The sequence below is a fragment of the Sarcophilus harrisii genome, chromosome 4 (genome assembly GCF_902635505.1).
Source record: "Sarcophilus harrisii chromosome 4, mSarHar1.11, whole genome shotgun sequence".
Taxonomy (NCBI): domain Eukaryota; kingdom Metazoa; phylum Chordata; class Mammalia; order Dasyuromorphia; family Dasyuridae; genus Sarcophilus; species Sarcophilus harrisii.
The window spans coordinates 295,137,577-295,281,755 of NC_045429.1; the positions used below are offsets into that span (position 1 = coordinate 295,137,577).

At 33.9% G+C, this 144,179-nt stretch overlaps 1 protein-coding gene and 1 long non-coding RNA gene across 5 annotated transcripts; one reads left to right on the top strand and one right to left on the bottom strand.

Moving 5' to 3' along the window:
• Positions 1 to 22,021: 22,021 nt before the first annotated feature.
• Positions 22,022 to 86,011, bottom strand: LOC116423557. 2 transcript variants are annotated; one of them, XR_004234172.1, is made up of 3 exons: positions 85,900 to 86,011; positions 26,395 to 26,668; positions 22,022 to 22,249 (listed from the first exon to the last, which is right to left on the bottom strand). It is a non-coding gene; the product is annotated as an uncharacterized LOC116423557 (long non-coding RNA). The 2 variants fall into 2 exon arrangements; XR_004234171.1 differs by lacking the exon at positions 26,395 to 26,668.
• On the top strand, positions 69,937 to 110,319 carry TEKT3 (tektin 3). Of its 3 annotated transcripts, none has more exons than XM_012541311.2 (9): positions 69,937 to 70,130; positions 76,217 to 76,829; positions 80,162 to 80,245; positions 95,168 to 95,238; positions 97,910 to 98,053; positions 100,026 to 100,248; positions 103,047 to 103,201; positions 108,063 to 108,134; positions 109,988 to 110,317. In XM_012541311.2, the coding sequence occupies exons 2-9, from the start codon at positions 76,245 to 76,247 to the stop codon at positions 110,202 to 110,204; spliced, it is 1,551 nt and encodes a 516-aa protein (XP_012396765.1). In that variant the 5' UTR covers positions 69,937 to 70,130; positions 76,217 to 76,244; the 3' UTR covers positions 110,205 to 110,317. The 3 variants fall into 3 exon arrangements, with proteins under 3 accessions (XP_012396765.1, XP_031824301.1, XP_031824300.1); XM_031968440.1 differs by lacking the exon at positions 69,937 to 70,130 and adding an exon at positions 72,272 to 72,507; XM_031968441.1 differs by lacking the exon at positions 108,063 to 108,134 and having other exon boundaries at positions 109,988 to 110,319.
• The last annotated feature ends 33,860 nt before the right edge of the window (positions 110,320 to 144,179 follow it).

Genomic DNA, 144,179 nt, shown 5'->3' on the forward strand with positions numbered 1-144,179 from the left:
ATAGGTGGAAAAATTTGGTGTTATGATTTTTACTGCATAAATCAAGTCAACTTATTTTTTTTCCAGAAATCATCAGTATAGTGATAATGTTGACTAAAATAACAACAGTACTGATAGCAGTGGGAGCAGCAGCAACAGCCATAGTATTCTTGATCTCATCTGAGAAAAAAGAATAAGACCAATAGAAAAAAACTGGAAAAAGGAATGAGAGTAATACAACAAAATTACGAAAAGATAATTCTAAAAGAGGAGCAAAAACAAACACTGAGGAAAGTAAAAATGTTAAAGACAGAATTGGTCAAATAGTAAAAGAGGTACAAAATCTCATTGAAGAAAAGCAATTCTTAAAAACCAGAACTGAACAAATGATTAAAAAAAAAAAAAAAAGGTAGAAAACTTGACTGATGAATAACAATTACTTAAAAAGCAGAATTGGTCAAATGGAAAAAATGGTCAAATGAAGAAAATAATTCCTTAAAAATTAGAATTGAACAAGTAGAAATTAATGACTTCATGTGATATCCCTACCACTCCAATTTAAAAAAATTGAAAGAATGAAAAAAATAGAAGAAAATGTAGATATCTCATTAAAAAAATTACTGACCTGGAAAATATAATTTAGGAATTATTGGACTACCTTTAAGCCATAATAGAAGACCTAGAAAACATATCCTAAGAAATTCCAAAGCAAATTGCCCTGATATCTTGGAATAAGAGGATAAAAAGAAATTAGAAGAATCCATCTTCCAGAAATGATCCTCAAATGAAAACTCCCAGATCAAGAACTACGAGCAACAAGAAAGAAATCATTCAAATGTTGTGAAACTAGAGTCAGAATCACACAAAATTTGACCATTTCCATATTAATGAAACAGAATATGGCCTGGAAGCTTGTAATAATTGTTCAAAGAGCAACAAAGTGACATTACATTGTTGGGGTCAAAGTGCAGTGTGTTTGACTGGCTGATAAGATCAATACAAGAATGGAGGACTCAAATACTCCATGTGAACATTTGAAGTAGATATGTCTTTAAATTTGTGGCTTAGGATATGAAATTTTGAAAGACAAAGGAGTTAGAATTATAACAAATAACAACTTACCTGGCAAAAATTAGTATAATCCTTCAGAGGGAAAATAAATAATTAATGAAAGAGAGGACTTCCAAGTATCCCTAATGAAAAAACTAGAGCTGAACAGAAAATCTCATATTGAAATACATGTCTGAAAAGCAAAAAAAAGTAAACATGAAAGAGAAATCATAAGAGACTCAATAAGATTCAATTGTTTATATTTCTATATGGGAAGATGAATATATGTACCTTCTAAATTTTTACCATTATTAGGACAATTAGAAGAAGTCAACAGAGGGCATGGGTTTATGTTGAAATGATTTCCAAAATGTCAAATGGATGGATAAGAAAGAGGGAGGCACAGGGGAGAAGAGGAAAAAGAAAAGAATTGGAGAAATTATCTCACATAAAATAGGTGCACAAAGAAGAGCTTTTTCACTTCAGAGGTGGGAGAAGGGGAGTAGACAATGCTTAAACCTCACTTTCATCTGAACTGGTTCAAAGAAGGAAATTATATGTTACACATACACAAACATACATATACCCATACACACACAGTTGAATGTAGAAATCTAGTATTCCTACTAGGAAAGTAGAAAGGGAAGAGGATAAGAAAATGTGAGTTTTTCTTGCCAAAGATACTTCCTTCTCCAACTCATTTTACAGATGAAGAAACTGAGGCAAACAGTGGTAACTGACTTGCTCAGGGTCACATAGCTAGTGAGTGTCTGAGACTAGATTTGAATTTAAGGAAATGAGTCTTCGTAGCTCCAGGTCCAGCACTTTATCCACTATGCCACCTATCTGTCCCATAAAGGGAAGTACAATATTAACAATAATAACTATAAATGTGAATAGAATGAACTCATCCATTTAACAGAAGTGGATAGCAAAATGGATTAGAAACCAAAATAGAACAATATATCATTTACAAGAAATACATTTGAAAGAGAAAAACATACAGAGTTAAAATAAAACTTTGGAGCAGAATCTATTATGCTTTAGCTAAAATTAAAAAAAAAAAGCCAACAGTTAGCAGTGGAAATATGAAATGCACCTTTTTGGGGGGCAATAATGAAATAAAAATTACATTCAAATAAGAGGCTTGGGAGCACAGAGTGAAAATTAGTTGGACACAAAATAATCTAACCCAAAGAATAAGTGGATCAAAGAACAATTGCTAAAAATAATCCATTTCATTAGAGATAATCAGAACAATGAGAAAATATGCCAACATGTGGAATGCAGCCAAAGCAATGCTTAAGGGAAATTTTATATCTCTAAATGTGTTCATTGATAAAAGAGAGAATGACCAGATCAATGAATTGGGCATTCAACTAAAAAAAAAATTAAGAATTCCCAGTTAAATGAAAAATAAAAATCCTGAAAATAAAATGAAATACTAATAAAATTCAAAGTTAAAAATGAATTAACAAATAAAACTGGGTGAAAAAAATAAAATATGTTAAAATTGGTTAATTTGGTTTTAAAAAGAAAGAAAAATCATTATTATTTTCAAAAATGAAAATTATGAGTGCACCATCAGTGAAGATCAAATAAAAGCAATTGGAATTATTTTGCCCATTTACATGCTGGTAAAACTAACAATGTCAGGGAAATGTATAGATATTTACAAAAAATATAAGTTACCCAGATCAAGAAAAGAAGAAATGGACCACTTAAATCAATCTGTCTTAGACAAATAAATTAAACAAACCATTAATGAGCTTACTAAGAAAAAGTCCCTAGGACCAAGATGGATTCATCGGTGAATATTACAAAACTTTTAATAAATAATGAATTCCAATATCATATGAACTTTCTGAAAAAATAGGTAAAGAGTACTATCCAATTCCTTTTATGATAAAACTATATGAACTGATATTAAGTGAAGTGAGCAGAACCCAGAGAACATTCATTGTTCATAGTAACAGCAATATTATTTATAACAATTATCAATTGTAAAAGACTTAGCTATTTTAATCAATTCAGTGATCCAAGATAATTTCAATGGAATTATCCACTTCCAGAAGGAGAACTGATGAAATCCAAGTACTGACTGAATCATACTTTTTCACTTTCTTTATTTTTCTTGCTTTTATTTATTTGTTTTATAGTATGGCTTTTAATGTCCAGGCTACCTTTTTGAAGCATCTGAGGACCAGCCTTGATCTTAGTGGAGGAGTGCAGGAGTAGGGGAACCACCAGGAGGATGGTCAAAAAATGAATTTCTCATTTCTAGTCCTCTCAGCCTTTAAATACCTTGGTATGATTACATCATTACAGCACACTATGTATGTGTGAACTAGAGAACCATTACATCACCACACTAAGTACTAAGTATTTAAGTATACTAGAGAACCATCATCTCATCTATTCCACCGAGTTAACACCTTGTTGTAAGTATCCTTGTTTCAAGTATACTTGTCCAGAGTTCTGGCCCTCTACAGTGGCTTATATGGAAATATGTTTTGCATGACATCACATGCATAACTGAGATCATATTGCTTGATTGCTTAGCATGTGGGCAAGGAAGTGGAGAGTGGGAGAGTATTTGGAACTGAAAATGTTGTTTAAAATGTTAAAAATAGATAAAATTTTTCAAAAAAGATGGGGAAAAGAGGAAGTTATGGCTAGGGCAGAGAAGATGACCTATGAGACAACTAGAGGTCAGGCTGTGTAGGATTGGGTAAAAAGAAGAGAGAGGGGGAGTTGGAAATCCTATACATTATGGTGAAATAAAGAGATTCTGGAATTAAATTATTATAGGTAGTGCATTTGTGAGTGATGGTAAGTTTAGAGGTATGATCATCTTTGTGTACATCTGAGATGGATTGGAGGAGTAGATCATGGGAAGGGAGTAGGCTGAGAAATTGAAAGATTAGGGTTTTTAAGAGAGACTCAATACATATTTTGAAGTCCACTAATATGAGGGTAGGAGTTGAGGAGGAGTTGAAAATTGTGAACCATGTATTGAACTAATTAAGGAAGGAACAGAAGTAATTTGGAGATTTGTAGATGCTTATTAGGATTTTGATTGAATAGTAGAGATGAATTGCATAGATCCCAAAGGAGGAGCAAATACTAAGAGGTGATATTGGAAGATAGAAAAGTGGAAATAGGAGCCAGGAATATTCTAAACCTCCTTCCTCAACTGGGGATCAAGGAGAATGAATGAAGGTACAGCCAACACTGGAAAGAGTAATCACAAAGGCTGTATCATCAGTAAAATGTCAGGTTTCAGTAAGATCTTATAGATAGAAGAAATGGAAAATTTAAGATTAAAAAAAAAGGTGAAAATACTATATTTCTGTCTACATTTAATCTCCATGGTTTTCTCTGGATGTGATTAGCATTTTCCATCCTAAGTCTATTAGAATTTTCTTGAATCGTTGAAAATTGTGTTGTTGCTGTGTACAATGTTCTATTGGTTCTGCTCACTTCATTCTGCATCAGTTCAGGTAAGTCTTTCCAGGCTTTTCTAAATTAACCTGTTTATCATTTCTGATACAACAGTAATATTCCATGTCATTTCTAACTGATGGGCATCTGCTCAGTTTCCAATCCTTGCCAACACAAAAAGAGTTGCTTCAAACATTCTTGCATATGTGGGTCCTTTTTCCTTTTTTATGATCTCTTTGGGATACAGACCCAGTAGTGGCACTGCTAGATCAAAGGATTTGTATAGTATATTGATTTTTGTATAATTATTGATGAGATTGAAGAAAGCAATTGGCACCAAATATTGGGTTCAGTCATATGATGAATTCACAATGGCCTTTCTTTTGGGTAAAGGGTAGGATTTATGAGAAGAGATTACAGAAGAAATGAAGAGGTAAAATAGACACCAGGAATGGCAAATAAAAATAGATTTAAGAGACGTATAGAAAGGGATTTTAACAATTAACAATGGAAAAAGACAAGCTTCCTAGTGGAACTTACAATTAGTCCAGGAGAACTGAAATATACTCCATGAGTACACCATTGACTGGCAGGGTAAATCCATAGAGTTTAGTACCCTAAAAAGAGTTAGCTATAAAAAAGAGAAAGACACCACAAGGCAGAGTGCTGTGATAGGCTAACCCAAAAGCTATTCTGCAAAGATGTCATGGGTCATAGGCAGATTTATTGGGGAAATTTAACTTCAGAAGTTTGACATCATAACTTGAGGAAAAGTCTGTAAAATGGTACAATATAATGTAGATAGATAAGCCTCACCCTCAGGATGACTTAGGTTAAAGTCCACTGATACATACTGATGCTGACTCTAGGGCAAGTCCCTAATCTTTCTGCGGACCATGCTCTATTCAAAGATAAATAGTTGCAGAATAATTGTACATCTATGTAGGTAGAAACAGTTTCTTTACCAGATTTCTCTACAATGATGAAACCACACATTCAGACCTCTACCCCCAAAATACTTTCACTATTTTCCTTTCAGGGTTGCTAGTGAAAATGCTTTGTAAACCTTCAAAACTAATATGAGTATGAGTTAATATTGCCTTTTTTCTTTGTGCAAGTAGAATAAGGAGTATAACTCACTCTAGCCAAAAAGATGCTATTTTAAACTTTTCCCTGTAGGTGGCTGGAGAGTCACAGAGTCCTCTTAAATCTTAGAAAGAGCATTGGCTCAGTAGGAGCCTGGTATGATGTCAATGTTTGTAGTGGGTGAAGTGTAGGAAGCAGAAATAGATATTTAGACATTTTTCTACCTCTGCTTATTTCTAAACAGAATATTCATAGTTTTTGAGGGTGAACAGGCTGCCTTTGTACAATTGTCATTCTGTCCTTTGCCATGGGTTTTGTCCATGGTTGATTATATTTCTCAAGCTAGACAGCTTCAGTTTACTTTGACATCCCAATAAGCAAGATCTGATTCCTCAAAAATATCTTAGACTCCTCTTTCAAGCCTATTCCTGTACTTTTATAATCACAGAATTGACTTTAATCCCAAATCAATATCAATATGGCCTGAGTATGGTAGCCGAGTTGTGTGTGGGAGGAGGGAATAGAGCTAGAGAATAGAAACAATTTGTTCTAGTCCAGAATCATAACCTTCTGTTGTAGTATCAGTTTCCCAAATTGATAGGCAATCTAGTTCCAAGGAATTAAAGTAGGATAACAAAAATTTAGTATTTTGTAACCAAAAAATACATTATGAGTCAGTAAGACCCATGAACCATCATTCAGAGTATTTGCTTATTTTCTGGCAACAAAATGTCATTATTCCCTCAGGAATGAAATGGATCCTGAAAGAGTTCTCATTCTAATTAATGAGAGCTGGAAAGGCATAGGCAAGGATCACACAGAATGAAAAATCAGCCTAAGAAAGTATGAGTTAGGTATCCTTATAGGTAATGTGATTTCAATATAGTTTCAGTAATTCATGAAACATTCATGAATTATATTCTGAGTATCTACTAACTTCTTACAATCAGAGGGGGAAACTTCATACATAGACAAGTAACAATGAATAATGAATGGAAAAAAAACCCATTTATTTAGCAGTCATTATGTGGAAAGCTCTGTGGTAAGCCCTGGGGATAAAAATAGAAAAATAAGATTATCTCTGTTTTTAAAAAGCTCACATTCTAAAAGAGGAAGATGATCTATATGAGAATATTCAGCTGCAGGTAACATGGAAAGATCCTATGCAGCTATGTGGTAGACAAAAATATCCACACACTTATTTAAAAAAACCTATATCCATTTCTGATATAGGACCATTTCAGCAATTGGTGATGTCTTTGAACTCATATCTTTGTGTGAAACTATGTAAAATGAAAATGTTTCTCTACTTTCCCTTCCTCTTTCTTCTTCCTATAGTAGTATGGGTAATAGTAGTAAGGGTATGCTCAGTTTTTTAGTTCTTTGGACAAAGTTCCAAATTGTTCTCCAGAATGGTTGGATCAGTTTACAGCTTCACCAAACAGTGCCTTTAGGGTCCCAATTCCCCCTCACATATTCTTCAATATTTTTTATTTTCCTTTTTGTCATATTACCAAGTTGATAGTTGTAAGGTAGTACTCAAAATTGTTTTAAATTCATCTCTCTAATCTATAGCAATTTAGAGCATTTTTTCATATGATTATAGATAACTTTGGGTTTTTGTCTGCAAACTGCCTGTTCATATCTTTTGACGATTTACCTATTGACCAAAATTTGTCTATAATATTATCTATTATCTATTTTTATCATTTGACTCGGTTCTCTATATAGTTGAGAAATGAGACCTTTATCAGTGAGACTTGCTATAAAAATTTTTCTCCAGTTTTCTGCAGCTCTTTTGATCTTACCTATATTGGTTTTGTTTGTGCAAAAAAACCTTCTTAAATTAATATAATTTAATATAATCACAACTATATATTTTATATGCTGTAATACTATCTTTGGTCATAAATCCTTTTCTTCTCTGCTATGCCAAAGAGTAATGTTAAATGGTTATCTGCCCAAAAAGAATTTATAGAACTCAAAAAAGACTTTAAAAATCAATTGAGAAAGATTGAGGAAAAACTTAAAAAAAAAAAGAACAAGTCAAGAAAAACAAAAAGATTATGAAAAAAAAGTCAACCAACTAGAAAAGGAGATCCAAAGTCTTAAGGAAGAAAATTACTCTTTGAAAATTAGAATTGGTCAAGGGAAAATGAGGAAGTTGTAAGAGATTAAGAAATAACAAAACAACATATAAAGAATGAAAAAAAAGGAAGATAATGTGAGACATCTCATAAGAAAAATAACAGATCTAGAGAACAGATCAAGAAGGGAAAACATGAATGATTGGACTACCTGAAAGTTATGACTAAAAAAAGAACTTTGATATAATAATACAAGAACTAGGCAAAGAAAATTGTTCTGAAGTGATGGAATAAGGGGAGAAAGTAAAAATAGGGAAAAATCTACCGATCACCACCTAAAAGAGATGTTATAAGCAAAACATATAGGAACATCATTGCTAAATTTTGAAAACCTTAGATCAAAGAAAAAAATTTATAAGCCACCCCCACCACTACCACCATTGCTGCCAAAACAATTCAAATATGCTGGAGGCCTATTAGTGCTACAATAAAAGACTGCAGGTCCTGGAATAGTATATATTGACAATCAAAAGAATTAGGGTTGTGGCTGATAATATTATATCCAACGAAACTAAGAATAATATTAATGAAAAATGTATAACAAAATAATTTGCTGCAGGTTATACTTGAGTGGAATTTTTGCAGATAACTCACTGAATAAAAAGTGTGTATATGTATGTGTATATATATATGTATATGTACATATTTGTGTATGTATGTGTGTATATTTGCATGTATATATGTGTAATGGGCTGAAGCTCGAGTTGATGCACTGAGGTCCCAAGCACGTGGGGCTAAATGGTAATTGGACCATACTCTATTAATATATATGCTTGGAGAAAGAATGGCTCCCACCCACTTTTTGTGTAAGTCCTGATGTGTTGTATAGGAAATAACTTAGGGACGATTTTGGTGGGTGGAGGCAGAGGGGCAGGAAGAGAGGTGGAGAGAGACGGCTGGCGGGTTCCTGTTGTGGCTGCTCACATTGCTATCGTGATCCCCCTTCACCTCCACAAAGAATAAAGATCGAAGATTTTCCCTTAACCTGAATTCCTAACTCTGGCTGATTTTAAAATACGCGGTCATCACATATATGTATGTGTGTGTAATATGCAATTAGGTGTCAGAAGATGAATATCTTCCTGAGTTTAAATCTGATCTCGGATACTTCCTAGCTATGTGAATCTGCAAGCTATTTAACCCTTTTTGCCTCAGTTTTTTCATCTGAAAAATGAACTGGAGGAGGAAATGGTAAGTCACTCCAGCATTTTTGCCAAGAAATTCTGGAATGGGATCACAAAGAATCAGGCACAATTGAAATAACCAAACATTTTTTCAATTGAAATTTTCTTGAACTGATAGAAGCAGGAATAGGATTTAAAATAATAAATGTGCCAGGTGTTGGGATAAAAAGATATTCCTTGTCCTCAAAGAGATTGTATTTTATTGTTATTTTCATACATGTTTAAGACAATTCCTACTAGTCTTTCTAGATTCCCCAAATACTGCTTCTCCCATGAATTTAAAGTTCAGGTAAAAACAAGTTTCAGAACTTCCTTCTTTCTGATAACTCTTCTGCTGTAGTGAGAATCAGTCACAATAATCTACTTTTGTTTAAGTCTTAAAATTTAGGCCGCTGTCCTAGAGAATGTCTCCTGATCAGATAGTCACAGCTCATTTACTAAATTTGAGGTATGTGGTTGTTGAGTCTGTATACCATTCACACATACATACACATACACACACACACACACACACACACACATCAAGATGGGTATAGTGCCCCCCCAAAATCTATAAGGAAATAAGAGGTGGAGGGAAAAGGATAAAGTGGGGGTACAGAAGGATGTGTAAATTAAAGGAAGTGGAATAGAATATGAATATTAATGGGAAAGGGAAGCAAAGGGAGGGTAAAAGTGGAGGGAGGGGGAAATTAAATAATAGAGAGGCAAGCTAGGAAACAAACATGCAAATATATGTGTGAGTGTTTATACATATGTATGTGTATACATACACATATTTTTGTGTACATACATACATATTACACACACACACACACATATATATATGTATAAATAAACATAAATGTATCCATGCTTAACTGTAACCTGCTTCAGGGGGAAAAAGGTGGGGAAAAGATTAAATAAAAAAATTTTTAAAAGAGAAAAAAAAGAAAACCTACAAGAAAGTAAAGAAAAAAATGGATAGTTCTGAATACAATGTGTTTTATTATTATATATATTTTCTTGAAATGGAAATTCATTGTTACATATTTTGAATTCTCTTATATATTCAGCTGTGCAGTTGATAACTTTTTTCCTTTTTCCTTTTTCTATTTAATTTTCCTCTTATTTTCTATTTAAATTTAATTTTTTTGAGAATTTTCTTTTTTTTTTGTTAAATTTATTTTATTTGAAAAAAAAAAAGAAAAAATGAAAAGGAATACAAAACAAAATGAAACAAAAAAGAACATTTTTATGTGCCCAGAATATCATCATGGAGAATTCAAAATATATAAAAACAAATTACTAGATTAAGAAAGCATATGTGTGTGTGTGTGTGTGTGTGTGTGTGTGTGTGTGTTAGTAGAGGAAACTATATTCATGAATATCCATTTTTTTCCCTTAATCTCCTTGTAAATTGTTCTTTGGTTTTCTGCTGTGCACCTTATTTATTGTATTCTTTCCCTCCCCTTTCATTCCCACTACCACCCCCAAGCAAGGTATAGTTAGGAAAAGATATATTTATGTATACATATGTAGATAAATACACATACATAAATACACACAACACCCCCACATATATACACATGTCTTTCCTATCTCTGCTGAGTTTTTAATTAAATTCTGCTCCATAATTTGCTTTATTACTTAATCTCTCTAAGGATCCCTCTCTTGTCTTCTTCTCTCATCTTTGCTTTCCCATCCCTCCTCCCTTATTTCTTTATTGATTTTGGAGGGTACTATACCCTTCATGGTATATATAGAATATATAGATATTATAGTTGTCTATTGAACCCATTCATAATGTGAGTAGGCTTTCAGAACTAAGAGTCCTCTTGCACCCTTTTGATTCTGCCAGTCTTTCATTTGAGCTATTCTACTGTTGATATAAATTTTAAAGATATAGTATACATTTTCCATGTAAAAAGGAACATAAACAATTTGTCCATGTTGAGTTCCTTAAAAATGATCTTTGATATTGGCTCTTATATGTTAAATTTTCTGTTAAGCTCAGGTTTGGTTGATAGAAAGTCCTGAAAATCTGCAAGTTCATTGAATATCCACTTTGTTCTTCTTCAATATCATAGATAATTTTGCTGGATATGATATTTTTGGCCACAGGTCTAGTTCCTTTGATTGCCACTAGATATGATTTTAGGACCTGTGGTTTTTCACTGTGGCTGCTAAGTCTTGTACAATTCTAATTGCAGCTCCAGCATATTTGAATTGGCTTTTTTTCTTGTTACTTGCAAAATTTTCTCTTTGGGCAATAATATTCTTGTGTGTTTTCTGCAGAGGATTTCTTTGAGGTGGTGATTGATGAATTTTTTTTTCTATTTCTCCTTTGCCCTCATGTTCTATTACTCTAAAACAATTTTCTTGGATTATTTCCTGCCTTATTGTGTCAAGGTTTTCTTTTTGATCACAACTTTCTGGCAGTCCAATTATTCTTACATTTTTTCTTCTCGATCTGTTCTCCAAATCTGTTATTTTTCTTATGTTTCACATTATGTTCTGTTTTCTCATTCTTTATAATTTGTTTTGTTATTTCTTGGTCTGTTATAGCTTCATTGGCTTCCCCTTACCTAATTCTTTTCAAGAGTTTTCAAAGAGTTATTTTTATCTTTGAGACTCTATACCTCCTTTTCTAATTGATTAACTTTTCTTTCATAATCTTGTTTTTCTTGGATGGTTTTTATTTTATTTTTTTTTCCTCAGTTTTTCTCATTTGATTTTTAAATGATTTTTTGAGTTCTATAAATTCTCTCTTTGGGGGGAGGGGAGAGCCATTTCACATTACTCACATTGCTAGAAGCTTTTTAAGTGTTCTCCTCCTAGGTCTTCTCTTCTCATAATATGTTTCTATGTTGAGGTTTTTCTTCTTTGTCAATTCATTTTTTTAAATAAGAGGTGTTAGTGTAAGCATCTCTAATCATGGAGTGGGGGGATGGTGCTTCAAGTTTCCCTTCAGCTCTCTCCTCTGATTAGGAATCCCAAACCAAGAACTCTACCCTCCTGCAAGTGCCCATAGCTAGCAGCATACCTGCCCCACTGTTTCTGCACTCACTAGATGCTGGTTCCTTCTTGGTCTCAGTAGCACCGCTGGGCCTGATGATCCTTATCAGTAGAGGTTCATTCAATCCTCCAGTACTCAGATTCCAGCTCCACAAACAGTCCAGGAGGTGAGAGTCTAGCACAGCTAGCTAACCCAAGGGGTCCCCACTTGATATTTCTGTAAAGCTAGTCCAGAGGCATTTGCCCTTCAGCTATTTTAATCCCCTGTCTAAGATTTTTCTTCAAATCTCCTTGAGTTGTATCAGGAGAACCCCAGTTCTGTATCAAGTCTTCTTGATTTTTCACCAGTCTGTGTTTGCCCTGAGATGCAAATTTGTTCTGTTTATGGAGGAAATCTGGAGAGCTTGAAATTTATCATCCTACTCCACCATCTTTCCAGAATCCTTTTTCTATTTAAATTTTAAACAACAACAACAAAAAATAAATTGGTTAAAAAAAAAGAATTTTTGGCATCTTAATGATTTTAAAATGCTCTTTCCTTGACCTGTTCTCAGATGATTTATTAAGCTATCTTTTATTGTTCTTTAATCATTTCAGTTGTATGTGTCCAACTTTTACTGACCTCATTTAGAGTGTTCTTGGCACTTGACTGATTTGCCATTTTCTTCTCCACCTCATTTTACAGATGAGGAAATAGAGGCAACAGCCTTAAGTGCCTTGCCCAGGATCATACAACTAGTAAGTGTTGGAGGCCACATTTGAACTAAAGGAAAAGATGTTTTCCTGACTCCAGGCCCAGCACTCTATCTAATGTGTCACTTAACTGCCCTAATAACCTATTTATTCTGTTTCTATTTTTTTTCCTCAATAATTTTAATTTTACTTTTCTTTTTTTCTTTATTTATTTCATAAATTTTTGGAATTTTTGTGGCAATTAATTTTTTTTCCTGATGCTTTATTCCACAAGTAGAATTACTTTCCTTTGTGTTTACTTTTTGGCCTTTTTACCCATAGTATTTCTTCTTTGTATTCAGAGTTTTCATATTTTTACTCATATCTCTAGTTTCACTTTCTGGATTCAGACTTTGTGCTACCTCATTCTTGGGCAAGTTGTTTGGAGTATTTTCCATCTTTGGTTCTATCTTCTCTGTAGTCTGGATGCCTTTTCTGCTTGTCTGTTGTAGTTCCTCATGGGGGAGTTTTCTTTTGATCATTCCCTCCCTGCCTTCTTCTAAAACATTATCCTTAGTGACCTAGATCTACAACTGGAACCAAGTCAGGGCCTTTGCCTCAATCCCTGGCGCTTTTCTCCTTCTCTTCAAAATTCAGTGTAAAATGCTGGCCTCAGCCTCAATTTCCATTTCCTTGCATAATCATTCTCTAATCCCTTCCAGACTCACCCCAATACCATTGATTCTGCTGTTTTCCTGCCTTTGGGATAGTCCTTGGGAACCTCTGATTCACCTATATATTTCCCTGGCACTTTAGGGTTGCCAGGGAATATTGTAGAACATTCAAACTTCAGACCAACTGGAATACCTTTCTCTCTCACCTCTCCTATATGCTTTCAGGGTACTGATCTAGTTTTGTATTTTGGGAGAGTCCTCCTACCCGAAACTGACTCTTTCCCCTGATGTGACTCCAATATGTTATCCAATATAACAGTGGTTTCAAAGCTCTTGGAAAGCCTGGAGTCCTACAATCAATGACAGGGGAATAGCCTTGTGTCCTTGATCTTACTAATGACTGTGTTTGTCCTTTCTTATAGCTATGAAAAGCAAAGTTCTTTATCAATTCAGGCCCCATTTACTGGAGATTTTACTGACCTCAGGGCCTTGTAACACAATAGCAACCTTTTCACCATATTCTTGTGTGGTCCTGAGCTAGAGGATGTTTCCTTTGGTTTTATTGGTCACTGCTTTATCTAGCTCCCTTTTAAGTATAATCCTGAGATTTCTTAGGGAAACTAGGCTTATTATGATTTTTCAGCATCTTTACCAAAGTCATTAGAAAGATTATTTTGGTTACTTTATGAATGGAAGATTAGAGATGAGGAAGGCTAAAAGCATGGAGACTTGTTAGAATTCTTACAAGGTTCTAAGTCACTGGAATTGATAGAGACAATAATTATCTAATTTAGCATGGTTGATCTGATCCTACAAGGAGATGTTATGGGCCAGAACTTGAAACAAGGTACTAAGTGGAATTGAGGAGACAATGTTTAAATCTAGTTTAGCATTGATTTAGTCCTACAACAAATAATGGTTTCCTAATGATATAATGATTGGTATATACTCAGTGTGGGGGTATATAAGGAGGAGGTCTCAGGGCCAGGAAGGACAAGCCCACTAAAGGACAAGCCCACTAAAGGACAAACCCACTAGAAAACAGAAGTCCACTAGAAGCTTAGAGCCTCAACCAGAATTCAGTCAAGGAGATTCACAAGCCAGAGAAGCCAGCTTAAGCTCTCAGAACCAAGGCTACAGAAGGCCTCTAAGAAAAACTAGCCAAGTCCCAAATGAAGGAGATAAGACTTGGAAAGAGATAATAAAGGATTTAGACTTTAATACCTGGCTGCATTTGGGGTGATTACTCAGAATTGAAACTAAAGCTGCCTCCAGAAGTCCCTCAAGAAACCTGATCCCAGAAAACATTATATTTTAGAGAAGAATATTACATTTTGGCACCCAACGTAGTGAGCAGGTTTCTTGGGGGACTTCTGGAGGCAGCCTTAGTTTCAGTTCAAAGTAATCACCTCGAATGCAGTCAGGTATTAAAGTCCAAATCCTGTATTTTTTTTTCCAAGTCTTGTCTTCTTCCTTGGGCCCAGTTAGCTTTCTTAGAGGCCTATCTCTCTCCTTGGTTCCGAGAGCTTAAGCTGCCTTCTCTGGCTGGTGAATCTCCTTGACTGAATCCTGGCTGAGGCTCAGAGCTTCAGCTGGGCTTCTCTTCTTTGGCCCTGAGAGTTCCTCCTTATATATGCTCTCTTAAAGGTGTGAATCTTGTGGAATTATAGTAAGTACTAAATACATGTCAATTAGAGAATTATTATCTCATCAATTCCACTGACTTTGGACCTTGTAAGAATCCTAACATCTATTAACTAAGAAAGTTTTATAATAATCTATCTGAGATGAGCACTTAAAATATATATATGAAATATATTGCCAAGAGAAAAAAAAAACAGATTTTGCAATTGATTACCTATAAAAATGAGGGGAAAAGGAAGAGTTTTGAACCCAGATGACTGGGTGGCTAGGTGCCACTGATAGAAAAAAAAAGAAGCTGGAAATAAAATTCAGTTCTGGGGAAAAGATAATTAATTCAATTTTATCTTTGCTGAATTTGAGGTATTAAAGAGACATCCAGGTAGAGATATTCATCAGACAATTGGAAGATGGGACAGTAAACAATATATGTAATATAAACAATAAATCTCAGATCTTGTACATACAGATTTAAAGTCATATGAATAAAAAGAGTTTAAATTCATAAATTACTCAAAATTGAAATTAAGAAGTTTATTATCTAATAGTGAAAGGGTTTGCACAAATGACTATAATACAAGTTAGAAAGCAACTAAGTTGCTTGAATGATTCAAGAACAGAGGGATCATTTCTACGTTGGAAGAGAAATAATGCAAAGAGGCAAAAGAGGTTGAGGAATTTTAAAAGTCTGTATCAGATTTTATCATTTTGCCTCTTGCTAAACCAGATACTTTATTGTATGATAACAAGACAACTGTTAATTTTCCTGATACTTTTCCTGAAACATAAGAAGAAAGAGAAAGTAAATTTGTGCCTGCAATAGAGATTCTGAGAACAAGATGTTTGAGTGAGGAATATTTTCTTTAAGTGAGTTGCCATCTGGTATTCTGAGCCGTCCCTTCTGTATTTCATCAAGCCTTTGTGTATGATATTACACTTTTTGCTCTCTATATAATTGAGAGCAATTGAGAGGACTATATAACTGAGAGGACTGTCAAGAGGAAGAAACACAACCCTGAGGAAGAAGTGTTTTCCCATTAACAGAGGATGGGAAGAAGGAATATCTTCACATTAAGATTGAAATCAAAAGACTTGAAATTAAAAGTCTCTAAAAGTTTATGAATGTATGAATATTTAGGTAAGTCAGAGTGCCTTGCTTTGAATTTCATTTTTCACAACTCTAACAATAATTCATATTTACATCCACTTTAAGGTTTACAAAGTGCTTCCCTCATAGCTACTCTGTGCAAGAATTATTCAGATTTTTTTTTCAGATGAAGAAAGTGAAGAAGCATTACCATCAATTGTTTTTTCAATTAGCTCTTGGAGGTGCTATAGCTGTATTTCTTTGTGGAGGTGAATGGAGAGGATGTGGTTTATCATTGTTGTGGTAAATAAAACCCTTGCTGTTTGTCTTTTCCTTTCTGTTTATTAAAGTTAACTATTAATCCATTTGCAAGAGTGAAAAGGAAGGGACTAGAGGGGTTGCAGGCCTGAAATGACAAGACTCTTGGTTAAAAAAAAAAGTGTCTACAAACACACACACACACACACACACACACACACACACATTATCCCAGCAGCTGTGAGAACATTATTCTTCTTAGCCATGACACATACAAATAAAGAGAGGATCCATCCTGAAAGCTTCCACTAGACTTTTCCAGAGAAGTACAGAACAACCCAAATGTCAATGTTTCAGTTACAGCGAGTCTTATGGGTTAGAAAACAAGCTCTCAGTATTGTTAGTCTTCTGAATTCTTAGAATGGTTAAGACTCTCTGTGGGAAGGTTATATCATGCTACTGGGAAGCTTTATTTAGCTCCTGAATGAGTTGTTGGCTGAAATGTGAGCATAGTGATGTCTTCTCAGTTAATCAAGAAGAATAAAACTTAAGCTCACAATTCCAAAACCAGGTACCCTATACATATTGCACATTTTAGATAAAAATGAATCTGTACTTATATAACCTCCTAATGTTGAAGCTATGATTGGAAGTATAAAGCTTTGGATAGTAGTGATTCCTTTAGTTTGTTGTCTAAGAAGTTCAAAATATTTTTATGAATAGTAGGTGATGTGAAACAAGCATACTGAGCAGATGAGACAGTGGAAAGAGTTCTGGATTTGGAACTAAAAGAGCTGGATTTTCATTCTGGCTACACAATACATATGATCTTGGGCAAATAATTTCATCTCTCTGAACTTCAGCTTTCTCAGCTATAAAAGGAGATTTTGGCTAGACATTTCCATCTTGTCACCTCCTCCAAATATTTTCTCTTTAACTTCTTCTTCTCAGCTTTTCACTATACTCTCAGACATACTTATGACAGCATCCTTGGGAAATTCATGTTTGCAGACTGATTTTTTTTCTGAAATGTTAAAACATTATTGTCAATATTGAAGTATCATGCAGATCCAAATCCAATATTCCTAACCAAGGAACTAAATAGACAGGTTTGGAATATCAAGATAAATTGTAAAACATTCAGTCTTATTTTGTGTCTATATGGTCTATTAACCTGAATATGCTTTAGTAAATTACCCAAACTTCAGAGAACTATTCTGAATCGAATTGGGGGGGGGGAGGAGGGAGGATTTCTACATCACTACATAAAAACTCTCTATGACTTACTTAAGCAGGAAGAACATATTTTTTCACAATCAGCATATTCAGAGGAATATTTTAGAGGGATATACCATTAAAAGAAATCATATAAATATCTAAACTATCAGTATCTACTGGTAGTTCTGTGGAAAAGATTTGGCACTAAGTTAAATGTTCCATTGTATTTGAGCTACTGAGGGGTTAATATAGTGAGAGTGGGCAAATTTATTTTGAAAATAAAGAGTTGTTTCTTAAAATTGCTGTTTAAATACTAATGTCCCCAAATTATGAATGGATAGTAACTCATGGATACCAATAAACAAACTTATGCCAATATAAGGTATTTTGAGTCTTCTTAACCATTATAAAACCCTGGCCTCCCCCCATCCCATAACATATATTACTAGGTAATGCCCTGTTTATTCTAAACAAAATTATAAAAGATACAATTTTAGTACAACAAATGATATTAATAATATCTTGAAATTCACTGTAATGGGATTTCACATATGAAGATATAATTGGTTTTAAACAGGTCATAATGTGTTGCTATCTAAGCATGATTACATATTGGTAGAGAGAATGATCATAAATGGGGGGGTGAAGTTTGTGAAAGAGTTTTAGAGAGATATTTTTTACCACATATTAGGGCTTTTAAATCTCACAATCTTATGCAGAAAGACAGAAGTAGTGAATGCATCCTTTTCAGATCATGATGCAATAAAAATTACATTCAATAAAGGGCCAGGGAAAGATAGACTAAAAACCAATTGGAAATTAAGTAATCTAATCCTAAAGAATGAGTAAATGAAACAACAAATCATACAAATAATTGATAATTTCATCCAAGGGAATGACAATGATGAAACAACATACCAAAATTTATAGGATGCAGCCAAAGTAGTTCTTAGGGGAAATTTTGTATGTCTAGATGCCAATTTTTTCTCCCTCTCTCCCTCCCCAAAACAGCAAGCAATCTGATATAAACATGTGCAAATGTATTTTCATATTCATCATGCTGTGCAAGAAAAATCAGATCAAAAGTGAAAAAACATGAGAAAGAAAAAAGCAAACAAACAAACAATAATGACAAAAAGGTGAAAATACATTCAGTGTCCATAGCTCTCTCTTTGGATGCACATAGCACTTTTCATCACAGGTCTGTTGGAAGTCTTGAATCATCTTATTGTTGAAAAGTGCTAATTCCATCACATTTGTTCATCACATAATCTTGTTGCTATTATGTACAATGTTCTCTTGGTTCTATTTACTTCACTGAGCATCAGTTCAATAGCATGAATTTAAAAAAAAATCATTTTCCTGGATCAGCAATATGGGGGAGGGGGCAAATAAATATAATTCCACTTCATCAGAGAAAAACAGATTTTCCTCCTCTCCTCTAGGAAAGAATCAAAATTTTCCTTGGAGAAGGGTAGGAAAGAGTCCAGGGTATCATTGCTTTCCTATGAGTCACCTGTGAGACAACTCATGTGAATATATGGATTTTACTTATTCACCTCTCTGAACTTTCTGTCTGCTTTGACAGTAATTGGCAACAAAATAAGCATGGGTCATGAACTTAGGTTTTGAATGATCTTTAAAAAATCAGTGGGCCACTAGAAGATTTGGCTTTCCTATATGTTGTTTAGTCATTTTTTCCAGTTGTGTAAGAGTCATTGTGACTTCATTTGGGATTTTCTTGGCAAAGATGCTGGAATTGGTTTGCCATTTCCTTCTCCAGCTCATTTTACAAATGGGGAAATTGAGGCAAACAGGACTTGTTCAGGGTCACACAGTTAGTAAGGGTTAGAGGCCAGAATTGAACTCAAGTTGAAACCCAGTGCTTTATCCATTGTACCACTTGGCTGGCCTTTCCTATATGAAGAGTAGATTTAATTAATTATAAAAGTGCCTTCAAAAATCAAGGAATAACTAGGAAGCTGTTGTTAAACAATTCACAGTCACAAAATGTAAGTGAGGGAAGCCATATAGAAAAAGGCCTATATATTTGGATACAGGAGAAATGGATTCAAATCCCAAATCTTTTTTTCATTACTTTCATGGCTTTAAGTAAATCATTTTCCTCGTTTAACTCTTAGTATTCTCATTCATTGGACAAAATGAAAAGACTGGAATAAATTACTTTTAATGCTTCTTCAATTTTTAAAGCTTATATAATATACAGTTCCAGCCTATTTCCCTGGAAATCTAGGGAGTGGGAATGATGAAAAATCAGGAGGCTTTCTAGAACTGTTTTTGGTGGAATAAAATAGAAGGGAATCTGTTGAAAAGTCCATATAATCACCCAGCTCCAAGGGTCCTAGAAAGCTCATATTTGATTACTTGCCAGACACATGCCTCTTTGTATATATCCAGCACTGGGGAGAGCTCCACCCACTACTCAGGACATTGGTTCTGTCTGGAGCATTCTTCCCTGGAGGTTTGTCACTGTCACCCACATTCAGCAACCTCAAAGAATATATGTCATGCTGGCAACTCATATTATCAGCTAAAAACACCGAAAACTGGTGGCTGTATAAAAAGTCTTCTGTTTAGCATAGGCTGTGACAATGGCTGCTACTGCCCACACTTTCATTATGGAGATATTTTCCCTCTTGTACATTTTCTGCAAAATACATACCTCAGTGGGTTGCTACATTTTGTTGCCTTTTTTCAAAGAGGTGACTTAACTCATGAAGGTGCAGTATTTGTCATTTAGTAGCATATTGAAATGAAAAGAGTTATTTTGTCAAAACACTTGGAAAAGGAGTATAGAGATCTAGAGTAGAGCCCCAGATCTTCCATCTATAATATCTTGGGCAAGTTACTTTCTCTTTGGGTTTCAGTTTCCATATATTAAGATTGCTTGGGAGAAAAGGAAGGTTTGATTAGTTCTAACTAATTCTAGAATCGTTTCTAACATAGTTAACAATGGAAAGTAGAACAAGTAAGTGTATATGACTTCACTCACCCAATTTCCATTATCAGAAGAAACAATTCAGATAACATCTTGGTATATGGACAATGCATCTACAGATAGATTTTTCTCTTTAATTTTTCATAAGCCAACTACTAGCTGTACTCATTTTAAAGATTCTGTTCTCAGTGGAAATTGATGGATACTAAGCTGTACTACTTAGCTACAAGGAAGAGGAATTTGGACAGAAGCCCAGGGAAGCTTCTTGTGATCTCTGAAGAGCAACAACCTGCCTAGAATAAAAACAGCATAATGGAGCTGGGAAGTAGCTCTGCTAATTTCTAAGAAATCAATTTCGGTGCAAGGGTGCAAATGCATTAATTGACCCTTTCAGAAAACTCTTTCAGAAAATCCTTTAAAAAAAAAATAAAAATAAATAAATAAAGGAAAAAAATCCTTTAAGTGCTAAAATCTTTTTTTATTTTTTTTAATTCACAGGGCTTTACTCTGGGCAGTAAAATTTAATATCAGACTAGGAGATGGAACAACAAATTGAACACTGAATCCTTTTTTTTCCTTTGGTGTCCAAAAAAATAAGGCACTTCTATAAGGGACCTCTTTTCCTCTTTCTGGTATAAACAGACTAAGGTCCCTATGATGTACTTACAGAGTAGGAAGTAGAGAAATAATTGTGAGAAATTGGGAAATAATTGAAAAAGTTGAAAATATAAGATGATGGTCTGGGAATTGTCACAGTTACATCACAGAAGATAGATACACATATACTTACACATATCATTTTAGGGGATTCCCTAAAGGTATCAGCACAAAGTGGTATATTACTTCAGTTAGTTCTTTAATACTTTTTTTCTGTTCTACTTTCACTATCTTATTCCATGTAATGACTATTCAGAATATTCAGAATGAAAGAATGCTAGTTTGGAATATGAATGACCTGAATTCAAATATGGCCTCAGATACTTAGTCCTTGTGGGGTTCTGAGTGAGTCATAAACCTGCTTCAGTTTCCTTATCTGTAAAATGGGCAAAATAGTATCCAGCTAAGCTTTCATGAGAGAATATTTTATAATACTTTTCAAATCTTAAAGCACTGTAAAAATGACAGCTATAAGCTACTTAAATGCATGTTCTAAATTTTGAAACAGAACCTAGTCTTATTCTACAAATAAAAGAACTGAGACCATCTGGTATGAATGTCCTTACTATTCCCCTCTATTTCTCAAAACTTCTTGTCATCGTTTTCCAAATATACCTCATAAAGGCTAATTCCTTAACTTGTATCCTACTGTATTCTCTCACCTGACTCCAACAATCATATTTCCTATCTCTTGTCAGTTTTTAATCTCTTCCATTCCTCTTGGTATCATAAATCCTAGCCCTAAAACTTAATGAGACTTTAACATTTGTCTAATCTTGTTACTTTACAAATGGAAAAACTGAGGCCCAGAATTATTAAATGATTTTCCTAATTTTACACTGGTAATGACAAAGTTAGGATTTGAATCAGGTTAATCAACCAATCAAGGCATAGTATAAAGCAATGATCAATTACTAATTGTTTATAATTGAGGACTAAGAGATACAAATACAGAAAACAAAACAATTCTATTCATGAGTTTACATTTTAATTCAGGAGACAAATAAATTATATTCATGCGTATACATCTTTACTTTGCTTCCTTGTAGCGTTATTCTTTTGTTCTGCTAAGAAAATGTTTATTTTTTTTTTCCCTTTTCATTCTCCCCTCCATCTCCCTCAAGTATAAGCAGCAGGACTTTCAGGTCTGTAGACAACAATATAGAAGGACTGGACATTTTCTCCAGTCTTCTTTAACTCTGAAAAAAATAAAAATAATTATTCACCAGAGGTAGAATAATTATGCTATGCAAACAAACCAAGAAACTTAACAAAGTTTTGAATTAACATTACAAATTAATTAATAGTGAAGAAATCTAATCCCTAACATGCTCACTCAGTAAATCTCTCCCTAACACTATCCCAGAAGCATGTACACTGGACAAACTCGGCAATTTCCTGCTGATATTACAGTCTTTGCTGTTTGCCTTGCCTCTGCTCTTATTCCAGTATTTGTTACAAAATAAAATTTACCTCAACCTTGCACTGAACTTGAAGATTTTGAAATATTGATATTGACCATAGAACTAATCAACAATAACGAGAAAATGAAGATTAAGTGACTTCCTGAGGGTCACACAGCTAGTAAGGGTCAAATGTTTGAGGGTGTATTTGAACTTAGATCTTCCTGATTAGAAGACCAGCACTTTATCCACTGTGTCCCATAACTGTCTCCATCCTGTCTCCATCCATCTTTTTTAAAACACTAGAAAATGAAAGACTGAATGGACCTATCTCTAATATAAGTGGTATCTATCTAACACCAAGAGCCAGTATTATATCTAATAAGGATAAATTATACGCTTTTCCATTAAGGTCAAGGTAAATCAAGGATGTCCATTATCACCACTACTATTTTTCTTCCTCTTTTTAATTTTTTTCTTTTTATTGAACTAAATATAAAATAAGAAAAAACAGAATAGAAAAAAGAAAGAACAGAAAAATAAAAATCAAAACAAAACATTGTCATGTGCCCAGCAGAATATGAAAGAAGATTCGACATATATAAAAATAAATTTCCATTTTAAGAAAGCATATATAACAATAGAAGAAATTATATTCATGGGTGTCCATCTTCACTTTGCTTCCTTGCAGGACTATTCTTTTGTTCTCTGCTAAGAAAATTTTTATTCTTTTTTTCCCCTTTCATTCGCTTCCTCCATCTCTCTCAAGCAGGTAGGTAACAGTTAAACACAGATATATTTATATATACATACACATATACATTCACACCCGCTCAAAGACGCACACACACATATATATATGTCTGTATACACACATGCATAGACTTGCATACATGCATGCCCACATATACTCAGACATACATATATATATATATATATATATACATAATATGCATATATATATACATACTTATTCTATATAGAAAAGACTGACACCATCTGTCATGACTGTCCTTATTTTCTCTATGTCTCAAAACTTCTTATCATCATTTTCCAAATATACCTCATAAAGGCTAATGCCTTAACTTATATTCTACTGTATTCTACCACCTGGCTCCAACAATCTTATTTCCTTTATCTTGTCAGTTTTTAATCTCTTTCTTCCTCTTGTTATCTTAAGATCCTAGTCTTAAAACTGAATTGGAGCTTAACATTCATCTAGTCTCATCAATTTACAAATAAAAAAACTGAGGCTGACACATAACACAGATTTTTCTGATTGCATCTTTAAGTTTGACTTAGTTAAGATTATTATTATTATATTAGCCCAACTTTTTTTTTCTTTTAGTAAATTCTACTCCTGATCTTTGTTATAGTGTTTCTGTATATCTCTTATTTCTTATCCTTGCTAACTCTTCTACTGTTCCTTAGCTTGCCTTATAATTACTTAATCTCCCCCCACCCATGGATCCCTCCCTTATCTTTTCTCCCATCTTTTCCTTCCCTCTTTATCCCATTCCCATTAATCTACACACCTTATCCCACTCAATTAATCTAAACACCCTTCTGTACCCCCACTTTATCTTATATTACCCTGTTGGAATCTTTACAAACTGTTAAGTCATTGGAGTTGATAGAGACTATAATTATCTAATTTAGCATGATTCAATATGATTGATTTGATCTTAGAAGGAGATATTTTGGGCCAGAACTTGAAACAAGGTACTAAGTACAACTGATAGAAACGATGCTTGTATTCACACCTTTAGAGAGCTCATAGAAGCAAGAAATATTTAAGTACTCATTGGAGTTCACATGTTTGGGAGATCAGGGTTTAGAAAGAGATATCTGAATTCATACCTCCCTTAATCCCTGCCTCCAGAAGGCGGAGTCAGCCTTTTACACTCAGCATAAATACAGCTCTAGTGAGCCACTTCAGAGAATTACTCCAGAACATTGACTGGGGTCAGAGAGGAGCACTTTGGGAGAAAGCCCACAAGCCCTCTCTTTGAGGCAAGAGAGATTCATTGCATCTTCCACCTTGGTGTTGGCTGGAGGCTGAAGAAAGCAGAGGCAGAAGCCAAGGACAAAGCTGCAAGAGATTTTAGAATCAAGCAGAGAGATAGGCCTCTGAGCTAACCGGGCTATATTGAAGGACACAATAAAAGATCTGAACTTTTATCAGCTTACTGCGATTTGGGGTGATTATTTACTTGTAACTGAAACTAAGGCTGCCTCCAGAAAACCTCCTTGAGAAACCTCTCTCCCAGAGAGAACCATCTTATTATTATATTATAGTTAAAGAAGAAAAAGCACCAACATTACCCTTTACCGTTTTTTATTCCTTTCCCATTAATCTACAGACCCTTCCATACCCCACTTTTCTTTTATCTTTGCTCATTAATCTACCTACCTTGTCTCACTGCCATAAATCCAAACATCCTTCCATATTCCATCTTATCCTATTCCTCCCCTCCTCTTTGTCCCCTCTTACTTCTTTATAGATTTTGGAGGTTGCTATACCTTTCATGGTATATATGTAGTTTTGCCTATTTAACCCATTCCCAATGTGTTTGAGAACTATTAGCCCTTCTCCCCCTTCTAATGACTGTTCTTCCTATGCATTTCATTTGTATAACAATTACTATTTTTACCTTTCCCTAGAGAGTTTTGCTTTGTGGAGTCAGATCATACTCAGCTTTGCCCCAAACTCTTTTGAACTACCAAATTATTAATGTCAGTCTTAAGCATATGGTATACATTTCCATATAAAAAACAATCAATTTGTCTGTGCTGTTATTTGACATTAATTTTTGATATTGGCTCTAATATTTTAAATTTCCTATTGAGTTGGATTTGGTTGAAAGTTCTGAAAATCTGCAAGTTCACTGATTGTCCATTGACTATTATAGATAATTTTTCTAGATAAGGTATTTTTTGACCACAAGTAGTTTGATTGTCACTAGATAGGATTCCAGGCCCTGCAGTCTTTTATTGTGACTGCTGATAAGTCACATAAGTCACACTGCTGATAAGAATTCTAATTGTAGCTCCTGCCTATTTAGATTGTTTTTTTTCTTGTTTCTTGAAAATTTTTCTCTTTGATCTGGAGGTTTTAAAATTATGCAATAATATTTCCATATGTTTTCCACTCTTTGAGGTAGTGACTGGTAGATTTTTCTCTTATTTCTACTTTTTCCATCAGTTTATCACTCTAGGATAATTTTCTTTGATTAATTTCTTGCATGATTGTGTCAAGAACACATTATTGTGTTCTTTTTTTGGTCACAGCTTTCAGGTAGCCCAACTATTCCTATATTTTCTTTTCTTTATATGCTCTTCAGTTTTGTTGTTTTTCTTACATATTTCAACGCTCTGTTCTATTTTTTCATTCTTTATTTTTATTTTGTCATTTCTTGGTTTCTTATAGCTTTGCTGACTTCCTCTTACCTAATTCCAATTTTCAAGAATTATTTCTGTTTTTAAGACTCTATCTCCTTTTTTTCATAATCTTATTTTTCTTGAATAGTTTTTATTTATTTTATTTATTTTTCCTCAATAGCTCTCATTTGATTTTTAAATTACTTTTTATAAATTTCTATAAATTATCTATGGGTGAAGAGCCATTTAATATTACACTTTGATGTGGAAGAAGCTTATATTACTTCAGTGTCCTCCTCTGAAGATAAACCCCGGTCTTCCCTATTCCCATAGAAAGATTTTATGGTTGAGTCCTTTCTTCTTTAGGACTGGTTAATTTTTTTTTTTTTTTTTAATGTGAAGTATTGGTGTAAGCTGCTCTAATTGTGGGATAGGGCAATGTTGACTCTAGCTTTACTCATTTTTCTCCTCTGACCTGGAACAAAACCAAACTAAAAGCTCCACTCTCCTACTAGTGCCCACAGCCAGCCACATCTTTGCCCCGCTGCCTCTGCACTCACCTTCTTGCCCAGGGCTGCATCTCTGCATCACAGCTGGGTCTGGTAAGGTTCATCAGTCTTCTTGGACTCAGACCCCTGACTAATCATGCAATCTGTAAGGTGAAATTTCTTGATTCTGCTGCATCTCCAGTCAAACACATCTAGCTTCAGGGATCCTTACTTGCTGTTTCTATGGAACTAACCTGGAGATGTTTGTACTTCACATTGATTAATTCTGGGCCTGGGGTCTTCTTGGGTTCACCAGACTATGCTCACCCTGAGGCACAAATTTGTTCTGTTTAGGGGGGGAAATATGGAGAGTTTGAAATTTACTAACCTACTTTGCCATCTTCCCAGAATCCTTCTCATCACTACTATTTTTCCATTAAGAGAGTAAGCATAAACAAAGAAGAAACAGAAATACTGCTTTTCTGAAATGATATAATGATGTCCTAGAAGGCCAGCTAAAAATAATTGAAAAAATTAATAAAATAATAAAAAAATAATAAAATAAATCCCCATAAATCACCAGCATTTCAGCATATTACCAATAAAACATAATAGGAATAGATAGTAGAAATTTCATTTAAAATAACAACATGGCAAGAAGCTAGATATTGACTTGGGGAATGGCTGAATAAGTTATGGTATGTGAAAGTAATGGAATATTATTGTTCTATAAAAAATGATGAGCAGGCTGATTTCAGAAAAGCCTGAAGTGAAAAAAAATCAGAAGAACATTGTATACAATAACAGCAAAATTGTGTGATGATCAATTGTGATGGACTTGACTCTTTTCAACAATGAGGAGATTCAAAGCAATTTCAATAGACTTGGATGGAAAATGCCATTCACCACCAGAGAAAAAACTATGGAGACTGAATAAGGATTGAGACATAGTATTTTCATCCTTTGTTTTCTTTCTTTCCCCTTCCCCCCTTTTTCATCTGATTTTTCTTGCACAACATGACAAATATGAAAATATGTTTAAAAGGATTGTACAAATTTAACTTATATCAAATTACTTGCTGTCTTGGGGAGGAAAAAGAAGGTAAGGGAAGGAGAGAGAACAATTTAAAACACAAAGTTTTACAAAAATAAATGTTGAAAACTATGTTTGCATATATTTTATTAAATAAAATACTATTTAAAAAGTAAAATAACTACAGAAAGTATAAAATACTTGAGAGTCTACCTATCAAGACACATATCTGAATCTAATTACAAAATACCTATTAACTAAATTAACTTTCTGCCGTACTAATCAACCAACCAAATCATTTTTAAGAACCATAGAACTAGAAAAAATGTCAAAACTAATCTAGAGTAATAAAAAACAATTATCTCAATGGAAATATTTTTTAATGGAAAGGAAGGTGGCCTGATAAAACCGCATTTCAAGTTATGTTACAAAGCAATAATTATGATTAAAGTTTTTTAGTACTTAATAAGAAATAGAAAGATCAATCAGGTAGACCACATTAGGTACACAATATATAAAAGTCAATAAATGCAATAATATAGAGTTTATTAAACTTAAGACTCTGGCTACTGGGATAAATAATTTTGACAAAAACCAAGAAAATTGGAAAGCAATGGGACAAAATTTATATATAAATCAATATCTCACATATGTAAATCTTTCCAGCAGATTTTTCTGATAAAGGTATCATCTCTAAGCTCCAAAGTAATTTGTTTAAATTTATAAGAATAATAGCTATTCAATATGATTAGGTCATTTCCAAAGAAAGCAATGTAAGTTGTAAATGAAAAAAGAAGTGCTTCAAATCACTATTCATTGCAAAAATGTAAATTAAAGCAGTTCAATTTCTATTTCACACTCATCAGACTGGCAAAGGTGATAAAAAAGGAAAATTTTAAATGTTTGAGGGATTTGGGGAAAATAGGCACTTTTGGTACACATGGGAAGTATGCTCAATATTTTATTAAACTGAATTCTGTCTGATATTACTACTAGACCCTCATCTCTTTATTTATTTATTATTTAATAGCCTTTTATTTACAGGTTATATGCATGGGTAACTTTACAGCATTAACAATTGCCAAACCTCTTGTTCCAATTTTTCACCTCTTACCCCCAACCCCTCCCCCAGATGGCAGGATGACCAGTAGATGTTAAATATATTAAAATATAAATTAGATACACAATAAGTATACATGACCAAACCGTTATTTTGCTGTACAAAAAGAATCAGACTCTGAAATATTGTACAATTAGCTTGTGAAGGAAATCAAAAATACAGGTGGGCATAAATATAGGGATTGGGAGTTCAATGTAATGGTTTTTAGTCATCACCCAGAGTTCTTTCTCTGGGCGTAGCTGGTTCAGTTCATTATTGCTCCATTGGAAATGATTTGGTTGATCTCCTTGCTGAGGATGGCCAGGTCCATCAGAACTGGTCATCATATAGTATTGTTGTTGAAGTATATAATGATCTCCTGGTCCTGCTCATTTCACTCAGCATCAGTTCGTGTAAGTCTCTCCAGGCCCTTCTGAAATCATCCTGTTGTAGACCCTCATCTCAAAGATATCAAAGAAAAAGGGAAAAGACTCAAATGTTTAAATATACTTGTAGGAATTCTTTTTTTTCCTTCTTCTAGTAAGAAAGAACTGGAAACTAAGGAATGGGCGTCAGTTGCAGAATGAATAAGTTATAGTATAGGAATATAATGAAATACTATTGTACTGTAAGAAATTATGAAAAGAACAGTTTTAGTAAAACCTGTGAATACTTGTATGACATCATGCACAATAAAGATATCAAAATCAAGAGAAAATGGATATGACTTTGAAATTGTAATCAAGTCTAGATGACTGGTGAAAAAATAAGGTATGCACATCTTGATAGCACAGGGTAAAGATTGAATCACATCATTTTTGGATTTGTCTGATACAGGATTTTGTTTCCTGCATTTTTCATTTTAAATTTACTTTTAACATTCTTTTTTGTATTGTTTTCTTTAATATTTTTCCCCAGTTAACTTTTACCATTATTTTTTAAAGTATTTAAAAAATTTCAATTATTAGGCCACCTTCCTTTCCATTAAAAAATATTTCCATTGAGATAATTGTTTTTTATTACTCTAGAGTTTCAAATTCTCTCTCTCTCCTGTCCCTGCTTCTGGTTTATCCACTAATAAGATAAGTTAACCTTTTCCTATTAGTCATATCAGAAAAAAGCAAGAAAAATAAGGTGAGAAAGCTATACTTCAATGTGCACTAAAAGTTCATCAGTTTTTTTCCTCTGAAAATCCATAGCATTTTTCCTTATGAGTCCTTTGGAATCATCTTGGATCATTGTACTGCTAAGAATAGCTAAGTCTTTCACAGTATCATTGCAATATTGTTAACACTGTGTACAATGATCTCTTATTCTACACATTTCCCTTTGCATCAAACTCATACAGGTCTCCCCATTTTTTTTCAGAAACTATCCCCTTCATCATTTCTTATAGCACAATTGTACTCTATCACAATCATATATCACAACTTGTTTAACCATTCCCAAATTAATGGATATCCCTTCAAATCCATTTCTTTGCCACCAAAGTGTTGCTATAAATATTTTTGCTCAAGTATGTCCTTTTATTTTTGCTTTGATCTTTTTTAGGATATAAACCTAGTAGTGGTACTGATGGGTCAAAAGGTATATGCAATATTATAATTCTTTGAGCATAGTTTCAAATTGCTCCTCTAACAACTCACTAGGTGTACTTATTTTTCCTCATTCTTAGTTTTTGGCATTTCTGATAAATATGAGATAGTGCGTCAGAGTTGTTTTAATTTGCATTTCTCTAATTAAAAGTGATTTTCATGACTATAGCTTTGATGTCTTTTTAAAAACTGCTTATTCATATCTCTCGACAATTTATCAAATGAGAAAGTGCTTTTTTTTTTTTTATAAATTTGACTTAGTTTCCTACATATTTGGGAAAAGAGGCCTTTATCAAAGAAACTTGCTATAAAATGTTTAATATTATCTCATTGTCTATGATACCTTTTATTAAAATATGATTTTCCTGATTATCTCTTTTAATTAGATCTGTTTTTGCTTTTGCTTTAGTGAAGTCATGATCACTGCTTCTGCTTTTTTTTTTTAAACTTCAGCTGAAGCACAAAAGATTCTGCTTCAAAGTCTTATTTTAATTCTGTTTGTGTATTTGTGTTTCTGGTTCAGGTATGTCTCTTGTAAATGACATATTGTTGGATTCTTGTTTCTAATCCATTCTGTGATCGGCTTCCATTTTATGAGTGAGCTCATACTTTTCACATTTAAAATTATCATTACTAACTATATATTTCCCTCTATCCTATTTGCTTCTGTTTTTCTTTTTCTCTCTCTCTTTTGATCCTGTCTCCTCAAAAGTCTATTTTGCTTCTAATCACTGTCTCCTTTAATTTGCCCTCACTTTTATTCACATTCCTTTTTCTTTTATCCCATTTTCCTCTTGTTTCCATGTTGGATAAAATAGATTGCTATAACCAGCTGAGTGTGTGTGTATGTGCATGTACACATGCACATGTGTGTGTATTCTGTCTTGAGCCAAATTTTTGAGTGAGATTTAATCAATGTATGCCGCCTTTCCCATTTCCCTTTCCCCTCTACTGTAAAAGCTCTTCCTTCCATACCTCTTTTATGTGAAATAATTTTCCCCATTTTACTTCTCTTTTCCCCCATCTCCCAGTGCATCTCTTCTTCTGACTCCACTAAAAAAATAATCCAAACCAAATTAACTCATGGTAATTTGTCTATGTAAACTGCTACTAATTGCTCTAATAATGATAAAGTTCTTAGGAATTACATGTATCACCTTCCCATATAGGGAATGTATTTATTTTTGAGTCCCTTATGATTACTCTTTCATGTTTACCTTTTTATACTTCTCTTGTGTCTTCTGTTTGAATGTCAATTTTTCTGTTTAACTCTGGTCTTTTCATCAGGAATGCTTGAAAGTCTTCTATTTCATTAAATATCTACTTTTTCCCCTGAGGAGGATTAATTTTGGTGAGTAGGTTATTCTTGATTGGAATCCTAGCTCCTTTTCCTTCTAGAATATCATATTCAGGGGAAAAAATCATGCAACCAAGATGGTGGAGTGAAGCCAGGAAGCTACTTGAGCTTTCTCAGCTTCCCTCAAAAACCATATGAAACGATATGAAACTCTGAACAGAATCTGATGGAATGAAACTACTCTCAAGCTCATGATAGATTAGAAGAACATAAAGAAAAGTTAGTTTCAATGGGGCAAAAGTGTGTTCAGCATAAATCAGACAGTGTCTGGGAAAGCCACTCAGAGGATCTTAAACACAGATCAGCAACTGATATTCTCTGTCCTGGCTCAGTAGTAGAGCAGACCAACGGGGCAGCCTCTAGTTCCAGCTTAGAAGGGAAATTGCTAGCCAAGGAAACTAGTCTGTTGCCTAGAGAAAGCAGGTAGGGCTACCTTCTGCTGTGAGCAAGACATCAAACACAAGGGGATCCTATGCTCAAAGCCAATGTTCAGAACCACACAGTAAGTTTGGGACAGTCCCTGTACCTCAGAAGCAGACCTCAACCTTAAGAGTCACAAAATAAGAAAAAGAAAGAAAGAAAATGACAAGAAACAGAAAGCCACTATGATGACAAGGAAGACCAAAACAACAACTCAGAAGAGAACAAAAATTTACATGGGAAATATCACAGGGTGATTTGAATTAGTCTCATGTCCAAAATGATTTCTTGGAAACATTAATATAGGATTTTTAAAGGCAAATAAGAGAGGTATAAGAAAAATTGGGAAAAGAAACTAGAGGTATGCAAGAGCGATTCAACAGCTTGGAAAAGGAAGGACAAAAAAGAAATTGACAAAAATTCTGTAAAAAAATATAATTGGTGGAAGTATTCTGGGAAGATGGTGGAATAGATCAATAAATTTAAAAAACTCTTGATTTGTCCCACAAACAGAACAAATTTGCACTTTAGGGCAAACATAGACTGGTGAAAAAGAAAAAGAAGACTTGGAAGTGAAAAGGGGTCCTCTTAGGAAAACTTGAGAAAGTTGTCCTGGAGTAGTAGAACAGGAGGGGCAAGTAGAAAGATTCTTTAATCTACCAATCACCACCTCAAAGAGATCCTTTGTGGAAAAAAACAGGAATATTATTGCCAGATTTTGAAACTCCCAGATCAAAGAGAAAATTCTGCAAAAAAAAAAAAAAAAAAAAAAAAAACAAGAAAAAAAAAATTCAAATACACTGGAGCTGAAATTGGATTTGTACAGGACTTAACAGCAGCCATGACAAAAGACTGCAGGTCCTTCTATCATAGTGGCAATCAAAGGAACTAGGCCTGTGACCAAAAATATCATATCAAAATATCAAAATTTTTGATAATATTCAATAAAAAATGTATATTCAATGAAATTGTAGATTTTTAGGATTTTCTTTCAGTCAAACCCAAACAGTAGAAAATTTTAACATATAGAAGCTAATATCAAAGATCAATATAAAGAAAAAACTTAATGTAGACAAATTGTTTTTTTTTCCTTTGTTTTACATGGAAATGTATATAATATCTTTAAAGCTGATATCAACAATTGAGCAGCTCAAAAGAAAAACTGGAGCAGAATTGAGTATGATTTGATTCTGAAATGAAACTACCTAGAAAAAAAGATAAAAAAAAATAGTAATCAGGTTATAAAAATGAAGTGCAGAGGAAAAATAAACACATAGGCATTAGAGAGAGGAACAGGGCTTGTAGTTCTGAAAACCTACTCATGTTGGGAATGGGTTAAACAGACAATACTACCTATAAACCAGGAAAAGTATATAGCATCTCCAAACTTTATAAAGAAATTAGGGGGCAAGGGATGAGCTGAAGGGGGAAGTAAAGAATGGGGGAAGAAGATAAGGGAGGGGTCCATGATTAGAGGGAGGTTAAGTAATAGTAAGGCAAATTAAGGAACAGAATATTAAAGTAGAAGAGTTATCAGGAATAGGAAAGAAGAGATATACACAAACACTATAACAAGGATCAGGAATAGAATTTATTAGGAAAAAAATATGGCTATTAATCATTGATCTTAGACAAAGTCAAACTTAAAAATTCAATCAAAAGAGAACTTTACATTGTATGTCAGCCATGCATGTTTTAGATGCATGTTTGCATACACAAATGCATGTGTGTGTGTGTGTGTGTGTGTATGTATTTGAGTATATGTAGATATGTATGCAGGTTATATATATATATGTGTGTGTGTGTGTGTGTCCATGTGCTTATAGATATGTACGTGTATATGTGAGTGGTCTATGTGTATGAATGTACATGTGTGTGGGGGGGTTATGGATGTGTATGTGTTTATGTGTGTGTATCTGTATGAGTATATGGCATATTTTAAAATCCTAATTGAATACTAAATTTAAAATTCTGAAACTCAAATGAGAGATTGAAACTAAGAAAACAATTTTACTAATAAAACTAAGAGTTGGTTTTATGAAAAACAAATAAAATAGATAAACCTTTGGTTAATTTGATTTAAAAGAGGGAAGAAAAAAAAACAAATTTCCAGCATCAAAAATGAAAATTTACCACCAATGAAGAAGAAATTAAAACAATAATTAGGAGCTATTTTGTTCAACTGAATGCCAACAAATTCAATAGTCTAATTGAAGTGGATGAATATTTACAAAAATATAAGCTGTCCAGATAAACAGGAAAGGAGATAAATTATTTAAATAGTCCCATTTTAGAAAAAGAAATTCAACAAGCCATCAATGAACTCCCTAAGAAAAAAATCTCCAGGGCCAAATGGATTTACAAGTGACTTCTATCAAGCATTTAAAAAACAACTAATTCCAATACTATGTAAACTATTTGGAAAAATAGGTAAAGGAGGAGTCTTACCAAATTCCTTCTTGGCATAAATATGGTACTGGTACCTAAACCAGGAAAAGCCAAAACTGAGAAAAAAAATTATAGACCAATCTCCCTAATGAAATAAATGCAAAATTTAAATTAAAATATTAGCTAAGAGATTACAACAATTTATCAGCCAAATAATACAATATGCCCAACTGGGATTTATACCAGGAATGCAGGGCTGCTTCAGTATCAGGAAAACTATCAGCATGATTAACCATATCAATAACAAATCTAACAGAAATCATATGATAATCTCAATAGATGCAAAAAAAGCTTTTGAAAAAATATAGCATACATTCCTATTGAAAACACTAGCAAGCATGGAAATAAATGGTATTTTCCTTAAAGTGATAAGCAGCATCTGTTTAAAACCATCAATAAGGATTATTTGTAATGGGAAGAAACTATATGTATTCCCAGTATGATCGGGGGATGAAACAAAGATGACATTATCATTACTATTATTCAAAATTGTACTAGAAATGTTGGTTTTTAGCACTAAAAAAAGAAAAAGACATTGAAGGAATTAAGTGGACAATGAGAAGATAAAGCTAACATTCTTTGCAGATGATATGATGGTTTTCTTAGACAATTCTAGAGAATCATCCAAAAACCTACTTGAAATAATTAACAGCTTTAGCAAAATTGCAGGATATAAAATAAATCCAAATAAATCATCAACATTTCTCTTTCTAATGAAACCCAACAGTAAAAAATAGAGAAATTCCATTTTAAAATAACTGTTGAGAAAATAAATAGAACAAACCCAGGAATTATATGAATACAATTACAAACCACTTTTCACACAAATAAAGCCAGATCTAAACAATTAGAAAAAAATCCAAGATAAAAATATCATAGGTAAGCCAACCTAATATAAAATGTCTATTCAGTAAAATAAAAATCATTTTATAGAGCTAGCAAAATCTTAACAAGATTCATCTGGAAGAAGAAAAGGTCAAGCATATCAGGAGAATTAATGAAAAAAAAAATTAGAAAGGATGGTGGGCCTAGCAGTACCAGATCTAAAACTCTATTATAAAGTAGCAGTCATCAAAAACATATAGTACTGACTAAATAATAGTGATGGATCAGTGAAATAGGTTAGATACACATGACATAATAGTCAATGACTATAATAATCTATTGTTTTATAAACCCTAAAACTCCAGCTTTTGAGATAAGAACTCTCTATTTCACAAAAAATTGCTGGGGAAACTGGGAAATAATATGTCAGAAATTCAGCATAGATCTACATCTCATACCCCATTCCAAAATAAGGTCAAAATAGATCACACAATTTAGGCATAAAAGGTGGTATTATAAGGAAATTAGAAGAACATAGAATAATTTACATAATAGATCTTTGGAGAAAGGAGGAATTTATGACCAAAGAAGAACTAGAGAACATTATGAAATGCAAAATGTTGATTACATTAAATTAAAAAGTTTTTGCACAAAGCCAACACAGCCAAGATTAGAAGGGAAGCAGAAAGCTGGAGAAAATTTTTTATAGTTAGTCTTTCTGATAAAGGCCTCATTTCTTAAATATATAAAGAACTGAATCAAATTTATTAGAATACAAATCATTTCCTAATTGGTAAATGGTCAAAGAACATGAACAGACAATTTTTAGATGAAGAAATTAAAGCCATCTATAGTCATGTGAAAACATTCTCTAAATCACTATTGATTAGAGAAATTCAAATTAAAAGATACTACCTCACACATCTCAGATTGACTAAGATGACAGGAAAAGATAATGATAAATGTTGGAGGGGATGTGGGTAAATGGGATAATATGTAGAGAACCACATATAGTGAGGAACCCTGGGTGAGGTATAAGACCCTTTAGTCCAGTAAGGAACCTTGCTGACAGTGTCTGGTTTGGCTTTCCATTCCCTTTAGGGGCATCTTGGCCTTCCTGAGAACATTCTGTGTTATAATTAAAGCAGAGTTTTACTAAGTGGCAAGGAAACATCTGCACACAATAGCAAGTTGTTTATGTGGTCCCACATGTTCAGTATCCTATACTTAGCACATGTAGTGAGCTAATAGTAATATGTGTATTGGGGGTATATAAGGCTGAGAAAATTTTGAATAAACAGACCTGTAGGACTCTCCTTGTGAGTTCTGCTCCTTTATTCCTCCCCCATGATCAGGATTTGTTTGGGCTGGTACTGAAATCCTCTAGTGAGAAGGTTGGGACACTAATGCATTGTTTGTGCAGTTTTTAAGTGATCCAACTATTCTGGAGAGCAATTTGGAGCTATGCCCAAAAGGCTATAAAACTGTGCATAACCTTTGATCCAGCAGTGCCACTACTAAATCATAAAAAATCATAAAAGCAGTAAAAGGGCCCACATGTGCAAAAATGTTTGTAGTAGCTCTTTTTGTGATGACAAAGAACTAGAAAGAATTGGAGTAAATATCCATCAATTGTGGAATGGCTGAATAAGTTATAATATATGATTTTAATGGAATATTATTATTCTATAAAAATGATAAATTGTTTGATTTTAGAAAATCCTGAAAAGATTTACATGAACTGATGCTCAGCATAACAAGCAGAACCAGGAAAACACTGTAACAGCAAGATTGCGCAATGATCAACTATAATAGACTCAATTCTTCTCAGTGTTTCAGTGATCCAAGACAATCCATAAACTTTGAATGGAAAACACTAACACTAACACTAACATCTAGAGAGAAAACTAGAGATTGAGTGTAAATCAACACATGTGATCACTTTTTTCTTCTATTTTTCTTTTTCTCTCATGGTTTTTCCCTTTTGGTCTAAAATTTCTTTCCTAACATGATTCATAAGAAAATATGTAAAAAAAAAAAAAAAAGAATTTACATGTATAATCCCCCAAATTTTGTAAGTGGGTAACATAATTTAAAAAATATATATTTGATATTTTCTATTCAAGAAGAGTGAATGCTTTTATCTTTTTTTTTTTTTTTAATACCTAGCTTTTTACACAATATCTGGTACATAGTATCTATTGTTATTGAGTTGGTCAGTTGTGTTGGACTATATCACAGGGTTTTCTTGGCAAAAATACTAAAATGTTTGATACCCTCTCAAAACCATCAGGATCAGGAGATTTATTTTTCCCTTTTCATAGTTCCTTTCTCAATTAATAATTAATATTATTAATAATTATAATTATAAATTAATAATTAAGTTTCATTTTCTCAATTATGCATTAAAGTAAAATCTTTCTCTCCCTTAAACTTATTTTTATTCTCTGAACTGTTTTCTAAAATGAATATTTCCCTAGTTTTCTTCCCTTTATGTGTATTTTAATCTTTTATTATTTGATTAATGATTCTTCTTTAGTCTCTGTATTCCTCGTGAAATTAGAGCATTTAAAAATACCAACTTTTAGTTCCTCCTTTTCAACATTTTCTGTAATTGCCTTTTAATATGCTCACTATTTGTTTTTCCTGTTCTGTTCCATTCAAAATTATCTGTTCTTGCAAAGATAGAGAAGATACTAGTATTATGCCATTAAAATTTACATGTCTCCAATTGTGCAGTTCATTATATCTGTCTTTTCCATGATGATTTTTTTCCCCATTTGTCATGAAAATTTCTCTGAGACCATACTCCTTTGAATGTCAGTTTTCTCTAGGAATTCTGATTCCTCTTTTGAGAATCCTATTTATAGAAACAAGCACTATTTCAGAGATGGTGATATTTTTTAACTACCAAAAACCTTGAAATTGTAACTTTTATATAATTCCCATCTTCCTTTATAGAAAACTTTTATCTCCTTATGGGATTACACATCAATGGGACCAGCTCCCTTTAATGAATTGAAGCTTCTTTCTTCCTTTTCCTTTTTTCAGTCTCTCCCTGTGCCACCTCACCCAGTAGTCTATAGACCATCTTCTTACTGAGATACTACAGAAACTACAGAAAAAATGTTTTCATTTAATATTTTTCAGTGACTTGATTATGATACACCACACATCCCCACTATCTTCCTTCTTTCCTCTGCAATTTTATGTGACCTACCATTCTTCAATTTAATTCTCCAACAAATATTGATTTTCCTGTAGATTGTGTGGTTATGAGTTATAGTTCATATTTCAGGCCTGTGATTCCATTAAGTTGCACTTTCATTCGCCTTTATATCCTTAAGTAATTTTTTTTAGAAAGAAACCCCTTAGTTGTCCCTCTGTTGTTTTGTTCTTGTTTAAGCCTAATAGTATCTTTTATCCCCCCTATTTTTTCTTGGTGATTGTGTATATATATATATATATATATATATATATAATTTCCCCTGCATTTGTTTACCTTTCTTGGACTTTTGATTTTTAAAGTATTTAGAAATCAAACAATTTTTTCAAGTCTGTTTTTGTGTGAGGGAATACTTCAAATAACCTCTTATTGAATATCCATCTTTTTGCTTTGATGATTAGTCTCAAGTTTGCACGATATATCACCTGGGGTTGCAACTTGAGTAGCTTTGCTCTTTGAAACACAATGCTCCATTTCCTTCTCTTGTCTAAAGGAGGTATAGAATGTTTTTGTTTTATTCATATTTAGTTTCCTTTTTGTTTGGAGGTCATTCTCCTGGTCACTTTCAAAGTTGTTATTTGTCATTGGAACTATTAAATTTATCATATGTCTTGAAGTTTTCAGAATAAGGTTTTGGGTATTTTTATTTTTTTATTTTTAATGATGTGTATTCTTTTGGTTGGCACTTTATTTTGTGTATTTTAAAGTTTTGGGAAGGTATCTTGTATTTTTACTTGCATTACGGTGTTGAGAGTTTTTTTAAATTTGTTTTGTTCTTCTAAGAGACATGATACTTAAGTTGTTTCTACACTCCTATTTTGTAAATCGATGTTTTGTACAAATTCGTAAATATCATGCTTTCTCTTAATGTTACTGTTTTTTGTTTTTACTCATCTAGATTGTCTTTCACTCCTGGAATCCCCAATCTATTTTTTTTAAAAAGAGGATGAAGATTTTCTGACCTCAAGAACTTCACATTCTAATAATGTGGAGACAATAAAAATGCCCTGTATAATTAAATACAGGATATACAGAAAATAATTAGGAGAGAGAAGGTGCTAGAATTAAGAGAGAATGAGAAAACCTTCCTGTTGAAAATGTGATTTTAGCAGAAACTTGAAGAAAGCCAGTTAAGCCAGTATTCAGAGATAAGGAAAAGGAGAATTCCATGCATGGGAAACAGCCAGTAACAACACCTAGAACCAAAATATGGAATATCTCATTCAAAGAATAGCAAAGAGACTAATGTCATTACAGGAGTAGGGTATAAAAAGATTAAAGAAAATCTGTGCTAGGTAATGTTGGGCTTTGATAATCAGAATATTTAAGTAGAGAGATGAGATGAGAGGATATTAGTTTCAGAAAGCACTTCAGGCTCAAGGAGAATGGAGGGAAAAAAAAACTTGAAGCAGGCAGACCCGCCAGCAGACTATTGTAATAGTCTGTGTGAGGTGATGAGAGCCTGCACTACCTCAGGTTAACCATCAAAAGAGAGAAGGGGTCTTATTCAAAAGATATTACAAAGGTGAAATCTACAAGCTTTGGCAACAGATTGGATATTGGAGCATGGAAGTTAATGAAGGATTGAGAACAATACTCAGGTTGCAAACCTGAGAAACTTAAGAGATAATATTGCTCTTGATAGTTTTTATAACTTTGAAGAGAGCAATTTTAGGTGAATGATGAATTTAAAAGCTAGATGCAGAGTTAAGAACAAGAAAGAAAATAGAGACACTGATTATGGATATTCTTCTCAAAGAGGTTAGCTATGAAATGGAGGGGGATAAAGGATGCTAGGTAGTGGATGGATTAAGTGAGGTTGATATAGACATGTTTATAGGCAGTAGAGAATCAACCAATTATTAAAGAATAAGGAAGATAAAGAATGTAATCTACTAGAAAAAAATAGGATAGAATGAAATGACTTGCAGATGTAAAAGGGTTTGCCTTTGCAAGGAGAAAGATCATTTCTTATATTAGACATATCCAGGGAGAAATCATAAAGAAGGCATTTAAATGATTTGAGATGAGGAGGAAAGGAAAACAGGGAGTAATTGAAAAATAATCTCACTTTTTCAGTGAAATATGAGAAAAAGTTATCATATTTCAAGGTGACAAGAGGATTGGAGAAGAGACTATTAAAGATTTGGGAAAGAAAAAAAAGGTTTGGAAGAGCTAGCATTGTGAATTTAGCAACTTTCCCCTCAATTCTAGATTTTTTCCCAGAATAATTAGACCTGTTTGTCTTTCCATAATTTTCCAACATTCATTATTATGATCTTTGTCAGTCTGAGTGAAGTAATATGTGCATTTTATTTTCATTTCTTTTTAGAGGCATGGAGTGTTTTTCATATAAATAACAACAAATACTTATTAAGGATATACTATGTGTGAGGCACCAGGAATATGTGTGAGGCACAAATATAAGGAATAAAACAATTCCTACTACTCACAAGAAGATTGCATTATAATAAGAAAAAAATGAGTACCTATAAAACATAAATAGAATAAATATAAAGTTCATAAATACACATATAGACAAAGTAGTGAAATACAAGATAATTTGAAAAGGATAAGCCTAGTTCTTGTGAAAATTAGGAAATGCTTCATGTAGAGCATAGTACTTTACCTGAATCTTAGTCTTAGAAGGACTCTGAAGTAGATATATGAAGAAGATATATGAAGAAGTCTTAGAAGGACTCTGAAGTAGATATATGAAGGGAATGTATTCTACGCATGTGGGATGGCCAGTATACAGGTATAGAAGATCAAGTATCATATGTGAGGAACAAAGAAAAGGCCAGTTTTACTGACTCACTAACCAGAGGGAAAGGATTAATATCTGAAGAGTCAGAAAAGATATATTGAGGATGGGTTGCATAGGGCTTTGAAAGGTTAACAAGAGGAGTTTATCTTTTATCATAGTAGCAATAGGAAACTGTGATGTTCTCTTCTTTTGTATAATATGATGGTTCTCTAGGAGCAGTTTTCTTGGGGAGGTTTCTGAAGGCAGCCTTAGTTTCAGTTCAAAGTAATAATCACTTCAAATGCAGCCAGGAGTTAAAATCCAGTCCTTTATTGTGTCTTTCAAAGTCTTGAGCTTCAGCCCCTGGCTCCCTCCAAATGTCTCCAGCCAGCACAAAGGGGGAATATGGAATGAGTGGGCTTCGTGTCTGGCCCTGAGAGCTTCTTGCTTATATGCTGTACACTGAGTACACACCAATCATTATATCACTGGGAAACCATTATTTGTTGTAGGATTAAATCAATTCTAAACTAGATTTAAACATTGTCTCCTCAATTCCACTTAGTACCTTGTTTCAGGTTCTGGCCCATAACATTTCCTTGTAGGATCAGATCAATCATACTGAACTATGCTAAATTAGATAATTATTGACTATCAATTCTAATGACAACACTTTGTAAGGATTACAACATCTCCCACTTTCTTTTGATTTAGAACATAAGGCGGTCATTACCTCCCTGACTTCTCAAGGAGGTAAAAACCCCAAAAAGAAGGCGATCATGCCTTCTCTGACTGCTCAAAAAAAAAGTGAAAACACCATAAAAAGAAGGTGGTCCACACCCTCCCTGACATCCCAGGAAGGGAGATGAAAACACCAAAGGAAATGGGAAATCAAATCAGATTAGCGGGTTTCTAAAGGGGCTAACTTGAAGCAGGTATACATAAATCCATCAAAATGGGAGGCATTACATATAATTACATAAGCACATAGCAATATAACACAGGCTAGTAGTAATGTAACAAATAACATGAATCAACATGAGAATTTACACATGTCCATAAGTCCTAGAAATAGTCCAAAAGGAATCCATTGTCCATTAGTTCATGTGCCAGGAATCTAATAATTCCTGCAAGCTTTGAAGTACCACAATAGTCTCATCAACCATTTTTTCATCTCAAGGAATCCAATGATTCCTGCTGGTTTTCAAGTTCTTGAAACAGTTTCATCTTATATTAGGGAATCCAATGATTCCTGAAGATTTTAAAGTTCTTTTAACAGTCTCATTGTCAGCTATGCTCTTTCAGTGTCAGATGTTTCTTAGATCTTCTCCTTTGTTCTGAGGTTTTTCTCTTTTTCTGTTTCTCTCTGATAGACAAGGTGAATATGGCTCAGTGACACCCATCTGATTCCTTCTCCATCTGTAGAAATACAAGCAAACCCTCTTCCCCAAGCAGTTAACCTGTCTGATCCCTTCCATTCACCACTTTCTGGATCTCTCCATATCACGTGGCGATTATCTAAAGATAGTGAGCTGCTCTCACTGGACACTGCCCTTCTGGTGGGTTATAAAAACCTGTCTGCTAGAGCCAGTGCATCTTTATCAAAAATTTAAAAATTAATGGTATAGAGAACTAAGTTTAGAAGTTCTCTAGGATTACCCATGGCTCCCCCTTTCTTTTGTTTTTGGAGGAGTGTCTTAATGTCTCTGTTTCTTCTTTCTATGATTGCCCGAACTTGAGGAGTAAAGGGTATGCCAGTGGTGTGTAAAATCTTATACTGTGCACAAAAATTTTCAAAATATTTAGAAGTATATGCAGGTCCAGTATCTGTTTTTATTTCTTGTGGCACACCCATAATTGCAAATGCTTGGATGAGGAATTCAGTGACCACTCGGGCTGTCTCTTTGGCTGCTGGTATTGCAAAAGTAAATCCTGAAAAGGTATCTACCACAACGTGGATAAAAGACAGACGACCAAAACATATATTTGCCAGATTTCACTGGGTCTCAAACCATCAGGGTTCTTTCCTGGAGGGAGCTTAGGAGCATGGAAAGGAAGGCAAGCTGTACAGCTTTTTATTATGCTCCTAGCTTCTTTTTTTGTTATCCCAAATTGTAAACACAAAGCTCGAGCAGCCTGATGGTATTTAAAATGAGATTCCTGGGCTTCCTGAAATAAAGGCGTATTGGCTAATATATTTAAAAGGCTATCTGCCTCTGAATTTCCATCAAAAATAGGATCTGGAAGTCCACTATGTGAGTGGACATGCAAGATATAAATCTTACCTGGATAGTTACTCACTTGCTCTTGAAGTTCCTTAAAGAGCTGATATATATTAGAAGCTGCAAATTTTATTTGGGCTGAGGCAATTCTTTGTATCACACCTACTGAATAGGCTGAATCAGATATTATATTTATATCTCCTTGATAATAAGTAAGAGCTAGCATGATTGCATATAATTCATTCTGCTGAGTGGACTGAAAAGGAATTCTGACTACTCTCTTTATGGTTAAATCATGAGAGTATACAGCACAAGTATTTTGTCTGGACGTGTCTGTAAAGATAATTGGTCCTTTTAAGAGGAACTTTAGAAACCTTTTCTTCAAAAATCCATTGCCAATTATGTAATAGTCTGGTTATCTTTAATGGAGATGCATGTGCAAAATTTGAAGCCATGGCCAATAAAATTTGCCACTCTGGAATGGTCTCACAGCATACATTAATTTGTGCATTAGGTATAAAATGTGTATATTTTATCAGGTCTTATCCCAGATAATTGTACTGCTTACTTAATGGCTTTTAATAAAATTCTAGCCACAAGCACTGGGTAAGGAATAAGGCTTTGTTCTGGTTGTGCTGGGAGGTTCACCCACTCTATCACACTGTCTCCTTGATGAATGACTGCTGTGGGTGCCTCTTTTGTAGCAAAAACTGATATTTCCAAGGGTTTTTGAGTTATTCTTTCAACCATATTGGATAAAGCCAGTTCAACTTCTCTCAAAGCCTCTTGCACTTCTTTTGTAAGCTGGTGTGGTGAATTTAAAGCAGTGTCTCCTCATAAAATGTCATATAGAGGTTGTAATTGATTGGTAGTTAAGCCTAACACTGGACACATCCATTGGATATCTCCTATTAATTTTTGGAAATTATTTAAGGTGTTTAACTTCTCTGTTCTTAAAGAAAGTTTTTGTACTGTAAGTGCCTTAAGTAGTATACTTCATATCCTAAATATTGAAAAGGAGTATGCCTTTGAATTTTTTCTGTAGCGATATGTAGTTTGTAGTTTCTTAGTGTTTCTATGGTCTTTTGTAGACATGCTTCTAACATTTATTCCTCAAGTGCACACCCCAAAATATCATCCATATAATGTAACAATATTGCTTTTGGAAATGATTTTCTTACTGGAGTAAGAGCAGCAGCAACATACATTTGGCACATAGTAAGGCTATTTTTCATTCCCTATGGCAAAACTGTCCATTCATATCTTTTATAAGGCTCAGCTAAGTTAACGCTGGGCACTGAAAAGGCAAATCTTTTCATATCCTCCTTATCTAGAGGGATAGAATAGAAACAATCCTTAATGTCTATAACCCAAAGAAGCCATTCTCTAGGCAACTGAGTAGGAGATGGAAGTCCAGACTGAAGAGTTCCCATAGTTTCTATCTGTTCATTTACTTTTCTTAAATCAGTCAACATCCTCCATTTCCCAGATTTCTTTTTTATAACAAATACTGGGGAATTCCAAGGACTTAGAGAAGATTGTAAATGTCCTTGGTCAAGTTGCTCTTGCACTATATCTACTAAGAGGCCTTAGTAGAATTTTATTGCTAGCTAAGGGCCACTGTTCTACCCACACTGGTATGAGTTTTACACAGAATAGGAACTGGTGAGAGTGCTGGCAGGCCTTCAACAGCAGCTCTGCCTAAAAAGCCCAAGTACTTAATTGTAATCCTATCTGCTGTAAAATGTCTCTTCCCCACAGATTGATGGGAGTTTTTTCATCCACAAAGGGATTTTCAAATCTCCATTTCATAGGGGTAGCACTAACTTCTGCTGCTATTGATCCTCCTACATCAGACATGTAGGTGTCTGCCTTAATCTTTGTCCAGTGACTGGGCCAGCTGGCACCTCTAATGACTGTATGTTCTGCACCTATGTCTACCAATCCTTCTAATGATATTCCATTCACATAAATAGTGAGCATAGGTCAAACAGCTGTCACAGCTGCAGTCCAAAATATTCCTGGACTCTGCTGCTTGAAGTCAGAATCTGGGCAACTAGCATCAGATTGTCTATTAGGGGTATGTAACAGTAAGCCTGATGCTACTACTTTCTCTTGGTTGATAAATCACATGTTGTCTACCTGTGTTAGTGACTGGGATATTAGCTACAAATTCTCCAGTTTCCCACATCAGTGTATGGATGAACACTGTTTTGTAAGCACTCTCAGGAGGTGAAATGGTCAAGCCTACTGTGCCTGGAGGCAAGGGATCCATAGGCCAGAAAGGAACAGATTTCACCTCTCCAGGGAATATCTCAATAGTCTTTACTGAGATATACATACAGCTCTGTTTTTCCTAATTGCAATCCCTTTTTCCCCTCTGATTGCCTTTTGGCTGATTGATTGTGTAATCTCTTTCTTCCATCTGATTGCCTTTTGGCTGATTGATTATGTCTTAATATTGAATTTCTAAGGACTCTCTGGGTGTAACCTCGGCTGCCATCTTGCCCCATCTGGGGCCTTGAAGCTGAGCCCCACCTCTCATTTCCCTGAGTCAATCTACGTTCAAAGGCCCAGTGAAATCCTCAGTTGCATTTTGGACATGGGGTTTGGGTTTTTTCTCACCCTGTCTTCTCATTCTATCTCCATATCTACAATGAGCTCTCAAATGTCCAACTTTTCCACACTGAAAACATCTACGAGTTTCTCTAGAAGTCCCTTGCCAAGAGGGACCCTGTCTTTCCATGTTCATCATAGTTTGGGTATAATAAGCATTTGTGTCCACTGTGGCACAGCCCCTTATGATCTCCTCTAAAGGAGCATCTTTGTCTAGTCCCCATATAATTCTTTTGCAAACCTCATTGGCATTTTCCTTAGCCAGATGTCTGGTCATTATTTCTGTAGCTGCATTATCTCCTATGGTTCTTAAGACAGCTGTTTGCAAACGTCCTGTGGGACGTTTTGTGAAATCTGCAAAAGATTCATTGGGACCTTGCTCTATTTTTGTGAAGGCTTCCCCTCGATCTTTTTGTCCTGGGAGGGAACCCCAACCTTTTATTGCAGCCTTAGAAATTTGCTCAAATACTGGTATAGGATCATAAATCTGTTCTGAATTCTCTCCATACTGACCTTCACCAGCTAGTTGGTCAAAAGCAATTTGTACAATAGCTCCTGTTTGTCTATTGCGTTGGGCTTGAATCCTACATAATTCATGAAAACTCCGAAAGCCACAACAAATTTTATCCAGGTTCTAAACATGTCCTAGCTAAGGATTTCCAATCATTCAGGGTTAAGATTTCATAAGACAAATTATCTAGTAACATTTTAACATAAGAGGATGTAGCCCCATAAAGAGTGCAACCCTTTTTCAAATCCTTAATTTTTTCCAAATTAAAAGGAGTGTATCTTCTCTCTTTTTGACCTGAAGACTTAAGCTCTTCAGTCATAGGATATACATTTATAAAATCAGATATATCTTCTTCATTTTTTGCCTTAATTAATGCCTTTTTTAATCTTGTCATATTCTACTTCATAGGAGATGCTGATTGTGTTTCTGCCTCTCCCCCTCCTCCTTCCTCCCCCCATGAAGAGTTAATTGAGGGGGGAAGGTCATGAGATGTGGAATGATCTAATTTCTCCTGCTGTGACTCAAATTTGTACTTAACTCCATTCTTATCTGATTCTTCCTCCTTTTCACCTAGTTTAGTTGGCACCTCCCTCTCCTGCTCTTTCTTCTTTTTCCTTATTCTAACACTTATATAATTTCCTAAAGCCAGTTATATTAAATTATATGTATTAAGTGTGTCTTTGGAAATTGAATCAGGTCCATTTTTATTGCAGAATTGACAAAGATCCTCTAGTACTAATTTCCACTCCATTGAGTTTGGATTAGAATTGTAGCATTCACCTAGTTTCTCTCCTACTAATTTCCACTCATTTAGATCCAATTCTTTTCCTATAGAGAACCAAGAACATATGTACGTTACAATTTCTAAAACTTCAGTGATCTGTTCCAAAATTATAATCAAACCTTGGTTTTCAATAACCTTGATAATGCTCTCTAAACATTTTCCTTGAACAGAAACAGAAGGCTATTTTCTAAACATCTGTCCCATCTTAGCTGAAATTCTACTTTAACTCTTTTAACAACATTTCTTTGTTGTACTCACCCTAATTTCTGGGTTGAGGAGACGTTTCCACTGGAATCAGCATATGAGATCAGGGTCCTGTCAGTCCCACGTTTGGGCACCAAAATGTGGTATTCTCTTCTTTTGTATAATATGACTGTTCTCTGGGAGGTTTCTTGGAGAGGTTTCTGGAGGCAGCCTTAGTTTCAGTTCAAAGTAATAGTCACTTCAAACGCAGCCAGGAATTAAAATCCAGTCCTTTATTGTGTCTTTCAAAGTCTTGAGCTTCAGCCCCTGGCTCCCTCCAAATGTCTCCAGCCAGCACAAAGGGGGAATATGGAATGAATCTGTCTCTGCCTCCAAGAGTGGGCTTCTGTGACTGGCTCTGAGAGCTTCTTGCTTATATGCTGTACACTGAGTACACACCAATCATTATATCACTGGGAAACCATTATTTGTTGTAGGATTAAATCAATTCTAAACTAGATTTAAACATTGTCTCCTCAATTCCACTTAGTACCTTGTTTCAAGTTCTGGCCCATAACATTTCCTTGTAGGATCAGATCAATCATACTGAACCATGCCAAATTAGATAATTATTGTCTCTATCAATTCTAATGACTTAACACTTTGTAAAGATTCGAACAGGAAACCAATGGAGATGATTGGGTAGGGAAGTCACGTGGTTAGATCTATGTTTAAGTAAATTAGTTTAGCAACGGTTTGCACAATGTACTGGACATTTAGGAGAAATGAGGCAAGAGGGTGATCTATTTAGTTGATAGGTTATGAGAATCTTAGCTAAGGTGATAGCTGTAGGAGTGGGGAAAAGGGGATAAATGTGAAGTATATGGAAGTAGAAATGTTAATACATTTATATAGATTTAAATCCTGCCTGTTATGTGTTATCTGTAGGACCTTGAATAAGTCATTTATCTTCTCTAGGCCTTGGTTTCCCTATCTATAAAATGTGGAGTTTGGATAAGGTGATATAAAAATCTCCTTTCTGCCCTAAATAAATCCTATAATCCTAATTCACTAAACAAGACAGACTCTCAAATATTTGGAAATGGATGATTTTCAAACTAAGTCTCAGAGAAGGCTAAATGGATATAGAGAGAAGTATATTAGGGTTTCAAATCTATTAGTGACTTTAGACAATCCTGATATAATTTTGATTTTTAATAGTAAAGATTTATATTCAAATAAACTATCACAGAAATTAGGGATTTTTTTTTCTTCACCAAAACCTGGAGCTTGAAATTAAATATATATATATATATATATATTAAGGGAATTAATGGCATAAATCCACATGAAATAAAAATTATTAAAAGGTTCATAGACCTGAACTTGAGTCAAAAAGACCATATACTGGCTATGTGACCCTAAACAACTCCTAAGCGTTTCAGGAAAATATCTAAAACTATAAATTGAAGAATAGGTATACTGATATGCATGACTGAGAGAGTTCCTTATCAGAGAATTTCCTACATGAAAGAAATCACACATTCAGTCCAATTTTTTTTTTAAATAAGGAAGACATTCTATGAATATAACTACAAAATGTATAAAATTTCTGGGAAATAAACTACCAAGATACACATAGAACTTAAAAATAAGAGTATGGAACATGTTTTTTAGAAAAAAATTAAATAATTGAGAAGATATTCAGTGTTCATAGCCAGGACATATCAATATAATAAAAATTATTATACCAACTACATTAATCCACATATTTAGCACTATATGAAACTCCTAGGGAAATAATTTGCATCAATAAATGAAATAATTACAAAACTATTTGCTTCCTCTTTCTCCCTTGCTCTTCATCTCAAAATCACTGGACAACATGTACAATTGTCTTATCTTCTTCTTTTCTCCCAATCCTTTCCTCCAGCCTCTCACAGATTAAATCTACTGTTTAAGTCACTGTACTGCATTCCCATGATCCTTACCCTTGAGGAGTTTACAACATAATATAAGAGATAAGACATGCACAAAAAGAACAAGGAAACACATGACAATTACCATAAGTTGTATTAACAAAATCTTATAGAGATTTAAAAGAAAGATTATTTTTCAGCTTCATGAACAGAAAAGTATTTAAGATGGATCTTAAAGTATTTCAGTAGATAAGACATAATATTAAAGAAATTTCAGGTGGAGAAAACCATGTGAACAAAGGCACAAAAGTATGAAAGTTCAAATTATATTTAGGGAATCAACAACGGGCAGTCTAATATGGATAGAGTTAATTAGTTAAGGAATAGCCTTCTGGCTAAGAAATTTTATTTTAAAAAATCATTAAAGTCAAGTCTCAGATTAATTCCACTCCACCCTAAACAATCCCTTTATTCCAGTGTTCTCCAATGTTGGTGCTGCACAATCTAAGAAACATGTAAGATGATCGCTGGGGAGTAAAGGAAGAAAATACAGTATGTGGAATAGTAAGACAGGTAGCCTGAATCACAGAAGATATCAGTGTCTTTCTTAACTCTACATTTACTTTTTTAAAACTTCTTTTTGTATTTGTCCAATTGAATTTTTAAATGAGTTGTTTTTCTCTATGGAATTTTTTTCCATTTTACAAATTCTGTTTTTTTTTTTTTAAATAATTATCACTTTTTATTGACAGAACCCATGTCTGGGTAAGTTTTTACAACATTTTCCCTTGCACTCACTTCTGTTCTGACTTTTCCCTTCCCCCCTCCCCCAGATGGCAAGCAGTCCTATACATGTTAAATACAAATTGTTTTTTAAGGAGTTATTTTATTTTTCTGTTTCATAAATTCTGTTTTTCTGGGAGCTATTTTCTTTTTTCATTTTTATCAAATCTATCTTTTAATATATGCCTTTTCCAAACCCTCTTGCAAAGTTTTCATTTCCCTTCCCCATTTTTCTTCTAGCTGACTTTTAAGATCCTTTTTAATTTCTTCGAGGAGAATGTTGTGTGATGGGGACCAGATTATATCACCTTTTGGGGCTTTATCTAGAGGTGCTTTTAGTCTCCTTAGGGTTTGAAATCTATGCGTTTCTTTCACCACAAAAACTGTCTATAGTGAAAGTTCTCTTTGCTTTTATAACTCATTTTTTAAAAAGTTAAAGTCTGCTTTTAGGGCAGGGGTGGTTTTCCAAGCTTCATCTACAAGTAAGCAGTGACTGCACTGAGCCTGTGCTGACTCACGCCCAGTGCTGGGTGGGCATGGCCAGGTCCCATGAGATTACGGCCTGTTGGGGTTCACTATTTACCTTTTGTGTTTGTGTTGGATGTTTTATAACTTCTCTGCTGATCTACTGGCTTGAAACCGGGGCAGAGTTGTCAACACTGCTGTAGCTTCTCCTCAGCGTGGAGTTTGTACCACCAGTGCAGAGTCTGCACTGCTCTGGCTCTGCATTTTCAGCACTAGCATCTGTGCTCAGCCTGCTTGCACTTGGCCCACCTCCCTCCAATTCTGATTGAAACAGACCTTTTCTGGTCATTTTCAAAATTATCTTCTGCTGGTAATTTGTTACACTCCCAATATTCATGGATTCTGCCAATCCAGAACTAATTCAGAGCCTGGATTTGCTAATTAGTCTGAGGGTTATAGGAGAGGGTCAGAAAGAATTGTGTTTCCTTTCCACCATCTTGGCTCTGCCTCTTTCTTAACTCTATAAGCAACTCTTGCTCACAGTTTCATTTTAAAGATGGGAGGAGGAGGGACTGTGAGCTCATTCAACCTAAAAAGATCTCAAACTTCTATGTAAACTATGAATTGCCATCATTATCATTATCATCATCATCCTAGCTAGTAAGCAGTCTTGCAAAGTACTTTATATATGTTATCCCAGTTAATCATCACAATATTCCTATCAGGTAGCTGTGTTATTATCTCCATTTTAGAAAAGTGGAAAGAAATGACAGAAATTAAATTTCCCAGGGATATATAACTGTTTTTGAGGCAGGTTTCAAATTCAGGTTTTTCTGACTCTATTCCTTCCTCTTTATCCATTACACTATATAATGGTCTGATCTGAGCCCTTTAAGAGTTATCTCAAAAATGAAAATGAAATATGCCTATTGAAAATATAGTTATAACCTTTCTAAAACTTCCATAAATCAAAGGAAATGGAAGGTGGCAAGGGTTGAGTGTCTCTGTTGGTGGGATCTCTGATGTTTATCCATTTTTTAGGGTCTATAGGTAAAGATCAATTCTGGCTATATTCTTCATAGGACTGTCAGAAAATTATAATCACATTATGGATAGTAGTAGGCCAGTTTGATCAAGAACTGTATCTATTGATAAATATAAATATATATGCACATATTTATGCCTCATCTTTATAATACATATATGTATAATGTACATATAAGCATATTTATAAATTATATTTAGAAGAAATATATTTTTATATATTTGACATATATGCTTATATACACATGTGTATCATATGTGTATGTGTCTCTGTGTGTATGTATAAAACAGTTGGCACAAGTCAAAACCCAAATCCAACTCAAGAAATAATTTTTTTCTCCATTTTGGTGTGCCAAGTGATTGTTCCTATAAGAAAAAAGTAATATTGAACTCCTAGAACACAATTTACCTATTGTGTATCTATATCTAGTCCTTGTGGATAGATACTTAGAAAATCATACCTTTTTTCAAGAAGACATTTTCTTATGCCTCTCTGCAAAAACCATAAATATGAATTCCTGGCATAGTTTAACCACAGAAAGAAATATCTAGGAATGTACAGTCAATTCTCTGCCCTCTATAGTAACTCCCACTGTCTGAAATTTTCTATGGGAGTATTTTGACAAAGACCATTCTATAAAGGTCCTGAGCTCAAGCACTGGCTTTGCTGGAATGTGTGAATTATAATTGGAACAAAAAAATCCCCTTATATTTTTCCGTATGCCACATTGCATTGATTCTTTATTAATTCACTATCAAAACTGTCAATGTTTCTTTTATTAAGTTCTGCATCTGGGAAAAGATATCAGTTTCTGTTTCCTAGCTCTTGGGCACCATTTATAGGATTTGTGTTTTTGAAATGCAAAACCAATACCATCTTTCTTTATCTACAAACTTTTGGGGGAAAGCACATTAAATTCAATCAAGGTAAGATATCTTATATGTGAAAACCTGTATATAAATTAATAAATATATCCCACTGGGAATCATTGGATTGATTCTGATTGTCTAAAAAAATTACTAGAACCATTAGAACTTGATTTGTAACATTAAGCATTAACCCATCCTCTGACCAAGTAGAAGATGATTTTTAGCAATTTCTCCTGCAAAATTATCAGAGTCAAGTTCTCCAAAATGATACTTCCTTGTAAAATGTTCATTATTGGGTTTATGTTACTTTATTCAAGTTAGAGGAATTTTTATTACTATTTCAAAGTATAGATTAGAGAGTTGTCCTCAAAGATAGATATGAATTCAAGTTCTATTATAACACATCTATTTGCATAACCTTGGATAATCATCTCAAAGATGAAAGTTAACTCTTCAAGACAACTCTCTGAAGAAAGAAGTTCCAGAAAGATACTGAGTTTATTTTTTAAATTATTTTATATATTAACTGTATTTTAACACACATTTTTTATGAATCATGTTGGAAGAGAAAAATCAGAACAAAAGGGAAAAATCACGAGACAGAAAAAAAAATTTAAAAGGAGTGAACATAACATGTGTTCATTTACAGTTAATCTCCACAATTTTTTTTCTGGTTACAGTAGATGGTATTGAAACCATTGAAATTGGGATAGATACGAAGTTTATTAAAGTTTAAGCCAAAGTATCCCTGGGATCACTGAACCCCTGAGGAGAACCAAGTTTTCTTGCTGTTACTTGGTACAACGTTTTCCTGATTCTGCTTGTTTCACCAAGCATCAGTTCATGGAAATCTTTCCAGATCTTTCTAAAATCAGCTTGTTTATAATTTTTTATAGAACAATAATATTCCATTAAATTCATATGCCACAACTTATTCAGCCATTTCCCAATTGATCTCCTCATTTTCCAATTTTTTGCTACCACAAAAAGAGTTGCTACAAACATTTTTTGCACATGTGGGTCCTTTTCCCTTCTTTACAGTTTCTTTGGGATACAGAACAAGTGACGGCACTGCTAGATCAAAGGGTATGCACAGTTTTATAGCTCTTTGGACATAGTTTCAAATTGCTTTCCAGAATGTTTGAATCATTTCACAACTTCACTAACAATGCATTAATGTCTCAGTTTTCCCACATTCCCTCCAACATTTATCATTATCTTTTCCTATCATCTTAGCCAATATGAGAGGTATGAGATAATACCCCAGAGTTTTTTTTTTCTAATTTGCATTTCTCTAATCAATAGTGATTTAGAGTATTTTTTCCTATGATTATGATGGTTTCAATTTCTTCATCAGAAAATTGTTTATATAAAGGTACTGACTTTAACTGATAAATGCTATACTTATGAAATCAAAGGTGCAATACCTAATCCTATTTCAAAAGGTGACAATTCAGTTTGTTTTTAATAATTCTAAGTGATTATCTGACTTTTTGAAAAACTGATCTAGGACAGTTATTTACAAATGGAGAAATTTGTGCAAAAGGGGCTTGACATATTCTTCTCATACTGGGAAGTGTGATCCTAATCCTTGGAGGCAATGTGTTAAGAGTAGAAAGAGTACAGAATACGGACTCAGAGAATCAGGGTTTAAATATTGGCTTGGTTATTTACTACCTATGTAAAGTTAGGCAAGTCATTCCACCTCTCTGAATTTCAACTTTAAACTTCAAATTCAACTTTAAAATATAAGAGTCCTACCCACATTTAACACCTTACACCAAGATAAGGTCAAAATGGTTTCACAACTGAGGCATAAAGAATTAGAAGAACATAGGATAGTTTACCTCTCAGACCTGTAGAAGAGGAAGGAATTTATGACCAAAGAAGAAGTAAAGATCATTATTGATCACAAAATAGAAAATTTTGATTATATCAAATTGAAAAGTTTTTGTACAAACAAAACTAATGCAGATAAGATTAGAAGGGAAGCAATAAACTGGGCAAACATTTTTATAGTTAAAGGTTCTGATAAAAGCCTCATTTCCAAAATATATAGAGAATTGACTCTAATTTATAAGAAATCAAGCCATTTTCCAATTGATAAATGGTCAAAAGATATAAATAGACAATTCTCAGATGAAGAAATTGAAACTATTTCTAGCCATATGAAAAGATGCTCCAAGTCATTATTAATCAGAGAAATGCAAAATAAGACAACTCTGAGATACCACTACACACCTGTGAGACTGCCTAGAATGACAGGGGAAGATATTATGGAATGTTGGAGGAGATGTGGGAAAACTGGGACACTGATACATTTTGATGGAATTGTGAATACATCCAGCCATTGTGGAGAGCAATTTGGAACTATGCTCAAAAAGCTATCAAACTGTGCATACCCTTTGATCCAGCAGTGTTACTACTGGGCTTATATCCTAAAGAGATCATAAAGAAGGGAAAGGGATCTGTATGTGCAAGAATGTTTGTGGCAGCCTTTTTTTGTAGTGGCCAGAAACTGGAAATTGAGTGGATGCCCATCAATTGGAGAATGGCTGAATAAATTGTGGTATATGAATATTATGGAATATTATTGTTCTGTAAGAAATGACCAGCAGGATGATTTCAGAAAGGCCTGGAGTGACTTACATGAACTTATGCTGAGTGAAATGAGCAGGACCAGGAGATATTATATACTTCAACAACAATGCTATATGATGATCAATTCTGATGGATGTGACCCTCTTCAACAATGAGATGAACCAAATCAGTTCCAATAGAGCAGTAATGAACTGAACCAGCTACACCTAGCGAAAGAACTCTGGGAGATGATTATGAACCACTACATAGAATTCCCAATCTCTCTATTTTTGTCCGCCTGCATTTTTGATTTCCTTCACAGGCTAATTGTACACTATTTCAAAGTCTGATTCTTTTTGTACAGCAAAATAATTGTATAGACATGTATACATATATTGTATTTAACTTAAATAAAATAAAATATAGGAGTCTCAGCTCTGAATCTATGATTCTATCATTGACTTGAACTTTTTGCTATTTGGGATAAGCTCACTTATCCCAATCTACTCCCACAATGGTATTCTGAGTTTCCCAGAAAACACATTCCAACTCAAACTTTTTCTGAGTTTTAGGGGTAACGTTATTGGATTTGAGTAAAGTAGATACATTCAAAATACTTGCCTCTGTGGATCATAAGCCCTATTTGGGTATTTTATTTTTAAAAATCAATCACTGTTACACTTTTAGCTTTTAAACATAAAATATTTAAGAAATGATGAGGCAAAAGCAAAAATAATTACAACTGTACAGCTATTCAATATAAATATATTCATTAATTCTAGAGTGCAGACCAGAAAACTCCCCAAGCCTCCTTTTATAGAAGTTTCAGAATTTTCAGACAATTCTTCATCTTCTATTAACTACTTTGCTTGGTTTTGACTCTACCAATATCATGCTCTTTCACCAGGTACTGTAGAGCAGGGATCCTCAAAACTTTTTACACAGGGGGCCAGTTCACTGTCCCTCAGACTGTTGGAGAGCCAGACTATAGTAAAAACAAAAACTATAAACAAATTCCTATGCATGCTGCATATATCTTATTTTGAAGTGAAGAAACAAAATGGGAACAAATACAATATTTAAAATGAAGTAAAGTTAAATCAACAAACTTACCAGTATTTCAATGGGAACTATGGGTCTGCTTTTGGCTAATGAGATGGTCAATGTCTGGTTCCTTATTTGTCACTGCTAGTTGTAACAACTGATGCAAGTGTGCATCCCTTAGTCTTGATCTGGTTGGAGATTTCAAATGCTTCATTCTAGAAAAAGTCTGTTCACAGACATAAGTGCTGCCAAAGATGGTTACCATTTTGAGTGCATGGTTCCTGAGATGAGGATATGTCTCAGAGGAGAGAGAGGCATAGAAATTATGAAGGCTGCTTGACTTGAATGCATCTTTCAGAGAATCACAATTCTGTAGTTCAGCCAGTTCGATTTGGTAAATTGTATCCACATTTTCAATGTCGATAGAAAATGGGTTACGGAAAAGCTGTATGTCCTGTTCATGGAGATGAAGCTCTTTAAATCTAAATTGGAACTCCTTTTCCAATTTTTCCAGTGAATCCACACATGTTTTGTTTGGGAATGCAATCAGCGATTTTTCCGCTAACAGATTTTGAGTTGTGGGGAGATGGCAGAACTTTTCCTCCTTCACTTGTTTGATGAGGAGGTCTAATTTTACTTCAAATGCTTTGACATGTGATTGCATATCACAGATGAACTTCCCCTTTCCTTGAAGTTGCATTTTGAAATTGTTGAGTAGCTCTGTTACATCTGTCAGAAAGGCAAGGTGCCATTTCCATTCTGCATCATTGAGCTCTGGTACTTCTTTGTTTTTTGAAAGCAGAAAAGTTGTACTCTGTGGAAGTAAGTCATAGAAACATTTCAAAACTCTCCCTTGACGCAGCCAATGGACTTCTGTGTGATATAGAATATCTTCATACTCAACATTTAGCTCAGACAGAAATTCCTGAAATTGTCTGTGATTTAGTGCATTAGCTCTAATGAAGTTAACACAAGATACCACAATTTTCATAACAGAGTCCCACTACAGTGATTTGATTTATTACACAGCACTTGTTGGTGGATGAGGCAGTATATGGCTATTGGATGAGAATGGTTATGTTTGTCCATCTCTTGGTTAATGTGAGCAATTACTCCTTTCTTAGACCCCACCATGCTAGGAGCACCATCAGTTGTCATGCTGGCTAGTTTAGCCCAGTCCAGCTCCAAACCTTTTCATAGAAATCCTCTCTTATAGTTGTTCCTTTGATGCTTTGCAGTGCAGCAAGCTCTTCTATGATTTCAAAATAATCAGTCGTCCCATGAATAAAAATTAGAAGTCGTGCAGAATCTTGAACATCATTGCTTTCGTCAAGTGCCAAAGAAAAATATGAAATTTTTTTTATGGAGTTTTGCAAATGCTGATGCAGATTGTCTCTCATTTCTTCAATCCTCCATGTAATTGTAGGTCCTGAAAGACTCACTGTATTAAATAAATCGGCCTTCTCTGGACACATCTCTTTGGCAACAGAAAGAAGGCATTCTTTAACAAATTCTCCCTCCATGAATGGTCTGCCAGTGTGTGCTATTAGCTTGGCAACTTGAAAACTTGCTCACATGGTGAAATATTTAGCTGCTTCTGCTTCACAAAAGTATTTTGCTGAGTTGTCAATGTATTTTTCAGTTTTAATATTTTATCTTTTCTCACTTCTCCAACCAAACAATTATATTTATCTTTATGTTGAGTTTCAACATAAGATGCAACTCTGTTGCATCAACAATATTAGTGTTGATGCAAATTATATTCTTTGAACACAGAATATACTGTCTGGTATATCAGATATACAGCTCTTTCCTTGTATTGCATGAAAAAATAATCGCAAGTCCACTGTTCTTTGAATATCCTACACTCCGAGTCAATTTTTCTTTTTCTTGACATCATTATTTTCTAGGGATTCCAAATTGCTATTAGTAAAATACCTATATATAATATATATATATACATATATATGTATATATACACACACACAGTGCTACAAAAACAATATACCTGCAATAACTTTGCTCACACAGAGACATAGAGACTGCAATGCCCAACTTCCTCCAAGCTGCCTCTACGCTGTGATGCCTCTGTTTCCCACACTGTTTCCCATTCTTCGCACTCCCACTTCTGACCTTTACTGCATCAGTGAATTCCCCCTGGAGTGGCTGTGACATGTGCAGCATGCATTGTACATCCCCCATGCCTGTCTATTGTTATGGCTGCCATTACTGTACAAGGCTGTGGACCATCAGTTCTCCATCTTCTCTGCATCTCTCTCCCTTCCCCACACCACACACCCCGGCCTGGGAACTCACCTCACCTCGGTATTGCCTCACCTCTGTCTCTGCCACCTCAGCCCAGTGCCAGAAGTGTGTGTTGCTGATGAGAGTTTAGGTTGAACATCACTTCCGGTCTGATTTTGCCATAGCGTATAAACGTCCTCAGCTGGCTGCATCTGGCCTGCGGGTCATAATTTGAGGATCCCTGCCATATAGAGTCAGAACTCTAGAGAAGTATACTTGAAAGATGTATACTTGAAACAAGGTGTTAACTCAGAGGAATTGATAAGACATTGATTATCTAGTTTACATATACTTAGTATGGTAATGTAATAGTTCTCTAGTTCACACATATTCAGTATGCTGTAATGATGTAATTGTAATAGGGTATATAAGAATTGGAGACAGGAAGTCAGAAGTCAGACAAAAGTCAGACTGGCAGACTGCTAGAGGAGACTGGGTCAGACTATGACAGACACAGACTGTGTAAGAGACAATAAAGACTTTGGACTCTATTCTTGTCCATTCTCGTGGTGTCTATCCTGCCTTTCTGAGACCAAGGCCCTTCTGGAGGACCTCCAGAAAGCTAGCCCGAACATTACAATATATGTTTATTTTTCTCTTTGAATCCACAGCATCTAGCATGATATCTTACCATAGAAGGTACTTGATGAATACTTATTGATCTAAAATTGCAATATGGAGAGTAAGGAATTTATATGTTGTTCTCTAGGCAGTGAACAAGGTTTATAAGTTTTTGATGACTTGAGTAACACATTAAGCATTAGGAAAATTATTTGAGAAGTGACAGGTGAGAGTGTAGGCAGGCCTTCAACAGGTATGACAGTATGCTTTATCTCCGCCCCCCCCCATCCTCCATTTTAGCTAGCTTTTGTATATTGTCTTTTTCCATTAGCTCCTTGAGGCAAAAATTATCTTTCCTTTTCTTATCTTCATTCTTACTGCTAAGCACAGTTCCTGGTACATAGGAAACATTTAATAAATGCTTATTGTATTGTATATTCAGTAACTCATAGTGTACACATATATTTGGATATTTTAACTTTGGGTCTTAAACTTTCCTATCAATATATGTGTCTGTCTAATACAATCTCACTAACCTAACAGAGAGATACATGAGTAAGGAAAATCCTTGAGTTCAGCTCAACTTAAACTCTGGGCTATAGGTGTTAACATTTTAGTCTACTCATGAAAAATCTGTCCCCACATTAAGCCACTTTTTGCTAGTTTCTCCTTTTTTGTTCTTCATTCCTCTCATGCTAGAGAAATCTCCCCCTTCTCTACTCTCTAACTCACAAAGCAATGACAAGTTATTTTTATTCACAGTTACTCTTAAAAACATCCTAAACAAGTGCTATCATATTATATAATAACAAACAAGTCAAAGAACTTCAAAACTTCACAAATTGTCTCTGTGGGCAATATACAATCAGATTGCTCCTCTCTCAATTGAATTATATATTAGCAATTAATGTCTTGTTACAAAACCAAACTCACAGTAAACTCCTAAATCAGCATCCAGCCTATATAACTAATAGCAAAACTACTGCAGAGTTTTTCTTCCCTCTCATTTTTTTTCTCAAATAAGAAGAAGGTAACAGGAAAAAGACATCTCTGAGAAGCTTTTTTACTGTTATTTATAATTTAGTTATGTTCAACTCTTCATGATTCCATTTGTTTTTGTTTGTTTGTTTGTTTGTTTTTGACAAAGATATTTGAATAGTTTGCCAGATGAAGAAACTGAGATAAAAATAAGTGACTTGTCCATAGTCATACACTTAGTAAATGTCTAGATTTGAACTCAACTTTTCCTGACTCCAGGCCTGGCACTCTATCTACTATACCACCTAGCTGCCCTCTCTCAATTTACAGATGATATTTTTTTTAAAGTAATTGAAAACTGAGAAAACATTTTTATAATTAAAGGTTCTGATAAAGGCCTCATTTCCAAAATATAGAGAGAATTGACTCTAATTTATAAGAAATCAAGCCATTCTCCAATTGATAAATGGTCAAAGGATATGAACAGACAATTTCAGATGAAGAAATTGAAACTATTTCTAGCTATATGAAAAGATGCTCCAAGTCATTATTAATCAGAGAAATGCAAATTAAGACAACTCTGGGATACCACTACACACCTGTCAGATTGGCTAGAATGATAGGGAAAGATAATGATGAATGTTGGAAGGGATGTGGAAAAACAGGGGCACTAATACACTGTTGGTGGAATTGTGAATACATCCAGCCATTGTGGAGAGCGATTTGGAACTATGCTCAAAAAGTTATCAAACTGTGCATACCCTTTGATCCAGCAGTGCTATTACTGGGCTTATACCCCAAAGAGATACTAAAGAAGAGAAAGGGACCTGTGTATGCCAAAATGTTTGTGGCAGCCCTGTTTGTAGTGGCTAGAAATTGAAAACTGAGTGGATGCCCATCAATTGGAGAATGGTTGGGTGAATTGTGGTATATGAATGTTATGGAATATTATTGTTCTGTAAGAAATGACCAGCAGGATGAATACAGAGAGGCTTGAAGAGACTTACATGAACTGATGCTAAGTGAAATGAGCAGAACCAGGAGATCATTATACACTTCAACAACAATACTGTATGAGGATGTATTCTGATGGAAGTGGATTTCTTCGACAAAGAAATCTAACTCAGTTTCAATTGATCAGTGATGGACAGAAGCAGCTACATCCAAAGAAAGAACACTGGGAAATGAATGTAAACTGTTTGCATTTTTATTTTTCTTCCTGGGTTATTTTTATCTTCTGAATCCAATTCTCCCTGTGCAACAAGAGAAGTGTTTGGTTCTGCACACATATATTGTATCTAAAATATACTGTGGCATATTTAAGACTGCTTGTCATCTAAGGGAAGGGATGGAGGGAGGGAGGGGAAAAGTCGGAACAGAAGTGACTACAAGGGATAATGTTGTAAAAAATTACCCAGGCATGGGTTCTGTCAATAAAAAGTTATAATTATGAAAAAAATTAAAAAATAAAAACACTTTTAAAAAAAAGAAAAGGAAAGGAAAAAAAAAGTAATTGAAACAGCTACAAAGCTCATTTTTTCTACACTAGCAGGCTCCTAGTCTTTTTTATAACCAATTTGCAAAACAGTACTTTTCTTATCAGATGACAAGCAATGAACCTTTCCTGTCACCTGATAGCATCTACTGGCATCTCTATACCTCCTTTCCTTCTATGTTCTTAACTTTTCTGAACTTGCTAGTTTTTTTTTCTCTGTATCTAATGACTTGCCTATGGGTGGCCAGTGACATATATTTCCTTTATAATTATAAAACTCATGAAATCCAACCCATTAGATTGTGAGCACCTCTTAATCTATTTATCTGAGGAGATTGTTCTCTATTAGGTTCTTCTTATAAGAATCTCCTCATATTTTAGTGGGAAATGTGTATTTCTTCACCCACAGACTTTATGTTTTTTTCATTTCTCTTTCTCCCCAATCAGAAAAACCAATCCACACACAAAAGGAGCAGAACTCTATATATTTCACACATTAATTTAATGTTTTATTTAATACAAAGGTTTTTATGTCCTTTCAAAAACCAAATTTCTCACATATGGGCGATGTGAGTAATTACTCACTCTGTGATCCATTAAAGTCATCTTTCTGTGGTCAGTTTTATATACATGTACATATGTGTGTGTGTGTGTGTGTGTGTGTGTGTGTTCTCATTCGTTTTCTAAATTTGCCTTTTTCTTTAATTCCTTCTTCTCTCCTCTCTTTAGAAAAACTCCCATCATTTACAAACTCCCATTCATTGTAGATCTCTTTCTTTTACATTTTATTTCTTAGTACTCATAGAAAACTAACTTTCTCAGGATGATACTGTATCTGATGATACAGCCTCTCCAATGCTAATTTCTTTTTCCTCTTATTTATGACAATATTTTGAGCTAGAACGAAAAGCTGACATATTTCTGATTCCCCAGTGACATTTCTAGATACCTCTGCTGTTAGCACTTAGCAAATCTTCTCCATTATGATCCCTTCCAACTATCACCCTGTCTAAATCCTTTTTGTCTCTATCAACCTCTAGGTCAAACTTTCTCCTTTCTCAGGAAAGTCAGTTCCTGTAATGTGGAATTCCTTTCTACCCAAAGTTACTTCAACAATCCTATTAGACACCCTCTCTTCCAGTTCATCACCCAAGGTAGTTTAAACTCTATCTCATCTATACAAAGAGAAGGGCATATTTTAGACTCCACTAAAGTATGCGAGTCTTATTTCATTGATGTGTGTAGCACTTCTAACAATGAAGACCAAATTCACACATAGTTCCTCCTATGAGATTCCTGGTCATGTCCTCCAACAAATTTCTATTGGCATTCCACCCAAGGATTGTAGAGGGCAGAACTTTGGAGAGGCATACTTGAAACAAGGTGTTAACTCAGTGGAATTGATGAGACAATGGTTATCTAGTTTACATATACTTAGTACTTAGCATAGTGATGTAATAGTTCTACAATTGATGTAATTGTAATAGGGTATTTAAACTGAGGACAAAGTCAGCCACAGACATTTTATCTTTGACCAACCTTGTGGTGGTTCTCTTGTCTCCAACACTGAAGTCAGACTGGCAGACTGGGAGATTGCTGAGGGAGACTCAAAATAGGAAAGGGAAAATTATCTCAAAAAGGAGAATCTATTTTCTAGTAACACATGCCATGGAAGTTCATTTACCTGAGGGGCCAGCTCTCCTACATATCTGTGGATCTAGTGGTACATTCAGTGCCTGGCATATAGTTAAAGCTTAATAAATAAACATAATAATAACAAATGAATAAATAAATAAAAACTGATTGACTCTAGGATTCCAATTTATCATTTTAAAACCTGTGCCTTGCCTCTCTCTTCAATCACCTTTTTCAAGATCCTCTTTTGAGACTATATGAAGAAGAAGAAGAAGAAGAAGAAGAAGAAGAAGAAGAAGAAGAAGAAGAAGAAGAAGAAGAAGGAAAAAGAAGAAGGAAGAAGAAAGAAGAGAAAGAACACTCCTTTATACAAATGTGTACTATAGCAATCAAATATTTCTGAGCCAATCTGAGCCCTTATGCATTTCCAGAATAACTTTAAAACAAAGCTGTCCACCTTGCCCACATAGGAAAATATTACATATATTATATAAATATTACATATATTATATAAAATATATACAGTTGGTCAATTACATAGGGTTATTCTTAATGCCTCATTCTCTTTGTTTTCTCATATACAATCATTTACCAAATCTTATTGATTCTAGGATCTTAACATCTTGCATAAAGATTTCTCTCCCCTGACACAGCCAAACACACAGCAGTGAGGGCTCATCTCCAAGAAGGAAAAACAAAAAGTAGTAACATTAAAAGAAAAAAAATTATTTCCATACAAGCAAAACATGTTTATCTCAAAGATAAGTTGTGAAGTGACAACTTAAAAGATCATAGATTTCAGAAGAAGAGTCATGCATCAATTTGAAACTTGTGGTATGTGATGGTACTCTAAACCTAATTTCTTCCAGACTTCTTCCTAATTTCCCTAGCAGTTTTTGTTCAAAAATGTTTACTTCAGTTGACATCTAAGATGCAAAAGTGATTTTTCTAGATGCTCCAAGTTAATATCAGAGAAATGCAAATTAAGACAACTCTGAGATACCACTATACACAGATTGGCTAGAATGATAAGGAAAGATAATGCAGAATGCTGGAGGGGATGTGGGAAAACTGGGACACTGATACATTGTTGGTGGAATTATGAATACATGGAGCCATTCTGGAGAGCAATTTGGAATTATGCTCAAAAAGCTATCAAACTGTGCATACCCTTTGACTCAGCAGTGTTACTACGGGGCTTATATCCCAAAGAGATCTTAAAGAAGGGAAAGGGACCTGTGTGTGCAAGAATGTTTTTGGCAGCCTTCCTTTGTAGTAGCCAGAAATTGGAAACTGAGTGGATGCCCACCAATTGGAAAATGGCTGAATAAATTGTGGTATATGAATATTATGGAATATTATTGTTCAGTAAGAAATGACCAGCAGGATGATTTTAGAAAGGCCTGGAGAGACTTACATGAACTGATGCTGAGTGAAATGAGCAGGACCAGAAGGATCATTATATACTTCAACAAGAATACTATATGATGATCAATTCTGATGGACATGGCCCTTTTCAACAATGAGATGAACCAAATCAGTTCCAATAAAACAGTAATGAACTGAACCAGCTATACCTAGCGAAAGAATTCTGGGAGATGACTATGAACCCACTACATAGAATTCTCAATCCCTCTATTTTTGTCCGCCTGCATTTTTGATTTCCTTCACAGGCTAATGCTGTACACTATTTCAAAGTTCGACTCTTTTTATACAGCAAAATAACTGTTTGGACATGTATACATATATTATATTTAACTTACACTTTAACATATTTAACATGTATTGGTCCACCTGCCATCTCGGGGAAGGGGTGGGGGGAAGGAGGGGAAAAATTGGAACAAAGGGATTTGCAACTGTCAATGCTGAAAAATTACTTATGCACATATCTTGTAAATAAAAAACTATAATAAAAAAAAGAGAAAAAAGCGATTTTTCTAAATTCTAGTTCTGACCAGTTTACTCCACCTGAGCTCCCTAGCCCAAGAAGGTTCAATAGCTCCCTATTATTTCCAAGATCAAATATAAAACCCTCTATTTTTTTTTTTTTGTCTTTTACAACCTGGTTCCTTCCTATATTTCTAGTTTTGTTATACTTTCTCCCTCTCTGAATGTTTTACCATACAGCCACAATGACCTTGCTGTTTCTTCCACAAGATATTTCCTGATTTTGGCTCCTGACTTCCTTTACACAGACTATTTCTCATCTATGTCTGGAATACTTCCCCTCCTTCAACTTTTTGTCTTTTCTAGCTTCTTCTTCAAGACTCACTTGACTATTAGTGAATAAATTTAGATAGTGTAATTTTATAGTGTAGGAAGAGACCAGCTATGTGCAACTGATTTCTATATAATTATTGTGTTCTGTTTCTGTTTTAAAAAATTGTTTTGTAGTTATATTAATAGAATTCCAATGTCTATCTTGGTAGTTGGAATCTTAAATATTTTATACAGTTTGTAATTATTTTATTTTATTATTTTTATTAAAGCTTTTTACTTTGAAAACATATGCATGTATAATTTTTCAACATTAACTCTTACAAAACCTTGTGTTTCAATTCCCCCTCTTTCCCCCACCCCTTCCCTTAGATGGCAAATAATCCAATATATGTTAAACATGGTAAAAAAAATATGTTAAATCCAATATATGCATACATATTAATACAATTATCTTGTTGCACAAGAAAGATCAAATCCAAAAGAGAAAAAAAATAAGAAAGAAAATAAAATACAAATAAACACCAACAAAAAGAGTGAAAATGTTATGTTGTGATTCATACTCAATTCCCATAATCCTCTCTGGATGTACATGGCTTTCTTCATCACAAGATCATTGGAACTGACCAGAATCATCTCATTGTTGAAAAGAGTCATGTTCATCAGAATTGATTCAATAATTGATTCAATGATCTCCTGGTTCTACTCATTTCACTTAGCATGGGTTCATGTAAGTCTCTCCAGCCCTCTCTGAAATCATCCTGCTGATTGTTTCTTATATAACAATAATATTCCATAACATTCATATACCATAACTTATTCAGCTATTCTCTAACTGATGGGTATCTACTCAGTTTCCAGTTGTAATTATTTTAAATGGAATTTCTTTTTCTGTTTTTTTTTCCTTCCTGTAATAAACAGAAAAGCTAATGACTTATGTAAGCTATCCTGCTCCTTTTTTGTCTCAAATGTTTTTAGTTTAATCTCTAGGTTTCTCTAACTTAAATATTATAACATCTATTAAAAATGATCATTTCATTTCCTCTCCACCCATTCTTATTCTTTCAATAACTTTTTCTTTTCTTATTGTTACAGTTATAGCATATGCAAATATAGCATATCTATGATTGAATTACATTGGTGATTATGAAATTCTTATTTCACTCTCAATCTTATTAGAAAGACCTCTCATTTATCACCATTGAATATAAAGTTAGCTCTCATTTTTAGGTAGATAGCATGCATCATATTAAGAAAAGGTCTATATATTCTTATGATTTCTAGTATTTTGGGGATGAAATAGCCATTGACTTTTTTTCAGACTTTTGTTTTGAAATTGATGTGATCAATAGACCACATTATGTTCTGTTCCTAATATGGAACCAAACTGAACCACTGATAGAAATTCTTTGCTAGTATTTTTGTAATAAGGATCTTTAATACAAAAGATAGACCGGATTTATACTTAGTACTTTTGAAGAAGATTCACAGTCTTTGAGAAAACAGGTGTGAAGTGGGTGCTGTGGAGCACTTAAGAGATTGTTCAGACATTGAAAATGCTAAGATTATCTGCTACATTCTGGTCCATTACCAATCAGACTTTTGTTTGACTTCATGACTGTGAAAGGGACAGTGAAGCTGGCAACTTTGTTCAACTCTGCCTCATTTAAATACAGTTCACATGAGTCAAGATATTTTGCGATATCATTAGTCTTCAAAAACAAAGGACAACAAACAACAAGCCTCATACAATATTAGAGACAAGTATCATATGGACCTAAGGCTCATTATATTGTCCCCAGGCTAGAAGTGAGCTAATTGTTATCATGGGGTGGGATCCATCAAATCTTCAGCTTTTTACTTAAGAGAGAAGACTGAAAGGAGAATATTAACCAAATAAGTCATACCATTCCCCAAGGAGGATATTAGCAAGGTCTGCTGGATAGTTCTATTTCTTTCTAGAAGGAACTAAATAGTAGAAAAAGTTGAATGTTTTGTGGTTAACTCTGTCTCCATTGTGATGACTACTACTAATGGATTTTATTAAGTAATTTTTGGTAAATATTCACTAGGAATGGGGGTCTTCATTTTATCTTTTCCTCATTTAGATAACAAAGTCATTTTTTCCCTAGAAAATGGGCCAGAAACAAGGTGCTAAGTCACTGGAATTGATAGAAAACAATGCTTATGTACTTGATTCACACTTTTGGAGATCACACCTTTGGGAGAGTTCACATATTGGTTCACACATCAGAGTTCACACCTTTAAGAAAGTTTGTATAAGGAGGAGCCCACTAAAAGACAAGCCCAGTAGGGTCTCCGGGAGATTCACAAATCAGGATTCAGTCAGAAGAGTCACAAGTTCAGGAGATTCACAAGTCAGAAGGACAAGCCCACTAAAGGAGGAGCCCATTACAGGAGGAGCCTACTAGAGGAGGAGCCCACTAGAGGAGGAGCCCACTAGAGGATGCAAGACATTCATTCCATTTTCCACCTTTGTGCTGGCTGGAGGTTTTGGATTCGAAGGGAGCTAGAGGCTGAAGTTGGCAGAGGCAAAGGACAAGCGGCAAAAGCTCTCAGAACCAAGGAGAGAATTAGGCATCTAAGAAAGCTAACTGGGTTATTTTGGAAGAGACAATAAAGGACTGGACTTTAACTTCTGGCTGCATTTGGGGTGATTATTACACTGAACTAAAACTAAGGCTGCCTCCAGAAGCCCCCCAAGAAACCTGCTCACAGAGAACAATTATATTTTAGAGAAGAACACTACAGAAGGAATTTGTTGTGATTCCTTTTATAATTTTTTGCAGAAGCTTATGTAACATTAGAATTGATTGTTCTTTGAATGTTTCACAGAATTCATTTAGATAGACAGAAATTGGTTTGATTTTTCCCCCTTTGTAATTTCCTTTATAGCTTGATTAATACTCCCCCCCTCAAAAATGAGTTATTTAATTGATTCCTTAGTATTATCTTATATGAAATTATGAGCAGGCTGATTTCAGAAAAACCTGGAAAGGTTGATGCTTAGTGAAGTGAGCAGAACCAAAAGAACACTGTAAACAATAACAAGATTATGTAATGATCAACTGTGATAGACTTGACTCTTTTTTTAACAATGTGGTGATTCAAGGCAATTCCAATAGACTTGGGATGGAAAGTGCCATCTGAATCCAAAGAGAGAACAATGAATTCTGAATATAGATCAAAGCATAGTATTTTCACTTTTTAGTTATTTACTTGTTTTTTTCCCTTTTGCTCTGATTTTTCTTGTGTAGAATGACAAATATAGAAATACATTTAGAAGAATTGCACATGTTTAATGAAGAATTGCATGCTGTCTTGGTAAATAGGAAGAAGGGAAGGGATAGAGAAAAAGTTGAAATACAAGGTTTTGCAAAGATGAATGTTGAAAACTAACTTTGCATGTACTTGGAAAAATAAATAAATTTGTTCCTATGTTTATTAATTCCCCTGACAAATTCAATGTAATCATTTTTTCTTGCTCTGTTAATTTGAGGTGGTTGAGTTGTCAGTTTTGTTGACATTAAATTACCTAGTCATTTTTTAAATTCCCTTAATTTTCTTTTCATTTATTGAGGGTTGTTTTCAATTTTGATATAGATCATTTGATTTTCTTTTCTCTTCTTAAATCATCTTAATGCATATTTCATTTTGTCAGTTTTTCCACTAAAATTCAGCTTTCTATTTTATGTTAGTTTTTTGAGTTTTTCCCTTCTTTTCTTTGATTTTTAAATATCAATTTTATGTTTAATTATGGATTTTTATTTATTATCTCCCTAGATTTTTTTTAAGTTTTGCATCCAATTCATTACTTTGTTTCTAATTCCTTATTTGTTTGTGAAATTGTATAGTGAATGGATACTCTCTTTTTAGAGGCTTTTGTTTTATGAAGAGGGAAACAGTACTAAGCATTTAGGGTCTGGGAAAGAATTCCTGCAGAAGGTAGTACCTGAAAGAAACTAAACATTCTTAGAGAGATAGAAGAGGAAGAAATGTTTTCCAGGTATTAAGAAACATTCTATTTTAAATGCTTGGAGAATGGAAATGGAAGGCTACACTTGGAAAAATTAAGTAACTACAAATTATATTTTGGTTGGAAGTAGACTATGGCTATATTCCGAAGGGCTTTTAGTTCTGTTTTGTCCTAGATACAATAGAAATCAGTTCAAGGTTCTTAGAGAAGGGAAGTGACATTGTAATCAAATGATATTTTAGGAAGATATTTGGGCAGCGTTACGGAAAATAGCTGGGAGAAAGAGACTGAAGGGGTTTGGAGTAGAGAGCAGTGTATTGTAATAATCTAGGTGACAAGACTTCAACAAAGGAAATAGTTGAGTTGCGAGCATAAGAATGATACAAGAGATACTATGAAGATACAATAAAATCCATTCAGATGAGAGTTTCTAGCAAAAGAGATTGTTTTGCAGTAATGCTGGGTCGAGGAAACTACTAAATTCAGCTCCCTATTTATACCCTAATTTAACTCATTACTTTTAGATGAGTTTCTCAATTGGGAAGGGGGGCGCTTCCTGTACTGCCACAGTTGTTGCCATTTCGTTGTCCAGAGTTTTCGCCCCGCCCCCCTCCACCCTTCTTTCCCATTTGACCAATCGGCTCCTCGCCAGTGCTGCGCGTGGGAGACAGTTGAATACTCCACAGAGCCTAATGTCACAAAGTAGGAAACTGGCCGAAGTAGGTTCATCTCAAGCTGAAGGAGCTGGGAGGCATCCCTGAGTAAGGGAGCCACAATCCCGGCACAGGGGGGTGGTTGACTCTGTCTCGTTCCTTTTCTTGGTCACACCTTAGAGGTGAAACTGCTGAGAGGTGAGTGACCCCAGATGACACCAGTTTTCCTCAAACCGTCCATGTTTATCTTCCTGGGGCAAAGAGTATCGGGAATCACATCACAAGGAGCTCTTATGAGGCCCCGTAGAGCAGTTCTTTCTCCTCCCAAATCTATTGCTAAGGGCAGTACATTCCTTTCCCCCACAATTCCAACCCACACAGATCTGACCCTGCCTTGGACAGAGCCCGATTTATACACGAAAAACAAAACAGACGCGATTTTAATGGAAAGATACTTGGATCTAGAGTCACAGATCTCAGATTTTAGAACTAGAAGAGATATCAGAGGCTATCTAGGCTACTGTTCTCATTTCGCAGACGAAGAAACTGAGTCATGAGAGAATTTCAGTGGTTTGCCCAGTCATAAAACCAAGAAGGCTTGAAAGGGATTTGAATCCAGGTCTTCTTTCCTCCAAGTTTGGTTATCTATCTATACATGTCATTTTTCCAAATTGGGACTTAATTCTGCTACTGATTGCCTATATAATCTTGAGCGTTATTTCATCATTGGCTGCTTCATATTCTTGTTCTGTAAAAATCTCTACATTTCCCGATAATCTACATACTTTCTTCCCCTCCCCCAGCCAATTTTTCCACTTTCTTTTGCCAACTAAAAACTACTATAGTCCTTGTTCCTGCCAATTCCAGGTCCCTTAGTCTGTTTAAATCCATTGCTTTTTCTGTTCCTTATAACTTTAAATTTATATTTGTGGACAAGATATTTTAATAAGAGATTATCCGGTTGTTCGTTATTTTTTGAAACAAGGAGAGAAAATCACAGAATGACATTTTTTAGCCTCCAACTCAGCATATTTTTAAAGGCAGCTAGCAGTATTATTTTTCTTTCCCCCTATTGCTTATGACAGAAAGAAATCGGGATGGGATGTAATGTCTATTTGTTTTCCTCTTCTGAATTTCCCATATTGGCAGCTGGTGTTGCTAGTAAGTTTACTTTTCTAACGGGAAGGAAAGATTGAAACAGGAAAAGATAAATTACCTCTTCTTGCCCCCCTTTTTGCAACTTAAGTTTATTTTCTATCTGTACCTTTAAAGTATCTTTTTATCTCTAGGTAAAGATAAGCCATTTTGCTTTTATTGCATTCTGAATGTGTGTTTTCTATAGAGGAATGGGTAAGAAGGGGAAATGGGGAGGAGGAGACATGAAGAATGTATTTATTTTCACCATTCTCACTAAATGAAGCCAATTCCTGTGGACCTTAAGTAGAAAAAAATTTTCAACCTGTATTACACTTTCTATAGATACAAGAGGGGAGAGGTTAACAATTAAATTGTATATAATACATCACAGGAACATATTCTTTTTAATCTTTACTGAGGTGATCAAAGTATTGTATGCATTTAAAATTTCTTTTGAAATGGTATCTCAAAGCTATTCATATAATACACATTTCTTGTTTTATACATTAAACTGGTAGGCAGAGGCAAGGGAAGGAAAGGAGAAAGAGAGAGAGAGAGAGAGAGAGAGAGAGAGAGAGAGAGAGAGAGAGAGAGAGAGAGAGAGAGAGAGAGAGAGAGAAAGTCGAGAGAAATGGGACTTTAGTATAGGTGACATCTAATGTTATTAGTCTAAGGCACTGATATCAAACTCAAATAGAAATGGGGATCACTAAACCATATATCAGGATTCCTGCTACCACTTAATCACTTAAAAAAGCATGTAACACCAATATTTTATTGTTTTTATTTCTTTTGTTAGTTATTTCCCAATACATTTTCCTTCACTTCTGATTTCTTTGTCCATTATACTTTATTCTTTTTATTTTATAGTAAACACTTGTTCAGAAGGTAATAAAAATCAGCTTATATTTATCTCGAGACAAACCCATTATAAAACTACAGATAGCAAATAAGCAAGATATAAGAGAATAGGAAACTATGAGGATTCACAATCCCAATTTGTCAAATAGTGGTAAGATAAAGGAGGAAGGAGAAAGTGAAGAGGAAATAATCAGATTCCCCATGAGGAAGCGAAGTCTGTTCAAGAAGGGTACTCTTTCAAGTGTGTCAAGCCAGACTAGGCTCCAGACTTCTCATGATTATATTGAATTCAGGTTGCCAAGGAGATCTAAGCTAACAGGTTCCAGGTTTCTGCCCTCTGTGATCTTTAGTTCTTCTGTCTGGGGAAAAACTACACTTCTCATCAGCCCCCTAATAGATCAAAAGATACCTAAATAATTATTTACGTAGATTTGGACACATGTTATAAATTTTGACCTTTCCAGTAAAACTTCAAGTATACTGCCTTTGTATATTTCATTCTCAACTAAAGCAAAGAGAAGGGCTACACTACTATATAACAATTAAGATATTGAGATAACCTATCCAGTTATTTCAGGTAAAAACTTTTCTTAATGTAACAGTCTGATTTCCACATTTGTTTATTAGCATAGGTCAAACCTATCTCTTTTATCTTTAAATTTTGTAACTTGTAAAAATAGTTTAGCAGTAGTTAATATATATTTTTCTTTTAAGCAAATAAATAATTTTCTGAAGGGGCAAGGTTTCTGCCAATACGTTTCATTTTTATTTAGCATGCAAATAAATAATAGAGCAGCTTTGAATGCTAGCATCTTAAGGATAAAATAAGCAAGGAAACTGGCTTTTATTAAACACCTTCTATATGCCAGGCGTTTTATTAAATACTTTACAAATATCTCATTTTATCACAACAGCCCTGGGAGGATGGTGCTATTACTATACCCATTTTATAGTTGAGGAAACAGAGGTAGACAGAACTTAAGTGACTGATCTCAGAGTCAAAGCTACTAAGCGATTAAGGCCATATTTGAAGTCAGGTACTGACTCCAGGAACCAGTTCTCTATCCATTACACCACCAGCCTGAGGACTAAGGAAAGGCCTTGGAGTAACAATTGCTGTATAATAGGACTTTAAACAAGTGACTTAGCTTTTCTGTATTTATCTTCTTCTTAAGGAAGTACAAATCCATAGGTTTTTAATCAGTGGGAAAATTGTTATAAAGAATGAGAGTTAAAAATACTTTTATGGTTGTATGTACAACTAGACCTTTCCATTGATGACCTAGGGCTAGTAAAGATTATAGGTGACTTTTTATTATAATTATTGTTTATTAGAATGCATATAATATAAATTCCTTGAAGGCAGAGACCTTTAGAAATCATGTAGAAATCATTTTGCATGATGTAACTGACTTACAGTAGTAAAAGTGATTTTTCCTAAGTCATAGCTGGAATTAGGACCCACTTTTCCTATATGGTAGTTATTTTCTAATATCTGACAACTTATTTTGGTATAATATGGCATAATGGATAGAGAGCTGATCCCAAACCCAGGAAGATCCAGGTTTAAGTGCTACCTCTGATACTGTTAATTATGTCCCTTCAGCAAGTCACTTAATCTAAAACTATAAATTGCAAAGAAAGTATTGATATGCATTGGTAGAGAGAGTTGCTTCACTTAAATGTTTATATCATTGACAGCACAGGATCCAGTATTGTCATTATTACTCTGCCACAGCCCAACCAGGGACATTAAATATTTTCCAGTTATTTTAATTGTTCTTCATTCTTTGAGGATTATTTTGTAATGAAGCCTATATAGGTATATTGTGTGATTTGGTAGATTGATTCACAGATAACTGATATATTTTACAGTGATTTTAAATAAAATTTTCCCTTTAGTATCATTGTATTATATGTGTATGTTTTTGATTTTTGATCATTTATTTTGAAGCCTGAAACTTAGTTAAAATACTATTTTTCTTAATTAGTGTCCTTGCTGATTCCCTAGGATTTTTCATGTAAGATATCATATTATCAGCCAATAGAGATTCTGTAGAAGATAAAGTGAAAGCTCACCTTTAAGAATTTTAAGGGGATGGGGAATGCAGAGTGGTAGAGAGAGACACTAGATGAGAGGGTTTTTTTTTTTCCTCAAAGCAAAAGCAGAAAGGAATTTTATTACAATCTCATGAGAAAGGGTGTCTCCTTCCCCACATAAGCAGATAGACAAGGAGAGGCAAAGCCCAGTTAACAGACAAGAATTATATAGGGCCCTGACTAACATTCCTTATGGGCTGGATCTTTGCCCTGATTAGCCAGGACAAATGACCTCACATTCTAAATCATACATGAGGAAAACTTTCAACCTAACCATATCTTTAGGATTACTAATTTACCTTATTTGGGAATTTCAATGCCAAGGTGGCCCCAGCTTAGTCTCACAAAGAAAAGATTCCACTCTTTGTAAACCATGTGATTTCTGGAGAGAGAAACCTGTCCCTAAGGCACAGCTGACCATCATTCACTCTTTAGAACACTGTTTCCATCTTGTGAGACAGCTTTCATAGTTCACTTCATTCAATTCCACCCTCATTTGAAAGCTTCTCACACCAAAGTTTATACATGTTTTCAACTCCCACCACAAAAATCAGCAACAACAGAGATGTTAAAATAGACAAACCTAACTACAGATGGATGATAAGGTCAATACTCACTCACTTAGAATATAATGACCACATTTTTTTTGAATGGTGCTCATGGCTTCTACTGACCAATTGTCCTGATTATAAAAACGTTACATTAGAGAAAAAAAAGCAGGGATATGATAGCATCCTTTAGGTCTTGACCTGAGAGCACATACAGACTATGGGATAAAGTATCCTTAACTCAGTTTTACTTCAGATAACTGTTCTAATTTTAACAATTCCACTTTAAGCCAGACTCAGGAATAATCAGGTGGGTTCTTATTCAAAAGAACACCACTGGAAAATTGAGTCAGAAGGATCCTGTCTTAAGCAGAGGTCAAGATCTACCTTCTAATTCATTCCCAGATACTTTCACCTTTAACAATTTCATCTGAGTAACTTATGGCATATTCTTTTCAGATGGTGGATCACTAGATATGAGGTTTTTCAGAGTCAGAGTTCAAGGTTCTTGTGAGGAGGTAGGGATAGAGGATCATGGTTTGGAATTATTGTTCTCTACTCAGGTCAGACCTCATCTGGAATACTATGTTCAATTCTGAGTACTTCATCTATTCATGTAGAAGAGAATAAATTGGTAGAGAACTTGAAGATCATAACACAAGCATCAATTGAGGAAATTGAGGATATTTAATCTTAATCTGAGAAGACAGACTGTGGAGAAAATGGGTAGAAGTTACAAACAGGTAGACTTTTCCAGGGAAAACTTTGTAACCCTTAGGAACATCCAAAAGTGGAATTAGGCTCCCTTTGTAAAAAATCTTTAAATGAAGACTGATGTCTACTTCTTGGAGATGGGGTTCTTGTTCAAATAGATATGAACTAGGTAGCTCCTGACTTATTTCCCAGGCTATGAGATTTTGTGATCTTTGGTCTAAAAGCCAAGTATTCAATCTTAAATTTCTGAAATAAAGTTAAACAGTTTAATAGAGACAACTTTTAGTCTTTGCCACAGTTCAAAACTTGTCTAAGTAGAGGATGTACTGCAATTTCATTGAAATTAAGGACTGTTGTAAATTTTTGTTTTTGTGTGTCATAGAGCCTTACATATATTAGGGAGTTATTAATATTTTAAAAATTAAATTGAAAGTATTTGAGATCATCAACTCAGGGGAGGATTAGCTGAAGAATACAAAGTAGTACAGTACTTTTGTTTCATATATTCAGCAATGACTTTTGGTTTAAGCACATTTCAACAGTATAGGACTGGACATTGTATTGAAGTAACTAATCACAATTATTATTGACCACAAAATAAATTATTTACATGTGCTTTAAAGAAAAATATGATACATTTGTGTTTAATTCAATAGAATTTTTTCTAATTATATTGGTGAGTAAATGGTATTTTCATATTGAGAGTACTTAGAATTCAAGTTTACATTTGGGATCTAGTTACAAATGTGATCAAAGTAGAGGTAATAATCAGGAAGAAAACTGCTTTTTCTAACCTATATTTAGCTTTATATAACCCCCATAATAATAATAGGAATTACCATACATTATAAAGATAAACATGTTAGTTTTTAACTGTAGATTATTGTGAACTGAATGATCTTTTTTCTGTTTTGGTTTATACAGGACAGACTTAAGTAACGACTGTCCCAGCATGGAGCTTTTAGGATCTACCTTAACGGCAACTTATGCCCAACCTAGCCCAACACCTCCCAATTTTCTACCAGCCATCAGTACCATGGCTTCAAGTTATAAGAATCGATTTCCTAACTATGCCTTGACTCATAGCTTGAGCCTTTCAGGGAGACCAAGCACATATTGTAAAGGAACTTCTCACTCACCTACTTTAACTTTAGCTACATTATCCAGAGGAACTGAGGGATTGGGTGAGAAAACGATGCTTCCCTTTGTTTCTAATAGAGCAGGACTTTTCACAAAATATACACGAGATGATTGGTACAAAGCCAGTCTAACAAATTACAAAGAGTCTGAAAGTTCCAGACATAATGCAGAAAAACTAAGAGTAGATACATCTCGGATGATTCAAGATAAAGATCAACAAACAAGAACTACCCAATCAGGTAGCACCAAAAACTTAGGAGAAAGAGTCAATGACATAGGATTTTGGAAATCAGAAATCATTCGTGAGTTGGATGAGATGATTGGAGAAACAAATGCTCTTACAGATGTTAAAAAAAAGCTGGAGAGAGCTGTGGCTGAAACAGAAGCACCTCTTCAGGTAAATATTATATCTTGTGGTGAAATTTATTCTATGTTACATACTGCAATCCAGTAGATACCTTCTTGTATCTACTGAAATACTTTAAGTAAAGGAATGATAGCATAAATAATACACTTAATCATAATTTACCATAACTAAAAATGACTATCATCTAATCCATTTTACATAGTGTAAATTTTGTAGATTAGGATACAGAAGAATTACTCAAATGTGCCTGCGAGTATAGAGAAAAGATTCACTGTTACATCATACAACGAAACAAAATTATCATAATCCTTTCTGATAGTGTACTGAAGAAAATTATAATCTGCTACATGAGATGTATATACATACAATAGTATTAATGTCATGTTTAGCACAATATAAAACATTAAATAATCAAATCCGCCCATAAAATGAACAATTGAGGTAGAGGTAAAACCATAGAAATAAATCGAGGTAAAGTCAGTAAGTGGTCTCAGGCTTAATTATTCAATTCTTTCTCTTCTGCTCAAGTCATCTCTGTCTTTCTGTAGTCTGCAATTTAAAACTGTGTCTTCGTTATCGATCAGATTGCATATTATATATATATATGTATATATCTGCATATATACATATATATATATATAAAACTTAAGGATCTTTATTATTGCTTACTGTCAGATGATAAAAATCTTAAATATAAGTCAGAATTCAAGGAGATTGTTTTCTCTCTCACAAATACAAGCCAGAATTTAATGAAAAAATAATGTTGCTTTTGCTGGTACACAAATTTTTGGGGGGAGATGTTTTTTTCTGTTTTTTATTTTTTACATAGATGTCTTTTAAAAATTATTACATACTATATATTATCAATGTTTGTTATTATAGACAATTAGTATAATCTCCCAGACACATATTGAGAACCATTGACCTAATTCATCTTTCTACATAAACTTCACAAAACTGCCAAAGTTAGATAAACTACTCTTGATACTTGTTCTGTGAACTTGGGCAAATTCCAAATGTCCTTTTTACTTTATTACCAATATTTTATTTTAATTTAGTTCAAAATTTTCCTTTATTAACTTTTCATCAGTGTTAAACAGTTCTTATTGGTTCTCATATTCAGCTTGGTGCTACAATATAATACTTGTGGTACAATATAGTAACAGAGTGCCTAATCTTTACATAAAGATTGCTAGAGGTTGTGTATTTCGTCTTAAAATGTAATATTATTCAATATTATCTGTATGGTGTTGCATTTTTTATTTAGCTAAATATATCCTAATTACATCTTAATCCCAGAGTGTGGTAGATGCAGTGAAGCCTGCAGGCCTCTTAAGTCTATGATGCCTCTTGTATAGAGTGGATGGGCCTGGAGGTTGTGTTCAAATCCAGCCTCAGACATTTAACTAGCTATGTAACCCTGTGAACAGTCACTAAACCTCTCTTTGCCTCAGTTTCTTCAACTACAAAATGGGATAATAATAGCACCTTCCTCTTAAGGTTGTTGTAAAGATCAAATGAGATGATATTTCTGAAGTGCTCAGCACAGTACCTGGTACATGCACCAGGCACTTTAAATAAATATTTCCTTTCCCTATTCCATGACATTATCGGAGGAAATTTATTTTAACATATAATTAATTTATATCTATATTTTCTCATTGTTGCATAAATTTAATCAACCATATCTACATGACAATTTCTTGGATACTTTTATGTGGAAAAAAATTAATTTTGTTACAGGTAAACACAATCATTAATTTTTCTGTTCCTTCAGAAAGAAGATAAAAATCAAATATCAAATAATGTTCTCAAATTCTCTCAAATAATCATTAGCTATAAATCTGTTTTCAGCTATACCTGGATTCACCCAACTTTCCACTTTAGATTTTTTATTAAGGGTTTTTTTGTGCTTCACATCAAGTTACAAAGTGCAGAAAATAATTTCATTTAATCCACTGAATTGCCATACATTGTTCAGTGGTAGTGAAAGAGATGGTTTAATTGCACTTTGTACTCCCCCCCAAAATAAAGTTTCTTTTTTCTGTCTAATCTGAGGTATAGCTCTTCCACAACTGTTCTGTCTTGAGCTCAGAAACCAGATTAATTCTAAAGACAACCTAATGGCAAAAAGGTGGCATCAGGCTTCTTTCATCTGTTTTATTTATTATGTCCCCACCAAGGAGTAGAACTACAGGGAAAATTTATCTCTAAAATAAATATGGCTCATATCAATGGTATTTCCCCAAAGGCTTAACAAGGTATCCTAACAGATACCAGATTCAGAATACAATATATCTATCAGATATAGCACAGCTATTTATCTGCTCCATCAAAAAATGACTAAAGTACATATGTGCACATTTATTTCACTTTTCTACTCTTAAGCATAACACTCAAGGTCTAGATCTTTTGGTCATCCAGGTATGGTCTTTCATTCTTTTCTAGTTCAGAATTATACTGCTGACAGTTATTTTTTCATCTGAGAAGTGGTTTAGGAGCAGGGAACATCTCTTATTGGAATATTAGTACCAATTCAAGAATTCCTGGCCTTTCATACTCATAAGATTACTTCCTGGGAAGGTAATCCATTTCTAAAAAAAAAGAAAAAAAGAAAAGAAACAGAAAGCAGAAAGTAACCAGGAATTCAGTCTATGAACCTCCTATCTTAGGTCTCGTAAATAAAAAAGCACAAGCAGATAACTGTGAGCTTTTCCTTTTAGTTGCCATTTTCAACATAAAGAAAAGAAATCACCTCTTCTTCACTTTATTGTAGGTCCAAGGGACATAGAATACAAAAGGCAAAGCTGGCACCTCAGCTTACCTTGATGGGTACTTTTAGCTGGAGCTTTTCCTCCTTGGCTCTTACACACCAATCATCTTGAAGTCATGGAGCTAAGGTTCATATCTACCTCTATGAGAAGTATCCTTTTTAATAAAGGTCCATACCTTCTAATCTCACCAAGTTAACTGGGGAGTGTAGGGTGGTGTGTGTATGTGGGATCATCAAATTGATTAGAGATTGATCAGAACTTACATAATTAAAATTTTAAAAATTAATCTTTACAATTCCTATAGATTGGAATAGATTTTAAAAATTATTATTAAAGTAAAATAATGGGGCAGCTAGATAGCACACTGGATAGAGCACTGGCCCTGAACTCAGGAGCACCTGAGTTCAAATATGACCTCAGACACTTAACACTTCTTAGCTGTGTGACCCTGGGCAAGTCACTTTTAACCTCAATTGCCTCAGCAAAAAAAAAAAAAAAAAGTTAAAAAAATTATTATTCATTTATCATATAGATAAAAGTTATCATATGGATAATAATATTCTTCAGTGATTCCTTTTATATTTATAGGTAGCCGAAGAATGTTTATTTCATAGAGAGAAAAGAATGGGCATTGATCTTGTTCATGATGATGTGGAAAAACAACTCTTGACGGTAAGTTTTGTTTACTCCTTTAAGCCAACAAATAAAAGAAAATATTAGTGGAATTATTTATTATGGAAAATAGAGTGCTATTTCAATAAAAGATGATGTCATCATAGCAGATATCTAAAACTTTAGGCAATCAATGACACCACCACAATAAGGCACTTAGCTACTAATTTAAAAAACTGTTAACTTAACAAAATACATATAGCAGTTCAGTATACATATCTATTTAAAATAATATCACATAACATTTTTCATATGTGTTCTTGCCTAAATTCTTTGATTTCAGGGTATGAGAGAAGAATGCCATACCCTAAAGCTATGTCTCCCACTGCAATTCCACTATTGGCAATTCATTTATTTGCATTTATCTTCTATGAAATGCAAACATCCTTGAGAAAGACAATAGAATAAATTTCATTGATCATTTACATCTTCAGTATGAATATAATTTTAATAACCTTTACAGAAAACAAGTATAAAAAGGGAAAATGAATGTGACAAGATTAAGCATTGTTAGAGAGGGAAGGAAAAAGGATTGAAGTCACAGAAAAAGTTGGCAATTAGAAGACAAACTGTCTACTATTGTCATTTCTATTATGTTAACTAGGATTAGCCCTATTTAGCAGAAAATAAATAAAAGATCTAATCATTATCTAAAATATAAATGTGCTTACATATAGAATAAATGAATAGAAAAAGAGCACTTATTAAGCACTTGCTATATGCCAGTTTGTATACTAAGCCCTGGGAATACAAATTCAAAAAGAAAGATAGCTCCTGCTCTCAAAGAGCTGACAATCTAATAGGAGAAGACTGTATGAGAATATTTTTGGATATACATCACCTGCATGTACATGCAGGTATGCATATATATATACATATATTCCAATATGTTTCAATATATACACATCTGTATTACATTGATGTAGATATATGTGCATGTAAATGTACAATGGAATGTTTGTGCCTTTATATATAAATACATGCATATGTATACATATGCAGAATATACATGCATTATGCATACATACATTCATACATTGATTTGATTACTTTATCCAGAACAAGAGATGGAAAGCAAGAGGAGAGGTACAATAGCAAGGGGAATGATAAATGTAGCAGGAGGCACATAACAAAATGGCCTGGTAGAGATGACTGGATAAGATGTGAAGGTATAGCATGCTCTTGAGGCCAAATATATATATTTTGTACTAAGTTGTCTAGTTCTTTCTCATTCATTCGTTAAGATTAGAGTTTTTATTTTTTTTTTTAATATCTGTAGAATTTTTTTCCTCCTCTGTGGCCAATGTTGATTCACCAACTATATTTATTTTCTGGTGCTCTTTTTGCAAACACTTATCATGATTTTTGGACATGTAAAATAAATTCTGCCAAATCCTTCATTTATTTCTTTTCAAAAATCTTATTTCCCTCATTTAATAGTATTTTTTTCAATTATATATATATATATATATATATATATATATATAGTTTTCAACATTCATATGGGTTTGATTTTGTTTTTTGTTTTTGTTTTTAACTGGGGCATTTGAGGTTAAGTGGCTTGCCTAGTGACACAGCTAGGAAATGTTAAGTGTCTGAGGCCAAATTTGAACTCAGGTCCTCCTGACTTCAGGGATGGTGCTTTGTCCACTATACCATCTATATGTCCCTCAACATTTACTTTTAAAAGATTTTGATTTCCAAATATTTTTTTCTTCCTCACTCTCACCCTTTTCTCCTCTCCAAAACAGCAAACAATTTGATATAGGTTAATCACAGAAAACATTTTCACATTAGTCATGTTGTGAAAGAAAAATCTGAACAAAAGGAAAAGACCATGAAAAAGAAAAAAAAAAGTGAAAATACTATGCTTTGATCTGCTTTCAGACACCATAGTTCTTTCTCTGGATGTGGATAGTATATTCCATGATGAATCTTTTGGAATTGTCTTAGATCACTATATTGCTGAGAAAAGTTAAGTCTCTCAAAGTTGATCATCATAATCCCTTTTACTTGTTTTTATTTAAGAACTTTATTTTTTTAATTAAAGCTTTTTAATTTTCAAAAGATATGCATGGATAATTTTTCAGTGTTAAACATTGTAAAACCTTGTGTTCCAATTTTCCCTTCTTTTCCTCACCCCTTCTCCCAAATAACCAAATTATATGTTATAGATAGCAAATAACCCAATATATGTTGAACATAGTAAAAATATATCTTAAATTCAATATGTGCATATATAAATATATATTACAATGATCTTTTTTATAGCTTTTTATTTACAAGATATATGCATGGGTAATTTTTCAGCATTGACAACTGCAAAACCTTTTGTTCCAATTTTTCCCTTCCTTTCCCTTACCCACTCCCCCAGATGGTAGGTTGACCAATACATGTTAAATATGTTAAAGTATATGTTAAACAAGTTCCAATGGGCTTGTGAAGAAGAGAGCCATCTATCCCCAGAGAGAGGACTGAGTGTGGCTCACAAGTTTGCTAGCATTTTATTTTCTTTCTCATTTATTTCTGGTTGAATTTGATTTTTCTTGTACAGCAAGATAATTGTATAAATATGTATGCATATATTAGATTTAACATATATTTCTACCAAGTTTAACATAAAAAAATAAAGTATATGTTAAATACAATATATGTATACATGTCCATACAGCTATTTTGCTGTACAAAAAGAATCAGACTTTGAAATAGTGTGCAAGTAACCTGTGACGGAAATAAAAAATGCAGGCAGACAAAAATAGAGAGAATGGGAATTCTATGTAGTGGTTCATATTCATTTCCCCAAGTTCTTTCGTTGGATGTAGCTGGTTCAATTCATTACTACTTTATTGGAACTGATTTGGTTCATCTCATTGTTGAAGAGGGCCACGTCCATCAGAATTGATGATCATATAGTATTGTTGTTGAAGTATATAATCATCTCCTGGTCTTGCTCATTAACGCATGCATAAGTTAAATATATTTTAAAATCACATCATAAACCAAAGGAACAAGGAAGAAATTATCTTCTGGGTCTATGGTAGGAGAAGAGTTCAAAAAAGAGGTAAGGCAGGTCCCAAGTTAAAATGGACAATTTTGATGATTTTTAAATTGTTTGCAAACAAATTTAATGCAATAAAAATTAGAAAAGAAACAAGCAACTAGGAGTTTTTTGCAGCAAGTTTCTTTAATAAAAATTTCATTTTCAATATACATAAGGAGCTGATTCAAATTTATAAGATCCATTCCCCAATAAAGGAAGAAATCCAACCATATGAAAAATGTCCCAAATCACTAACAATTAGAGAAATGCCAATTAAACCAGCTTTGAAATTCTATCTCTCACATATCAGAGTGGAAAAGATGACAAAAGAGGAAAACATAAATGTTGTCAAGCTGTGCAAAAACACACATTAATGCATTTTTGTCATTCTGAAATGCAATTTGGAACCATACCCACAAAATTAGCAAATTGTATAAACCCTGTAATCCAACTAAATTACTATTAAGTTTATACCCCAAAGAAATAAAAAGATGTGTGTGGGGGGGGGCATAGAAATCTATATATGCAAAAATATATCAGCTTTTTTATGGTAACCAAAATTTGGAAACTAAAAAGTATTATATTGAAAAATGGCTAAACTGTGATAAATGATGCAATAGAATATTGCCATAAGAAATGATGAAATGAACAATTTCAGAGGTAACTGGGAAGATCTTTATGACCTAACTTATACTGAGTGAAATGAAGAGAACTAAAGCAGTTTTATACACTAACCCAACTTTTACAGAGAAATTTCTCTCTCTCTCTCTCTCTCTCTCTCTCTCTGTCTTCCTCCCCACCCCACCCCCACCTCCTCAATCTGTTGTTAAGGCCTGTCGGTTTCATTTTTGCAGCATCTCTCTCAAATACACTACATTCTCTCTTCTGGCACTGCCACCACTCTAGAGAAAACCCACATAAATGTGAACTTTTGTAATAGCCTGCTGGTTGGTCTGCTTGCCTTGTGTCTGTCCCCCCTCAAACCTATTCTCCATTTAGCTACTAAAGTGATTTTTTTTTTTTTTTTTTTTGCTGAGGCATTAGGGGTTAAGTGATTTGCCCAGGGTCACACATCTAGGAAGTATTAAGTGTCTGAGGTTGGATTTGAACTCAGGTCCTCCTGACTTCAGGGCTGGCACTCTATCCATTGCACCCTATAGCTGCCCCCTAAAGTGATTTTCTAAAAAGTCCTCTAGCATCCTCCAGCAACCTCCTCAATAAACTCTAGTGGCTCCCTATTGCCACAGGAATCAAGAATCAACTATTCTAGTTGGCATTCAAAGCCCTTGTAACCTAGCCCCCTCTTACCTTTCCAGTCTTCTTACATCTTAATTTCCTGGCAAATACTTTTTGATCTGGCAGTGCTGGCTTCCTGGCTGTTCTACAAACAAAATACTCCATGTCTTGACTCAGCATTTTCTCTGTCCTACATTCCTAGAATATTCTCCTTCCTCCACTTTACCTTCTGACCTCTTTTGCTTTTTAAGTCCCAACAAAAATCTCGTTTTATCTGACTATGTAACCACATATTGAGTGATTTGTTCGGATTTGATTTAGCTATGTCAATTGAGACGTGGGGTGCCGTCGTGGGAAAATATAATTTTTTTAAAAAATGTTACTTGAAAACTAAATATAATTATTAAAATGAAAATTTTAAAAGTATGTCCTTGGGTCTATATTACCAGTAGACTTGAAAAGGGCAAAATGCATAAAAATGTAACAGCACATTTTGCTGTAGCAAAAAATTGGAAACTAAATGGCTCCTCATAAACTAGGGCATGGGTAAACAGAAATCCTTTGTTAAGAGCAAAGCCAAAAGTTTTAGCCAGCATTAGCAGTTTCATAGCCAAGCAGCCTTAGTCCCCAAATAACATTGTTGCACCAGTGCCTTAGGCTAAAATAGTAGAAAGCCCCAGCAATTTCACTTCTCTGGGATTCACCTGAATTAGCCATGCTGTGGCTCAGCAGAATTTCTGAATTTGGATCTAGAATGATAATGATTACTTATACACTTCTACTTCTCCCTCTCATTCCCCAACCACCTCCCCCCCCCCCCCCCCCCCCCCCCCCCCCCCACTTCTCATGATTCAAAACCACCTTCCACTGAAGAATATTCCTTTTTTTTTTTTTTAAGGACAAAAACTCTTCCATCTGTGCCAGAAAATAAAAGCACATTAGCTAATCAGAATTTGGTTACCAGCAGGTTGTTTACTTTTTTTTTTTCTTTTATCATAATAGGAATAAATTTATTAGAAATTAAAGAAGCGTAAACAATTGAGAAATAACTGTTTGGAATGCCAGCTGGTGGGTCTTGTAGCCAGTAGAGAATAGAATAGGCTTCTTTCCCTTAATTTCTCTTGGGATGTGGGGAGGCAGGCAGGAAGTGAATCATTTGTGCAGTTCATAGAGGGTTGCCTTTCCTACAGGGACAGAGGACAAAGGACAGAAGGGAAGGAAATTGTTGGGGTTTTGGGGTATGTGTGTATCTCAGTAACTTCTCTCAATCTCGTCATCCCTATCATACCAACTCTAGGCTATCTCTTTGGACCAATAGCTCAGTTCAGATAACCATCACCAGTGACAACAACCAAACGTGGAGGCAGAAACAAAATACCTTGGGAGAGAAGTATCAGTCTGCCTTCTTGAACTCCACCCCAGTCTGCCTTGCTGCTTTGTGTGGTTTTATCAAAATGGATTCTTTGCATTCTTATTCCCACAGTTCTCAATACCAAGTTCAAAATGTCACAGTTGCTGTGTATTCTGGGTAAAAGTCTACTCTGTTGCCATAGATACATTTGGCACTAGTGAATCTCACTGGCAACCTTCCCAGAAAAGAAGGCTACATTAGCAAAGCATTTGATAAAATATCTCATACTATTGTCAAGAATATGGAGAGGTATAGAATTGATAAACATACAATTAAATGAATTAAGGACTGGTTGTGTGGCCAGATTTAAAAAATAATAGTTAATGGTTTAGTATCAAGGTAACACACCGTGATATACATTTGACACTATGCTATTTATCATTATCATCAATAATTCATATAAAGAAATAAATGGTGACAGCTAGGTGGCGCAGTGGATAGAGCACCAGACCTGAAGTCAGGGGAACCTAAATTCAATTTGGCCTCAGAAACTTAACATTTCCTAGCTGTGTGACCCTGGGCAAGTCACTTAACCCCAATTGCCTTAGCAAAAAGAAAGAAAGAAAGAGAGGGAGGGAGGGAGGAAGGAAAAAAGGAAGGAAGGAAGGAAGGAAGGAAGGAAAGAAAGAAAAGAAAGAAATGGTATAGTCTTCAAATTTGTAGATGTTACCAAACTAGAAGGAATAGTTAAAACCTAGTATCCAAAAAACAATTTAAATGCTAAAACAAGTTTTAAAAAAATATTTTGATAATTCTATTTTAATACAATTCCTTTGTTATCCTATATGTTTTATTTTGAAACGGGGCCCAGAAGCTTCATGGATTGCCAAAGCAGTACAAGTCACTTAAAGGTAAAAATCCCCTGATCAAAAGTATTGAAATGAATCTGATTAGATGGAATTCAACAGAGATGAATGTAAACACTGACACTTACATTCAAAAAAATCAACTTAGTAAGTAAAGAATAGGAAAGGCATTGCTTGGCAACAATTTGAAAAGGATTCTGGGCATTTTAGTGAATGGCAAACTCAATATGAGTTATTAGTGTTATGTAACAGCCAAAAAAGCTTATGAGATTTGAACTTGCATTGAGGGAGTCATAGTTTCCAGGAATAAGGAAGTATCAGTTTACTCAATACTCTGCCCTCATTGGATGTTTTCAGAAAATTATGTTTAATGGTGAGTCCTATGGCATTAAGAAGGATATTGGTGAAGCTAGAGATGTTCAGAAGAAGACAATGAGGATTGTGAAAAGCTCAAGATCATGTTCTATGATGATTGGATGAAGGAATTGTTTAGGTTGAAAAAGTTAGGGGAAATAGCATGTGGATGAGAAAAATGACTTTGAGACAGAAATAATTCAGTTTGAATCCTGCCTCTGACATTTTGTTGTTTTACCATAGGCAAATCATTTTACCCACCAAAGCCTCATTTCCTCACCTATGATGAAGAAAATAATATTTATTTCACAGAGTTGTTAAAAGAATCAAATGAAATAATATACAAAATACTTACTATTTAAATGTTATGTGATTTAAAAAGAATTTGATATTTTCAAGAGCTGTCATTGTAAAAATCTTTGAAAAAGAAATTACAGAAAGCATAAGTTAATATGAAAGAATGAATATATTATTAAACTCTTGGCTCAAAGGGCCAATATATCATGGGACTCTGTCATCATTGGTGAAAATTGTTTGTACAGTGCCTCATGCCTTCATGTGTGACAGGCAGACATAATGAGAAGGGAAAAGAACAGAGATTTAGGGTCTTGTAGCTTCTAGCTTTGAGAAAGAAGAAGCACTATTCCAAATCCCAGTGATCATTAGAGGAAGAGAAAGACTCTGAGAAGAAATTGACATGAAGAAGAATTGTCATTCTCTATGATGATCCCTATCCTTAGCTTGCTTTAAGACTTTAAGGAACTTCTCTTAGGTGAGATCTGGGATTATCTCTTAGTTGAGCCCAATTATTTCGCTTCCAAAATTATCTTACTCATACAATTTACATTGTCTAATATATAGGCATACTTTCTCTAATTTCTGGGGGTTTTTAATGTGTGTGGATAAATAAGCTTATTTGTTATATTCTGTGTGTATTCATTGTGGAACTGGTATCCTTCAATACAGAGATTGAAATGCTTTTTCCTGTCAAGAAATAATGATCAGAAGCTGCTGTTTGAGACCAAAACCTTCCTTCTCAACCCTAGACTAATAATATTTAATGGAACAGGTAGTAATAATTCCAGAAACACTCCACCTCAAGGAAAGCAGAGTTGCCAACTTCTGGCCCCAACCTCCTATTTCTCCTCTTGGAAGAAAACAAAAGTTTCCTTTGGAAAAGGATGTAAAGAGGGAAGTGCTAGGAGATTTCTACTTTTGCCTCCTTGCAAGATCTTTGTGTGTGTGTGTGTGTGTGTGTGTGTGTGTGTGTGTGTGTGAAACCAGCATGGTCCAAACAATTCCATAACAACATGTACCCCTTATAATTAGAAAAGAAATAATTGATCTTTAATGGAATAGAGAGGGTTTTTAATATGTATTGTGAAAAGACCAGAATTGAATATAAACGTTGACATTTAAATATACTGAAGATGAGAAAAATCTAGAAAAGTAAATATGTTGGGAAAACCAGATTGCCAGTATGAAAAATGAAAAGGGTGAACTTATCACCAATGAAAAGGAAATTAAAGTAATTGTTGGAGAGAACATGGGGGGAAAGACTCCAGTTTCTGGAATAAGAACTCATTATTGGACAAAAATTGCTTAGAAAATTGGAAAATTGTATGGCAGAAATTAGGCATTGACCTAATCCTTTATACCAAGATAAAGTCAAAATGGGTTCATGATTTAAACATAAAAGATGATACTATAAGCCAATTAGTAGAGCAAGGGATAGTCTACCTGTTGGATCTGTGGAGAAGGGAGGAATTTATGGTCAAAGAAGAAATAGAGAACCTTCTGAGATACAAAATGGATATTTTGATTATACCAAATAAAAATTTTTTTGTACAGACAAAGCCAAGGAAGCCAAGATTAGAAGGAAAGCAGAAAGCTGGGGAAATAATTTTACAGACAGTATTTCTGATAAAGGCCTCATTTCTAAAATAGAGAAGTGATTCAAATTTATAATAAAACATGTCATTTTGCAATTGATAAATGGTCAAAGGATATGAACAGACAATTTTCAGATGAAGAAATCAGAGACATTTCATAGTCATTAAAAAATGCTCCAAACGATTATTGATTAGAGAAATGCATATTAAGACAACTCTGAGATACCACCTCATCTTTCAGTTTGGTCAAAATAATAGAAAACAATAATGATACATGTTGGAGGGAATGTGGGACTAAAAAATAGAATCAGATCAAAAGGGGAAAAAAAGTAAGAAAAGAAAAAAAAAACCAAGCAAACAACAACCAAAAAAAAAAAAAAAGGAGGTGAAAATACTATTTGGTCTACATTCAGTCTCCTAAGTTCTCTCTGGATGAAGATGGCTCTTTACACCATAAATCTATTGGAATTGTCTTAAATTAACTCCTTATTGAAAAGGGTCAAGTCTATCACAGCTGATCATCACATAATCTTGTGGTTACTGTGTACAATGTAGGTTCTGCTCACTTCATTCACCATCAGTTCATGTTTTCTGAAATCAGCCTGTTCATCATTTCTTATGGAACAATAACATTCCATTACATTCATATACTTACTATAGCTTATTCAGCCATTCCCCAGTTGAGGAGCATCCACTCAGTTTCCAATTCCTTACTACTACAAAAAAGGGCTGCTACAAACATTTTTGCATATGTGGTTTCCTTTCTCTTTTTTATGATCTCTTTGGGATACAGACCCAGTAGAGCTATTGCTGGATCAAAGGGCATGCTCAGTTTGATCGCCCTTTGGACATATTTCCAAATTATTCTCCAGAGGAGAATCTCCACCATCAATGCATTGATGTTCCAATTTTCCCACACCCTTTCCAATATTTATCATTATCTTTTCCTGTCATCTTGATCTGGGAGTATTCATGTTATTTTCTAATAAATTGGAGGAAAAAAGAAGGAAAGAGACAATATATATCATATAATCAGAATATACATGTAGCAGATTATACAAAGAAAAATGAGAAGGGAAGCTATGGGCTCATTTATTATTATGGTTCATCTGAACCATTCAAAATAGGATAGAACCTACAAATACATACATATGAAGAATTTAATGTAGAAACATATTTAACTCCATAAAGAAAGAGGAGGGAATGAAAAAGGGAGAAAGTCTCATCATAAGCAAAGCAAATACTAATTTGAGTATCTACTATCTAATCTACTAACTACTAATACTGTGACTAATCATTAATAATTTCAGAAGGAAAGAAAAAAGTTTAAGATCACCATTTGGGATCTAGAAGAGCAATGGGGAGCAGAAGAATACTTTACCAATTACAGAGATACCATACTTTTGTCTCATTACTCTTTTTTGTAAAGAGAATGAAAAAGCAGAGAAAAGAAAGGATGAGAATAGTATGAAGATATATGACATAGACAAGGATTCTAATGGTGAATATGAATTTCCAATAATATAAAAAATGATAGCAGAATCAACTAGGAAACAGAATGCAGCAATACTTTTTTAAAAAATAAAAAATAAATTTGAAGCAAATATTACACACAATTAAAATTAGACTAAAAAAATCTATTTTGCTTCTACTGAACTCAAAAGATCAGCATTATCAATATCTTAGACAAGACAATGCAAAACTAAGCTTTTGATTTTAAAAAAGATTAAACAGAAAAGTTAACTGACTGAAAAGTCCCATAAAGGTTTCTTAATCTTTTATCACTTGCTAACCCTTTTTCATCCAAGAAAATTTTACATGATCCTGAATACATAGGTATATAAAATAGGTATACCAATCAAACATTTATTGAAAACTAATCATAATTATACAATCCCTACATTCATTTATAAGACCCTATATGGGGAGCATGAATCACAATTTAAGAAACTGGGCCATAGATAATTAATATCAATACTTAATATGTAAAGATCAAATAGTATTGTATCAAAATACTTAAAGTAAAAGCAATATAAGTTGTAGGGAGAAGAAAGGAAAACTATAATAGTTGTGAAGTCCAGTGTACTCCTTTGAAACCAAGATAAATTAACAAAAAACAACAGCAACCAAGAGCCAACATTATATGTAATGAGAACAAATTAAAAGACTTCCCACTAAGATCAGGGTTAGCAAGGATGTCCATTATCACCACCACTGCTTCAATATAATGTTTAAAATGCTAGTTATAGCAATGACAAGAAAGAGAAATTGAGGGAATAAACTTAGGGAAAGAGAAAACTAGAGTATCACCTTTTATAGGTAATACCATTATTAAGAGAAACATAGAGAATCAATTACAAATTAGTTGAAATAATGGCTTAGGTAAAGTTGCAAAATATATAAATCCACACAATTTAATCAAAATTTGTGTTTATTACAAAAGAAAAGAAGCAGAAAGAGTAATTCCACTTAAAATAACTACAGAGTGTTTATATAACTGAGAAACAACTAGAAAATACTTTATGAATAAATATTAATTAATTAATTAATTGATAGGCAGAGTTGGAACAATTAAAATGACATTACTACCTAAATTGTTTTTTTTTTTATTTTGTGCTGCATCAAGCAATTTACCAAATAATTGTTTTATAGATCTAAAAAAAAAAAAAAAAAAAAAGAATTCTAGAGGAGCCAAAGCTCAAGAATCTGAAGAGAAATAATGGAGCAGGGGGGATAGTGAAAAGAAAGGTGACCCAGCAGTACTTGACCTGAACTACAATACAAAATAGGATTCATTTAAAAAAATTATATTGGTTAAATAAGTTGATCAGTGGGATAAATTAGTTACATAATACCAAGAAATTAACTTAGTGGACTAGTGTTTAATAAATTTAAAACTAAAGCTACTGATGTAAAAACTCACTTTTTAAAAAAATGATGGGAAAATTTCAAAGTAGGCTGGCAGAAAAAAGGTTTAGACTTCTGTCTCCAGATAAGCCCCAAATGTATTCATGATGAGAGATATAAAAGATAACAAATAAAAGGAAAAAGAAAGATAATTTCCTTTTGGATTTATGAATGGGGAAAGAGTTCATGACCAAATAATAAGTAAAATAACAGAAGATAAAATGTATAAGTCTGATTACATAAAATTTTTAAAAATTGCACAAACAAAACCAATTTAGCTAAAATCAAATAGGAAACAGTTAACTGGGGAAAAACTCTTTTGAACAAGTTCCACCCATGAGGGTCTTAATGCCAAGATATACAAAGAACAGATCCCAATGTATAAAAATAGAAAAAAATTATCTATTTGATAAATTGTTGAATACATGAATAGGTACTTCTCAAAAAGAAATCCAAGCTATGAATAGCCATTTATTCTGCACCATTAATAATTAAAGAAATTCAAATTAAAAGCAACTCTGAGGTTCTACTTCATGCACATTAATTGACAAAGTTGACAAAAAAGGAAAAATGATTATTGCTGGAGAAGCCATGTGAAATCAGACACATTATTAGCACATATATTATTTGACACAGTATTAGCACATATGAATAGTTCTCCTCTCATCTAATCTTATCTTGTCTTTTCTCTGTATCTCCCTCCCCCTCTCTTCCCCTCTCTTACTGTCTCTGTATCATTCTCTTTCTCTCTTTTCTTTTGCTCTCTCTCTTTCTCTTTCTCACTCTCTTGCTCCCAGCAAGTCATTTAACTTCTGGTTGCCTCAAATATTATGAGGATCCAATGAGATAATATCTGCAAATGACTTACCACGGTACCTAGAATTTAATAGGTGCTGAAAGCTTCTTTCCTTCTTTCTTAGCAATGCACTTTTCATTATTACTGGTCAGTTAACGTTCACTGCTATTCTTCTACATGCACAGAATCCAGAAATTAACCCCACACAATCTTCCAATATTCTCAGAAGTAGTTAGAAGTTGTGAGTTTGAGTTTTGGTGATAATAATGTTTTCCTTATCCAATCTCTCAAGGCTGTTATAAGGAAGGCATTTTTGAAAATGTGTAGACAGTTTTCAAATGAAGACCACCTAGATTGAAGGCCTACTTCTGACATATACATACTGTCTGTCTTACCCTCATTTAACCTTGCAACTCTATAAAACAAATTCTTAACCTTTTTCTGTGTCAATCTCTTTGACAATCCTGAAAAGACAATTTATCCTATAATTGTGAAGGAAAAAAACCCACCTTTTTAAATGCATAAAATAAAATGCATAAGATTACCAAGAAAACTAATTATATTGAAATGCAATCATTAAAATATTTTTAAAACAAAGTTTAAAATGCTTGCTTTCAAACTCTAAATTGCAGAGCAGGTATTAATCTGCATTAGTGAAGGGGGTTTTCTCAATGGAGTTCCCTATACTAATGAAATTATAGATCCACCTCAATTTCATCTGCCCATATAAGTATTAGCTATTATCTTCCTTTTTTTCTGTCTTATCTTAACCAAATGCAAGCATTTAATAAGTAGCCTTTTGGAAATGGTCCATCCTAGTCACAGAACATATAATTAGATCCTTGTTCTATTTTCACATTTCAATACCACCACCATTCCTTTTCACCTTTAAGAAATCTTTAGATCATTCTTTAGTTAAGATACTGCAGGGATGCATATTGCTACTGCTCTGTAGATTTACAAATGATTTCCAAATTGATATAACAAAAAAAAAACTCAATAACAACTGTTAGCAATTATGTAACACTTTAAGTGTGCAAATGTGTCCATTTATCCTCACAAAATTATGGGAGGTTAATATTTTTATTATGTTCATTTTATAGATAAGGAAACTGAAATATACAGTGAATTGCCCTAGGATACACAGTGTTTAAAGCTGCATTTGATTTCAAGTGTTCTTGACTCTTTAAGTTCAGTGTTCTCTTCATTGTGCAACCTAAAATAATTTCTAAAGAGGGTAACATCACTAATTTAGAGTACCAGTTCTTTCATGGTAATTAAGCCTCTTTATATTCAAGTAAGTAGCACAGAAGTATTTTTTTAAAATAGAATAGAAATACCTGTCTCAAGATTTGGGGTTTAAACTTTTCCCATTTCTACTAACTTCTCTCTTCTTAAATTTCTATCACTATTAATATTCATATTATTTAAAAATTGTGTTCACTCCAAGAGCTTCATTAAAGTATTATTTCTGTAAGATAATCAGGAATTCTCAATATGCGCACACTATAATCCAAGAAAAAAACAGACTAGCAGAAGCAAAAGTTATACTGTAGGATACACAAAGCACATCAAAATTGGACAATCATAAACTAAGTAACATGAAATGATATGGTTATAAATTACAACTGTACTTGTAAGGATCACAGCTAGGAGGAAGGAATCAATACCTATAGTTCAGTATTGAATAGAGAGAATAGAGAATTTTCCTGAAATTAGCCATTATGTATTGAAATGTAATATTGATATGTGTTACTTATTAAATATTATGGGTACCCTAACATCAGCATCCTTAAAAGACTCCCATTATTGCTCTTAGATTCTTTTTCGGAGTTATCTGTGGAAATGAAAGAGGAAATTTTCCTTCTCATTAATTCAAACATGGTTAAATGTTGAAATTCCATTTTCTTGTTCACATTATTTTATCAATTCTTTCTCTACCCAGCAATGTCAGAAAAATTTAGAACAATGTCTTTTGCTGAAAACACAAGGTTGTTGTTGTTTTTTCTTTTGGTCTAAGTGAACAATTCCAGAAAAATATGGATGAAGGAAAAGAAGATGTTAAGAATTAAACTTTTAGCTATACATGTATTCTCAGCATAACATGGCAATACTAAATTATACTTAGAACTATCATTTTCATCTTCTAGCTATTAGAAATTGTAGGTATGATAATATTTCCTCCTTCTACTTAGTTCCAGCCATAATAGCAGAACTCAGAAAAGGGAATACCTGTGGATTATATGACTTCTACCATGGTTTCTTTTCAGGCCAACGGACCTATTTCAGAAGAGTATGTACAAATGAAAATAAGAGGTTATGATCCTAACTTTTGACATTGTAACTACTTGTATTTAATTAGTTGGTAAGGTGAAATAAATTTGTTCCTTATTTGTTGCTGATGTTTTGTTAAATGATTTTGAATAATATGTAAATTGATAATAGAAGACATTAATGAAGTTTTTCTTTCAATTGAGTAGGAAGTTGATGTTATTAAATGTTGTCAAGAAAGAATGAGGCTACATCTGGAGAAGATTATTGCTCAACTTGCGTAAGAAAGAATTTTACCTTTGCTTTTATTAGTGGATTTTTGCGATCTATATTTTTAAATAATCTTCTCACTCTTCAACTTTAATACAAAAATATAATAAAATTCTACAAGAAGCTAATATGCCCATTATAATTGAAAATAGACTGTTGCTTTCAAACAAATTTGAATCATCCAATCAAGACTATTAGAAGAGAACCTACTTCCTACTTTCATTGAAGCAGAACATTTCAATTTTGGATTTATCTGTTTGGAAGCTCTTCCTTATATTGCATTGATATCTCTTTTATAATTGCCACCTGTTGTTTCTAGTTCTACCCTGTCAGATGAAGAATAAATCTAATCCCTTTTCCACAAAATAAAATTGATTTGAACACATATCCCTTAAATTTTCTCTTTTCCATACTAAACTTACCCCGTTCTTTCAATTGATCCTCATATGACAAGGTCTTTAAGGCTATTTTGCACCTTCTCCATTATTCTTCTCTGAATATTCAGTGTTCTTTGTAAAATGTGAAATGAACACAGTTCTTCAGATATGGTCTGATCAGAAAAAGTGTAAAAGGATTGTCATGTCCTAATCCTAGGTATTGTGCTTCTTTAATGCAGCCTAAGGTTTCATATTCTTTTTCTGGTTTATTTTGAGTTTTTATTATACTAAAATCTTCAGCACTTTTTCAGTTGAAGTACTATTCATAGTCCACTCTCTTGTACTTGTGAAGTTAATTTTTCTTAACATAATGGTAAAACTTAACAACTATTCCTATTAAATTTAGCCCAAAGTTCGAATCAGATATTTCTTTGACTCTTAATTATATCACCTAACATGTTAGTTATCCCTGCTAATATTGATCCATATGAGTTTAAATCATTCTCATGATTTCTAAATTGAATGAGTACATTTATCATCAGTGTTAAAATTTTTCAAAAAAAAAGTTTCTCAATGTTCAGGATTTCCTGGGTTACTCATGTGGGGTACCTGAAAACATAAACTCTAGAATTCCTTCAAAATAGACTTATACTCAACTATAGGAAATATATTTCTTTATTAAAGGAAAATTCAAGTGATAAACAACTTTACATGCTCTCCTTAACCCTCTCCTTTACATTTTCTTCATTTCAATCATTTGGCTTTATCCCATGAATGAGCCCTTCAAGGGAAAATTTTCAGCGTCTGATTTTTAGCTTCTCCTATACCTCTTTTCTTCTGCAACCAGTCTTTAAGGTAACTAGGAATTTCTTTTGCAAATGCATTATTCCCTCCTCCTGAAAACCCACCCCTCATCTTTCTGAATTTAAAAACCCTGGAAACCATTTGAAAGTTTCTGCTTATGTAAAATACATTAAATTGACTGCTTAACTGCATTTGAAACTGAAGAAAGTTATTTTCTATCCTTACCCTGTTGAGTGGCATTTTAGGGACAGCACTAATTCATTCAGATGATTTGAGTTTGAGACCTGAATGTGATGCTAATTTTTATAGTTATATGACCTTAGGCATGATCTCTCTTACCCCTTATTTATTCACCTATAAAATAAGGAAGCCATCAACTTGTACAATTTCCCCTCACAAAATTTTTGTGAAGATATTTTTGAAATCCTATAGAAATTTGCCTTATTATTATAAAATTAATAACAATTTATTTAGATACTTCCCTTTAAATATCTCTTTCATCTTTCTTTTCCCACAGGAACTAGTTTCTCCCCCTTCCCTTTAACATGTTTTACATATCACTTCCAGACTAATTTCCTTAAAACAGCAATTGTAAGAGGTTGTTCCTTTGTTCAGGAATCACCAGTTCTTCTCTGTTGCTTATAGTAAAATCTAAACTATTTAATCTGGCAATCAAGGCTCTCTTTACCTTTGATCCACTCTAACCGACTAGTCCCCAGCATGAATACTTTGTTGTAGCCAGACCAATATTCTTGTTGTACCAGAATATTAACAGGTTTAAGCTGTTATGGCCTATTCCTTCTCTGAGATGCTCTTCACCTTCCTGTCTGTATTTCCAAATCCAACCTATCCTTCAGTAAATAAACAATCATTATTAAGCTCTGATTATAAGCCAGACACTGTATTAAGCATAAGGAACATAAAGGCAAAAATGAAAAAGGTCATGCCAGTAAAAAGTTTATAATCTATATGCAGAAATAAATATATATAACAGCATAAATTGCATATATATAGTATATGTAGTATTACACATAGCACATATATGATATATGTGATATATAGAACATTCCTTAACTCCTCTCTTAAGCAAGTAAATATTTAAGTTTGATAATGGAGTAATGAAGTATTAAGAGATAAGAAGTGAACCATATTCAAGCAGTAAGAAAAAGAGAACAAAACAAGAAAGGAGAAGGAAAAGAATGCGTAATACTATGTTTTTAATTACTAAGTCTTCTGGAAGAGGGCAAATTGTGGGAAGATGCTTCTTTACTTTTAACACTTTACTGAAGTATGTCTTGGAGGAGGATTGGTAGGGGATAAATAGATTATGTGTATGTAAATATTTGCATTCCAAATAAGGCTATTTTTGGCTAAAAGGTAAATTACATTTGAGCAGTAAAATCATGTGACAGAAAATTTCATTAAAATAAAAATTTTGTAATCACATTTAATTGTATCAATTTTAACATAAATCCTGAAGTTTTTCCTCTTTTGTTTCAGAGCTAACAGAGCAGCCCAACATGAGCTTGAGAAAGATCTCAGTGATAAACAAGCAGCCTTTCGGATTGATGATAAGAATCATCACCTTCGAAATACTTCAGATGGTATTAGTTATTATAGAGGTGTGGAACATTTTGATGCCACGTAAGTCAAATATGTTTTTGAAGTGATTATCCCTGATGATTAAGCAAGGATTTTATGTGGCCATTGCTAATAGTCTTTAGGAATAACATAAATTGGTATAGCCAAATAATTTATAGAATAATGTCCATCCCCAATAAAATGGTCAAATTATACTGTCTTATATATTTTTCCATAAACCTGATTTATAAAAGATTTAATGTCAACTAATGTAAACCATAATATAAGAATATTAGTCCTGTAGTATGATGATTTCTAAATTGAATTAGTACATTCATCATCATTGTTAGAATTTTTCAAAGAAAGTTTATTATATAGACTGTTTGGAGAATAACATTATATAGACTATTTGGAGAATAACCAATGTTATGATGTAACAATCTGCTAGTGAATAGAGAGCAGTGGACCCAAAGTTAGGAAGATCTCAGTTCAAATTTAACCTCAAATGCTTACTGGTTGTGCAGTGTTTTCTCATCTATTATATAAGGATAATAATAGTAACTCCCAATATTGTTGTGCAGATAAAATGAAATCATAATAAGTGTAGTGCCTTATAAATGATAAAATATTTATATAAATATATAATACATATAAATATATTTAATATATGTAAACATATTAAATATAGTATATAAATATATTTAGAATGCATATTTTTATGTTGCTATTATTATTAATGCTATTAATAATAATAATTATCTTATAATTTTGTATCTGTCCTTTTCTCTGACCCCACACTTTCCACTTCCTACTTTAGCCAGATTGAATCCACTGATTATCTTCTTTAGAACTAGCTCACTTCTTTCTTTACCTGCCATCTCTGGTTTGTTTGAGCCCTGGTGTTGACACTTTTTTTTAACCTGAAACTTCCAATTACCTCATTTTTTTCTGAGGCAATTGGGGTTAAGTGACTTACCCAGGGTCACATAGTTAGGAAGTGTTAAGTATCTGAGGCCACCAATTGCCTCATTTTAAAGGTCTTTTTTTTTCATTGTTTCCCTGATTTTTCCCTAGTTCTTTTGCTTTTAATCTCCAGCACTTCCATGTCCCCATTTCCTAAATACTTGCCTAATCACTACCAACTTGTCTTATTTAAAATTTGAATTTTTTTTTTACTTTCTTGGCTCATAATTGCTTCCTTATTTTATAATCCATTACCTGGCCTTGGCCTAATTTTTATGTATACCTCATGTATTTTGGACAAAGCAAACTCAGAGGCTATTTATTCTTAATTCTTATTTTACAGATGAGAAAAATGGTACCCACAGAGATTAAGTAACCTGACTTTTGGGTCACAGTGATAGTAAGCATCAGAGATAGGGTTTGAGCCCAGGTCTTCTCATTCCAGAGCAAATAGTATTTTCTTTGACTAAATATTTTTTCTCAATAGTATTTTATTTTTCCAATTACGTATAAAGATAGTTTTAAACATTCATTGTTATAAGATTTTGAGTACCAAATTATTATTCCTCTCCTCTTACCTTCCCCTACCCTAAGACAGCAAGCAATCTGATATAGGTTATACATGTACAATCTAACTAAAAATTAGTTCAGACTTGTTCAGAACCCTTAACTGACCCTGATCTCATGTACATATGGGTCCCATAGCCATGTCAGCTTGTTTTCCCCCCTTCTTCTTTGCCTTATTTCTTAGGCTTTCAATGCATATGTGTACCCTGAACTATAACTGTTTGCTTGGTTTCTCTTCATTTCTCTCTTCTATATGTATCTTGACCGTGGGCTGGCTTCTAGGAGCTCTCCAATGCCAACTCCTATGTTTATTACTCACCCTTCATTTCTAGTCTCATTTCAGCTATCCTAGTTCTGAATAAATTTAAATAATTTGAGATTAATTATGTTAAAATGCAAATTAACATCAATTGTAACTTTTATCTAGGTGCCTTATTAATACAACATATAATTGCCTGGAGCTTGTCTGAACTACTTCAACATTGATTTTGCTTAATTCTCTTAGGATCTCAGTGCCAGAATCATGGGCCAAGTTTACTGATGATAACATTCTGCATTCTCACAGTGAGAGGGCAGCTTCTTCCAAATTGAGAAATGATATAGAAAACCTAATGGGTGTGACTGCAAATGAGATGTGGAATCAGTTCAATGCAGTCAATGTTGCATTGACCAATCGCATTGCTGAGACAGGAGATGCCAAAAATAAGATTCAGGGGCATTTAGCAAAGGTAAACAAGCTCTTTTTAGTATTTAATTACTTATTTGATCACAGTATGAAATAAATAAGTCAAGAATCCTGGGTTTGTCATCATACAGATCTATTGTCATCACTCTATATATCTAAAACAAAGCCAGATCTCCCAGAAACACATGCTATTTTTCACAAAAAGGTTTATGAATCAGTACAAATCTATACTGAATGTGTAAAAAAATCCCAAACTTGTCCACTAAGGGTATGAACAAGAGAGATAGAAAATGACATTGTGTCTACTTAAATAGATCAAAATACTTAAAAAATAAATGCTATAACCAATAATTAATATATACTTTACATTAAAGAAGCAATTGTTGTATCTTTTCTATACAACAGTCCTTAAAAGGATACATCTTATTTGCTCTTACCATTCCTTAAAATTCCTATGATCCTCTAACTTTCCTTCTCTTTTCAATGAAACTCATTGAGATAGCCATCAAAAGTAGGTATCTCATTTCCTTTTTTCCCATTTACTTTTAAATACTCTTCAGTACAGCTTCAGACCTTATCATTCAACTGAAATTACTCCCTTTAGAGTTACAGTGGTGACTTCATTGCCAGATCTAAGTCTCTTCTCAATTTCCATCCTTGACTTCATTGCATCAATTTGATTCTCTTGGTCAATGTTCTCTCTAGTTTCCTTGCTTGTGTGACACAGTTCCTCCCTTCAGAGAGCAGATTGGTCTGTTTTATTCGGGTTCCAATCTTTCTGATAAGCCCACTACGTGTTTCCCCTTAATATCTATAAAACATGTCCCCTCCCCCCCATCATACATCCCATGTTCAAAAATGGTGGAAAATTACTCCTTTGGAGTTTGTTGTTTAATTTTCAATTAGCCTATTAAGCAGGGGCAGTAGTGATTTGGTCAAGCCAAGTCATTGACCCTAATTAGTTTGGGCTGGATGGGCTATTATCTTAAGTTTGTAGTTTTCTCAAAACCACAAAATTCTTTCTGATTGGCTGGATCCATCTGTGCCTTCCTAGCCCCCCAATTTCTTGTTTTCTCTAGGCTTTTATTGATCACTTAATTGTTCTATGAATCCTAATCTTCCTTAACCTCTCACATTCTGAAAACGTTTTGGTCAGTGGTACCCACTATCCCAATCCCACACTACCTCAAAGCTTGTAACATTTCAGCATTTCTCACAACACTTTCTCATTTGGTGATATCATCAGCTCCATGGATTCAGTTATGTGTATGAAGATGATACCCTTATCTATATAACCAACCCTATCTTCTCTTTTGAGATATAGTCCTATATCATCAACTGCCTTTTGAACATTTCAAGCTGACTGTTTGTGTTGTTTCAAATTTAACATGTATAAAACAGATCTCATTGTCCTTTTTTAAACCTGCTTTTAAATGCATTCCTCTATAGTAGTTTACTCTATAGTAGTAAATGGATTCATTTACTCATTTATTTATTCAACATTTAAACAATTTTTAAAATAATGAAAATAGGTAGCACTATTTCACAGAGCTGCTTAAACAAATAGCTATCATTCAAGATTTAAGTGGCTCCTTTAAGTGATTCCTGGTGGTGACCCTAAGATCATGAAAGAAATGTCAACAGATTGCAAATTCTAACAAGCCCTACCAATGAGAAAGAACATAATAGTGACAGATGTAGTATGTCTATCAACAAAAGAGCAACTGAGCTAAATTTGGAAAGGTCCATAACCAAATTAGCTATAGGGTAATGGATTTTTTTGTTCTTGAAAGCAAGACCTCATTATCTTCTTCCCCTATTCCCAACCTTCTTCCCTTATTTTCTACTTTCCTATTACTGTTGAAGATAGCACCTTCCTCCCAAACAGACTTGCAACCTTAGTATGATGTTTGATTTCTCCTCATTCACTCCACATATCTTTTTTGCTGCTAAATCTTGTCATTTCTACCTTCACAACATCTCTTCACATACTCTATCTCTGTCTTTGAATTTATAGTTCAATGCTTATCCTCAGCCATTTTACCTATGTTCATTACTCGATGACTTTTCTACAAACCATAAAGACATCGGAACTCTTTATTTACTATTCGGTGCGAATTTTTTCTCTTCACTCTTATACGCACCATTCTAGCTCAGGACTTCACCATATCTCCCCTAGAAAAATCTGCAATAACTTTCTAATTAGTGTACCTCAAATCTTTTTCCATTTTAATTCATTCTCTACTTAGTTGACAGGGTAATTTTTCTAAAGCCTAGATATACCCATGTCATTTGTTTGCTTAATGAACTCCCATTACTCTCTATTACCTAGAAAAAAATTATTTGACCTTTAAAATACTTAACCTAGATTCTTCTTACCTTTTGGTTTTATTATGCTTTGTTACACTTGTTATATTTATTATACTCCTATGCACACAGTATGTGACCTAGCTTCTTTTCACAGGAGATTTCATCTCTCAGCCTCTTGTATTTACACTTATTGTCCCCCATACCAAACTCTCTTTCCACACTTATAACTCCTTGCTTCCCTGGCTTCCTCCAACATTCATATAAAATCCTACATTTTGCATTTAAGTAGTCTTTCCTGGTTCCATTTACTCTTCTTTTACTATGCTCCTGCACATATCTTTCATTCATGTCATTGCTAATGTCTTCCCCTCTCAAATTAATTCCTGTATTCCTTGTCCATATCTTATATGGTAAAGAAGAAAAACAGTAGTAGCACTTGACATGGAGAAGCAATAGCTGATAAGGGGGAAAGATGAGCTGGGAGAAAATTCCAAATGGAATTTAACATATATATTTTTTACAATCTTTTAGACATTACAAGAACTCTTCCAATCTGAAATGGCCATAGAAGCAATCCGAAAAGCCATTCGGGACAAAGCAGCATGTTTGAAGGTGGCACAAACTAGACTGGATGAGCGTACAAGAAGACCAAATGTAGAATTGTGCCGAGATACAGCCCAACTACGGTAAGGCAGGAATTCATGGTGCAAAATGACTAATTATAAATGGAGAAAGTACTTGTCATAATTTTCATTCATATTTGACTTCACCAGTCATTGTTGATTGTAGTTTTATGCATATGCCTATATGTTTATAATGATTTTTTCTAAAGAAGAATGAATAATTTGGAAGGAGATTGAAATATTAGATTTGAAACTTTTTTGAAGATAAGAATAGTTTGACTTCGTTTGATGAAATCTGGATTGAAATGACTTAATCACAAATCTCAGTTTGAGTTTTTAGAATTATTATAGGATTTTCCTAGAAAGAAATTCAATTTGGATATTTTAAGTGTGGTTTACAGTGTCATAAACTTTATAGTATTTCAATTCAAAACAACATTAATTTCTATGATGCACTAAACATTTCAGGATGATTTACAAATCTATCCTCTCTGATCAACTTTAGCAGTTAGCAAATCGAATGGTCATTTAGTTCTTTCTCATATCTAACTTGAATTCATTTGTACTTATTTCAATTTATTCTGTACTCAATAGAAATATGAAATAATGAATGAATATTTGCTTGCCTTCTTACATTCTCCTCCAACCAAGGGGGGAAAAAATCATTGTACCAAATATTCAGTCAGGCAAAACAAATGATCACATTGGTTGTGTCAAAAGAAATGTCTTATTTAACACTCTGAATCTATTACCTCTGTTTCATAAACTGTTCCATGGACCATGGGTCTAATGATAGGAGTTCTTAAAGTCTTTCTGTATTGTGTTTTTAAAATTGTACTAACAGATGTATATAAATTGTTTTGATTTTTGTTTATACAAGTTTTTCCAGCTTCTCTTAAACTATCCTTTTGTATTTGTTCAGTCATTTCTAACTCTTTGTGACCCCATGGACCATCCACTATCTCCCAAAGTTTGTCCAAGATCATGTTCATTGCTTCTATAACATTACCTATCCATCTCATCCTCTGCTTTCTTTTCTCCTTTTGCTTTCAATCTTTATTAACATCCCAACTCATTTCCAATGAATCCTGTCTTCTTATTATGTGGCTAAAATATTTAAGCTTCAGCTTCAATATTGGTTCTTCCAGTGAACTTTCATCCCTTCATTCATTTCATTGCTTTTGTCATTTAAAAATATTATGTAAGCAAAAACATTCATTAATCTTTTGTGATTTCTTTTCTTTGTGTGGTCACAAACTATTTCCCCATTCATAAGTATAAAAGGAAATTTCCTTGCTTTTCCAATTTGTTTATAATTTCATCTTTTTGGTCCAAGTCATATATACATTTGAAGCTTTTTGTGGCATTTATACCTAATTTCTTACGGACTGCTTTATGGTTTTCCCAACAGTTTTTATTGAAGAGTGAATTCTTACCCCAGTAGCTTGAGTATTTAGAAATAACAAAAACAGGGCCATTGTGTTCATTTTCTTTTGTACATTATATACATAGTTCTTCCAGTCACCCCATGTCTTAATCAGTACCAAATTAATTTGAAGTTTAGTACATGTGAAAATAATTTGATATCTAGATCTGCTAGACCTCCTTTCTCAGTTTTTTTCATTATTTCTCTTGAAATTCTTAATTCTTAATTCTCTTCATTCTTTTAGGCTTCCAGAAAAATTTAATTTCTAGTTCTTTAAAGTATTCCTTTCATAGTTCAATTGATACAGCACTAAATAAGTAAATTAATTCAAATGGTATGGTAATTTTATTTTATTGACTCAGCCTACTCAATTAATAATCTTAGATTATTTATGCCTGTTTCCTAGAATGGATTCATATCATTTCATTATATCCTTGTAGGTATCCTCCTAAGCAAGTTATACATGAAATTTCTCTTTTCATTTGTTCTGCTGGATTTGTTCAGAAAATATGGAAATGATGATTATTTGTATGGATTTATGTTGAATCATTCAAGTTTGGTGAAATTATTTCAGTTAAACTTCCCTTGACTCACTAGACCTGTTTAACTAAGTAAAGCATCATTATCAGCAAAAAGCAATATTTTTGTTTCCTTTTAGCCTATGATTATTCCCTCAATTTCTCTTATTTTTCATTGCTATTGCTTGTGTTTCTAATACCTTCTCAACTAGTAGTGTTGCCAACAGATATGATTGCTTTATCCTTGATCTTATTGGAAAGACTTCTAGTTTATCCCTATTATTCATTATGCTGGCTTTTCACTTTAGATTGATAATAAATACTGTATTAAGGAAGATTCCATTTATTTCTGTTGGTGGGCATAACACCAGCATCCTGTTAGTTCAGGTTTGATGTTAGAATGAAATGAGGTAGTTGAAAGTCACTGAACAGTTAAAAAACATCAGTCCTATCAGCAAGGATATATAAAAAGATACTCAAGGCAAATTTAGAGGGGCATCATATTCATTTTAATGGGCCCTAAAATAATCCAAAAGATGTATCAAGGAAGACCTCAGCAAACCAGGTCCCAGAGACACTTTAGTTGTTCTCTTAGTAAAACTAGTTGCTGTGGTAGAGAAATAAGGGGGCAGGGGGACCCTGGTCTATTTTTTTAAAAAGAGGAGCATGTATTGCAACTTTTTGAAAGCTTTTTCCTTCCTCTATAATATAATTGTGTGATTTTTGTTATTCTTATTTTTGATGTAATCTTTTACATTGAGAGCCTTCTAATATTGTACCAACTGTCTTCATGATGTAAATTCAATATGAATATAGTATATAATATTTGCTAAATGTTGCTGTATCTTAATTATATTTAATTTTATTTTTTATTTAAATGTTTTGTGTTAATGTTCATTAGGATTTTGATCTATGGTCTTCTTTCTCTGATTTGACTCTTTCTGATTTAAGTACCAAAGACTATATTTATATCATGTAAAAGAGTTGGTTGATACCCTCCTTTTCCTAAGCTTTTTTGAGTAAATTGAATAATATTGGAATTGTTTTCTAAATGGTTGATAGAATTCATTTGTAAGGTTATCTGAACCTACAATTTTTTTCAATGTTCATTCTAGCTTGTTCAGTGTCCTTTTCTGAAATTAGGTTCTTCTATTTCTCTGTTGTATTGTTAATCTGTTCATTTTGTATTTTTGTATATATTCATCCATCTCACATCGTTAATTTTATTGACATGTAATAGGACAAAATAGTTTCTAATAAATCTGATTTTTTTCATCTTGATAATGATTTGGTTTGTCTCTTAAAATCAAACTATTTTTTTAAGTTTCTGGTTTTATTAATTCAATAGTTTTTTTTAAAATTTTGATTTGTTAATCTCTTCTTTAACCTTCAGAATTTCTACTTTCTATAAGGGTTTTTTTCTCTCTAAGATTTTTTAAGGGTTTTTGCTGTTATTACATGTGCAGTTCATTGATTTGATCCTTTGTCTTTTGTTGATGAAATTCTTTAGAGATATAACTTGCTCCCCAAATTTTTTGTATGTGATGTGAAATAATTTTCATTATTTTTTTTTATTTAACTCTTTTCTATGATTGGTTCTTTGGCAAACAAGTTTTTTAGTATTAATGATTTAGGTTAATTATTTTTAATTATTTCTTCAGCTGTCTTCTCTTGATCATAATTGTTTTTACACTGTCGTCTTTAAAAGATTTAATATATTTCTCTGAATTTGTGAGATTTTTATACCTTAAGCAATGATCAATTTCTATAGAGGTGCCATATATAGCTGAGAAATAATTATACCCTTTTCTATTCCTGTTTACTAATTACCAGAAAGCTATCATATCTAACAATTTTTTATTTTATTTCTTATTTTTGTTGTTTTTGCTGGATTTGTGTAATTCTACAAGAAGTATGTCATGATCTCCAACTCATATAGGTTTGTTGTATTTAGATGCTGTACTGTGCATCAGCAGTAAGTATTGTAATAATTTATTGCATGTGGCACAGTTGAAGCATAAGAAATTTTGTTCCTATCCCCTCGTTTTAACTCTTCACAAATATTTGTTTCAAGTGTGTTTCTTATGAATATTTATTGGATTCTCCTTTTTATAATCTAATATTCCTTTCTCTTCTATTTTATAGATGGGTTAATCTTATTCCTATTCCAAGGAATTATGGAAATAATTCAAAGGAATTATGATTGTTAATACTTTTTCCTTTCTTTGCAGTCTAACCCATCTTTACAAAGGCAAGAATAATGATAGAGAAGAAATATGATCTATATTTGATGTAATTTTATTTCCACTCCCTTTACTTCTTCCTCTCACCCAAATTTCAATTTCAGTATCACTTTTTTTTTCTTGGAAATCTCTCTTCACAACCAACCTTCTCTGTTTAGAGTTTATTTTATTTATGACTGATATATCCCTAAATTAACCCCCCTTCTTCTTTCTCCTCCTTTATCCTTCCAATTGAATGAATGTCTATATTAAATTTTGCATGTATTTTATCCTACTCCGACTAGTTTATATGAAAGTAAGGTTTAAGTAATACTCAGTGCCTCATCCATTTTTCAGGGGGGGGCGTAGGGGGAGGGATGGTGGTGGTGGTAATGTGTGCCTTATTTGTTCATACTCTTTATGTAGATAATAAATTCCCCTACCATTTTTCCTTTTCCCTTTCCTTTCCCATTTTAATATTACATAAACATGACAGAACTATTCCAAAGGTTTTTATCTCACTTTAACTCATTCTGTTAATCCTGTTGACAGTTTGTTCTTAGGTGAAACTGCATTCTAACAGGGAGAAAGAAACAAAACTACTTCCTTCTTTGTATGTTCCCTTCTAAATGTTTATTTTTATTTTCAGTTTTTATATTTCTCTTGATTCTTTTGTTTGTATTTCTAAGTTTCTATTCAGTTCTTGGTTTTTTTTTTTCATCAGGAATGTTTAAAAGTCCCTATTTTATTTATTGCAGCTCTTTTCTGGTGGCAAGGAATTGGAAATTGAGGGGATGCCCATCAATTGGGAAATGGCTGAATAAATTGTGGTATGTGATTATAATGGAATACTATTGTGCTATAAGAAATGATGAGCAGGATGCTCTCAGAAGAATGTGAGCTCATGAAAAGTGAAATGTACTGTGTATAATGTAACAGCACTATTGTAAGATAATCAGTTGTGAATGACTTTGCTATTCTCAGCAATACAACGATCCAAGACAATTGTGAAGGACTTATGATGAAAAATGCTGCTCATACTCACAGAAGGAACTGATTGTGTCTAAATACAAATACCTATTGAAGCATAAGAAAAGTTCCTATTCTATCAAAGATCCATTTTTTCTCCTATAAGATTATATTAGTTTTTCTGGGTAAATTATACTTGATTGTAAGTCTATGTCTTCGTCTCTTAGAAAATTATATTATGCTCTCTTTTTCCCTCATAGGAATGGCCACTACATTTTTTTTGTGATCCTGATTGTGGCTTCTCAGTTCTTGAACTTTCTGCATGTTTACATCTTTGACTTTGAAGCTCTAGATTTGGAATATGGTTGCTAGGAAATTTTTTTTGATTCCTAGGAATTTAATTTTTTTCCAATAGGCCAGCACTTGTCAGTATATATTCAATTTAGAATTATCACAGATATCAAAATTAGAGGGTGAGGTGTATTATCAAACAAACTGTAGTGGGTAAGCGAGCTATTCACATTTTTACTATACTAGTTGCTTATACGTTAGACATGTGTAGCTCAAACTTTGAGACAAACCTTTATTACTTGTAGGATCAACCAGAAAGGACCAAAAATCTTTTAATCTTCCCACTGAACCAAGTGGGCTTTTGTCTAACATCTGTAAATAGAAAAAAAAGGCGCTTTTATGATAAAAGGCTACAAAAACTCAAACAGGAGTTCTTAATCTGGGGTTGTACATTTGATTTTTTTTCTTAACAATATTTCATTATCATTAGTTTCCTTTGCAAACCTACGAATTCTATTTTATGCATTTAAAATATTATTCTGAGAAGGAGTCAATAGGTTTCACCCAAGTGCCAAAGGGTCCATGATACAAAAAGGTAAAGAACTTTTCATCTAAAAACCTCAGGAGGGTAGGTGATATCTAAGTAGTTGATGTTCCCCAACTTTTCTGGAAGATCTACCATCCAAGATCCCTGATGGAAAATTCCTAAATAATAAATTAAGGTATTGAATTTTAGAGAAACAAGCTTTTAGTTATCTTGAGGGTAGTTTGTGGTAAAAAAGCCAGCATGGCATAGTGGAAACAACACAAGGTATGAAGTCAGTGTTCCTGTATTCAACTTCTAGCTCTGCCACTTATTCTCTCTGTTCTCCAGTTTTTCAACTTGTGAAGGAATTAGATGTTCTCCAAAGTCTCTTTAGTTAATATTAACCTGTGTTCCTGATATGATAAATGTCATGTGGGTAACTATGATGGGCAATAGAAAAGCATCAACAGAAAAAAATAAGAAAATAGAACAACTCTTCCAAATCCTAGTGGTATTAGTAAAGATGTTTAGTTTAGTCCAAGGAAGCTAAATATAACACAGTGTTCAAAAATATAAGAAAAGCTAATCAGAGAATTTTCTGAGCAAATTTTTGATTTGACTCAAGAGAACTGGAGTTTAGCCTGAGGTTTCATGACTTCAAGTCCAGTGTTTTTTCTACTAAACCATATTATCTTCCTATCTTCCTTTGACTCATTTTTTTTTATATTTGTGTGATCCCAAAACACTATGAAATGCTGTTTCTTATACACACACACATGTTTTACACAAGAACAATAGTAACTATATATCTATGATCACCATGAAATTCAAATGGAAACCAGCCATGAGACTGTAGAGTTCCTAACCATATCACTTCTGTTTATTATTATTTCACAGCCTTGTTAATGAGGTTCATGAAATTGATGATGCAATCCAGTGTCTGCAGCAGCGACTAAGAGATTCTGAGGACATCCTACAAGCACTGGTCCGTTCCAAAGCTACATTGGAACATGACCTAATTGTCAAATCAAATTCTCTTTTTATTGACCAGGAAAAATGCATGGGAATGCGCAAAAGCTACCCTAGCACACTCAGACTGGCAGGATATTCATAAATGTGTGTTTACCCAAGTATTTAATACCATTAAACAGAAACAAGATTCTGAAGGTTCTGTTTCAAAATTATAAAAAACAGTGTGAGAATGTTAATTCATTAAAGAAAACAATACAAAATAGATGATTCTGCCTTTTATTACTTTTTCTTTGTTGTTTTCAAGATAAATGCATTCAGAGGTATTTTTTAGTAACCACTAAAGTTTTCAAGGACTCCAGGAACTGTATGAAAATCAACCCTGCATTCAATAAATTTATAATCTAGTTGCAAAATAAGTCATAGACATGTGAAGATACTTATAAGTCAGTAAATAATGCTAAATAAGTGCGATAGGTTAAGGTAAGTAGAATTGGGGGGAACAGCAAGTGAGTGAAGGTGACTATGAAAGACTTAGAATTTGAGTGAAACCTTGAAAAGAATGAGTAGAATTTATAAAAGTGGAAAAAAGAGAGCAGTCCAGGTGAAGGGAAAACTTTGAACACTAGTGCAAAGATAGGAAATTTAAAACTTTTCAAAAAATAGTGATAGTTGGGAGTGAAACAATTTTCCAGATGAAGATAACTTAGGTCACAGGAAAAATCTGTTAAACCAGGGTGAGAGTGCAGTACAGTACCACAGATTGTACCAGCATGGCTCCAGTACCAACAAACTAGAAGTCCTTAGGAACCTCTGAATTGGTTGCAGCAGTAGTGATTTCCAGACCTTTCAGCCCACGGACACCAAAGACCACTTAGAAATTTGGCAGGAAAGGTGGTCACACAGGAGGACAGGGAAGCCCAGCCCAGAAAAATCAATGCCAGCACAGCCTGAGTCCTAGAAAACTAATAGGGGACCTTAGGAGCCATTGAATCATCAGCAGCAGTGGCTTCCAGAAATCTCAGTTAACAGACGGTAAGGGGGTTGGATTTGTCAGAAGAAAGTCTCTTTACTAGCACTGAGGAAGGACTCTCTTGTTTTTCGCACATTAGAACTTACAATCACAATGAAGCAGGACCCTTTTCACAATATCAGGGAAGAAGAGAATGCTTGTGGTCACTTAAAACACACTTCTCCTTAGATCATATCATCTTGGAAGAATTGAAAAAGTACAAGTTCTCAAAAGAACCTCTGAAAACAGCTGCATAAAATCTCTGAAATTTGAGATATTGCACCCTCCAACTTGAAAACAGGGCCCTACTTTATCAAAGAGTTACAACAGAAAAAGATTCTGACAATTGGAAGTTGCTATGGTGACAAGGAAAGAGCAAAACACTCACAAGATAATTAAAGTGAAAAATCTATCCAAACCATCCAAAAAAAAGGAAATGGTTTCAGGCCATGGAAGAGTTTAAAAGGCATTCTGAAAATTGAGAGGTAGAGGAAAAGCTGGGAAAAGAAATGAAAGCGATGCAAAAAGTACAAACAATGAGAATGTCTTAAAAAGTAAAATTGACCAAATGGGGAAGGAGGTACAAAAAGTCACTGAGGGAAAATAATTTCTTAAAAATTAGAATTGAGCAAATGGAAATTAATGACTATGAGAAATCAAGAAACAAAATAAATCCAAAAGAATGTGCAGTGTGGAGCTAGAATTGAGGATCCTCTGGGAGAATTAGAGGTAGGGCTGTAGTCCTAGCTTGTCCAAGCCACCAGCCACTGCAGGTAACCCCAACACAACCTGGCATGGTGAACTACTCTATCATCAGCAGCACTGGCTCTGTGTCCAAGTCCAGGCTCACAATGCAGCAACTCTTTGCCATCTCCAATGGCCTCACCTACAATGATTTCCTGATTCTGCTAGGATTCACAGACTTTATAGCTGATAAAGTGGATTTGATGGCATTGATTTCATCTACAATAACCGTACTCCTGAGTTTCAGGCCAACAAGGTGCACAAAATCAAGAAATTTGAATAGGGTTTTACCACAGATTTGGTGATGGTGAACTTTTCACAGTGATGTTCTAGAGGCCAAGATGTTGCATGATTTCCCAGATATCTCAATAACTGAGAGAGGCACCATGGAAAGCACGCTGGTGGGCATTGTTACTTCCTGTGACATATATTTTGCTTAGAAAGACCATGTGCCACCTTCCTCAGGGAGATGATAACAAGTCAGGATGATTTGGTAGTGGCACCAGATGGTATGGCATTGAAAGATGCCAATGACTCTTTTCAACAATGAAATGATTCAGGCCAATTCCAACTTGTGATGGAGGGATCTGCATCCAGAAAGAAGCCTATGGGGACCGAATATGGATCACAAAGTAGTATTTTCAACTTTTTTTGTTGTTTGCTTTTTTCTCTCATTTTTCCCTTTTTGATTTACTTTTTCTTGTGCAGCATGATAAATGTGGACATATATATAGAACTGTACATCTTTAACATATATTGAAATACTTGCTGCATAGGGGAGGAGGTTAGAGAGAGGGGAGGGAGAAAATTTTGGATCACAAGGTTATGCAAGGGTAAATGTTGAAAACTACCTTTGCATACATATTTTTAAAAATAAAAACACTATTAAAAATGCCAATAAGGGCAGAGCCAAGATGGTGGAGAAGGCACATGTGACTTTCTAAGCTCCTCTCATGCCCTCACAAATAGCTATTAAATTCAGCCTCAAAAATAGCACTTGACTGCTAAAATTCACAAAGATTACAAGCATAACAACTTTCCAGCCAAAGATAATCTGGAAGATCGTCAGAGCAGATTTGTCCTGAGGGGTGGGAATAGACCAGCGCAGGCAGAAAGATAGGAAAAAACCAGAGCAGACCAGAGGTGGGGGTGACTTCTGTGGCTAGAGACAACTCTCCCATAGGCTAACTGCTCTGCCTTAGACCAAAGGGTACTCTCTAAAAAACACCAGAACCTAATAAGATCAAAACTGGAAGTGACTCAGCACAGACCATAACATAGCTCTGCAGCCACATTCTGCAGTACAAGGCTTTTGTGGGGGCAGTTACAAATCTGCACAGCAGAGGGGCACAGCCTAGAGCAGTCTCTAATCTGCACAGTGGGGGGCTTGGCCTAGAGCAATAGAACTTTTGTAGCATGACCATGCTTCCTTGGGTAGGGACACTTCCAGTCTGTATGGGACTGTTCACTAGTGAGCCGCTAATACCCACAGCCCCAAGATGGGCTTTGGCCTGGGGTAGTGACACTTTTCTCTGCTCACTTTCTGGCCCCAGGGCAGTCATTAACCCCCAGAGCAGGGCTCTTTGCAGGGCGCTTTCACAGCTCTGCAGGCCTGAATTACTTCCGATGAGGAACTCTTTCCCAGAGCACTCCTGTACCTCGCTGCTCTTTGTACGGTTACAGGACAACTACCCTTCCATACCTATCCCTGTTCTGCACAGGAAGCTGGTAATCTCCTGGTTCTGAAGGCAGACCCTACGTGCTTTAAAAAAATGAGTAAAAAAATCAAAAGGACAATTGATAGCTTCTAGGCAGAAAGATCACAGGTTTTCAACCTTGAGGAGACTAATAGCAGACAGTCTCCAGATAATTGTTGGTCCCCAACACAAAAGGCTGTCCTAGAAGAGAGTTTAAGGTTTAAAAACCTTAAAAGAGAACTAGAAGAAAAATGGGGAAAGTAAAGAGAAGCTAAGCAAGAGAGCAACAACTTCCTGAAATGTGAATTGGAAAAGATAAAAAACTCCCAAGAAGTTCAGGGAAACAGAATTTATGAATTGGAAAAGGTAAAGAATTCCCAAGAAAGTATGATTTATGGATTGGAAAAAGAAAATAACTCATTAAAAAAATTAGTGAAATGGAAAAAAATTCCTTAGAGCAAAACAACTCATTTAAAAATACAATTGGACATATACAAAAAGAAGTAAAAAAAAAAGCTAATGAAGAAAATAACTCACTAAAAATCAGAACTGAACAAAAAGAAATGACTGACTATTGAGACATCAAGAATCAGTCAAGCAAAACCAAAAAATGAAGAATTAGGAAAAAATGTCAAATGTGTACATGGAAAAACAACAGACCTGGAAAATAGATCTAGGAGAGATAACCTGAGGATCATTGGACTTCCCAAAAATTATGATGAAAAACAGAGCCTAGATACTATTTTACAGGAAATCATCAGAGAACTACCCAGATGTAATAGAATCAGAAGGTAAAATAGGCACTGAAAGAATTCATCAAACAACTTCTGAAAAACACCCTAAAATAAAAACTCCAAGGAATATTGTGGCCAGATTTCAGAACTATCAGACTAAAGAAAAAATATTACAAGCAGCCAGGAAAAAACAATTCAAATACGAAGGTGCCACAATAAAGGTCACTCAAGATCTGACTGCCTCAACATTAAAGGATCAAAGGGCCTGGAATCTGATATACTGAAAGGCAAAAGAGCTTGGAATGCAGCCAAGAATAAAAAACCCAGCTAAGCTGAACATTTTAATCCATGGAAGAAGATGGACATTAAATGAAACAGACGAATTCCATTTGTTTCTAAGGAAAAAACCAGATCTAAACAAAAAAATTGATCTCTAACCATAGGACTCAAGAGAAACTGAAAAAGGTAAAAGGAACTCTTGAGAACTGTATATCTGTTATGGATATACATAAAGACTATATATATAATTTCATTTTACTGATATAATATAAAAAAGGGAAGTAGAAATGGAAAGGGGATAGTGTCAAAAAAAAGGGAAAAGGGGATTGATAAAAATAGGGAAACTACATCCCACAATGAGGCAAAGGAAACGTGTCATATTTGAGAGAACTTAGAGAGGGAGAGGAACATTGTGTGAATCCTACTCTCATCAGAGTTGGCTCAAAGAAGAAATAATTGGCATATTTGTTTTACAGAGAATCTTCTCTCACCTCATTAAAAAGTGGGAGAGGAAAAGGGAAAAGGAAAAAGAGTAATAAGGGAAGGGTACAAAAAAGGGGAAGATATTCAAAGGGAGGAGGGAGGGATCCTAAAGAGGGAGAACTGTGTAACATAAGTGGGAATAATAAGATTAATACTAGGGAAGTGGGGAAGGGGGGAGGAAGAAAAAGAAAAGCATAATCTGGGGATATTAGGATGGCAGAAATACAGAATTAGTAATTTTAACTGTAAATGTGAATGGGATGAACTCTCCCATAAAGAGGAGGCTTATATAGCAGACTAGATCAAAAGTCAGAACCCTATAATATGTTGTTTACAGGAAACACATTTAAAACAGGGCGATACATACAGAGTAAAGGTAAAAGGCTGGAGCAGAATCTATTATGTTTCAGATAAAACCAAAAAAGCAGGGGTAGCCATCCTTTTCTCAGATCAAGCAAAAGCAAAAATTGATCTAATTAAAAGAGATAAGGAAGGAAACTATATCTTGCTAAAGGGTACTATAGACAATGAAGCAATATCAGTATTAAACATATATGTACCAAGTGGTATAGCATCTAACTTCCCCTAAAGGAGAAGTTAAGAGAGTTGCGAGAAGAAATAGACAGCAAAACTATAATAGCGGGAGATCTCAATCTTGTACTCTCAGATTTAGATAAATCAAATCACAAAACAAAAAAGAAAGAAATTAAAGAGGTAAATAGAATATTAGAAAAATTAGGTATGATAGATCTCTGGAGAAAAATGAATGGTGACAGAAAGGAGTGTACTTTCTTCTCAGCAGTTCATGGAACCTACACAAAAATTGACCATATATTAGGACATAAAAACCTCAAAATTAAATGCAGGAAGGCAGAAATAGTAAATGCTTTCTTTTCAGATCATGATGCAATAAAAACTACATTCAACAAAAAGTTAGGGGTAAATAGACCAAAAAGTAATTGGAAACTAAATAATCTCATCTTAAAGAATGATTGGGTGAAACACAAATTATATACACAATTAATAATTTCACTCAAGATAATGACAATGATGAGACATCATACCAAAATTTGTGGGATGCAGCCAAAGTGGTAATAAGGGGAAATTTTATATCCTTAAAGGCTTACTTAAATAAAATAAAGAAAGAGAAGATCAATGAATTGGACTTGCAACTTAAAAAGCTAGAAAAAAGACCATTTAAAAAACTCCAATCAATTAATAAACTTGAAATCCTAAAATTAAAAGGAGAAATTAATAATATTGAAAGTAAAAAGAACTACTGAACTAATACATAAAACTAAGAGTTGGTTTTATGAAAAAACCAATAAAATTGATAAACCTTTGGGATATCTGATTAGAAAAAGGAGAGAGGAAAATCAAATTAGTAGTCTTAAAAATGAAAATGGAGAACTTTCCACCAATGAAGAGGAAATTAAAGAAATAATAAGGGGTTACTTTGCCCAACATTATGCCAATAAATTTGACAACCTAAGCGAAATGGATGACTACCTCCAAAAACATAGGATTCCCAGATTAACAGAGGAGGAAGTAAATTGCTTAAATAGTCCCATTTCAGAAAAAGAAATAGAACAACCTATTAATCAACTCCCTAAAAAAAAATCCCCAGGACCAGATGGATTTACATGTGAATTCTACCAAATATTCAAAGAACAATTAGCCCCAATCCTTTGTAAACTATTTGAAAAAAATAGGGAATGAAGGAGTCCTACCAAATTCCTTCTATGACAGAAACATGGAACTGATACTTAAACCAGGTAGGTTGAAAACAGAGAAAGAAAATTATAGAACTATCTCCCTAATGAATATTGATGCTAAAATCTTAAATAAGATATTAGCAAAAAGACTACAGAAAATCATGCCCAGGATAACACACCATGATCAAGTAGGAGTTATAGCAGGAATGGAGGACTGGTTCAATATTAGGAAAACTATCAGTGTAATTGGCCATATTAATAACCAAATTAACAAAAACCATATGATCATCTCAATAGATGCACAAAAGGCATTTGATAAAATCCAACATCCATTCCTCTTAAAAACATTTGAGAGTATAGGAATAAACGAACTTTTCCTTAAAATAATCAGTAGCATCTATTTAAAAACATCAGTAAGTGTCATATGTAACGGGGATAAACTGGAACCATTCCCAATAAGATCAGGAATGAAACAAGGTTGCCTACTATCACCATTACTATTTAATATTGTATTAGAAATGCTAGGTCTGGCAATGAGAGTTGAGAAAGAGATTAAAGGAATAAGAAAAAGCAATGAAGAAACCAAATTATCATTCTTTAATGATGATACGATGGTATACTTAGAGAACCCCAGAGATTCTACTAAAAAGTTATTAGAAATAATCCACAACTTTAGCAAAGTTGCTGGTTATAAAACAAACCCACATAAGTCATCAGCATTCTTATATATCACTAACAAAATCCAACAGTCAGAGTTACAAAGAGAAATTCCATTTAAAGTAACTACTGATAGTATAAAATATTTAGGAATCTATTTGCCAAGGGAAAAATCAGAAACTTTATGAGCAAAACTACAAAACACTTTCCACACAAATTAAGTCTGATCTAACCAACTGGAAAAATATTAAATGCTCTTGGATTGGGCAAGCAAATATAATAAAGATGACAATACTACCAAAGCTAATCTATTTATTTAGCGATATACCAGTCAGACTCCCAAAAAACTATTTTAATGACCTAGAAAAAATAACAACAAAGTTCATATGGAAAAACAAAAGGTCAAGAATTTCAAGGGAATTAATGAAAAAAAAATCAAATGAAGGTGGCCTAGCTGTACCAGATCTAAAATTAATTATAAAGCAGCGGTTACCAAATCCATCTGGTATTGGCTAAGAAATAGACTAGTTGATCAATGGAATAGGTTAGGTTCAAAGGACAAAGTAGCCAATAACTTTAATAATCTAGTATTTGACAAACCCAAAGACCCCAGTTTTTGGAATAAGAATGCATTATTTGACAAAAATTGCTGGGAAGATTGAAAATTAGTATGGCAGAAACTAGGCAATGACCCACACTTTAACACCATACACTAAGATAAGCTCAAAATGGGTTCATGATCTAGGCATAAAAAATAAGATTATAAATAAATTAGAAGAACATAGGGTAGTTTACCTCTTAGACTTGTGGAGGAGGAAGGAATTTGTGACCAATGAAGAACTAGAAATCACTACTGATCATTAATTGTTCATTATTGGTGGAACTGTGAACAGATCTAACCATTCTGGAGAGCAATTTGGAACTATGCTCAAAAAGTTACCAAACTATGCATACCCTTTGATACAGCAGTGTTACTACTGGGCTTATATCCCAAAGAGATATTAAAGAAAGGATGGGGACCTATATGGGTAAAAATATTTGTGGCAGCTCTTTTTGTAGTGGCTAAAAACTGGAAATTGAAGGGATGCCCACCAACTGGAGAATAGCTGAGGAAATTATGGTATATGAATATTATGGATTATTATTGTTCTGTAAGAAAGACCAGCAGGATGAATACAGAGAGGCTTGGAAAGACTTACATGAACTAATGCTAAGTGAAATGAGCAGAATCAGGATATCATTATACACTTCAAAAACAATACTATATGAGGATCAATTCTGATTGAAGTGGCTATCTTCAGCAATGAGAGGATACAATTCAATCCCAATTGATCAGTGATATACAGAACCAGCTGCACCCAGCGAAAGAACACTGGGAAATGAGTATGGACCACAATTTGGCATTTACACTCTTTTTGTTGTTGTTTGCTTGCACTGATACATTGTTGGTGGAATTGTGAACATATCCAGCCATTCTGGAGAGCAAATTGGAACTATGCTCAAAAAGTTATCAAACTGTGCATATCCTTTGATCCAGCAGTATTACTACTGGGCTTATATCCCAAAGAGATATTAAAGAAAGGATGGGGACCCGTATGGGCAAAAATGTTTATGGCAGCCCTGTTTGTAGTGGCTAGAAACTATAAACTGAGTGGATCCCCATCAATTGGAGAATGGTTGAGTAAATTGTGGTATATGAATGTTATGGAATATTATTGTTCTGTAAAAAATGACCAGCAGGATGAATAGAGAGACTTGGAGAGACTTACATGAACTGATGCTAAGTGAAATGAGCAGAACAAGGAGACCATTATATACCTCAACAATGATACTGAATGAGGGTGTATTCTGATGGAAGTGGATTTTTTCAACAGAGATCTAACTCAGTTTCAGTTGATCAAGGATGGACAGTAGCAGCTACATCCAAAGAAAGAACACTGGGAAATGAATGTAAACTGCTTGCATTTTTGTTTTACTTCCTGGGTTATTTTTACCTTCTGAATCCAATTCTTCCTGTGCAACAAGAGAACTGTTTGGTTCTGCACACATATATTGTATCTAGGATACACTGTGACATATTTAACTTGTATAGGACTGCTTGCCATCTGGGGAAGAGGGTGAAGGGAGGGAGGGGAAAAGTCAGAACAGAAGTGAGTGCAAGGGATAATGTTGTAAAAAAAAAATTACCCAGGCATGGGCTCTTTCAATAAAAAGTTATAATAAAGAACAAATAAACAAACAAAACCATTTGGTATTGACTAAGAAATAGACTAATTGATCAGTGGAATAGGTTAGGTTCAAAGGACAAAACAGTCAATAACTTTAATATTCTAGTGTTTGACAAACTCAAAGACCCAGCTTTTGGGATAAGAACTCACTGTTTGACAAAAATTGTTGGGAAATTTGGAAATTAGTATGGCAGAAACTAGGCATTGACCCACACTTAACACCATACACCAAGATAAGGTCAAAATGGGTTCATGACCTAGGCATAACGAATGAGATTATAAATAAATTAGAGGAACATATTTTTACCGCTCAGACCTGTGGAAGAGGAAGGAATTTATGACCAAAGAAGAAGTAGAGATCATTACTGATAACAAAATAGAAAATTTTGATTATATCAAATTTAAAATGTTTTGCACAAACGAAACTGATGCAGATAAGATTAGAAGTGAACCAATAAACTGGGAAAACATTTTTACAGTCAAAGATTCTGATAAAGGTCTCCTTTCCAAAATATATAGAGAATTGACTCTAATTTATAAGAAATCAAGCCATTCTCCAATTGATACATGGTCAAAAATATGAACAATTCTCAGACAAAGAAATTGAAACTATTTCTAGCCATATGAAAACATGCTTCAAGTCATTATTTGCAGAAATGCAAATTAAGACAACTCTGACATACCACTACACATCTGTCAGATTGGCTAGAATGACAGGGAAAGATAATGCAGAATGTTAGAGGGAATGTGGGAAAACAGGGACACTGATACATTGTTGGTGGAATTGTGAATACATCCAGCCATTCTGGAGAGCAATTTGGAACTATGCTCAAAAAGTTATCCAACTGTGCATACCCTTTGATCCAGTAGTGCTACTACTGGGCTTATACCCAAAGAGATACTAAAGAAGGGAAAGGGACTTGTATGTGCCAAACTGGTTGTGGCAGCCCTCTTTGAAGTGACCAGAAACTGGAAACTGAGTGGATGCCCATCAATTGGAGAATGGCTGAATAAATTGTGGTATATGAATGTTATGGAATATTGTTGTTCTGTAAGAAATAACCAGCAGGATGATTTCAGAAAGGCCTGGAGAGACTTACAATAACTGATTCTGAGTGAAATGAGGACCGGGATATCATTATATACTTCAACAACAATATTATATGATGATCAATTCTGATGGACGTGGCCATCTTCAACAATGAGATGATCCAAATCAGTTCCAATAGAGCAGTAATGAATTGAACCAGCTATACCCAGTGAAAGAACTCTGGGAGATGACTATGAATTCCCAATCCCTCTATTTTTGTCTGCCTGCATTTTTTATTTCCTTCACAGGCTAATTGTACACTATTTCAAAATCTGATGCTTTTTGTACAGCAAAATAACTGTATGGACACATATACATATATTGTATTTAACTTATACTTTAACATATTTAACATGTATTGTCCAACCTGCCATCTGGGGGAAGGGATGGGAGGAAGGAGGGGAAAAGTTGGAACAAAAGGTTTTGTAATTGGCAATGCTGAAAAATTACCCATACATATATCTTTTAAATAAAAAGCTATAATAAAAATATTCCATTAAAAAAAAGAGATATTGGTCTAGTCCTAGGTTTTGACAAACTCATTTCCTTTTTTCCCATAAATTTTTGTTTTCAAATTAGCGAATTCTAGTCACCAAAATTTGGATCTTTGGATTTATCAAATACTAAGTTATTGTGGTCATTTTCTACTATCTATATATTGTATACTTAATCTATTCAAATGATCCACCACTCTATTTCTTACATAGTATTAGGTTGTTTTAATAATGATTATTTTTCTTCATATTTTTCATGGATTCTCTTGATATCTTCCAGATAATTTTACTATCATTTTTTTCTGGTGGTATAATTTCTTTGGGATATGTTTCAAAGGTATGTGTTCCTTTGGGTAGTTTGATTGATATGACTATGAACAAGCAAATTAATTTAGCCAATTATATTGGCTCAACCTATCCATGAGCAATTGAAATTTCTCCAGTTGTATAGATCTGACTTTGTGTGAAAAGTGTTTTATAATTGTGTTCATATAGTTCCTGACTTTATTTTAGCAAGTAGACTCCCAAATATATTATATTATCTACAATTATTTTAAATATTTTCCTTCTAACTTTTCTTGCTGGACTTTGTTGGTAATAGAAATGCTGATGATTTATGTAGATTAACTTTGTATCTTTCAACTTTGTTGAAATTGTTAATATTTCAACTTTTATTTTAGTTACTTTTTCTAAGGTTCCCTAGATATACCATAATATCATCTGCAAAAAGTGGTTTTGCTTCCTCATTGCTCATTCTGTTTACTTAAATTTATTTTTCTTCTCTTATTGCTATAATCAACATTTCTAGTACAATATTGAATAACAGTGATGACAATGAGCAACTTTGCCTCTCCCTGATCTTATTGGAATGACTTCTAGCTCATTTCTACTATAGATAATGTTTGCTAATGGTTTTAGATAGATGCTAATGACTTTAAGGAAAGCTCCAGTTATTCCTATGCTGCTTAGTGCTTTTAATAGATATGAGTATGTATTTTGTCAAAGATTTTTTTTGTATATTGAAATAATTACACGACTTTTGCTTTTGTTCTTAATAGGTTTTTAAAATAATTTTAATGCTTTTTTAAAACTCAATTTACTTTTTTATTATAGCTTTTTATTACAAAACATATGCATGGGTAATTTTTCAACAATGACCCTTGCAAAACCTTCTTTTCCAAATGTTCCCTTTCTTCCTCACATCCCCTCCCCTAGATGACAGGTATTCCAATACATCTTAAAATATATGTTAAATCCAATATATGTATACATATCTATGATGACCGCATATTTAAAATCAGCCAGAGTCAGGAATTCAGATTAGGGGAAAATCTTCAATCTTTATTCTTTGTGGAGGTGAAGAAGGATCGGAAGTGAAGGGGGATCACAATAGCAATGTGAGCAGCTGTGACAAGAAGCTATACAGCAGTCTCTCCCTGCCTCTCTTCCTACCCCTCTGCCTCCACCCACCAAAATCGTCATTTCCTATACAACACATCAGGACTTGCACAAAGAGTAGGTGGGGGCCATTCTTTCTCTAAGCATATATTTAGGAGAGTATGGTCCAATTACTATTTAGCCTCACGTGCTTGGGACCTCAGTGCATCAATTCAAGCTTCAGCCCATTACACATATCCATACAGTTATTTTGCTACACAAGAAAAAATGGATCTAGAAAGAAAAAAAAAACCTGAGGAGGAAAACAAAAATGCAAGCAAACAACAACAGAAAAAGTAAAAATGCTATGTTGTGGTCCACACTTAGTTCAACACAATCTTCACTCTGGATGTAAATGAATCTCTTCATTACTGAACAATTGGAACTGGTCTGAATTAATTCGTTATTGAAGAGAACCATGTCCATCAGAATTGATCATTGTGTAGTCTTTTTGTTGACATATACAGTGATCTGGGTCTGCTCATTTCCCTTAGCATCAATTCATGTAAGTCTCTCCAGACCTCTCTGAAATCACCCTGTTGGTCATTTCTTACAGAACAATAATATTCCATAACATTCATATACCATAATTTATTCAGCCATTCTTCAATTGATGGGCATCCACTCAGTTTCCAATTTCTAGCCAATACAAAAAAGGCTGCCACAAACATTCTTGCACATACAGGTCCCTTTCCCTTCTTTAAACTCTCTTTGGGATATAAGCCCAGTAGTAACATTGCTGGGTCAAAGGGTATGCACAGTTTGAAAACTTTTTGAGCATAGTTCTAAATTGTTTTCCAGAATGGTTGGATTCATTCACAGTTCAACAAACAATGTATCACTGCCCAGTTTTCCCACATCCCCTTCAACATTTGTCATTATCTTTTCCTGTCACCTTAGCCAATCTGAGAGGTGTGTATTAAAATTGTCTTAATTTGCATTTCTCTGATTAATAGTGATTTGGAGCACCTTTTCATATGACTAGAAATAGTTTCAATTTCTTCATCTGATAATTGTTTGTTCATATCCTTTGAGCATTTATCAATTAGAGAATGGCTTGATTTCTTATAAATTAGAGTCAATTCTCTATATATTTTGGAAATGAGGCCTTTATCAGAACCTTTGAATGTAAAAATATTTTTCCAGTTTATTGCTTTCCTTCTAATCTTGTCTGCATTAGTTTTGTTTTTTTTTAAAAAAAAAAACCTTTTTAACTTTATAATCAAAATTTTTTATTTTGTGATCAATAATGATCTCTAATTATTTTTTGATCACAAATTTCTTCTTCCTCCACATGTATGAGAGGTAAACTATGCTATGTTATTCTAATTTATTTATAATCTCATTCTTTATGCCTAGATCATGAACCCATTTTGACCTTTTCTTGGTGTATCATGCTAAGTGTTTCTGCCATACTAGTTTCCAATTTTCCCAGAAGTTTTGTCAAATAGTGAATCCTTATCCCAAAAACTGGGGTCTTTGGGGTTTGCCAAATACTAGATTGCTATAGTTATTGACTATTTTGTCCTGTGGACCTAACCTATTCTACTCATCAACTAGTTTATTTCTTAGCCAGTACCAAATGGTTTTGATGACCACTGCTTTGTAATATAGTTTTAGATCTGGTACAGCTAGGCCACCTTCATTTGATTTTCTTTTCATTAGTTCCCTTGAAATTCTTGACCTTTTGTTCTTCCAGATGAATTTTGTTATTTTTCTACATCAGTAAAATAGTTTCTTGGCAGTTTGATTGGTATAGCATTAAATAGATTAGTTTAGATAATATTGTCATCTTTATTGTATTCGCTTGATCTATCCAAGAGCATTTAATATTTTTCCAGTTGTTTAGATCTGACTTTATTTGTGTGGAAAGTGTTTTGTAGTTTTGCTCATACAGTTTTTGACCCTCCACTGGCAGATAGATTCTTAAATATTTTATACTATCAACAATTATTTTAAATTGAATTTCTCTTTGTATCCCTTGCTTTTGGATTTTGTTAGTGATGTATAAAAATACTGATGATTTATGTGGATTTATTTTGTATCCTGCAACTTTGCTAAAGTTGTGAATTATTTCTAATAGCTTTTTAGTTGATTCTCTGGGGTTCTCTAAGTATAGCATCATATCTGCAAAGAGTGATAATTTGGTTTCCTCATTGCCTACTCTAATTCCTTTAATCTCTTTCTTAACTCTTATTGCCAAAGCTAGCATTTATAATACAATATTGAATAGTAATGGCAATAGTGGGCAACCTTGTTGTATCCCTGATCTCACTGGGAATGGTTCCAGTTTATTCCCATTACATATAATGCTTAGTGATGGTTTTAAATAGGTGCTACTTACTATTTTAAGGAAAAATCCATTTATTTCTATACTCTCTAGTGTTTTTAATAGGAATGAGTGTTGGATTTTATCAAATGCTTTTTCTACATCTATTGAGATGATCATATGGTTTTTGTTAATTTGATATAGTCAATTATGCTAATTGCTCTGCATTCCTGATATAAATCCTACTTGGTCATGGTATATTATCCTTGGGATGATTGTCTATAATCTCTTTGCTAATTTTTTATTTAAGATTTTTGCATCAATATTCAGTAGGGAGATTTGTCTATAGTTTTCTTTCTCTGTTTTTGTCCTACCTGGTTTAGGTATCAGTACCATGTCTGTGTCATAAAAGGAATCCTTCATTCTCTATTTTTTTCAGTTTATATAGTATTGGAGTTAATTGTTCTTTAAATGTTTGGTAGAATTCACATGTAAACCCATCTGGTCCTGGCAATTTTTTTCTTAGGGAGATGATTAATAGCTTGTTCTATTTCTTTTTCTGAAAAAGGATTATTTAAGTAAGCAATTCACTTCCTCCTCTGTTAATCTGGGCAATCTATACTTTTGTAGGTATTCTTCCATTTCACTTAGTTATCACATTTATTGGCATAAAGTTGGGCAAAGTAACTCCTAATTATTGTTCTAATTTCCTCTTCATTGGTGGAATGTTCTCCCTTTTCATTTTTAAGACTAATAATTTTATTTTCCTACTTCCTTTTTCTAATCAAAGTTGCTAAAAGTTTATCTATTTTGCTGGTTTTTTCATAAAACCAACTCTTAGCTTTATTTATTAATTCAATAGGTTTTTAGTTTCAATTTTATTAATCTCTCCTTTTAGTTTTAGAATTTCAAATTTGGTATTTGGTTGGGAATATTTAAATTTGCTCTTTTTCTAGCTTTTTTAGTCACAAGCCCAATTCATTGATATCTTTCTCTGTTTTATGCAAGTAAGCATCTAGAGATATGAAATTTCCCCTTATTACCACTTTGGCTGCATCCTACAAATTTTAGTATGTTATCTCATTATTGTCATTCTCTTGGATGAAATTATTGTATCTACAATTTGCTATTTCACCCATTCATTCTTTAGAATGAGATTATTTAGTTTCCAATTACTTTTCAGTCTATTTTCCTCAGACTTTTAATTGAATGTAATTTTTATTGCATCATGATCTGAAAAAAATGCATTCACTATTTCTGTCTGCATTTGCTTTTGAATTCTTTATGGTTCTAACATATGGTCCATTTTTGTATACGTTCCATGAACTGCTGAGAAGAAAGTGTACTCCTTTCCATCTCCATTCAATTTTCTCCAAAGAGCTGTCATGCCTAACTTTTCTAGTGTTCTATTTATCTCTTTAACTTCTTTCTTATTTATTTTGTGGTTTGATTTATCTAGTTATGAGAGAGCAAGGTAGAAATTCCCCACTATTTTAATTTTGCTATCTATTTCATCTAGCAGCTGTCTTAACTTCTTTAGGAATTTCTATGTTATACCACTTGGTGCATATATATTTAGTACTGGTATTGCTTTATTGTCTATGGTACTCTTTAGCAAGATATGCTTTCCTTCATTATCTCTTTTAATTAGATCAATTTTTTGCTTTTGCTTGTTCTGAGATCAGGAAGCATAATAGATTCTGCTCCAGCCTTTTACCTTTACTCTGTATTACTCTTCTTTAAATGTGTTTCTTGTAAACAACATATTGTAGGATTCTGGCTTTTAATCCAGTCTGGTATCTGCTTCCACTTTATAGGAGACTTCACTCCATTCACATTTACAATTAAAACTACTAATTCTGTATTTTCAGCCATCTTATTATCCCCAGATTATACTTTTCTCTTTCCTTTTCCCCTTCCCTTCCTCCCCAGTATTTAACTTATGAGCACCACTTATCTCAAGCAGCCCTCCCCCTTTAGAGTCCCTCCCCCTTTCTTATAGCCTTCCCCTATTATTTCTGTTTTCCTTTCTATTTAGCCTACCCCATCTCTTTTGCACTTTCCTTTTCCACTTTTCTATAAGGTGAGAGAAGTTTCTCGGTAAATCAAATATGTCTAATATTTTCCCTTTGAGTCAAATATGATGAGAGTAAGATTCACACAATGTTCATCCCCCTCTCTTCTTTCCCTCAAATGTAATAGATTTCCTTTGCCTCTTTGTGAGATGCAATTTCCCTCATTTTACCTCCCTTTTTCCTTTTTTCTGGTACAATCCCCACTCTACCTCTAGTTCCTTTTTTATATTATAACAGTAAAATCAAATTATACATGCACTCTCTATGTATACCCATAAGAGAAATACAGTTCTCAAAAGATCTTTTTACATTTTTATGCTTCTCTTGAGTCCTCTATTTGGAGGTCAAGTTTTTGGTTTAGCTCTTGTCTTTTCATCAGAAATAAATGGAATTCATCTGTTTCATTGAATGTCCATCTTCTTCCCTGGAAGAAAATGCTCAGTTTAGCAGGGTAGTTTATTCTTGACTGCATTTTAAGTTCCTTTGTCTTTTGGGAATATCAGATTCCAGGCCCTTCAATCCTTTAAGGTGGAAGCTGCTAGATCTTGAGTGATCCTTATTGTGGCTCCTCAGTATTTTAATTGTTTTTTTTTTTTTTTTCCTGGCTGCTTGCAATATTTTTTCCTTGGTGTGATAGTTCTGAAATTTAGCCACAATATTCCTTGAAGTTTTAATTTTGGGGTCTCTTTGTTTGATGAATTCTTTCAATGTCTATTTTACCTTCTGAGTCTATGTCATCATGACAATTCTCTTTGATGATTTCCTGAAAAACGGTGTCTAGGTTATTTTTTTTTTATCGTGGTTTTCAGGGAGTCCAATAATCCTTAGATTGTCTCTCCTAAATCTATTTTTCAGGTAAATTGTTTTTCCAAGTAGGTATTTTGCAGTTTTCTATTTTTTCAGGGTTTTTTTTTTTTTTTTGGTTTTGCTTCTCAAGTCATTCATTTTTATTTTTTTAGTGAATTATTTTCTTCATTTACTTTTATTACTTCTTTTTATATGTGACCAATTGCGTTTTTAAATAAGGTGTTTTGTTCTATGGAATTTTTTTTCATTTCACAAATTCTGTTTTTTAAGGAGTTATTTCCTTTTTCCATTTCACAAATTGTTTTCCTGGGAGTTTTTGCATTTCACAAATTCCGTTTTTCAGGGAGTTGTTTTCCTTTTCCCTTTTATCAGATCTATCTTTTAATGATTTATATGCCTTTTCCACATCCTCTTGCAGAGTTTTCCTTTCCTTTTCCCAGTTTTCTTCTAGTTCTCATTTGAAATCCTTTATAATTTCTTCCAGGAGAGCCTTGTGAGATGGAGACCAAGTTGGAAACAATCTTCTTTTAGTCTCCTCAGAGTTTGGAATCTGTTCTTCTCTTTCACCATAGCAACTATAGAGTTCACTTTGCCTTTCTACTCATTTTTTTTTAATGTTGGGATCTGCTTTTAGGACAAGGAATGTTTTCCAAGCTTCCTCTATAGGCAACGGTGGAGTGGCAGCAGTTGCACTGGGATGTTGCTGACTCAATTCCAGTATTGGGTGAGTGTGGCTCCCAGTGAGACTCCAATGCTTCAGGGTTCATTCTTTACTTTTTGTGTGTGTGTTGGATGTTTTATAACTTCTCTGTTGATCTATTGACTTGCAACCAGGGCAGAGTAGCCAAAACTATGGTAGAGTCCTCTCCATAGATTCTTCACTGCACAGTCTACATCACCTTATGGAGCTGGACCCCAACCCAGGTCTGCACAGTATGCACTGGCATCCTGCGCCTGGCCTCTCCCTCTGTGCCCAACCAAAACAAACCTTTTCTGGAGATCTTTAAAATGATCTTCAGCTGTTAATTTGCTCCACTCCCAACATTCATAAATTCTGCCAGTCTGGAACTAATTCAGAGGCTGGTCCATGTTGGAATCTTTACAAACTGTTAAGTCATTGGAGTTGATAGAGACAATAATGAAATAATTTGCCATGGTTCAATATGATTGATTTGATCTTAGAAAGAGATATTTTGGGCCAGAACTTGAAACAAGGTACTAAGTACAACTGATAGAAACGATGCTTGTGTTCACACCTTAAGAGAGCTCATAAGTATCTAAGTACTCAATGGAGTTCACATGTTTGAGAGAATTCAGGACTTAGAAAAAGATATCTGAATTCACACCTCCCATTGAAGCTCTTAGGGCCAGAGAGCACTCTGGGAGATAACCCAGAATCCCTCTCTCTCCAGAAGGAGGAGTTAACCTTTGAGAGATCATATATGTACAGGAAGCTCTTAGAGCTTGAGAGAGTTTTCTTGGGAACATTGACTAGGGTCAGAGAGGAGCACTCTGGGAGGAAGCCCACAAGCCCTATCTTTGAAGCAAGAGATTCATTGCATCTTCCAACTTGGTGCTGGCTGGAGGCTGAAGAAAGCAGAGGCAGAAGCCAAGGACAAAGCTGCAAGATCTCTTGGAACCAAGCAGAGAGATAGGCCTGAGCTAACCGGGCTATATTGAAGGACACAATAAAAGATCTGAACTTTTATCACCTGGCTGTGTTTTGGAAAAAGAACACCAACAGGTCCAGGATAAAGATCAGAAAGAACCATGTGTCCTCTTCTGCCATTTTGGCTCTGCCTTCCCTTGATTTACTTTCTAGGAATTATTGTTCTTTTGTCCAATTGTCATTTTTCTTTGAGGTTTTCTTTGCAGTTGTTTTCAAGTCATTCCATTTTTCTTAGTTTTATCTTGAGCTTTCCTGTCATCAAAAAAGCTCTTTATTGCAAAATTTTGTTCTTTGCTTAGTCTCCCAGACTACTAATTGACTTTGGACTTCATTCTAGTGCTGATTTCTTCACAGTTTTCTGAAGGTATGTTTGGATATTATACACTTCTGCTGCTTTCACAGTAAAGGCTGAGGGTATACAAGCTTCCAATGCTCCCAAAGTCATATATTTATTAAGAAAAATGAAACAAGCCACAGAAGAACTCCCAAAGAAAAAAATCTTAGGACCAGATGGTGAATTCTACTAAATATTTAAGAAATAGTTGATTCCAATACTACATAAATTGTTTGAGAAAATAGAAAAATGAATGAGTCCTATCAAATCTTCCTCAGGTATTGATTCATTTTCATTTATTTTGCAATACTTATTTATATTTGCCTGAACTATTTTTATCTGGTTTGGAAAATTTTATCTAATCCATCTATTCAATGCCATTTCAATTAAACTACCAAAAATTATTTTTATTGAGTTAGAAAAAATAATAATAAAATTCATTTGGAAGGACAAAAGGTCAAGAATATTAAAAGAATTAAAGAAAGAAAGTAAAAAGAGGTTTAACTGAGTCAGCTCTAAAACTATATTATCAGTAATTATCAAAACTCTAAGCAATAAAAAAGTAGATCAATGGAACAGAGTAGACATACAATACAGGGTAGCAAATGATTATAGTAATCTTGTATTTGACAAATGTAAAGATTAAAGTTTTAGGATAAGAATATATCATTTGGTTAAAAAATGTTGTAAAAACTGAAAAGCAGTCTGGCAGAAATTGAGTATACATCTCTATCTTACACCATTTCCTAAGATGAGGTCAAAATGGATACATGACCTAGATATAAAAGGAAATATAAGAAAACTGGAAGAACAATGAACACTTTACCTATTAGACTTGTGGAGAAAAATTTATGAATAAACAAGAAATTGTCTAGTGGTTGCCTTTTTTCTCATAGAGAGTCAAATGATAACACTATTTTAGAGTCAAGATATAGTGTGTCCAATTGTGGCTCATCAGACTGGTGAAGGACCAGCTTATTAAGAACTCTGGCAAGAATCTTGCCAGCAAAGATTAAGAGCAAGGCTCCCCGTGATTATCACAGGACAATCTATTTCCTTTACCTTTATAGAGATGGATAATGAAGGCAACCTTGAACTCCTAAGGGCTCAATAACCTCTTCTTGACATGTAACTTAGAAATTTTCAAGTAGCTTTTGTTAGGCAGTGGACCCCCTGCTTTGTAGGACTCAGCTGGAATAGAAATGTCACCCAAAGCTTTGCCGCAGAAGAGGAGCTTAATGGTATTCAAAATTTCTTCTTCAAATGGAAATCCAGTTAGAGAGGCATTGACATCAACCTGATATATATAGTTAGTGACTCAAGCATTGATTCAGATTCCAGCATTGACAGTCTATTGAAAACACTATTCTCCAAGACCATATCCAAACATTAATCAATGTGGCTCCATCAGTACTAAGTAATTGAGCTACATAATAGGTCTGTGTTTAGGTAAACAGAAGACAGTGATGGTGATTAAAGGATTACAAAATACACAAGTCCTCATTAGTAAGTGACCATTGCTATTGCTGTTTCTGACTTGATTCCTCTCCAGGACTCCTGGCCACATCTGGTAGTCTGTGTTTTCTCTCACATTAAAGTCAACCAGAATTATAAGGTTATCTTCTTTTTGGAACATTGAGAAGGATCTCCACATTTTCACAGCATTTTTCTTTGACTTCATCAGTGTTCATAATGATGAGTGTATACTTACTGATGAAAAAGGCATGACACTTTATACTACAAATGACAATTACATTGTCATGAGACTGACCTTCATTCCTTTAGTAGTGATACAAACTTATTAACTAGATTAGTTTTGATTGAAGATGTATGTCAAAGTGGATAATTTTGATTATATTAAATTAAAAAAGTTTTGTGCAAACAAAACTGAAGGGAAAATTTACATCCAAAGGTTCTATTAAAGGCCTCATTTTTAAAATATAGGGAATTGACTCAAATTTATAAGAATACAAGCCATTCTCAAATTGATAAATGGTCAAAGAATGTAAACAGACAATTTTCAGATGAAGAAATTAAAGCCATTTTTAGTCATATGAAAAATGCTCTCAATCACTGTGGATTAGATAAATGCAAATTAAGACAATTCTGAGGTATACATACCCCTCAGCTTGACTAATGTTATGGGCCAGAACTCTGTACTTAAAATAAGGATTCTTACAAGGTGTTAAGTCAGTGGAATTGATGAGACAATGGTTATTTAGTTTAGCATAAATAATAGTTTTCTAGTGATATAATGATTGGTTTATACTCAGTGTAGAGTATATAAACTGGGACAAACTCAGGCAGGTTTCATTCACTTCATCTCACAGCACCGTTGTGGCTGGCCTTCTGCACTTCCCCCACTGAGACCAAGGCTGGTCTGAAAGGCTCTACAGAAAGTTGGCCAGGGGCCCCAGTCAAGGAAATTAGATTAAGGAGATAATAAAAGACTGTGGACTTTTAATGGCTGGCTATTCTTGTGGCTATTCTTGTATACTCTGCAGAAATAAAGGCTGCTCCAAGACCTCCAGAAAACCAAATGAGAACATTATAGACTAAGATGACAGGAAAAGATAATATAAATGTTGGAGGGGATACAGGAAAACTGGGACATTGTTGGTAGAGTTGTGAACTGATCCAACCATTTTGGAGAGCAATTTGGAACTAGGCTCCAAGAGTTATTGAACTGTGCATATCCTTCGATCCAGTAGTGTCTCTGTTGATTCTGCATCCCAAAGAGATTATAAGAAACAGAAAAGGACCCACATGTGCAAAAATATTTGTAGCAGCCCTTTTCGTAGTGGCAAGGAACTAGAAACTGAGTGGATGCCTATCAGTGGGGGTATAGCAGAATAAATTATATGTATGTATGTTATGGAATATTGTTCTGTAAGAAACAATCAGAAGGAAAATTTCAGAAAGGCCTGGAAATACTTACATGAACTGATGTTAAGTGGAGTAAGTACAATCAAAAGAGCATTATGCAACAAGATTCTGTGATGATCAACTGTGATGGAGTTGGTTCTTTATAACAATGAATGAAAAAATGACAGAGGACTAGTTGTATGATCCTAGACAAATCACTTACCTTGTTTGACCCAGTTCCTCACCTGTAAAATGAGCTGGAGAAGGAAATGGCAAATCACTCCATTATCTTTGCCCCAAAACCTCAAAAGACTGTCACAAAGAGTTGACTGAACAATGACTGAACTGACTGAACAATAACAACAATTTCTTGTTCTAGTTATTTGGGTATTTGTGTTCACCAAACACTATATCAATATATATATATATGTATATATGTATATATATATATATATATATATATATATTCACTTAGTCCTATATGTTATATGGCCAATCTGTTCTTTTGATTAACCTCTCTATTTCTTAATAAATACCAAATCATCTTAATAATAACTGCTTTATAGTATAGGTTGAAATCTGGTACTAATAGACCTTCTTCTCTGTCATTTTTTTTCATTATTACCCTTTATTCTTCCATTTTGTTCCTTCAAGTGAATTTCTAGAGAGAGAAAAGATAATCTATTAGTTATTTCAATGGTATAACAATTAATTATGAAAATTGATTTATTTGGCATATTATATTTTATTTTATTGGATCAACCATAAACAATCAATATTTCTCCAAATAATGCTTTGTGATTGGAGTCATATAGTTCCCCATCTCCAGAGTAGTTTGCACCTTTTCTAGTTATTTTAATGGAATTTTTTTAAATTCTCCCTGCTGGCTTTCATTGTTGATTTCAAAGATAATGATAGAGATTTATTTTTCCTTCAAATTCTGCCTAGGACTTTAATAAATGCTTGTCTACTGACTACAGTCTACTGATTGACTATAATTGTTTCAATTAATTTTTTGGTTGACTCCTTAGGATTTTCTACATTAGTTATATGTTCTGCAAAAATAATCATTTTGTTTCCTCTTGCTTATCTTTTACTTTCTCCTCGTCTTAATAATGCTTCTAGGATTATATTAATTGGTAACATTAATAACAGGCTCTGACCAAATAAGATTTTAAAAATTACTTATTTTATTGTTCAACACCTCTAAAATTTTTGCATTAAGCATAAAGTTTGCTCTTGCTTTTAGATAGCTGTTATTTATTATATCAAAAAATGGTTCATGTATTATTATAGGATTACTCAAAGGAAGTAGCCATCCCCCAAAATAACCAACTTGACAGTCTAAGTTGATCAAATGAGCTTCAAAGGGCATATTACTTACTAGTTTATTTAATGTAAAAATTAAGATGAGATTAGTCTGGAAAAATTGAGTCAATCTCAGTCCAAAATATATCCTCATAGTGTTCATTGTTTTCCTTGGTTTGCTTATCCTGACATGACTTGTTCTTAATAAAGCTGTGCTGACTCTGTCATCATGTATTTACCAACTATTATTTTGGTGATACTCTCTAGAATTGTCCCAGGAATTGATATAAAACTCACTGGCATTTAATATGCAAACAGTTCTCTTTCTCTTTTGGAAAATCAAAGCATTTGATTTTCTTTTATCTTGTGGGCCCTCTCCCATTCTTAACAATATTTCAAACATCAAATACAGTGTGACCCAACAATCCCATCTGCCAGCTCTTGGGATCCAAAATTTAGTCCACTTGGTCTAACTTGAATTCATGAAGAACAGACAAGATCTCTCTTGTCTTGGGCATCAACTTCTTGCTTGTCTTTAAATATTTCCCTATCATTTCTAGTACAGAAGTCACTCTCCTTGATACAGAAACAAAATACAAATTGAGAACCTCTGCCTTCTCTGTTGTCAGTTATCACCATCCCATTTACACCCAGTAAAAAGTCCTCTCCCCTCTTTGATTCTCCTCTTTCTTTCATTAAAAGTTAAGAAAAACTTTTTGTTGCCTTTCAGCTCTCTTGTTGTTATTGTTATTCAGTCCTATGTGACTCTTCATGATTCTATTCGGAGGTTTCTTGATAAAAATGCTGCAGTGGTTTGCCATTTCTTTTAGATCATTTTGTAGATGAGAAAATTGGGGCCAAAAAAAGATAAAGTGATTTTCCCAGATTCTTCCTGATTCCAGACCCAGCACCCTATGCCCTGTGATGCTGCCTAGCTGCCTCCTTCAGCTTCTTTAATCAACTTCAATTCATTATAAGCTTTAGCTTTACTCACATTCTTTTTTTTATATATAACTTTTTATTGACAGAACCCATGCCAGGGTAATTTTTTACAACGTTTTCCCTTGCACTCACTTCTGTTCCAATTTTTCCCCTCCCTCCCTCCACCCCCTCCCCTAGATGGCAAGCAGTCCTATATATGTTAAATATGTCGCAGTATATCCTAGATACAATATATGTCTGCAGAATCAAACAAATCTCTTGTTGCACAGGGAGAATTGGATTCAGAAGGTAAAATTAACCTGGGAAAAAAAACAAAAATGCAAACAGTTTACATTCATTTCCCAATGTTCTTTCTTTGGGTGTAGCTGCTTCTGTCCATCATTGATCAATTGAAACTGAATTAGGTCTCTTTGTCAAGGAAATCCACGTCCATCAGAATACATCTTCATACAGTATTGTTGTTGAAGAATATAATGATCTCCTGGTTCTGCTCATTTCACTTAGCATCAGTTCATGTAAGTCTTTCCAAGCTTCTCTATATTCATCCTGCTGGTCATTTCTTACAGAACAATAATATTCCATAACATTCATATACCACAATTTACCCAAACATTCTCCAATTGATGAGCATCCATTCATTTTCCAGTTGCTAGCCATTACAAACAGGGCTGCCACAAACATTTTGGCACATACAGGTCCCTTTCCCTTCTTTAGTATCTCTTTGGGGTATAAGCCCAGTATGCATAGTTTGATAACTTTTTGGACATAATTCCAGATTGCTCTCCAGAATGGTTGGATTCATTCACAACTCCACCAACAATGAATCCATCAGTGTCCCAGTTTTCCCACATTCCCTCCAACATTCATCATTATTTTATCCCGTCATCTTAGCGAATCTGACAGGTGTGTAGTGGTATCTCAGAGTTGTCTTAATTTGCATTTCTCTGATCAGCAGTGATTTGGAGCACTCTTTCGTATGAGTGGTAATAGTTTCAATTTCATCATCTGAAAATTGTCTGTTCATATCCTTTGACCATTTATCAATTGGAGAATGGCTTGATTTCTTATAAATTAGAGTCAATTCTCTATATATTTTGGAAATGAGGCCTTTACAAAATAACGGTTTGGTCATGTATACTTATTGTGCATCTAATTTATATTTTAATATATTTAACATCTACTGGTCATCCTGCTATCTGGGGAGGGGGTGGGGGGTAAGAAGTGAAAAATTGGAACAAGAGGTTTGGCAATTGTTAATGCTGTAAATTTACCCATACATATAACCTATAAATAAAAGGCTATTAAATAAAAAAAAAAGAAATGAGGCCTTTATCAGAACCTTTAACTGTGAAAATGTTTTCCCAGTTTGTTGCTTCCCTTCTAATCTTGTGTGCATTAGTTTTATTTGTACAAAGGCTTTTTAATTTGATGTAATCAAAATTTTCTATTTTGTGATCAGTAATGGTCTCTAGTTCATCTTTGGTCACAAATTTCTTCCTCCTCCACAAGTCTGGGAGATAAACTATCCTATGCTAAATCATGGACCCATTTTGATCTTATCTTGGTATACAGGTGTTAAGTGTGGGTCCATGTCTAATTTCTGCCATACCAATTTCCAGTTATGCCAGCAATTTTAGTCAAATAATGAATTCTTATCCCAAAAGTTAGGATCTTTGGGTTTGTCAAACACTAGATTGCTATAGTTGCTGTCTTTTGAACCTAACCTGTTCCACTGAAAAATTAATCTATTTCTTAGCTAATACCAAATGGTTTTGGTGACTGCTGCTTTATAATATAGTTTTAGATCAGGTACAGCTAGGCCACCTTCATTTGATTTTTTTTTCATTAATTCCCTTGAGATTCTCGACCTTTTATTATTCCATATGAATTTTGTTGTTATTTTTTCTAGATCATCAAAATATTTTCTTGAAAGTCTGATTGGTATATCACTAAATAAATAGATTAGTTTAGGGAGTATTGTCATCTTTATTATATTTGCTTGGTCTATTCAAGAGCACTTAATATTTTTCCAGTTATTTAAGTCTGATTTTATTTGTGTGGAAAGTTTTTTTTATAATTTTGCTCATATAATTCCTGACTTTCCTTTGGTAGATGGATTCCCAAGTATTTTATGCTGTCGACAGTTATTTTGAATGGAATTTCTCTTTGTATCTCTTGCTGTTGGATTTTGTTGGTGATGTATAAAAATGCTGAGGATTTATGGGGATTTATTTTGTATCCTGCCACTTTGCTAAAGTTATAAATTATTTCTAATAGCTTTTTAGTAGAATCTCTGGGGTTCTCTAAGTATACCATCATATCATCTGTAAAGAGTGATAGTTTGGTTTCCTCATTGCCTACTCTAATTCCTTTCATCTCTTTCTTGACTCTTATTGCTGAGGCTAGTGTTTCTAATACAATATTGAATAATAATGGTGAAAGTGGGCAACCTTGATTCACTCCAGATCTTACTGGGAAAGGTTCCAGTTTTTCCCCATTGCATATGATACTTACTGATGGTTTTAAATATATGCTCCTGACTATTTTAAGGAAAAGTACATTTATTCCTATACTCTCAAGTGTTTTTATTAGGAATGGATGTTGGATTTTATCAAATGCTTTTTCTGCATCTATTGAGATGATCAAATGGTTTTTGTTAGTTTGGTTATTCATATAGTCAATTATGCTAATAGTTTTCCTAATATTGAACCAGCCCTGCATTTCTGGTATAAATCCTACTTGGTCATAGTGTATTATCCTGGGGATGATTTTCTGTAATTTTTTTGCTAATACTTTATTTAAGATTTAGCATCAATATTCATTAGGAAGATTGGTCTATAATTTTCTTTCTCTGTTTTCAGCCTACCTGGTTTAGGTATCAGTACCATGTCTGTGTCATAAAAAGAGTTTGTTAGGACTCCTTCAATCCCTATTTTTTCAAATACTTTATATAGCATTGGAGTTAATTGTTCTTTAAATGTTTGGTAGAATTCACATGTAAATCCATCTGGTCCTAGGGATTTTTTCTTAGGGAGTTGGTTAATAGCTTGTTCTATTTCTTTTTCTAAGATGGGACTGTTTAGGATATTTACTTCTTCCTCTGTTAATCTGAGCAAGCTATATTTTTGAAGGTATTCTTCCATTTCATTTAAGTTGTCAAATTTATTGCCATAAAGTTGGGCAAAGTAATTCCTAATTATTGCTCTAATTTCCTCTTCATTAGTGGTGAGTTCTCCCTTTTCATTTTTAAGACTAATAATTTGATTTTCCTCTTTTCTTTTTTTAATCAGACTTACTAAGAGTTTGTCTATTTTGTTAGTTTTTCATAGAACCAACTCTTAGATTTAATAATTAATTCAATAGTTTTTTTAACTTTCAATTTTATTGATCTCTCCTTTTATTTTTAGAATTTTAAGTTTAGTGTTTGACTGGGGAGGGGTTTATTTTGTTCCTTTTCTAGCATTTGTAGTTGCAAGCCCAATTCATTGACCTTCTCTTTCTCTATTTAATGCAAGTAGGCCTCTAGAGATATGAAATTTCCCCTTATTACCGCTTTGGCTGCATCCCACACATTTTAGTATGATGTCTCATTATTGTCATTTTCTTGGGTGAAGTTATTAATTATGTCTATGATTTGCTGTTTCACCCAATTATTCTTTAGTATGAGATTATTTAGTTTCCAATTACTTTTTGGTCTACTTTCCCTTGGCTTTTTGTTGAATGTAATTTTTATTGCATCATGGTCTGAAAAGGATGCATTTACTATTTCTGCCTTACTGCATTTGAGTTTAAGGTTTTTATGTCCTAATATATGGTCTATTTTTATATAGGTCCTATGAACTGCTGAAAAGAAAGTATACTCCTTTCTGTTTCCATTTCGTTTTCTCCAGAGATCTAGCATATCTAACTTTTCTAGTATTCTATTTACCTCTTTGACTTCTTTCTTATTTATTTTGTGGTTTTATTTATCTAATTCTGAGAGTGCAAGATTGAGATCTCCCACTATTATAGTTTTGCTGTCTATTTTTTCTTGCAGCTCTCTTAATTTCTCTTTTAAGAATTTAGATGCTACATCACTTGGTGCATATATGTTTAATATTGATATTGCTTCATTATCTATGCTACCCTTTAGCAGGATATAGTGTCCTTCATTATCTCTTTTAATTAGATCAATTTTTGTTTTTGCTTGATCTGAGATCAGGATGGCTACCCCTGCTTTTTTGACTTCACCTGAAGCATAGTAGATTTTGCTCCAACCTTTTACCTTTACTCTGCACGTATCTCCCTGCTTCAGGTATGTTTCCTGTAAACAACATATTGTAGGATTCTGGCTTTTAATCCATTCTGCTAACCACTTCCTCTTTATGGGGGAGTTTACCCCATTCACATTTATGGTTAAAATTACCAATTCTGTATTACTTGCCATCTTGTTAACCCCTGTTTATGCTTTTCTCCCCTCTTTCCCCCTTACCGCTCTTCCCAGTATTAAACTTGTGAACACCACTTGCTTCTCACAGCTCTCCCTTTTTAGTATCCCTCCCCCCTGCCTTAGAGTTCCTCCTCCTATCTTACTCCTTTCCCTCAGTTTCCATATTCCCTTCTGCTTAGCTTATTCCTTCCCTTTTCACTTTTCCCTTCTCACTTTTCAATGAGGTGGGAGAAGTTTCACCATAAAGTGAATATGTCTAAAATTTTTCTCTTAAAGCCAATTCTGGTGGCAGTAAGATACCCACTATATTCATCCCCCTCCATTCTTTCTCTCAGATATAATAGGTTTCCTTTGCCTCTGCTGGAGATGTAGTATCCCCACTTTGCCCTTTTTCTGATACAATGTCCTTTCCACCTCTAGTTTCTAGAACAAGGTATACATGTATTCTTTATATATCTTTATAGCAGAAATATAGTTCTCAAGATTTCTTTTTACCTTTTTAGGTTTCTCTTGCATTCTATATTTGTTAGATCAAACTTTTTGTTAAGTTCTAGTTTTTTCATCAAAAATAGGTGAAATTTGCTTATTTTGCTTAATGACCATCTTCTTCCCTGGAAAAAGATGCTCATTCTGGCTGGGTAAGTTATTTTTGGTTGCATACTGAGTTCCTTAGCCTTTTGGAATATCATATTCCAGGCACTTCGATCTTTTAATGTGGATGCTGCTAGATCCTGGGTGATCCTTATTGTGGCTCATCTATATTTGAATTGGGTTTTTCTAGCCACTTGGAGTATTTTTTCTTTCATTTGAGGGTTCTGGCCACTATATTTCTTGGTGTTTTGATTTTAAGATCCCTTTCAGTAGGTGATCAATGAATTATTTCAATGTCTATTTTACCCTCTGTTTCTATGACTTCTGGGCAGTTCTCTTTGATAATTTCCTGGAAAACAGTGTCCAGGCTCTTTTTTTCATCATATTTTTCTGGGAGTCTAATAATTCTCAGATTGTCTCTCCTAGACCTATTTTCCAGGTCTGTTGTTTTCCCAAGAAGGTATTTCACATTTTTCTCCATTATTTGATTTTTTTGGTCTTGCTTGACTGATTCTTGTCTCCTCGAGTCATTCAATTCCATTTGTTCAATTCTGATTTTCAAGGAAGTATTTTCTTCACTCACTTTTTTTATATCTTTTTCTAATTGTCCAATTGAGTTGTTTTGTTCTATGGAATTTTTTTTCCATTTTGCCAATTTTATTTTTTAGAGAGCTATTTTCTGTTTCCAGTTCACTAAACCTATTTTTCAAGGATTTGATTTCTTTATCTATTCTGTCTTTAAATGAGTGGAATGACTTCTCCAGATTCTCTTGCCAAGCCTCCCTCTCCTTTTCCCATTTTTCTTCTAGCTCTCTTGTGAGAGCCTTTTTAATTTCTTCCGAGATTCATCTGTGCCGAGGAACAGATGATCTCCTCCTTTGGGGATTCAGCTGGAGACAGTCTGTTTTTAGTCTCCTCAGGTTTACAGTCTGCTCTCTATCCATGTAGGACCTGTCAATTGTTAAGGTCCTTTTCAATTTTTTGCTCATTTTGTCAGAGAAGAATCAGAGACAAACTAGCAAAGAAAAAAAAAATGGAATCTGCTTTTTTGGGGGGAGGGGCTGGGTGGTGTTATCGAGCTTCCTCTACAGACTGTGGGAGGGGAAGGGGAGGCAGCAGTGAGGCACTAGCAGGACTGTGCTGTGCCTGTGCTCTGAGACTCTGAGAGCGTGCTGAGATGCTGTGGGAGAGGGGTGGCCAGATCCTGAGAAACTCCAGCTGTTTGGGGTTGAATTCTTCACCCCCGGTGTTTTTAGCTTCTCTGCTGGGCTACTGACTAGCTGCCAGGGTAAAGTATCCAATCCTGTAGCAAAGCTCTTCCCACAGAGAGGGCTGAGATCACACCCCATCTCCCTCCAATCTTCTTGGCTGTGAGCTGCCTGCCAAGCTCTTGCTGCCGCTGCCCTCAGCCTGTGCCTGATCTAAAACCATCTCTGCCCTCAAGCAAAAACAGACCTTTCATGTCGAATTTCAAGAATGTCTTCTCTTGGTAATTATTTGTAGGGTTTTTTTCAGTCAAGTATTAATTCAGAGGCTTGTCATGAAATGAATTCTGAGAGAAAACACAGAGCTTACATAGCTGTGTGCCTCCTCTCCGCCATCTTGGCCGGACTCACATTCATATAGCACTGTGCCACATGCATGCTCATCTTCTGTTACTGATCTTGCTTTCATCTTCAGTATGTTTTGTTTAAATCTAAAGGTTTTGCAAGGGTCAGTGCTGAAAAATTATCCATGCATATATCTTGTAAATGCAAAACCTTTTGTTCCAATTTTCCCCTCCTTCCCCCCACCCTCTCCCCCAGATGGCAGGTAGACCCATACATGTTAAATATATTAAAGTATATGTTAAATATAATATATGTATATGTCTATACAATTATTTTGATGCACAAGAAGAATCGGACTTTGAAATAATGTACAATTAACCTGTGAAGAAAATAAAAAATACAGGCAGATAAAAATAGAGGGATTGGGAATGCTGTGTAGTGGTTCACACTCATTTCCCAGAGTTCTTTCCCATGCATATATCTTGTAAATAAAAAGCTACAGTAAAAAAAAACTCTCAAAAAATTAATCTTTTAATCTAAATTGTTTGGTGAGTTCCCTATGATATTCTACATGAGTTTCTATAGACAAATCCCATCCCACTGGCCCAAAAGAATTCTTTTCCTTTATGTTTTCAAATTTTTGTTCATTAGCATCTCCAACATCATCTAGGCTTTCCCTATTTTTAATCCATAGTATTTACCCATCTTTCCTCTGGGCCCACTGAAATCTGCTTTTCCAAAATTTAAGGTGAATATCATACCATTCCCAATTTTTCTCTTTTTTATCATAAACTATGGAACTATGGAACTTGTACCTCAAATATCCACAATTTCTTCCTCACTCACCCCATTCTCCCTGTTAGGGAGAGTCAGTCTTTTCTTCTTTAGCCTAAGTATCCTAAATTCCTTAAACTAATCTTCATATGTGATGGCCCTCAAAAGTCTTTATTGCCCTCTTCTGAACAATATTCAGCCTATCAATGCCTGTATTAAACATATCTATTCAATTTTTCTTGTGTGTGTCTATATGTGTGTTTAGCCACCTCCTGAAATCAAGCCATAGTAATTTGTTTATATTTCTATAGGAAAGGTGATACTTGTAGTTTCAAAAAGCCTATATGACAACAGTTTACTCATACATGATGGCATGAACAATAATAATAACTAAGTTATGTAGCACTTTGAGATTTCCAAAGTGCTTTATACATATTTATTTATAACTTCATTTGATCCTCACAACAATTTTACAAATGACAAAGCTAAAGCTGAAAATTTAAATGACTTACCCAGGAATATACTAAAACAAACAAACAAAAATAAACTTTTGAGACAAGATTTCATGATTCTAAATTCCATATTCTATCCACCACATGATTTAGAGGCCTTTGAATAAGCCACTATAAATTAACTGACAAAAAAAAGTTTTAATAGGAACTGTTTATTTTTAACTCTTGGTATATTCATAGTATTACAACTACCAAAAGTTTTTTTTTAAATAAAAACATCCTTCAGAATATCATAATAATTTCTCAAAAAATGATATTGGGAAGGTTTGCATTAGGATTATAGACTAAATATTTGAATCTTTGTTTTTTTTTTTCTTGAGAGGTAACTGGGGTTAAGTGCCCCAGTCATTTTGCCCAGAGTCACACAGCTAGGAAGTATTAACTGTTAAGTATTTGAGGCTGGATTTGAGCTGAGGTACTCCTGATTCTGCCATTGTCTATCCACTGCAACATCTAGCTGCCCCTAGACTAAATATTTGGAATTACCTTTTGTTCTTTGAGAAGAAAATCTTTCATTTTGAGCTACGTAGCTTGGCCACGTCATTTAATTTCTTTTAGACTATTTTCTTATATGTAGGAAATTTAGAATAGATAATCTCTGAAGGTCTAAATTAATTATCCTGCAATTTTTATTTGTGGTAAAGTTGTAAGAGTTTTTAGCAAAGAGAATTCAAAAAGTTTCCAATCCAAAATTCACCTTGGTTTTGAGTTCTAAACAATATCCCACTAGCAATCTTAGCCTCAAAGTTGCCATACCTCAAACTCCTGGTCAGTGAAAATCAGGTGTTTTTCACCTCCAACACCTGAAAGTGAGGAAAACAAACTGAACAGGAAAAATGCTTTCAGGTCCATTTCTCAGAGTGAGGATAAAAGAGGGAGAGTAAGAGAAGAAAGTATCCTCTCACCAATTCAGTTCATGACATTTATGTTGTAATTGAACTGCTATTTTTACCCTGTGGACTCAGTAGATAAAAAAGGCCAAAAAGAGCGCAGCAGAAATGGAGGGTTTGAGAAAGAGAAAAAGAGAGAGATTGGCTCAGTCTTACCAATTTAAAGATTCAGGCAGGCAATCAAAGGAGGCTCCTCCTACCTACAATGATGGAGACATAGAGGCTTTTCCAGCATACTTAGAGAAATTCAAGTTATATTTAGAAAAAATAATGTTTGAACTATGTAGTATAAGACAAATTTAATTGGTATGATTTCAAGGAAGTGATTGGGACTGTTGGGTACTGGATTCAGTCAAGAAGAGCATTGTTATAATATTTCTTTTTTTTTTTAAATGCAAAACAAGTTTGCACAGGACTTGAATTGAGGAAAAGGGGTTTAGAGAAATATCCAATATGCCCTACCCTTAAAAAACACTTATCACCATATTAAGCTATAACTGTTATCCACTTTCACAATCAGATTCCTACAGAGAAA

Coding starts and splice junctions, on each gene's coding strand:
- TEKT3 (XM_012541311.2), top strand. CDS start 76,245: ATGGAGCTTTTAGGATCTACCTTAACGGCAACTTATGCCCAACCTAGC. Junction 80,246..95,167: donor TGGAAAAACAACTCTTGACG/GTAAGTTTTGTT, acceptor TCAATTGAGTAG/GAAGTTGATGTTATTAAATG. Junction 103,202..108,062: donor CGAGATACAGCCCAACTACG/GTAAGGCAGGAA, acceptor TATTTATTGCAG/CTCTTTTCTGGTGGCAAGGA.